Raw genomic sequence first — 143,235 nt, 5'->3', positions numbered from 1 at the left:
ATTCCTAACCATCCAAATCTGATTTTACTTAGGTGCGCTAAATAATGAATCCCACTCGATCATGATTTAGGCGTGCAGCCAATTTCATATTCTTAGCATAGGTAACGCCCACTATAAGGGCAGTTGTTGTGACGTGTGCAAATACTCTGGCACATGCCCAACAGTTAGAGATCCTACCAAAGAAAGGCGGTACAAGGTACTGTTAAATGAACATTTTACTTGAAGAAAGTTGACAGTATTATAAACTAAATGCAAAGATCATAATCCAAAGGGTTTCTGAAGTCTGGGTTGAATCAATGATATTATAATTACTTTAAAAAACATAATAATCAATTTTTTCTTATCTTGTTTTAGATTGCTCTCTAATTGTCGAATTTCGGAAATCATTGGGTACTAACTAAATAAAAACTAATCATGGATACAAAATAAAAACAGGATGTTTATGTTTTTGTTTGTGCATGAGGCCCATTGTGAAAGCTGTGTGATCGGGTTGAACTGATTTTAGCCTTTAAAAACGGAGGAGGCCACAGAAAGCTTCCACTGCACATGCTCAGACGGCCACGTGTAACACCAGCTCATGCACTACTCTGACTGGCAGCTATCATGTGACCCGGCACTCCAGTGCAGCACAGACCGGATTGCCTGTCATTCGCTGTACGTTTTTTTAATAAAAACAGGCTGTAGTACAAAGACGGTACAAGAATGACAACAATTCCATAGGAATTTAAGACAATTTCATCACGTGTCCATCCCCCTTTTGTCTATCTGAACCTCCCAACACACCAAACAGGGTGAGGGGATGCAGGGTTGCCCATCTTAATGATATTGAGCATGTACAAAAAATCCCAGGATTCACAGATGGGAGAGGAAACCCTGCAGCTCTGTGAGTTGATGGTGGCAGAGGAGAGTTTAGTTCTTAGATGCTTGTGTTGATTCAAGAAACTCCTTTGCTGCAGAGGACAGATTCTGCACCAGCTGCCGGACCACGCCCTCCTGCTCTTTGGCCCAGGATAGGCCGTCGTCCACAGCGACGTTGACCGGCACGCACATGGCTTCCTTCTTCAGGTCGGTCAGGCGGCAGGCGGCTGCGACTCCAGCCAATCCCATCAGCAGCAGGAGGAGGAGCTTGAACACCAGGCCAATCAGAGAACGTCTGGGTTTGGGCGCTGTTTTCTCAGCAGCTTTTTTATCTGTTGAGATGAGGCAGTGAGTAAGAACAAATCCTTTAAAAAAACTACTTTGAAAGATTTAAACCTGGCTTTTGCATTATCATCAACCGTTACACAAAACAACACAATTGATATTTGAGAGTCAGCTATTAAACACCAATATTATCAATGCAACATTTCCCAAAATGATATCTATGCTTATCACAAAATCCATCTTTGCCTACAGTGTGGGGACGTGAATCATGCTCGAGTGCTTCAATGCTGATTCTATTTAAACGTTTTTAACTGTCTTTAGTATCATCAATCCACAGACTTGAGATGAGGAGTTATTTTGCTTACTTTACCACTTTACGACCAGCGATTGTCTATATATATTTACTTAATTGTGTGCTTGTGTGGCTCTCACTCAGGTTTGGTGGCAGAACCTTAAACTAGCAAAATAAAAGGACAAAAAGAACACAATAAAAGAACAAAAGCATGATCTCACCTGCTGCTAGTCCGTTCTTTTTCTTCTTCTCCTCGTTCTTCTTCTTCTGTTGTTCTTGTGCAGCCATGGCCGCCTTCTGAGCGTTGTACTCTTTCCTCCTCTTCTCTTTCTCCTCCGCCTTCTCCCGTTTACGAGCCTCCTTTTCTTTGGCCTCCCGATCCTTCTGCTTCACCTCCCTCTTCCTCTCCAGCCCTGATTGAAGGAAGTGTGATAAAGAATGGAGGCAACTATTAACAATCTTTGGGGTGGAACAACTGATTTTACTTTTGATGATTTTAGTAGGATTTGCTATGCACAAGTAGGATTTTGAATGTAGGACTTTTATTTGTTCTGCAATATTCCCACGTTTATTGATGTGAATGAGACTGTGTCGAACACTTTGATCAAAACGGCATGTCATAAATGATACAAGAGTTTTAGCTGTTTTTCTTTACTACAAATCTGAGTGAACGTTTAATGCCAGTTGATGAAAATGTAAGTGATCTGTTGAAAACATTTTGAGGCTGAAATAAAGAGATGTCCTGATACCCACCTTTTTCCCTCAAAAGGCGTTTCTCTCGTGCACGATCGACCTCATCCTGAAGTTCTCTCATGTGCTGCAGGACCTGGAAGAAAATGTCTTTGGTTTAAGATACTAGAGAGAGACTGCCTAATTCAACTTTTCCAAAGCGTTAATCTCTCCGTCTCTCACCTTGGAGGCACACTGTTTGCACTGCTTCTCGTCCAGACAGTCTCCTGCTGCCTTGGCCAATTCAGCCTCCAGTGGGTTATCCTTCAGATCGCACCACTTCAAACTCTAATGAACAAAAATGGACCAAACACAACCACACACACACACACAACGCAATACTGTCAGAGATCAAATCAAAAACAAGAGACACTACCTAAAATATTGTGGACTTAAGAATGTGAAGTTGAACTACATTTGAGTCTACATGGACATCAATTTCTTACAACCAACAAGGTAATAACATACAGAGGCCCTAAACACATAGAAAAAACAAAATATCTTGTGATCTTGTAGTTTATTGTGCTGGCCGAAATGTTCTTTAAATGAAGTCTGAGTTTGAAATATAACCTAATTAATTCCTGTACTGTCATTTCAACACATAAACATAATGGTCTCCCTCGGGTGCTCCACCTCCTCCTGTGTGCACTGGTAATTTGTGAGCATGGGAACGTTTTTCTTTTGTCCATGTCCACTTAGGGGCTCCGTAATAAAATGATGACTAATGAATATGTATTTTAAGTCGTTTGAAGCTTCTATTCATGTTTTTGAATGTCCATCATCATAATTTTTGATATATTCACACAAGGGAAAAACACTGCTCACTAGGTATCAGATATAGCTGAAATCCAGGAGTTTAAGACTAGCAAACTTAATAAAAAAGAGCATTTGCACACTCAAACTACACAAGAACATTTTAAATAAGCAAGCTTTAAGTCTGAGACCTTCTTTCAGGCGTGACCTTATCACTTAGGATACAAGAACAGTGCTAGTGTGTGGCACCCACCCTGAGCTGAGAGAAGCTGACAGGCAGGACAGTCAGCTTGTTGTTGTACAGGTCCAGATGCTGAAGGCTGGTCAGGTTCCCCAGGTCATCTGGCAGACAGGTCAGCTGATTTTTACTCAGATCCACCTTCACCAGGTGGGTGAGGTTGCAGAACTCTGGCTACAGGAAGGAAAAGCAGCCAAAGTAATAAGAACTAAAATCTTAATATTCATACTTTGTTATTGTTATTGACAACGCTGAGCAATCTGCAGGTTATGTTTAAGGTTAGAAAAAGTGTAATTGTTCATTATATTCATCTATAATCATATTTGCTAAAACAAAAATACAGTGACGTCAGTTTTAATTTTATATGTATACAACGGTGATTTAAGGAGAGGTGTATTTAGGTGAATAATTAATGTTCGTACTTACAGGAAGGGAGGTAATGTTGTTGCAAGACAAGTCCACTACAGTTGCTTTGGTGAATAAAGCCTGTTGGGGATAAATAACAGACCAATAAAATGTTTCGAGTAAATTCAGATTTAATTACGAATTGAAACAAAAATCATGCAACCAACCACAGCATGGCAGCATTATGTTCCAAGATACAGCACATGTATACAAGACATTTTTATAACATTTTCACACAATTACTGAGACACGAAATGTAACTCACCAGCTCTCTGACTGGCACCTCGGTGAGGTTACACAGGCTCAGGTCCACCTCATTCCCATTGATTTTATCCTTCAGGTTCAACACTTTGCTGTTTTTACTCATTCTGGAGGCTGTATAGTAAATGTGAAAAATAAACACTGATAAGAGGGCATTTTGAACACATTTAAACAGACTGCTGTTCATTCTGACTAGCAGAGAGCTAACATTGACGTCTCGCACGATTTGCTCACCTGTTACAAAAGCGGTGACAAAACTGTGACACACGAAGGAAGTGAAATGAGTGGTCCCAACTTCTAAAGGTGGAGAAAGTTAGTGGAAAAGCTCTGAGACGTAAGTAAGACAGTAGTAAGTGATTTCTGACTGCCTCTATGAAGATCCACGTCACTGACTGAACGACAGCGAAGGGACGATGAAGCGATCAGCGCCCCCCGCAGTACTGGAGGACACACAGCAGCGACGTTAGGGAACAGACTCTGTACAGAGGTGGGGGAAGTACTCAGATAATGTACTTGATTAAAAAGTACCAGAGTCTAGGAATACCGGCAGTGGTGTAAAGTTACTAAGTACATTTACTCAAGTATCGTACTTAACTACAATTTTGAGATACTTGTACTTTACTTTACATTTGTTGCTATACTTTGTACTTCTACTCCACTACAATTCAGAGGTAAATCGTATCTCCACCACCTTTATTTAATACCTTTAGTTACTTTTCAGATTTTGATTAATGATGTGAAATATAAACAACAATTAAATAAGACTTTTAAATAGTTAAGTAATTGCTCATAGTGATGAATCCACTTTTTTTTTTTTAAATGTTCCGGGTACAGCCAGAGCCGGCCCGACCCATTAAGCGACATAAGCGGCCGCTTAGGGCCCCGCAGCCACTGCTAACCATTGCCGTGATAAGTATGTTTAATTAATTTTGTTAATATGCCTAGATTGCCTACTCTCAACCTCATGTATTCTATTATTGAGTCAATCATATAATACATTAACCGTGCTTTACCTGAACCTCATCATGAGAGGACGGCAGGATTGTAATTTCCCGTGTTCAGTGCAACAGAGGCAAGGCACCAGACCAACCAGAGAGTTGAATGGAAATACACATCTGTCTTATTGGCTGACAGGTACCTATCCTGTGAGCTGTGACAATGTTTAAAATAAACTGTTAGTCGGACTCAGAGTTTTTGAAGATGGACATAAGAACATTTGTTTTTAAAAAATACAACAATTCTCAAGTGGTGGCTCACACAACAACCCCAGAGCCACCACTTGAGCCAGGTAAACAAGGTATGTAAATGTCAGTAAACTTCCAAGTTATGCGAACATGTAAGCAAAGCATAAACTACAGCTACGTTGACGTTACTTTGAATCGCGGGGGTAAACTAAACTGTTAGCAAGTAGCTATAGCTAGCCAGATATATTAAATAAACACTTTGTCATACAATCTAAAAGTTATGTTTTTTCGCGTTACCTGGTGATTTCAAAGAAAGCTCTCTGGAAAATGTTGACTTACTGTTCGACATGAAGCTAGAAGCTACCTTACAGTACACAGTTGATCCTGAGTCCTGTCAGTTAAAGTGTTTCATAGTTAGCTTAGCTAAGCATCAACCTAGCACTGAAATATATGGATGTTATGTGACAGTATTTCTGAGAAAAAGTCAGCTGAAATGGTGGCATATTTGCCACTGCTTTACGTGTCGACAGCACGTTTGAATGTATTTGCAGCAGTAAATGTGGCTGTTTGACCACTGACGTTGTCATAACAACACCTGAATTTAAATGTGCAATCTCTTTTTGTGACAGATTTTTGCATGAAATTATAATTCTTCTGAATGATATTCCTATTGACAGCTAGTTTCTATGTGAACATTAGGAGATGGACAGCCAGAGAGAATAAATGAAAAACAGTTATGAAATACTATACAAACAAGAATACATTTTAAAAGGGGAGTGATTTGTAAAATATCCATAAAGAAAAATCTGTTTACAGTTCTGTTTCATATGGGTGTTGAGAGATGTATCCATAGATCTCTTAATTTTGCTCTCAAAGTGCACCAGATTGATGCTTTTAACTTCAATATTTAAAAACAAATCTTCCCGGGGGAGCATGCCCCCCGGGCCCCCCTAGAGGACGTGAGGACCCCCCTAGAGGATGTTAGGTCCACGGTGTTTACATGCTTATTTATACAATATGTGTGCTTATGCTAACATCATAAGACAAAAGTTGGTTCCGTGTTGTGAAGTGAGAACGCGCTAGAGTGAGGGGGGCCCCCAAGCCAAAGCTCGCTTAGGGCCCCCAAAAGTCTAGGGCCGGCCCTGTGTACAGCTCCCCTTCGCGCTGAGGAGCACTTTAGTGTCTTTCAGCTTATTGTTTCAGTTTTTTGTTTTGGTTCTATCTCATTGCCCATACACAGACACACATTAAAAAAAACAAAGAGGAATAGGTTTTATTTTATAATGTTTATTTTTTTGCATTACAGCGAGTCTGTTACATCTCTTTAGAATCAGCAGAAAGTAGATATCAGGAGATCATGAGTACAGAAAGCAGACAGAGTAATGCACATTATGTGAAAAACCACAGAAAGACTGAAAACAATTATTTATAAAAAATGTTTGAGATATTCAGAATATAACAGATGAGTAAACAATTATTAAAGTGGCACCTGACAAGTTTTCAAGTTTTACATGTCAAAGGTAATTTATTTTTTGTGCAAAAAAACTTTACTGCAATGTGCAAAGCATGCGGTCAAAACCGGTGTAGAGCACAATATGACGGGTTTAGGAGTTGACACTCCAAGGACAGGACTTGAGAATTGTAGGTCTTGACTAGTCTAACTTGTGGCCCGTACTCGTAACAATGAGTTGATCACTCCTCTTTCTCAGCCTCCATTGAAAAGATTTTAAGAAATTAATTTCCGTTCATGTTAGAGCATTGGCTAAAGGGGAGGCAGTATTATGAATCGAGCTTTGATAAGACTCCTGCAGAACAAAGTAGTGAGAACATGTATTATATGGATTTGCTGGAACTAAATTTAATGCTTATTTTGTTTTAAATATTTTAAATCTGTCATTATTATGGTTAGGCGTGTGGTGCAGTGGGTTGTGCGTTGGTGTTCGGATCAGGGGGTCACAGGTTCAAACCCCACTGCAGTCAGCATGTCGTTCTGTCCCTGCGCAAGACACTTCACCCCAAATTGCTCCTGTGGGGATTGTCCACAGTATTGAGTATGTAAGACACTAAAAGCATCTAACAAGTGACATGTAATGTAATTATTACATATTTAAAAATGTTGAATGGATTATGCCCAATATATTAAAGTACACAGTAAAGATATATTTCTGTTGGACAACTTTCAATGTTGCACCTGCAAGCTTAATATTTATAAATAGTTGTATTTGTGGACTTTGTTTTTAGCAAAGGCATGCATGTACTACTTAGTGACATTTTCTTGTACTTGACTAATATTATACAATGTGTGTTTGATGCGAACCATTGTTTAGATTACAACATGCAAATGTATTTGTGTGTAGTTGTAACACCACTGAAGGATTAAATACTACCTGAACGGCCAAATATACCTTAATCAGGAAAACTATTGTTTAGGTGATTGATTATAGACAAGTTTGGAGAGGGTAGGACACAACTTACTGGCACCAACATTGTGAGGGCAAACACTTTGTAATCTCATCTTTGCCTCTGCACAAATGGACCTGCAGCACTACTTGCTGTCAGTATTAGGTGTTATTTAGAATTATTTTCACCATTTTTCTACTCTTCTCCAAAGAAAATACAGACATAGGAAAAACACAGTGGCAGCTATTAAATAGAAAATAAAGAAAACTTTGCTGATGGTTTTCGACACTCTGGTCCAGTAGCCAGCGACTGAAAAGAGTTAGAAGAAAACATGGTTAGTGCATTTAAAAGTATGTATTGAGATGATTTAAATATAGATTAACGTCTAAACTTGTTGAGGGGAATCTCACCTCTAGAACTGTTTTGGAAGCTGTCTTTTTCCAGTTTGTCCCCAAAGTCGTTACTCAGGATTTGGTCTTTATCTGCCTCATTGTCTTTTTCGACCAGATGCATGACCAAAATCGTCTCCATGAGGCTGAGCATCATTAAACCAAAGATTCCAATGCAGAAGACCACTGAAGAAGGAATGGCAACATCATTATTGTTGACCAATAACCACCAAGTCAGGCACAGAAACAAACCCTGGGCTGCTTTACCTATAAGTGGGATCCTGTTTGAAGAGGCAGGTAGAATCTCGTTGAGAATAAGCTGCATCACAGTGACAGCGAGCAGCACAGTGACCTTGAAGCTGAGCTTCTCGCCCCCTTTGTGTGAGATCAGGAAGGAGGCCAAGTCCAGACAGAAGAAGAACAGGATGGGCACTAAGAGGTTTGCGATGTAGAGGGCAGAACGCCTCTTCATCCTGATCTGTGAAAAAACATTCAAGGGTCAGGTGTTAAAAACTAACCCAACCTTAGACTTTGCTAAATAAAACCCAGCAGTGCTCCTAAACTCTGGTTTGAGTGACAGAAGATAGATTATGCACTTAGCTGTATGAATGTAAAAAAGGTGTTTTCAGTATAGTATGTAGAAAATATATGAAAAAAACAACGTAGTATAGTATGTTGAAAGTTATGGGAAAGAAAACATTGTTTAGTATGTCGAAAATACAGTAAATAAAAACAACATGGTATAGTCGGTTGCAAGTATGAAAAAAACCATATAGTAGAGTATGTCCAAAGTATAAGACAAAACTGACATAGTAGTGTATGTTTAAAAAAAAAAAAGAACGACATATGTCGAGACTCACTAATTGGAAAAACTACAGTACTAAAGTACTTTTACTTACTTGATAAACAGAGCATTGAACAGCTCTGTGTTTCATTCTCCAGAAATACTTACAGTGTAAACCAACATGCTTTGGTTGAAACCAAAATTGTCAACAGTTTTACTGTTGGGTTTCATGTCGATAAACAGCCACTCGTTCTGGGCCTGCATCATCCTGCGAGACCAGTCATCGTTCCACATGGAATCTTTCTCCGGAACAAACTGCAAATCTTCATCTGAGGTGGGAGATAAATATAAAATGTGAGGTTTCTTTGCACCTTAACATCAAGGGAATGTAGAGTATTTGTTTTCAGGTGACATTAAACTGTTGGATTCAAACTAAATGAAAACAAATGAAGAGGTTACAGGCTCACCCAAGTGTGTGACAGACTTGAATGACAGGGTGCAGCTCTGAACGTCGAAGGGAAATTGAAAAATATGCAACCTACAGGCACTGACCAGCACCATATCATTCCTAAGCGTGATCGTACCGTTATTCACAACCATGAGTTGACAACTCGGGAGGGTTTTATCCTTCTCTGTCCTGTATGAGAACAAAGTTGCTTTTTAGAAGCTTAGGAATATAGCATCAAAAATGTGATATGTATATTCAAGGAACACTACTGGGAAGCTACAGAATAAAATACAAAATAAAACAATCTGGGAAATGTAACAATCAAAGGGTATTTAACAAACAATATGTTCTATCACTGTTATTGTTGTCAGTGTGGCTTTGAGAGGGTGAGAGTATGCACACATTACAACTTACATCTCTTCAATTGTTAGATCTGGCTGCCATAATAATTTAGTAGGAAGATAAATCCTCTCAATACCACAGAAATCATCAGGGTTCCAAATAAGGTCATCATTTTGCCAGGACTAAAGAGGAGAACAAGGGAGGAATTGCATTTCAAACTAAATTCATTTGGGTTTTTGAACAGTGACAGGTGTGAAGCAATTCCATTTTTAAAGATCTTCTTCATCAGAGAGAACTCACCATATCAACCCAAAGGTAAGAAACAAACTGCTGTCTCTTTTCGTCCTATGAGAAAAATATAAATGCATTACAATCTTTCCAGCCAGACAAACCTCGCACAAACTCAGTGTTAGGGCCTGTGTCCAAATAGCTTCGCCCCCTTGATTGATTATAGAGAGCCGAAGCCCCTCCCTTTCCGGTGGACCTCCATCGGAGAAATAAATTATCTTTCGATCCCGTTAGAATTCTGCCTAACTTTTGTGTTCCTAAAACTACTTGTAGAAACAAACCTACACCTAAGCAACAAAACAAGCAGTACATTCATTAAAAGTGAATCATTTAAAATATAATCTCTTAGGCCCGTTAAACGCAGCTACTGCCCTGCATTAAACTGCGGAGCGGCGTTCACACAGCTGCAGAGAGACCGAGCTGTCCCCGCATCCGAAGGTGAATTAGCTTCCCCTGGGAGCATTTCCCCTTCGACTAGTTTTGTTTTTACTAAAGACGAGAGCTTGAAACAAAATATTAATAAAACGCTCCTGTTTGAATCGATAGCGCTTAACAGACGGTCGCTGTTTGGGGCGTTACGTTACAAAATACTACGCAGACAGCGGTAGCTGGGAGATCGATCACTTTTATTTGCTAAACTATGCGGTACTATTAGATCCACGTAAACGATACATCCTTTACCGTCAAACTGGGTCTAAACACAGCTGCCTGTGTGCGTTTGATAAATACTTTCAGACTTCATGTGAAGTTATACAAGCATTTGTACCAGTGCTTTTCACAAGTAGACTCTTGCAGGCCAGAGTAGCTGGAGTGACTCAACAAACAAAAAAGACATATCTGAGAATTGATCAGGACGAACAGAAAGAGGAAAATAAAGTGTCAGAAAGAGGGACAGAGGCAGGGATCAGGAGGCAGATGAAACTCCAGCTGGACCACATGGTATTTTTTTTTCTCCTTGCATGCATAGTTCAATACAGCAGCACAATCTAGCAGTTCTTAGTATTGATAAATATTTATTGAAATTCCTCAGCCTTTGTCAAATGCTGGTGAGGCTTTCCTAGCTATTCTCCACCCCAATTTACTGGTGTGAAAAGATAGGCCTTTGGGAACGAGCTTCCTTTTTTGCAGGGGAGCGTGTCTATGTTCCCACAGCCCGATGGTCCCACAGCCCAATGGTCCCACATTTCTAATTTTTCTTCAAGATTAGGCCCTATGTTCCCAGGGGGGGGCCTAACCCTAACCTAACCCTAACCCGTTTTGTTCAGCCGGATAATCTCCACATGTCTACCTTACTTTTATAATTTTCGAATCATAAATCGCCGGAAGCAAAAAGCTAACATAAATATGTAAATATTTCATATTATAAAAGTAGGGTATATATATATATATAGGGATGACCCCGTTTGCAGGAGTAGACCACAGTTAGTATCGAGCAAAGCCCTGAGAATCACAATACTTAGAAACGTCAGCTGAATACTTATTCTTTGTTAATATAAAACACATAACAAAATGTATAAAACACAGACGGCATGGATGATTTGCTAAAGGCCAGTCCCATTTTTTGTGATATCCTGTTACATCAAGAATACATCTGAAAAAGATAATTGTAATTTTATCATTTCTAAGCAATCACTTACCACATCTAGAATAGCATAGAGTAGTACATCCAGCTCTATCTTTAAGGGTGAATTAATACCAGGCTGGGTCATGGCATCTTCATTATCAGTTAAATTCAGGTGACGTAAAACATCCCGATGCCTGCAGCTTCCATTGGACTTCCCATCTAAAGCTAAAACATCAAGACACATTTCAGAGTTCACTATTGAAATGTAATGAATCAGGAAACAGGATGCTCTTAGTTTTTCCTTGAGCTTCAGAGTAGCTGTGTTCGAATTTAACTAATGACATTTCCATTAGCATCAGATGTACTTTGTATGTTTAGAGCGTATTGGCGCCCTTACCTGCTTAGCATCAGTTTCTTAGCATTGTCTTTTGGAGAATGTTAGCCTATAGCTCAAAGCTAGCTGGGCACAAGTGCAGCTACACAGACGCTTTAACATTTGCCCCATCATAATTGTCAATACAGTTCACAATTATTTGCAGTAATTTGAAATGATTGTGGTCACACTAAAGCCATTACGCGTGTTAATAGACGCTCCATATGAGATCCATCTGCTATCACCAAAGCTTGTTGATACACTAACAACTTACAGCACTAAAAGCTGAGTCTTACAAATGTGTGGTTCCATCACGTATTGCATTATACTGAGTGTGTTTTTGCATTTTATATTACAAATCCACCATTTTTATAACAGTGATGTTAAGACAACATTATAATCATCTCCCATTTTAGCCAAGATCTTTTCAACAGTGGCACAAAATGTGTCTTCCATAATGATCCAACACAGTCTCACGGCATTTCGTGTTATAGTCACGAAATTAATCTATTGATTAGTGTTCACCAACACGATTTCGCCATTTTTTTCGTGTCACACAGAACGATTTTAAAAGCAATGTAAATAATAACAAATTAGAAGGAAAAAGACATTTAAAAAAATACAGATTTAAGTATTCTGACACAGAACGATTTTAGAAGCAATGTATTTATATTGGTAGTATGTTTCGTGCCTGCACCAAATAATAACAAATTAGAAGGAAAAAAAGATGACAAAAAATACAGATTTCAGTATTCTGAGGCTCTGAGCCCCATTTATTTTCCTCACTGACGGCAAAAAAACTCAGACATTATACAATTTAAAATAAAAGGGATAGGGTTAGGCTTAGGGTAAGATATTGAGTAAGAACATGTTTTTATGAACCACACAGCTTCTGGTCTTCCAAGACCCGACCGGACAAAAAGACGTGTTGCAGGCACGAAACATACTACCAATAGAAATACATTGCATTTCAAATCGTTCTGTGTGACACGAAAAAAAGGTGAAAATCGTGTTGGTGAACACGAATCAATAGATTAAATTAATGTTGTGACTAATAACACGAAATGCCGTGAGACTGGGTTGAATGATCACAATATAACATAAAATTACGATTGTTTACAGATTGTAAGGACTAAAAAAAAACGTACCTTTGAGGAGGAGCAGAAAGAGGAAGCCAGAAAGCATCATGAGTACCGGTCTCTGAGAGGTGTGGACAGGAAATGTGCTGTTCAAGAAAGTAGCCAGCATTTATCTGCATACTGGAAGGGGGCTGGACAAACTGAATGACCAACCCTATGATCCTTTGCATCTGTGTCAGTTAAAACAGAGATTCACAAAAAGAGGGGCAGGATACAAGAACACTAGTTTAAACACTTGAAGTGTGCTACTGAAATGTTTTTCAATCTAATACTTCAATGCAGGGGCGGACTGGGACTACAAATCAGCCCGGGACTCTCGACCGGCCCACTTCGGTACCGCCGGCCCACCTCGGTGAATTATCAACGGGGGGGGGGGGGGTGCTAGTGACTTATCCGACCGGCCCACATCGTCCGACCGGCCCACTTCAGTACCGGCCCATCGGGATTCGTCCCGAACGTCCCGATGGCCAGTCCGCCCCTGCTTCAATGTCATGTGAATACCCATGTGCATTTTTCCAAGGGAAAAATATATAGAAAATGAGGAAAGGTATTTTGATTGCCTTAGGTTAGTTGTTAATTAGCATGATTACAAATAAAAAAACACTGTTTGTTCAGAGTGATAAAGAGTCGGTTCAGCCTGGAACTGTTTCTGTGTCGTAACTAACTTTCAATTAACCCACAATCCTTTTGTATTTGCTAATGGTTTCTATTTGATAGTTAAACATTGGTGAATATGTTTGCTTGGGTTTTATCCAAAGTAATGTATGTCATTCAAAAACAAAAAACATGACACTATGAGAAAGATTATATGAAACAGAAAGAATTACAGAGACAGATGTAGATGTTTAAATTATAACTTCAGAGCCATTACTGGTGTTTGTCGATTTTTCCACTGGTTAGCTTATGACGTTTATACATTTTTTATCAGTCTTTCACTCTAAGTCCATAAACACCAGCTCATAAATATTTACAATACTATTTGGTACTTGTGGTCACAGATGGATGTTGTCTAAATGCTGGCTAAACGTAAAGACAATCAAATGTTTGGATTATCATAGTTCTACAGTCTCCATTAGAGATTCGTATATACCACCAAATGCATGCTAATGAAATAATGGCCAGCATCACTATGAATTGCCTGATACCTGGTTCAGTTGAAACAACTAAAAGAACTGTTAGAAATGTGAAATCATGTCTCTATCTTAAAAAAGAAAATCAGTTATCAAGCCATATCATCAGTTTGTCCAACAAAAGAAAAAAAATACTCACTCAACTCCAGCTATTCAGGCCGTTTTTTGTTAATTTGTCCATGCTTTGAGATGTCAAGAACAACGAGTGGGCATGAAGACAAGAGAAACCTTACCTGGATTAGGCACAGGGACTTTGGTCTGCGTCTTGACCTCTCCTCGACCAATTCAGTGAGCAAATCTAATCGACAAGCCCAATCCTTAGTGACAATGAAAGCAAGTTGTAAATTGAATTGGTGTCACATCAAAATAATGTACCAAAGTTTGGTAGATATCCGTGATGGTCATTAAGTATGTCCAGCCCTACTCCAGCATGGGGTCTTGGTGCACTCGTGATCTCTGCTCCAGGTAAGGGCCTTTGTTTTGACCCTCTTTCCTCTTGTCAAACCAATTCACCAATACATCTTAATCCATTAAGTACTGGCTCTTGTAAGAACATAACCATACATCCTATAACTTTGACCCTTTTACAGTGTGTTTTCGGAACAGACACGTTAAATGAAACAAATGCATGTGAACGGAAGACTTTTTTGAATACGAATACTGTGCATAAAACGCAAACGGCCTCGTGTGAGCGGGGCCTTAATGTGGCAGACCCTCCGCGCGAACGCGCAAACGGAGGGGTAGTGTGTAGGGGTAGGGTGTAGGGCGTGGTTTGGGATTGGGCCCAAATGTCCCTCCTCGACTCCTCGACTCCTCGGTCCTCCGGTAGTGACCCGGAAATGAATTTTAGCACGCCATGTTGAAGGACATCTCATTTCTCGAAATGCACATCGAGGACCGAGCATCGAGCGTCGAGGAGGCTCTCTGGAGGAGCTATAACCGAGGATACACTGATGGGTCCTCCACGGTCCTCCACGGCTCCTTCGTGGATGCATTTCCGGCAACAGTGATGTTTCAAAGAGTCGAGACGCACGGCCGGACTTATCTCAGCCAATGACAGCTCTGCATGCATCCCCTGGATATTATTTTATGAACTGCTTTCATCGCGACGCGATGTTTACAGTGAGAACAGCTGTGAGGTCCGTGCAGAAAGCAGAGCAGTGTGTATAATATATATCACTCAGTATAACAGGCCTACTCTCTTTATTTGCTTTAGTAATCTCTCTAAACAGTAATAGAGATTGTTGTCCAGAAGGATAGCATGGACTTATATTCATCTTCAAGTCAAGGTAAGACCATAACTGTAATGAAAATGGGATCTTACTTAGAAAGAACAATCCAATATTTAGATTTTGGGTATCCTTTTGTTGATCGGTCTGTTTAAAATTAATCATAGCATCAGACTAAAAAAGCTTTTGAAAATAACAGAATATTTCGATTAAGGTCAAAATAGGCTATAATATTTGTAAATCTGACTCTGAAAGAGTCAGTGCCTCACCAGCCATGAACCTCACTGATAGATACAAGTATGGTGGCTTGAACTAGTGGGAGAAATGGCACTGTTTGTCTGTAGTCAATGCTTTGAACCTCTGCAAAAAAGGCATTACAGTAGAAGCATTAGAAAGCAGTGGCGTTTTCTCCCGGAGGCCAAGGGAAGCCAGGCTTCCCCTGTTTTTTCGGATTGTAGTTATAATTTAAATAAATAAATAAAAACACTTTGTTTTGTTTCGATAATTCTCCTTTGCTGTGTGTTGCTGCCGGCCCGTCTCTCCCCGACTCTCATTGAGTATTTTACAAAGAGTGAAACAATCAGCGCCCCTCTAGATGTTATGGTGAAACAGTAGATTGCATTCACTGTTGCGAGAGGAGGCCAGTCAGATTGGGCTTCCCTTGGTGAAAAAAATGGAGGGATTGACCAATCAGATGAGGCCCACGTGATGCCCCTGCCAACCTGTGATTGGTCAGGGCCATGCCAAGGGAAGCCAGCTGCTTCTGGCTTCCCTTCAGAGGCGGCTGGCGATTTCACCTGAATAGATGAGATTGTTTATATTTTTTAGTTACTTTTGGACTACGGACTGAGCTAATTACAGAGACGAGGACTGTTGCTGCACTTGCCGTGTGTTAGAAAGGGAAGGGAAGAGAAGGTGGACTATCGCATGCAAATGTTTCTGTACATAATTGTTTTTGAATTCATGTGTTTCATACACGCCTACTGATACTTTGATGTGTACATAAAACTTTAAAGCTCCCATGTCATGCTTTTCCGGTTATTACCCGTCCCCTTGTGTGTTATGAAGGTTTTTATGCATGTAAACGGTGTGCAGAGTCAAAACCCTGAAAGTACACCCTGTAGCGAGTAAAACTCTAACACAGAAAATACCTCCCCAAAACGCCTCGTTGGAGATACGTCACTGCCCATTTGATTCTTCCGGGTACCGCCTGATGTCATGCGGTACCCGGAACGAAATGGACCAATCCCGAAGAGCTATGGCCACACCAGCAGCGGCGTGTTCCTCCAGAGGTTCGAAGAACCGGCAGTTCACAGACGAAAGCTTCCAAAACATTGCCCAGTTTGAGGCCGGATATGCACAGCTTGTTTGGACCGTTTGGAGCAGGGGAAGATCCGGGTACACAACCTGTAAGTTTGCATTGTTATTTGTGTATTTATCAAACAAGACTGTTTAAATGTGTAAACTGTGTTGGACTGCTAAGCCATTGACACAGTGCTAACTGTGCTAACTAAGTTGCTAGAGTTTCCATATATCAACTCTAATATCAGCAGACGGCCTTGCATACATGTATCTCATAGCAGGAGAATGTCTGCATTCACACACAAAATACCTATTGACAGTATACTCCGGGTGATTTGCCGTGCGGTCAGTCGCGAAACGTAATTACATTATAGCTGGCGTAGCGTGTATGCAACCGATCTAACACGGAGCTAGAGCTAGAGCTAGCTCAATAGGTATTTTGTATGTGAATGCAGACATTCTCCTGCTATGAGATACATGTATGCAAGGCCATCTGCTGATATTAGAGTTGATATATGGAAACTCTAGCAACTTAGTTAGCACAGTTAGCACTGTGTCAATGGCTTAGCGAAACGTAATTACATTATAGCTGGCGTAGCGTGTATGCAACCGATCTAACACGGAGCTAGAGCTAGAGCTAGAGCTAGCTTTGGTCGGAAAAACATTTTTGTGATGCTACGTTGCTAGCGTTTAAATATATCAACTACAATGTCCTGGGGCCGTCACACTCTTCTATAACAACAGTTAAAAATATATATATGTATATAAAATATACGCCATGATAAGACTGATGTTCGGCTGAGAGCAGCCGTTTAGACATGGGCGCAGCCTCTCTGGTGGTTGACTAATCAGAACAGAGTGGCCGAGCTGACCAATCGGAGCACACTAGGCTCACAGGGAGGGGGGGGCAAGAGCTCCAACGAGTCGTTTAGTGGAGAAAGTGAATACTGCTGAATACACATGCTTGACAGAGATGCTGTATGCGAAACCAATGTGAGTTTGGAAAATTGCACAGTATAAATCTATTTTAGTATACCTCAACAATGTAATTATGATCAGTGGAAATGGCTATGACATGGGCCCTTTAAAGGTCTCCTGATTTACTTTGTGAATTAATGCACTGCGCATTGAGCGGCTGGTATTGCATTTGGGGGGGGGGGTGTGTCTGCATAAATTAATAAGAAAATGCTTAAATGAATAAAACGAGAGTTTCGGCTGGAGAGTGCGTGCGGACCTGTCGGTTAGATAACAGGCGTGTGCAAGTCCTGCATCTGTGTGATACAAATGTGTGTAAAATGATACCGGGCGCTGTAATCACTAATCTGGTTACGTTATTGACCACCCCCCCCCCCCCCAACCAACCCAAAAAAATGGGCTTCCCCTAAATATTTCCCCACGCCACGCTACTGTTAGAAAGTCAAGGAAAACTTGCGGTTAACTTGCGGTCTGCTATGCGTGTCACGCTCGCACACACAAGTAAATATATATGCACGTTCATTCTCACAACGCGTCAGACACAAGACGCGCGTACATGATGATGTACATTAATTTATCAGAATCAGATTTATTTTTTTTATTTTTTTAATAATGGGACACAGGGTTCGGTCCGGATTGATTTGCAGTTCGGTCCGGATCCGGACCTTGGTCCGGAGTTTGAGAAGCCCTGCTTTAGGTGCGTGTGTGTGGTGTAGGTGTGTGTGGTACAGTGTGTGCGTTGATGCAGCGGACAGACAGGTCTCAGTTGGTTTGGTGTCCTCTGCTTACTTGTAATAAAACTTTTGGCCCGTCATTTATTTCCCTCATTGTAGCGACCAGAGAGGGGGGGGGTATATCCAGTCTCTGATAGTGTTACGTTATTATGAGAGTGCTCCGTTTGATTCTGAAATTGTATATATTCAGGGTTGTCAACTCTCACGCATCTGGCGTGTGACACACGCTTTCACTCTCAACCTCACGCTCTCACGCTGCCCAAACTATTCTCACGCCAAAAACAAGAATACCGAAGACTAGAAACGGTTTTCAAAACTTTTGTCACGTAGTGATCGTCTTCTCAATAGAACATCTTTGATAATGTCTTCTGGCCAATCAGAATCACGATAACGGCGTGGTGTTGTTGCAGGAAGTCCCGACGGAGAATACTTTTGCGGTAGGACATCTCTATACATCGATACAACATTACGTGTTGATAGAAATCAACACGTAATGAAATAAGACCCCACGGTTTGATGATTGATAGGTGTGTGGGCTGTCTTTCATTTTGACACACAGAACAATGGGGGCTATCCACCCTTATCCACAATGTAAAGTAATTCACACAGCCTCGTCCCTCTTCTCTCTGTGAGGAGCAGCAGGTTCAGCTTTCAGAACAAAGTAACAAAAAACTAAAATGGCATTCATTTTTTTAAATATGTCGTGTGGTAATAGATTTATTTATTTTTCTTCTCAAGAGAGTACCAGAATGTGTATTTGATGTTAGTATTTAAAAAAATCTCCTGGGGGAGAATCCCCCCAGACCCCCCTGCAGGGGTTGGGTTTTCAGCATGTCAACTCTTTCACTTGTGGGGAAATTGCAGGATTGGCTCCAGGTCGCCCTTTTTATTTACTACAAGACAAATGTGCCTTTTTATTTCATACAGTTCAATTTGGATTGAGACAGGGAAATAATCTAAACCTCACGCGTGGCATTTCACTGTCGGGGGGAGCGTGTATGTAATTACATTGCAAATACTGACTTGAGCCCCACCACTGTATGGGTTAGCCCTACCATAGATTACCCAACAAAAATACTCTGGAGCCGCAACTGCCGACCCGTATTGCGCATGCGCAGATCTAAGATCCAGTAGAAATGATAAAAAAGTAAAAGTCTGCTGCTTATTGTTCTACTAGGCCAAAATAGAGTCAAAGAGTATATGAGAGTGAGATAATTAATATATTTGGCAGTTTGGAGTAAGTCTGTAGATTTGTTTGTGTGTGTGTGTTTCATGTATAGGCCTCTCACGATAATTAATTTTGTGAATACATTTTCCCGGAAATTATTGCGATAAACGATAATATTGTCGGCACCGTTGTATCATATGACCATTTTAGACCACTGACATAATGATAATATATAATAATAATTAAAGTACATCCTTTCAAACTGCTAGTCACATCCTCATGTAAATGGCAATTTATCGAGGTCAGAAAAGTTATCGAGTTCATTTTTATTTATCGTACGATAAGTCAATTAATTGCTTATCGCGACAGGCACACAATAAAACAGTGGAAACAAACATGTTTGACTTTCATTAGTGAATGAAACTGTGTGCCCTTTATAATCTGTGTCCATTATTGTGTATTTGTATATATTGTATATATATCCTATATATATGCTAAGGTCTCGCTGCTGACACGATAGCAGTCATTTCATGCGCATATGTGTAATTAAACCGAATTAAACCCATGATATCAAAATCTCACTCCAGCCAGGTACCCAAAGTTGGCAACCCTGATATAGTTATATAAATATATACATATATGTGTGTGTGTGTGTGTGTGTGTGTGTGTGTGTGTGTGTGTGTGTCTGTGTGTCTGTGTGTATGTCCGCATCTGTAGCCTGTTATTGTCTCATTATACCACACTGTGAATGAATTAAAAGTAAATATATAAGTCGTCATGAACACATCTGTCCATCAGACAGAGGGCTGCTGTGCCTCCTGTCATCATTAATGGACGTGTAGTGCCGAGAGAAGGGAGACGGAGGCGGTGCATCGGAGGTGCAAATCTCTCTTTATTGGGGAGCAGAAATCGACATGCTGTCGGGTCGAAGGCACAGGAGACAAGAGAAAGTGAAAGGGAGAACACACAGTAGGTACACAGTAGGTACCGTCAACACATGTGTCCGTGCGGAAACAATACCCCCAACCTGTAGTTCCATGCGTGAATTATGTACCCTAGTTAAATAGTGGTCACTACACAAGCCCCCCCAGAATTCAACCATGGACACAATCCTCGCGTCCGGGAGGAAGCACCACAGGGGCCGAGGAGGGCGGGCCATGGAACGGGCCGTCGTCAGGGGGCCGCAGGAGAGGGTCGCGTCGTGGGGACAGGCGTGAAACACCCGGAGGTCCCCAGCAGGGAGGAGCGCTGCCCGGCCGCAGGCGAAGGCACAGCGGCGGCGGGCACGAAGTCCTCGGGAGGAAGGAGCCGTGGACAGGGGAGAAGGGAGACGTGGACAGGGGAGAGGCCAGACGGGGCGCCGTCGAGGCGAACCGTGAGCCGCGGTTAGAGGAGAGGCCAGGCAGGGTCCCGAAGCACGCCACCCGCGGGCCGATGAAGGCACGGGTGACGTTCGAAACCGCCGAGGCGAGGGAAGAGGCGAGACGGGGTCCAGAAGCGCGTCACCCACGGGCCGAAGCAGCCGCGTGTGACGTCCGAAACCGCCGTCGAGGTGGTGATAATAGCGAGAGGGTCCACACGAGGCCGACCAGACATGGTCGAACCTCCTCTCAGACACCAGAAAAAGCTCAAAAATGCTCGTCCCGTCCACGAACAAAAACAGGTGGGCGAAATAGCGAGAGGATCCACGCGAGGCCGACCAGACTTGATCGAACCTCCCCTCCGGCACCACAAAAAAACAAAAATAAAAATAAAAAAAACAGTCGGATGTCAGCCGCTAGCTGCTGTGGCTAGCCGTTGTTAGCTGTTGCCAGCTGCTAGCCGTTAGCAGTCGTGGCTAGCTGATCTCGTTAGTCGCTGGCCGGACATGCAGCCGCATGTCCCGAACAAACCCGGCACGGTCGCGTACCGGTCCCATGGAAGGCTTGCCGTCCCCCAGAGCCGAAAAGCCGTGGAAACGGCGAGCGTCGTCCGCGTCCATTCCGTGGGGCGCACCGAGCCACAGTCCGAGCGCACGAGGCAGCTACGGAGGTCTCCAAAAATCCCCGGCATTCCGAGAAAAGCAGCGCTTTTTGCCGTGTTCGATTCAGTCTCGGATCCTTCGCGAGACTTATGTCAGGGTCACCACTGTAGTGCCGAGAGAAGGGAGACGGAAGCGGTGCATCGGAGGTGCAAATCTCTCTTTATTGGGGAGCAGAAATCGACATGCTGTCGGGTCGAAGGCACAGGAGACAAGAGAAAGTGAAAGGGAGAACACACAGTAGGTACACAGTAGGTACCGTCAACACATGTGTCCGTGCGGAAACAATACCCCCAACCTGTAGTTCCATGCGTGAATTATGTACCCTAGTTAAATAGTGGTCACTACAGACTCTCTTTAAAATGACCGCTCAGAGGAGAGGAGTTCTCATTTCTCTAACCGCCTGCTGCTTCCCCTCCTCTCTCCTCGGCTCCCCTCCTCGGCTCCTCCGCTCGCATCTCCTGTGGGCGGGACTAAGTCTCGAGGATAGGAGTCGAGGAGGGGAGTCGAGGAGGGACATTTGATGACATGAGAACGGGCCAGTGTGTAGGGGTAGGGTGTAGGGGGCGGTTTGGGATTGGGCCATCCTGTGTCCGCTCCAGTGTGTTTGGCCAAAAGGTCCTCGGGGGAAACAAACACTGACCAAAGAAGGTTTCTGTTTTAGGTGGGAATGTATTTATGTTTATTCTGTTCAGTTATAATGTTTGTTTTGGGTTAAATGAACAGATGGCTAGAAACAACTGGTAATGCTATGAACGTGATGTTGTGGATGTTCTTTATGACAATTATGATGACATGTGGTTTTATTATCATTACCTGTGAATGGTTTCTCCCAGTTACATCCTTGGAAGATCCTCTATAAATGAGCCAGTCTTCAGTCGGAGAGGGTTATTTTGTTAGCCCCATAGGGCCATTTTAAGGGTGGGGCGTAACATCAACATATCTGGTGCCAAGGTTGAACTCATCAGAAGACCACTCTTTATCACATGCAGAGCTTCAGCATCTTCCTCATCTCATCATCACCAGTGTTGGACTCCACAGGGGGTTAAGTACTCTATTTACGGCTTTATCAAATCTGGTATAATGTGATCTTAAAGGGCCCATGTCATGGCCATTTCCACTGATCATAATTCCATTGTTGAGGTCTACTAGAATAGATTTATATTGTGCAATTTTCCAAACTCACATTGGTTTCTCATACAGCATCTCTGTAAACTACTTGTATTCACTGAATTTCACTCTCTGCCTTTAACGGCTCGTTGTAGCTCCAATAGCTCTAGCCCCCACCCTCCCTGTGAGGTGTTGTTTCCTTGTTAGCGATACACAGCCAAACTCATCCTGAGCACACACAAAGTCACAGCCGAAGTAAAAACAATAAGTGTGGCTTGATATTGAGTAAGTAAAAGGTTGATAAACGCTGTGAGAATGGGTCTGCAGAGAGAATTTCGCCGCGATCCCAACTGTCTGTTATCAGCCTGCAGGGACGGGCAATTGATTGACCAACAATGTTGTTGACTAATCAGTTAAAAATAGAATGTTTGATTAGTCAAATGATAGAAACTCGCTAATGCATCAAGGCTCCGAGAAATTGCCAACAGTCTCGACACTAAGCTGCCTGTGGTTAAATCAATTTGGATGTCATAACATGAGCTGTTTAATTTGTGCTTCTGCTTTTATGGCTGTTTGTTTTCCAAAGTAAAGTAGTTAAATGAGCTGCTTTTGGATACCAGCAAAGTAGAATACACTTTTAAATGATATATAAAACTAATATTAGGTGATTACTGTGTCAAACTTTCCCATCACCTCCATGCTCAATTATTTCTTTATTCCTCACAATCGCCGCTTTTAATTAAGTTGCAAAGTGGTCCAGAATAATTTAACAATACCATATTTTAATTTGATGGCAACTACAATGTCTCTGAATGTATATATTATTTCAATGATCAACGATCCAATCTTATCGATGCAAAGTGAATACATTTTAACAATCATATTATAAGGTGTAATGTGCAATACACGTGCTCCAAAAGGAGGGGGGCAGCATTGCCGGTTGCTGAATTTATATTGACCAATGCAATTGAACACATACATTTTTTTCTAATGAACATACAGAGGAATATGAAATAGAAGATTCAAATAACTACTGCCAAGCACACCAGAAATTGCATCCATACAAATATGTCCCCACAAGTGACCAAAAAAAATCATTGGTCCCCACAACTGATACAAATCAAACCGTGTGTGTTTGTTTAAGGAGACAAATTATAATTTACTAGTACTTTTTGAAGACAGATAACCTTTATTTTCACAATGGTTCTCTTAAGATATATAATCAGGAATGCATTATACAAAACAAGTATGGCATTCAAATGTTATCCAAAACACTAATACAACACATGCACTAAGCATACATTAAGCATAAAAGGAGCATGCATAATTTGTATTGTATTATTTCTTTGTGTGATACTATGAGCTTGATATATGTTTTCAAAGCTAATACTGTACCTTCAGATTAACAACTTTTATATTACATATACACATCAACTACAACTGGACAACCTGTGATACATACACATTGTGCATATTAGACACCGAAGACATGAAAAGATGAGATATAGTCATTCTAGTGTAATTCTTTTAATGGAAACAGACAATTGTGTTTTTATGATGTAGCAATAATCACCTCTATCCAGTGTTCCATTTTAAAAAGATAATAATTAAGAACAGACTTACCACTGTTAAATAGAAAATAAAGAAAACTTTGTTGACTTTTTTTGCCACTCTAGTCCAGTAACCAGGCTTCGCCACTTCCTTGGTGTTGCTGAGGAGCAGGGACAATGTTTTCTGCATCTCCCTCAGCTCATCTGAGAGCTTCTCCAAGGCATGATACTCCTCAATCACCTTTCTGCTGTTGCCCTGCAAAACATATTTTGTAGACTGGTTCACACAACTATGGATTTTACCTTTATCATCAGTTATGTTTGCGATTTGGCATTTTGTGGCAAAGTGCAACTCAAATCTAACCTCTTTGGTTACAGGCAGCAATTCAGACGGAGTTTCACACACATCATAGATACAGCCGCATTGAGTCCATTCGTTCCCCTCTGAAAGGAAAATGTCCCCCCCAATTCAACATATTACGATTAACCGGAAAGTAAGAAAAACAACAACTAAAAGACATCATAACAAGAGACCATTTTGAAATAGGATCACAACATTTAAGACGCTTTATAGGTCCGGGGCACAAAGAGGGCTTCATAATGGCCCCTTCTCCACCATGGTGGAACCCATCTTCAAAATGGAAAATCGATCCTGGTCTTACCTTGGTGACTATTGTGGAAGTTGGCCTTGCCCCTCTTGTTACAGTCCTTGTTCCGACCATTATCTGCCTTGTTGTCTTGGGATGCTTGGGAGTCTTTTTCAATCAGATGCATCACCAAAATTGTCTCCAGGAGGCTTAGTAGCATCAGAGCAAAAATCCCAATGCAATAAACCGCTGAGGGAGAAGGCAGCAGCATTAATAAAGACAAATAAACACACATTGACAGTCCAATATGAATGACTCTAAGCTGCTTTACCAATAAGAGGAATCCTGTTTGAAGAGGCAGGGAGAATGTCATTTAGAATAAGTTGTAACACAGTGACAGCGAGCAGCACAGTGACCTTGAAGCTGAGCTTCTCTCCCCCGCTGTCTGAGATCAGGAAGGAGGCCAAGTCCAGACACAGGAAGAACAGGACAGGTACCAGGAAGTTGACAATATAGAGGAGAGACCGCCTCTTCATGGTGATCTGTGAAAAAAATGTTGGTGTCAGATGGTTGATATGTTTAATCTTGAAATACTATGAAATAATACGTTAAAATAACAATTATATATGTTCGTCTAATAAAAAACTTTGTTTGTATAGCATCTTTCATACAAAAAAATGCAACACAATGGGCTTTTATATAAAAGTTAAACTTTCTTAGAATAAACATAACATTAGGAATAGAATGCTAATGCAGCATGCACATTTGCATCAATGCAGCTGCATCAAAAAGGTCTCTTTTCACTTCTACTCTGTTCTTATTTTTCTACATCAGTGGTTTGGATTTGATTTTTAAGACAAATAGGTATTTTTCCTCGAGTGCATTCTCTATCAATAGGTTTATTTGAGGAAAAACCTGTAAAATGGACTCAAGAAAAGATATTTCTGAGATACAATTTTATTTACATTTTCAGATCAGATAAAGTAGCAAAAGTGGGAAGGAAACAAATGGAAAAGATAAATATTGAGGACCAAAACGTGAAAGAAATAAGGAAAGGTTGATGGACAGAACATTATGGGGGTAATGAGCGAATAAGGGACATTTGGTAACAAACTGAAAGAAAAAAGGATACTTTGTACATCTGTATACGTACAGTGTAAATGATGATGTCTTGGCTGATCAGATCACTGGCGTTGTTGGTGGTAACGGTCATGTTGAGAAACAGCCATTCGTACTGGGTCCGCATCACGTCACGGGACCACAATGTGGCCTCTGTAGAGTTGTCGCTTGGCTGGAGTCGAATGTCCTTTGCTGGAATGAAAGATAAATGGACGGAAAGGTGATTTTAGATGAGAATGGACGTAAAGTGATGGGAGTGGTTGAGACAGTAAGCCATTGTAAGTTTGATTCACAAGCCAGTAGAGGCAGCAGGACATACTTTATTATGTTGGAAATACGGAATAAACTATTTAACATTAAAACCAAATTAACTTGATCTGGTGCAAATAAAGAGGGTACATCTATAAACAATGTTAAAACTCATTTGTTGTATAGATATTAATGTTGATAACATTCACACCCATGGTGAACAAAAGGGGTTTCAAGAGGTGTTTGAATGGGTTGTCAACATTGTTGCAGAGCCCTCTCAGTAAATGGAGAGAGGGTACAGCAAGAACTAAGTCCCTGGCCCTGGGAAGTGGTGAGGTGTGGGCGAGGGGTGCTGTAAAGCTCAAGATAGGAGTCGCAAGCCGCCTTCACCCTGGGCCTTAACAAGCTGAAACTAGAGGCGGTCTTGCTACACCTCCACAGAGGCACTTGAAAGATGTCCCAGAGGATCCACCCACAATGTGAGACTGCCTCTAACCTGCAAAGTTGAATCCCTCAAGCAAACTCTACACGTTGGCAAGTGTACAAATATTCATTATGAAAATGTGGCGGAGCAGACTGTTTTTAATGTGAAGCACTGGAAAATTATGGAAAAAAGTTTAGTTTTTTGTATTAAAAGTTGTAGCATGACATGATTGAGTTCATTTGCTGACATTGCACATGCAGAAGTGTGACTTTTGCTTTGTTTAAACACTTTAGGTAGCATTGCGACTGGTTTATTCACAGGCCGAGTGCATCATTGCAAAGACAAAAGGTATTTTTTAAGGGGCAGTTTTTCACAAAGCTGATTTGTATGATGCAAAAAGAAATGCTGCTTATTTTTAACTTATTTCCTGCAATGATTCACCAGTTTCAAGATTAATTGTTACATTTTTTTTTGCTACCTTTCTCGATCAATATAGTCCACCCTGAGGAACTTATTTCTTCAATGGACCATCATCATTGGGCATCTGCATAACATTTGCTGGATTCCCCCATTAAAACTACCTCACCAGTTATTTTATTACCTCATGTCACAACAAACTCTTACAGAACTCGCCATGCTCTCACCGGTGTGTATGGTAGACTTGAAGGAGAGGTTGCAGTTCTGTATGTCAAAGGGGAACTTGTAAATGTGCATCCTGCAAGTGCTGACCAGCACCTGGTCGTTCTGGACTTCAACATCACCTTTATCATTGATGGTGAGATAAGGACTCGGAGGGGCTTTGTCCTTCTCTGTCCTGTAAGAGAACACACAGAGACATGTGAACACAAAAACACAAATGATGGCAATTGATTCAGGACTTTTTCAAAATAAGAGAAGATATAATTGACAAGGATTATTTTACCAAATTAAAAGTCCATATGCATCCCTACTGGTACAGTGCCTTGCTGAGATAATACTATAAAATAATTATTTAAATAACGGTCCAGATCACAAATATGACTTGGTCACAAATAAGAAAAAATACAAAGGGTAAACATTACGTGAACTATTGATGTTTACTGCAAAAGACAGACATGTATTTGTTTAGTCTAAATTGTTAATTTTCTAACTACATTAGCATCTGACCAATACAGAAAAAGTGTGTGTGTGTGTGTGTGTGTGTGTGTGTGTGTGTGCGTGCACACACGTGTGTGCAGTTACACTTACATTTCCTCAATAGTGATATCTGGTATCCACAACACTTCAGCAGGAAGAGAAACATTATCAATTCCACAAAACTGATTTGGATCCCAGGATATGTATTCATTGTTCCACCTCTACAGAGGAAAACAGAAACAGGATCCACGGTAACATAATAAACATAATATATCGTTTAAATGGAAAAACATTTCCAAACAAAAGTTCCTTCAGGATTAATTACAGCACTCACCATGACAGTCCAAACATAAGGGATGAATTTCTGATCTTTCTCAACCTGTAAACAAATAAATAACGAGTATGTGTTAGGTCTGATTCGGACTAAAGTGAGTTTAAAGAGGTCACCCGGTGAAAGTTGAAAATAATAAATTATATTATTCGTAATACATGAAAACCTGCAGAAGTTGTCCCCTGGTATGGCATAGTAATACAAATCTGGGCTCAATCACACTTGTTTACATTACATTTGGTGACTTAGGCTCAATTAAAAGTAAATATTGCGAAAGCTAATAAGATTATTGTTTCCTTATGTTCCAGCTAAATGTTAATCAATTGCCATATTTGTAATGTTATTTAGTTTATTATAGACACACGTGAATACAAGGTAGTATCTCCATTCAAATTTGGAGAACAGAACAACTAAAGGAACCCATTTGCTTGTACTGCATTTCCTCCTTAAAAACCCTGAAGATTGTACAATGAGCTTTTTCGTCAGAATATCTTTTCACAGTTCGGGAAAACATGAAAGCTTTCACTTACCACATCCAGAATGGCATAGAGCAGCACTTCCAGAGAAACCCGTGTGGGGCGCTTATAGTTTTTAACGGGGCGGGTCATTGAGTACAGCTCATTGGTTTTGGTCAGCTGCAGGTGGTTTAAAACATCCTGATAACTGCAGTTATTCTCAGGTAACACCCCATCTACAGCAAAAACATCAAGACATTCAGAAAATGACTCATTACATAATAAGGTAATGTGGAAACATGCTCTTTTAAACTTTCCTTCTAAATTAGAACTACTGGTGTTTGTCTGGACATTCAGAGAAAAATGACATAATTCTCTGTGGGTAGGTTTTCATTGCTTCTGAGTGTATTATCAAACCAGAAATAAACACCAGCTCACACATATCTGCAGCAATATCCTGTGGTTGTGGTCACTGAAAGTCCATTATGAGATGGGCGTTGGCAGAACTGCAGGGGTTTTATCCAACCAGTCCACTAATGACTTTCGAAAGTGATCATTAATACAGTAATTCAAGATTAAATGGGGCTCTCCATCAGAGAGATATCTGCTATTAACGCCAAATTCCATGTTGTTGAAATCATGCACCCTTTTCCGGCTCATATCCCGGTATATAAACCTAATTATGTAAGCAAAGTTCTCTAAGTACACTGTTTTTTTTCTTTTAATGTTCCTATAATAAGCCATTTTTTAAATGTCATTAAAAAAGAAAACAAATTCTATATTTACAATTTTGATATACTTACTTCCTTTCTTTCTTTCTTTCTTTCTTTTTTTAGTACATTTTGGTATTACTCTGGAAACCAAAAAATTGTTCTTTAAATGAGCAGAACCAGAGGACTGTCATTAAATAAATAAACAGGCTTACCTGTGAGGAAGAGCAGAAAGATGAAACCAGTAAGCATCATGGCAGCAACAACTGTGAGAATCCAAACAGAGTGAGATGTCTGCACAGGTAATGTCGTCCTCTCAGTACTGTCTGGAAATTTCCCCAAGTCTCCCACATACCGGAAGATGCTTTTTTTTTAATCACATTATTATGACAGCCAGACGTGGTCACTCCCACAGTGGTCATCCCAGAATTCCTCTGTGTTCTCATAGAGGAAAAAGAGGCTGGAGACTAAAGTGGACTGTAATGATGTTTAATGGTAAAAGTAAGTAAGTGACTAATAAACACTTTGCATACTCCAGACAATGTAATACATATACAAATACATATACATACAAGTCAATAGCACCTCATTTATTATAAAGTTAGTACTATTGATAACATTATATACACTTGATGATAATGTTTTAAAATATCTGTTACCATTTGCTTGAAAAGGGGATTTAAATACACTTAAAGGTGGGGTAGGTAATTTTGGAGAAACCGGCTCGAGATCGCTAGAATTAGAAAATACACAGCCGGAAGAAATCTGCCACTTCCTTACAGAGCCCCTCCTCCAATACACACGAACGCGCACATGACCAATGAGGGCACGAGATAAGTTTGTGCACAGATGGAAGGCTGACAGGCAGGTAGGCCATCCAATCATTTTAGCCGGGCCGGCTAAAATGATTGGTCGTGCTTTTTACAGTACTACGGCTTCCACAGATGACATTTTTTTATGGATTTTTTTGTCAAAGCACTTAAGATATTCATTGCTATCGGGATGTTAAGAGCATTCAATGGAATATAACAAAAAGTGTATCTCGAGCCGGTTTCTCAAACTTACCTTACCTTTAATTCAAGATAACACATTTCATAAAAATACATGTTAGTTTTTATTTTGTGATCTTCAAATAAGAGTAAAGTTCTGGAGCTACCTTCAAAGTGAAATCACTGCTTAATTATCAGATTTGTAATCATCACATTTGAAGAAACAGAACCTTTAAAGGTCCCCTATTATACTGTTTTTCATCAATATATTATAGGTGTCAGATATACAAAACATGTCTCTGAAGTGTTTGACTCGAAATACCAAACAGATCATGCATTGTAGCATCCCATAATCCCCTCTGTTTCAACCCTGTTTCAAAAGTGCTGATTCTCTGTCTGTTACTTTAGATGAAAATAAGGAGCCCCTCCCCACGCCCCTCTGAGAGATATTTGGTTAAAAAAAACACAATGGTGCTCTAGGAGGAGATTCAGGTGATCAGGTGAGGGGGGGGGTTACCTTGGTTGGTTATTGGCTAATGGTTACACAAGCCAAAAAATCGTTATGACATCATAAAGAGGCCAAATAATTAGAGATGTTATCGGGAGAAATAGAGATGAAATGATTGGATACGAAGTTCTCTTTCAATTCTTCTGTTATATATTGTGGACCTTTTATGCTTATCATACTCTTTTTCTATTAATCATGTAAACCTAAGAACCTTAATAGTGATAGAGTAATTACTTTTTTCCCATTTGACTAAATAGCTATAACTTTGTTCCTTTCAATTTGTTTTATGAATAGTCGACGGCCACACTGGGAGTTCTGTGAGGTCCTAAAATGAATCAAAAACAAGAATTGGTTTGCACATTCCCTCTAGATTATGTTATTATGATGTGACCACACTATGGTTAAATACAAAATATGTTATTTTCATAGCAAAAGGGATTTCTCAATCCATACAAAAACAAAAGACAAAGTTTGGTGGCACCATGAACTAATGTAAGACCATGGGTGTTGTTTTACTCACCAACAGTCTGCTTCTGCCGGTTAGACTATTTCTTACCTGGGGCAGAATTGAAGGCAAAGGTATCTTCCTCTCCAAAACAAACAAACAAATTAAAACAGTTGAAAACAATGAATGAAGCAGTTTCACTTTAAAAATAAGTGTTTCTTGACTGCTGTAAAGCTGCTGCTAACACTGCAACCAGTTTTCATAGTGTCTGCCCGTTATAGTTATAGAGGCTGAAACAAAACAAGTGGTGTAATGAGGCAACAAAAGTGAGCCATTACTTATGTCATTATCTATAATATGTTGTGCTGCTTTGAAAAGTCAAATTGTCTGCTGTGAAAAGGTCTACAGTTGAGATATTTCAGTCTGGACTAAAGTGATTGATGTGCCAACATTGCCTGCGAGCATGACGAAAAAAAATATCCACTGTGATTCGATGTGCTGGAACAATGTCCTGAGGGGACTTCTGATAGGCAGCTTGAGCGATGAGTGTGCACATGATTTTGTCGGCTCTTATTATTTAACACCCTCCTTTTTGATTGCATTTATAACATAAAGGATATCAGGCTGGTGGGGACGGCCATGATTAGTTTAAAGTGTCGGAGTGACAGATGGGCTGTGAGGTAAAAGTAGACAAACAGGACATGGGGGTAATATCCATTGCTCTGTATAAAGAGATAATTTGAAATATTACAGAGTTAAACAAAAGAAATGATGTCCGTGATGGATGGAATTGGAGGCAGTAAAGTCTCTCTTTATTCTCTTACATCGCCCTCATGACTGCGGTGACTACATTGAGGTGCATCACCGGACACAGCTGCACTTTCATTAATACAGTTAGGTAGTGAGAGACGTGGGGGTGGGGACAGGTGGGCAGAGGTCTGGTGACAGCAGGGCTAAAGAGGAACAGGGGAAACTAATTAGGGCGCAGCAGCCAATCAAAGAACGGTAAATACATCTGTGGATTCACATTCAATTACTTTATTCTTTCCATTTTAAGACATTTACAGGTCCTAATAAACATCCATTGTAGCTTACAAATTGATATTTCATTGTCCAATGCTGAGTCTCAATTTGCACATATACTGTATGTACTGACATTTGCTGGCAAAATGCAGTGCACTATGATGGTGCATTTATAATGAGCTACCAGTGAATGAAGCAAGTTATAAATGTATCCAAATTGAGACACAGCTTATGATTCCAGAAGGTTTAAAGCAGCCATTGTTCGAATCGAAATTCAAAAATGTAGATTTTACTTTCACAGCCCTATTCAAAGTCCATGCCTTAAACATGGGCAACTGGTAAACATGTATTAAGCTTTTAACAACAGTATAATTCTTTGCAAGACACATTTACAGAATTATGTAACTTTACTTTCAAAGTGGGAAAAGTCATCTAATTTGAACTACATAAAATAGATTTGACAAAGCGATACTATAAATACACAATGTGTGATTTTATAAGAGCACGACAATTGTGGAAATAAGGGTAAAACACAGAAACCTATGGTATTACAAAGTATTATTTTCCATGTGTGTTCCACTCGATGAAGATGAGGGCTAGAAACAGTGACACAGCGGTGAGATAGAAAATGAAGAAAGCTTTGTTGATTCTTGCCGCCCATTGGCTGCACTTCCCTGCTTGGTGTCTGCAGTTCAGGTGTAGATTCAGAGTGAGCTGCAGCTCCTTCAGCTCCTCCAGGATCAGCAGCAACACGTGAGACTCTCGCCACTGAATGCTGTTGTTAACCTGCACCAGGAGTCCCAGAGTCATGTTAGAGTGGTTTCATGGTAATGTACTACAAGCAGGGTGGACATTGACAAAGTGCATGTTATCACACAAGATAAACACAGGTTTAATAGTGTAATATATAGTAAAACATGTGTTTTCATGAGAATTTTAAGAAAACTGGCTAGAGAAAATGGAAATGAATGCATTTCTCCATCCACTATTGTCAGGCCAATATTGGGAATATTAAGAGTTGGTTTATTGGTATAAACAATGGTGTTGATTCTCCAGTTGGGCGCCATCAAACCATTGCAGAAGAAGATGACCTCACAAAATGTGAATAAAAGAGTCAAATGATCGGAACCGTGTGGGAAACATAATTGAAATAGGCCATTTATGGGTTTTTTATGTATCTATTTCATAAACATTTTCAGTTTCCTAATTGCTCCCACAGATCGGACATTTTCCTGTCATCAGTGGATCTTTAGGTCACAAGTTGTAGTATTAAATGACATAAGATCCTGCATAGATGCAAGAGAAACTATGATTATGTCCACCTGTCTTGATAATGATTACTTAATATTGCTTAATTTGATAAACTATAGTGCCTTACCACTTCAGCCACCGGCAGCAGCTCATGTTGTTTCTCACTGTCAGACACTTTGCAGATGCATGGACAGCAGTTTTCTCTTTTCTCCTCTAAAAAGAAAGTACAATTATTATGATGAAAAAACTGGAGAGTTGATGTCTTTGTGTTAGTCAAATGAATGTGATTTGTGTGAAAAGATATGATCAAAAGTGTTATGTGATTTCAACTAAAATCATTAGTAGAATTGTTTTCAAACTGTTAAGTTTGTGGATCATTCAATCATTTGGTTATCTGGGTCTTACCTGTGTTACAGTTATTGACTTTCTCCTGTTGTTCCTCCAAGTTGTTCTTCAGCCTGAGCTTCTCGTGGGAAGCAGAGTCTTTCTCCATGAGATACGTTACCAAAATCGTCTCCAGCAGGCTGAGCAGCATCATAGCAAAAATCACAATGCAGTAGGTCGCTGAAAGGATGAAACAGACAATAACAAGTAATGCTGTTTAATTCACAATCCAGTGAACAATACGCCCTCAAAGTGTCGGTCAGTACATATGAGAGGAGTCTTGTCGGACATGGAGGGAAGGATGTCATTCAGGATGAGCAGCAGGACGGAGATGGCCAGCAGCACGGTCACTTTGAAGCCCAGCTTCTCTCCTCGATGGTCTGCTATGAAGAAGGAGGCGATGTCCAGACTCAGGAAGAACAGGATGGGTAACAGGAAGTTGATGACATGGAGGAGGGGCCTCCTCTTCATGGAGAACTAGGAAAAAGGGTCATGGTGATCAACAGGACATTTTGACATCTCTGGATTTAGAAATTCAACCTTGAGTAAAAGTGGACAATTCCAAATCTGATGAAATACCCTTTAAAGAGTTATCACAAAAAGGAGAATGGATGGATGAGGCAAAAAACATCCTGTTAAAAAACGTGTAGCTGCTGCTGCCTCTCAAGGCACTTGGATACTCACATCATTTTTACAGTAACTTGTTTTATGTAACTCGACAGTGTGAATAATGTCCCTGGTCAGAAATTCGTAAAACTGACTTGTGAATATTTGATGTCATTTATTTTTGCTCACAACAACATAATTTAACCTATTCAAGAACACCAAATAGAAATAAATGCATACACTGTACTCACATCATACCTCCAGCTACATAGTGCATTATATAATCTACTGTTAGCATCACCTGTAATTACACCTACACTCAATGTGTTCATATTGTATTAATCTAAGCATATGTTAATACTGTTAACACTGTTCACACAGCTCATATTAAATATAAGCATATTCCACTCATGGTTTATTTCGAATTACAATTTCTCTACATTTTCCTCTGTAAATACTCGGCTCGTCTGGTTAGATGCTTAACTTTGTCTCAGAGCCTACGATATGAGAACATTTGATATAATATATATTCTGTATAAACTCACAGTGTATATGAGCTGTTCCCACTGTCTATTGCCGAAGGTGAAGTTGTTGCTGGAGATGGACAGATGGAGGAACTCCCACTCCCCCTGAGACTTTATCACCTCTCGGGAAAACTGGGTGGCTCGAGACGCGTCGGAGAAAGGGAGGATACGGAGCTCATCAACTGAGGAGAGAGGGAGGGAGTACTTTTCAGAGAACAAGCCAAAACAAAGTAACCCGAGGCAGCCACGCACACTCCCCCTCCTCACCGCAGTGTATCGCAGACCCAATGGAGATGTTGCACTTCTGTGTGTCGAAGGGGAACTTATGGACGTCCATCCTGCAGGTGCTGACCACCCTCAGGTCCTCTTCAGAGGTGACTGTCCCGTCGTTCAACACGTGCAGGTACGGATTCAGAGGGGAGTCATCCTTCTGTATCCTGACACACAAACACAGGTCATGTTTGAAGAACTGTGTAAACTGTTCCAGATAAGCAGAGTGAATAGAGGATGAAGCTCCTTTACAGGTTAATGTGATTGCTTATGATTGCTCTTCACAATAAAGACAACTGGTGTGTACATTAATTATAGTGAGCACACATGGTCTGTAGCATCAGCAAATATCAAAGTATTAAATTACAGAATGCATGTGAAGAAAGAACAAACTCCCATTCTCTATCAAGAATTTCCATTCACTGCATTAAATACAATTATTTGAAATACTTTTTAACTTTGCTTTCTCAAACTTAAAGTCTGTTTTTGTGTCACTGCTTATGTCTTTCTTTTTTATTTCTCTATTCATAAGCACCAGTTTGAATCTGTGTGTGTTGCAGGCTCACATCTCATAGATGAACAGGTCTGGCGTCCAGAGCATTTCTCTTGGAACTGAAATCGAATTTATTCCACAAAACTGATCGGGGTCCCATTTGATGCGTTCATTGTTCCACGTCTGCAGTAAATGAAAGGTGTATGACCAGAAGAATAAGACACAGCTAGATTTAGACAGTTTTAATAAAACAACAGCTAACCAACCAGTGTTGGCTGAGGGTCAAAGGTGATCAGAAAGAGAGATTTTGCATTTAAATAATAAAAACTCACCATTGTTGCCCAGACGAAAGGAATAAAAGTTTGTGTTTTCTCAATCTGGGAATAACACACACACATAAGTCAGGACAGATCATATGCATGGCAACATTTAGCAGGTGAATCATACACCTACCACAGCCAGGATGGCGTAGAGGATGACGTCCAGCTGCACCACGGTGGGGTGTTTGTAGTTCAGCACGGGCCGGGTCAGTTTATACACGCCGCTATTGGTGGTCAGGTTCAGGTAGTCCACTACATCCTGGTAACTGCACACTTTCTCAGAGGAGGACCCGCCTGCAGTACAACAGAGAGCAGTTTGGTATTTAATCTTTCATCAAAATAAATAGGTTAGCTCTTTTTTTCATATATATATTTAATTTAATCTATAATTATTGATTGTTATTTGTTCATGTTTTTGCAATGTCTGGGTGTAGCAAGTATTGGTGCTGATGATAACAATGATTATTAAGAATGGACAACAGTGTGTAATAAATATATGATAATACATGTGTAAATTGACCAGCAAATAATAAATGTACACTTTTGTGCAGTTATGGATATCTCTTCACCTCCCTTCTCTTGTCTTTTATTTAACAAACTGTTGATAATTCTGTAGTTACTTGTTGAGATAGCTTAAAGATTAAATTACACTTATGTTCACTGTGCAGTTTTGAAATGTATGCTTCGATAAGAAGAGTGCTTTTGGATTCTTGGTTCATTAAGAACCTTACCTTCTTTAAATTAAGCATTGTTTACTTCCTATCAAGAACAGTACGTTATTTATTTTTAAACAGCAAAGTTAAGAAAGAAACCAAATAAGTCATGGCTTTGAGTTTGACCAAAGTTGAACCTTTTTGCTTCAAGATTAACAATTCAAACTTCAGTATGATATGAAATGGCTTTGACAATAAGTACAGGCTCTACTTCCTCACAGTTTATAAATCCGATATAAGCAGAGCTATGGAAAATGTTATACTAAAGTTCATCATTGACACTATGCTGTCAAATGAGGAAACAATAATATTTGAGACACTTTTTGGAGGTTAAACACATAAACATGCTAATGAAGCACAAAGTCCTACCTGTGAAGACGATCAGGAGGAGAAAAGCAACGTGCATCATGTCTGCAGCCGTGTGTGTGCTCCTGCTGTGAGACCAGAGACTTTGAGCAGACACGGGCTGGGCTGAAGGACTGACCCCTGCCTGAAGTGAAAAACCCCTCCCACAATGCAGCATCATCAGGCCTTGGTTTGAGCCTCGAGTCAAGTGAAATTAAAGGTAACAATAAACCACGGGGAAGGCAGGTGGGGAGGATTCATCCATCTGAAAGGACACATAATGTGGATTTACAGAAACTTATTTGACACTGGTGACTAACGGATAGTTATGTGAGTGCACACAGTTGCAAAACAGATTTCTACTGCAACACTTGCAGAGCAGCCCACGTCAAATGAGAAAGTACAATTCAATTAGAGTGGAACTTGATAACCAGATGGAAGTGGTAATTACATTCAGAACATTGCAGCCATTTAAAGCCACTTGTTCTTGTTGACTTCCCGCTGTCAGGCTCACCACAGCATTAAAGCTGCTTTATTATTCATGGAAGATGTCTTATTTTGAACAGTAAGTGACTTTGCAAATGCAAAAATGCACATCTTAATGGACTGATGTTCTTTCACTGAAGTTTATGAACAACTAATGATTTTCTTTTTCATTATTCAATATTTCTGAACAATAATAGTAAATCTAAAGGGTTTTAAATCCCATTCAATGTTTATCCTATTTTTGTATTCCCTAAATGAATAATTATTGGTAAATTATTTGATTAATTTTCTGTCAACTGAGTAGCAAACGAGTTCTGAAGTTGAGACCAGGAGGCGGAGTCTCAGTCTTACACGCTTCTCTGCGCTCTCTCCTGGGCAGTCATCCATAGGAATCCCGAACCCAATAAAATACCCAATATTAATGGTGTGTGTGTCTGCCCAAGGAACATTTAAGGTAAAACCTAATAGAGGTGTCATACATAATAACCTAATAAAAGTAAATGTAACAACTACTACAGTGCAACAAAACAGGAAGATTAAATGTGGTCTCTTAAACATAAGATCTCTAGCATCTAAAGCAATATTGGTAAATGATTTAATATCAGATTATAATATTGATATATGCTGTCTCACTGAAACTTGGTTGGGACATGAAGAATATGTCAGCATAAATGAGGCCACTCCACCCAGCCATATCAATACTCATATTGCTCGAGGCACAGGTGGAGTTGCAGCAATCTTTGACTCAAGCTTACTTATCAATACTAAACCAAAATTAAATTATACCTCCTTTGAAAGCCTTGTTTAGTCTTACGCATCCGACCTGGAAAACATTGCAGCCAATCTTATTTGTTACAGTGTACCGTGCACCAGGTCCTTATTCAGAATTCTTATCAGAATTCTCTGAGTTTTTATCAACTTTGGTACTTATAACAGATAAAGTAATTATCGTAGGTGACTTTAATATTCATGTTGACGATGATAAAAATAGCCTTACTGTTGCATTTAACTCTGTATTAGATTCTGTTGGTTTCCGTCAGAGTGTAAATAAACCAACCCACTGCTATAATAACACTCTCGACCTTGTTCTGACTTATGGTATTGAAATTGAGCAACTATTAGTCGAACCGCATAATCCTGCTTCATCCGACCATTTCTTAGTAACTTTTGAAGTACTGTTACTAGACTACAAACTGTTAGTCAAAAGTTCCTGCAGCAGAAACCTATCTGTTAGTGCTATAGCCAAATTTAAGGAAGAGATTCCACCAATACTTAACTCGATAGCATGTCTGTATGTAAGGGAGGAAATTTATACAAAATGTACACCACCCCAATTTGATCATGTTGTTGATAGTGCTACAGATGCGCTGCGAATACAATTAGACTCTGTTGCTCCTTTGAAAAAGAAGAAAATAAAACAACATAGATTAGCTCCATGGCATAATGCTGAAACCCGCAAAATAAAGCAAAAGTCGAGACAACTTGAAAGGATATGGCGTTCCACTAAACTTGAAGAATCTTGTTTAATCTGGCATATTACTCTCAATGAATATAAGAAAGCACTGCGTAAAGCGAGAGCAGCTTACTACTCTTCATTAATAGATGAGAATAAGAATAATGCAAGATTTCTTTTCAGCACTATAGCCAGGCTGACAGAGAGCCACAGCTCTATTGAGCCTTCCCATAGTACTCAGTAGTAATGATTTGATGTGCTTTTTTAACGATAAAATTGTTACTCTTAGAAGCAAAATTAATGACCTCTTGCCTTTGACCAGTATAGTGTTATCAACAGCTCCCGGAAACGTAAGTTCTAATATTACACTAGATAGTAAATTAGAATGCCTTTCAGCCATAAACCTTGAACAATTAAATTCAATGATTCTCTCTTCTAAACCATCAACGTGTATCTTAGACCCGATTCCAACTAAGCTGTTAAAGGACGTTTTTCCATTAGTTAGCACTTCTTTATTAAATATTATGAATATGTCTTTATTATCAGGCTATGTTCCACAATCATTCAAAGTAGCAGTGATAAAACCGCTTCTTAAAAAGCACAACCTCGATCCAGAGGTTTTAGCCAACTATAGACCTATTTCTAATCTTCCGTTCCTCTCAAATATTCTTGAGAAAGCGGTCGCAAAACAGTTGTGTGATTACTTAAAAAACAATGATTTATTTGAAGATTTTCAGTCTGGCTTTAGAACACATCATAGCACAGAGACAGCTCTTGTTAAAGTCACAAATGACCTTCTAATAGCCTCAGACAAAGGACTTGTCTCTATTCTTGTCTTGCTCGATCTCAGTGCTGCATTTGATACTATCGACCATGATATCCTATTGCAAAGACTAGAGCACTTAGTTGGCATACAGGGAACTGCTTTAGGCTGGTTTAGGTCCTATCTATCTGAACGCTCTCAGTTTGTGTGTGTCAACGATGAATCTTCCATGCAAACCAAAGTTAGCCATGGAGTGCCACAGGGCTCAGTGCTTGGACCTATTTTGTTCACATTATATATGCTTCCGTTAGGCAATATTATAAGGAATAATTCTGTAAATGTTCATTGTTATGCGGATGATACTCAACTATATTTATCAATCAAGCCTGATGAAATTAATCATCTAAATAAAATTCAAGACTGCTTTAAGGACTTAAAAACGTGGATGACTTTAAACTTTTTGATGTTAAACACGGCTAAAACTGAAGTTATTGTACTCGGCCCAAAGAATCTACGAAACAAATTATCTAAAGATATTTTTATTTTATTTATTTAATCGTTTATTTGGCAGGGACAATGCACAGTAATGAACACTTAAAACATTCAAATGTGTCAAGCGTAACAGTGCCAGATTTAGCTAGTTTCCATCCGCAGTCCCTCACATAAAACATTTAAGAAAATTACATTTTACAAACATGGTAAAAACAAAATACATGATTTGAAAAAAGTGCAAAAGAGCAAGAGTAGCATACACAAGTATTTACCACATGGCAGTATAATATAGCATCAACGACATATAAAGTGCAAGAAAAGATAAAAGTGCTACATAAAGTGCAAGAGGAGATACCCCTGTGTTAAAGTGCATTTAGCGGTGATTGCACGTCTGTTTGTCTCTTAACCATTCCCTGAGTTGACCTTTAAAACTATTGAGAGTGGGACAATCCCGTATCTCAGTAGGGAGGCTGTTCCAGAATGAGCTGCCTTTAACGGAGAGGACATTTTGACCAAAAGTGGTCCGTCTATGGTGAACTTCACAGTCTCCTCTGGTTTCTGACCTAGTGCAGCGTCCAGTGTGTTTTTTGTGGATGAATTCCCCTAAGGGAGGGGGGGCCAGTCCATGTAAACATTTATAAATAAAACACATACTTTTAAAAGACTTGTCAAATTGTCAAAACTCAAGAAATTGTGTTTTTCAAGGATGGCACAGTGGTGGTATGAATATGGCTTTCTGTCAAACACCTTGATAGCTCTCTTGTACAGCTGTTCTATTGGTTTCAGGTTTGTGGCACAAGCAAACGACCAGTTTGTAAAACAGTATTCAATGTGGGATAGAATCATACAATGGAGGTATATATTAACTATGGATGGCATTAATTTGGCCTCTAGTGAGACTGTAAGGAATCTTGGTGTTATATTTGATCAGGATTTATCCTTTAACGCCCACATAAAATCAATTTCAAGGACCGCCTACTTCCATCTACGTAACATTGCAAAAATCAGGCATATCTTGCCTCAAAACGATGCAGAGAAACTAGTCCATGCATTTGTTACTTCAAGGCTGGATTATTGTAACTCTTTATTATCAGGGTGTACCAAGAAGTCAGTTAAGTCGCTTCAGCTGATTCAAAATGCTGCAGCACGTGTACTAACCAGAGTTCGGAAAAGGGACCACATTACTCCTGTTCTGGCTGCCTTACACTGGCTCCCTATAGAACACAGGATAGAATTTAAAATTCTTCTTCTCGCCTACAAAGCCCTTAATGGGCAGGCGCCATCTTACCTTAAAGAACTCATTATACCCTATTGTCCTACTAGGGCATTGCGTTCCAAGAATGCAGGGTTGTTGGTTGTTCCTAGAGTCTCTAAAAGTACAATGGGAGCCAGAGCCTTTTCTTATCAAGCTCCACATTTGTGGAATCAGCTTCCAGTTTGTGTTCGGGCGGCAGACACCCTATCCGTTTTTAAGAGTGCGCTTAAGACCTTCCTTTTTGATAAAGCTTATAGTTAGGGCTGATTAGATTCAGCCCCTAGTTTTGCTGCTATAGGCTTAGTTTGTCGGTGGACACCTTACTTATTCCTTCTCTCTGTCTGTACCTGTGTACTCTCATGTTCCGAATAACCCAGCTTCCCCAAATTTCTTTTTGGTGTCTATCTACGCCGGGATCCTGAGTCGTGGCTGATCCTGTTGCTGTGGTCCTGGATCATGAGTCCTGGATGGATATCCTCGTGGATTCATCTTCTTATTATAGACACATGCATTTCCAAACATTTGGACTACCTATGTTGTAAATGTATTATCTTTTCAATTTACACACGGCATCTATTGCACGTCTGTCCGTCCTGGGAGAGGGATCCCTCCTCTGTTGCTCTCCCTGAGGTTTCTCCCATTTTCCCCTTTAAACTGTGGGTTTTCTCCGGAAGTTGTTCCTTGTACGATGTGAGGGTCTAAGGACAGAGGGTGTCGTATTGTCATACTGATATTCTGTACAAACTGTGAAGTCCACTGAGACAAATGTAACATTTGTGATATTGGGCTATATAAATAAACATTGATTGATTGATTGATTGATTCTGAAAATATTTTAATTTTTTATGATATTTTTGTTATGTTGCAAGCAAACCTTATTGTTGCAATAAACTGAAAAAATGGCACACTGTATAGGAATAGTGAATTAAAACGAGAGACTAACTAGGTGTCTATCTCTAAATCTGAAGAACATGTACAGTATTTAACCCTTGTGTTGTGTTCGAAAGCTATTACCGTTCATGGTGTTCGCGGGTCAATGTTGACCCATGATTTATCTCAGTCCAAAACACTCCAAAATAATGACTATCATCCAATATTGTTTTAATAACATCATAACCGTACAATCCTGTTGTAATTTTATTGTATGGCCCCAAAACACATTACACCACATATTGCACACGTGCATGTGTGTGTTCAGGTTCAAGTGTTAGTGTACATATTCTTTGAGGAAGGTGGAGTTCCCGTGGGGGGAGGGGGCCAGAGGGATGGGAGACAAGGTGCATGTTGCGAAATAATTATTGTTACAGTGGATGAAAGGGGTGGAGGAGGGGTGTCTAAAGTCAAAGATGAATCTTGATTGGGCCAAATTTGACCCCGAGTCACCCACAACAATTTTGCTGGGTCCTCCCAGACCCGAACACCAAATTATACACCTTTTTTTTTTAGAGACCTTCCGACTTGGCTAAAATTGTAAAAATCTGTTTTGAAGTGTTTATATAGCTGTTGTGGAGGATATCATGAAGCCTTGTTCCGGTAAAGCCCTGTACGATGGGCGCTGTAAGTGATGAAAGTGGGGGGTGTTGGCTTATCAGGCGTCTGCAGCTCACAGCTAAAGTGGGCGTGGGAGCGAGCGAGAGAGATAAATGCAATTTATGTAAACACATATTTCCAAGGCACTCCTTTATAATTATTGGGATAAACAGGTTTGAAATCATTTCAATGTATACTATAGGACAGTAAACAAAAAATACAGTTTAAAACTTGAGAGATACAAAAATATGCATAAATAAATAAATGTTAACTGGTAAAATAAGATATGAATGAACAACAAAAATAAAAGAAGTTACATGTATTTGTTATTGGCTATGGGTTATTGGTTATTGGTTATGTTCACACACTTATTTGATTATTAAAATGTAAACCGATCTTTTTCATATGGGTGTTTAGAGTTGTACCCCCTAGATCTAGTCTCTAGTATTGTGTGCAGCAGATTGAAGCATTTTACTTTCAATTTTCAAACATTTCTTTCCGGGGGGGCATACCCCCGGACCCCCCTAGAGGATGTGACGTCCACACCCCAATTAAAACATGTTCATACAATACTGAATACATTTGAAGCCTTTTTGATGTATATTACCTATGTCAATAAGTTTCTGTTTTTGTAGTGTATTGGTCTTTTGTAGAGATTTTTCATTTATTCTTTATATATTCTATTGTGTATTCCTTGGATTCTTTTATCTTTTCTACTGAACGATTTAAGTAAATGTGGGAAGCGTTTAACAACAGCCATTTACTTCAAAGATTTTTCTCAATGTTATTCTTATTTTTGTTAATCCTGGAAGAATGCCAGAAAAAAAGACATTCTCTTCAAGAATAAAAAAAAACATGACATTAGTAATTGTGATAACAAATTAAATAAGTTGTTAGGTTAAGTCAGGGCGGTCGCCTAGGGCGCCATATCTGGGGGGGGCGCTGCGCTGGCAGCTCTGGGAGGGAAAAAAACATTTTTGACTGTTTGCGCTCATCCTAATTTTCAGCCTTGATGTAACAACATTCATAATTAAGTAAATGTAACACCCTTTTCACCCCGGTTACACTTTTCATTTGCCCTGTACGATGGACGCTGTAAGTGATGAAAGTGGGGGGTGTTGGCTTATCGGGCGTCCGCAGCTCACAGCCAAAGTGGGTGTGGGATCGAGCAAGAGAGATAAATGCAATTTATGTAAACAAATATTTCCAAGGCACTCCTTGATAATTATTGGGATAAACAGGTTTGAAATCATTTCAATGTATACTATAGGACAGTAAACCAAAAATATCGTCTAAAACTTGAGAGATACAAAAATATGCATAAATAAATGTTAACTAGGTCAAATAAGATATGAATGAACAACAAAAATAAAATAAGTTACATTTATTTGTTATTGGCTATGGTTGGTTATTGGTTATGTTATACACATACTTATTTGATTATTAAAATGTAAAAAATTCTCGCCTAGGGCAGCAAATTGGTTAGAACCGGCCCTGATGGTGTAGGAAACGGGCTCCGTGTCAGGCCCGGCTCCAGGATGAAATGACTGAGGGGGCTGTTAAAAAATCAGAGGGGGCGATTTTTTTTTTCACAACAACGAAAAATACTGGCAATGTAATGAATTGACACACCAAGCTTTTTTCCTTCTTACTGCTCTACAATCTCTTTGCTTCTTTATTTGTATTTCGGATTTACCCCTCTCATTCTGTTCTTTTCCTCTGATCTTTAATAATAGATATTACATTATTAGATGGCTGCACTTTGGTTAACAGACTAACATTGATTTCCTCAATTTATAAATTGACAGGCTCTGTAATTATACCATAACCTTTTCTCCTCTATCCCTTAACTCGTCTTCCTATACAGATTTACTTACTTACTATCTACTCTAGTCATGTCAGGATTAAAGAACAATTATTTTCAGGATTGAATGTTCAAACCAAGGCTTAAAAACTGGCATTTCATAAGAAAGTGACTAATATATAAACCAAATGTAATATTGGATAAAATACTACACCAAATGGACAGACACAGATTCAAAATAAAAATAAAGTCCCCTGGTTTGTCTCTAGAGTCTTATGGCGCATTTCCACTACAGCGCGGAGCTCGCTTTAAGCGTGCCGTGCCGTGCCCGGCCCATTTTTGGTTGTGTTTCCACTTGGCGTAGTTCCGGCTAGCGGGTACTATTTCACAGTTTTTCTGGCCCCATAAAATCGAGGTTCTTTCCGGGCCAACAACCATAAAGTGAGCCAGTCCTAACAAGGCCTAACGAGGCCTAGCCATACCGAGCGAGGCCGAGTGAGGCCCTGTAGTGGAAATGCGCCATAACTGCCATGAGAAAAATCCAATCAATGTTCCAAAATCCGTCACTAGATGTCGCTCATTGTACCAATACAGTTTATATAATACATAGGCCTAACATATTATTATTATAGTAAAAGGGCTCGCTTTGGCAAAAACCTGATCCATACAGGCAGCCCTAAATGATAACAAGTAACCATCATGTGTGGTGCTATCTGCAGTTGTCTGTCTTATTTTTTGTTGATTTCATATTGTTTTTGTATTGCAAATGAAATTCCCCCTGGGGACAATAAATCTAATCTAATTTAATATTCAATCCCACACTTGGCGATTGAGAACATAAATTCGTAACTTACCTCGTTTCTTTTGTCCAATATCTCGCGGGCAGGTACATTGAATTAGAAGTAGAAGAAATACGCTAACGCTACAAAAAGGCACAACACTGTTACTCTGTTTTTACTGACATGTAACATTTTATTTCACCTTGCTCTATGTTTTGTAACGCACATTAAAAAACGGGAACATTTTCGGGAGTTTCAACCGTTTCAAGTTTCGGTACCGGCCACCGAAAACGGGGACTTTGCCCGGAAAACGGGGACGTTTTGGTCACCCATCCGACTGTGTTTACAGCTAAGCACACATGCTAACATTAATCAGTGGCGTTTTCTCCCGGAGGCCAAGGGAAGCCAGGCTTCCCCTGTTTTCTTGGATTGTAGTTATAATTTAAATAAATAATTAAAAACACTTGGTTTTGTTTCGATAATTCTCCTTTGCTATGTGTTGCTGCCGGCCCGTCTCTCCCCCACTCTCATTGAGTATTTTACAAAGAGTGAAACAAACAGCGCCCCTCTAGATGTTATGGTGAAACAGTAGATTGCATTCACTGTTGCAAGAGGAGGCCAGCTGAATCAGGCTTCCCTTGGCGAAAAAAAATGGAGGGATTGACCAATCAGATGAGGCCCACGTGATGCCCCTGCCAACATGTGATTGGTCAGGGCCATGCCAAGGGAAGCCAGCGGTCTCTGGCTTCCCTTCAGAGGCGGCTGGCGGCTGGCGATTTGATTAGACACTGCCATCCCATCAAATCACATCAACATCAGTTTTACTACGTACTGTAGTAGCCTACTGTAACTGTCATCACCGCCGTTTGAAATGATCAAGCAAATGAAGCATTATGGAGGGTGGAGATTTGGCGTACTTAATCAAACATAACTTTACTAAACTTCCGCTACAGCAGCAACTAAATATTAAATCAGATGACAGGCCAATGCCCACACTCGAGCTGTGTACACAGCTCGGACGTTCAATGAGGACAATTATGTCCGCACGGGTGGGGGGGGGGGGGGGGTGTGTCTGCATAAATGAATAAGAAAATGCTTAAATGAATAAGACGAGAGTTTCGGCTGGAGAGTGCGTGCGGACCTGTCGGTTAGATAACAGGCGTGTGCAAGTCCTGCATCTGTGTGATACAAATGTGTGTAAAATGATACCGGGCGCTGTAATCACTCATCTGGTTACCACCCCCCCAACCCCAAAAAATGGGCTTCCCCTAAATTTTTCCCCACGCCACGCTACTGACATTAATTAAGACTACAAGCTCACTTGGGTTTGAGGCTTTTTTACACGTTGCTTGACTGCCTGCCCACATATCTGATCTAAACATAGTAACATGTATTGGGGAAGATAATTATTTAATAATTGTGACATTTATTGTACTTTTTGATGGATGAATGATGCTCAAGGTGAGGGGGTAAATAATTTTTGGCCCCTCGTGGTGCAGACACTCTCCGCGCACGCGCGCACACACACACACACACACACACACACACACACACACACACACACACACACACACACACACACACACCACACACACACACACACACACACACACCACACACACACACACACACACACACACACACACACACACACACACACACACACAAGCCGCAGCTCCTGATCAGAGACGAGACTCACGTTCACTAAGCGGAAAAACTATATCCTGTCACAGAGATCTGCTATTTTAAAGTTAAGTCAACACATATCGACCATAAATAAAGTCTATATTAAGAACGAGAGATGTTTTAACATATGGCTTAAACAAATGACAATTGAGCGAGGGTGATGACGTCAGAGCATCGTCCTATGTGCCGGGGCTGACCACGGACAGCCCCGGCCCAATTTAACCCCTGGGGGTAAAAGACAAAATAAACAATGTTCAATTGCAAATAAAGCTAAGCAGGACAGATAATGTCTTTCCATCTTAGGGAAGGGTGGTGATTTCGAGTCCAAAGAAGTAATTTTTACTAGGGACAAAATACAAATTGATCTCTTTGGTGGGAAAATGCTGCAGAGCTGAGTTTGAAAAATGATTGTATGAGGCAGAAAGGAATGTTCCATGTCAGGACAAATCCCAGAGCAAATAACTGCACAGATTAATGAATCTCCAACCATTTAAAATGAAATCACTCAGTGACTGTTTAGTTGCAAAAACTTTATTGTCCGTTTGATGTTTTCTTTGACATTTTCACCCATAGTTCTAGAAAAGTGGGGGTCTTGCAGATTTGGACCCATTCCTTTGATATCATACTGTGACTGGTGCCAGAGAACGGCTTCATCTACACATTCGATCTGTGATCACATGACTGGTTGCAGCTTGGATATACTAATGCAGTCCTCCTGACCCAACAGTCCGGGTCGAGGGAGTAGGGCTCCTGAAACCGATATATAACACTGCAGAGGGATATGGTCCGGCTTTATGTGTGTGCAGTGATCCATCATCCAGTTTTCTATATGGGTGCAGGCGGACCTAGACTAACATGCTTACTCTACTATCGCCTCATGCACCGCAAAGTTTGTTGTCTAGGAAACAGATAATAGTGCATTAAATGTTGATATTGTCGCTTTTTCAGTTTTTTGTTATGCGAGTGTGTAAACCTTAACACATTTTCACATGTTTTCATCCACATTCTAGTAAACGACACAGTGTTTTGCAACAAATTAAAATCACGGGAACGGAGAACATCGACAACTTGTGAGCTATACATTAAAGTTTTACAAAACAAACAACTAAAGGCTTCACAAACGAGGAGAAAGGGGCTCGTAGAGATTATGTTAATATGAACAAAATGCCAGCTAACAGTGTGGCCTAAATCTCACGTTTAGGTTCTCAAATTCACCGTATCATGTCACCTCACAATAAATCCCTTCCCAATGGCAAAAAAAAAGATTAAACAAAGAATTAAACACATTGAAATGTCTGGATTTGAATGCAACGGGCCAGTTTGAACTGCACATGAGATGCAGCTCCGGCATCGGTATTGCTTGGTGGTTCTTGTTGGATTCCAGTTGCACTACGATAATACTGACATGCTTAGAGGGAGCTGAAGAAAGAGAGTTTGGCGTGGTTGGTGTGTTTGTGTTTATAGAACCAGCTTAGGGGTTCAAAGTTCACGTTGAATTCCAGTTGAGATGACAATTTAAATGTCATGTACTTTCCCCTTCTAAGAGATCAACGTTCATCGTCTTACATTTCAGTCCATTTCTGTTCATTTTGGCCGCCATTTCCTGGCCCCTCTGCCGCCTTACAAGTCCAAGGCTGTTTGGAAAATAATGGCGGGAAAAGAGAAACTTTTGCAGAGGTTGCATGCGAAGTCGAGACGGGCGCTCCCTGATCCGAAGAGACGAGTCAGCACGTTTTAGTTCGCCAAGGTAAGGTAGTCCGGTGTGAGCTGACTTTAAAGTAGTGTACTAACACTTGTTCAACATACAGTTTATAAGAGAGAAGAAGAAGTACATCAGTAATAAGATTGCCGATCACAGTAGCCCCTGACTGTTTGGCTGGTAAGAGAGGAGAGGAAAGGAGAGGAGAGGAGCAGCATGTCTTTTTTAGAGATAGTGTCATAATACAAAGCTCTCATTGGTTAGACCTAGAGGTAATAAATAATAACGTAGCAATGGGCTAAACACAACAAAAACGAAACAATAATGTTGAGCTAAAAGTGCACAGACGACACGTGATGCCCTTCTGTTCCTCTTTCCTCCTCTTTCTGCTCGGGAGGAGTTTTAGTGCCAGCAGCGACAATCAAGACAGTTGGTATAGGGGGGCGGGGGGGGTAGGGGGGTTCCCTGCAGGACAATATCCAGCAATGCAGCACTATGGCAGGGTAAGCTGAGACTGGACGGAGAAGTCTGTGTTTCCGTGTGTGTTAGAGTGTGTTACACAATGAGTGGTCCGCGGCGGGGATGTTTGGGACTCTGGCCGTCCCGGTTCTCAGCCCCCTGCTCCTCCATGTTGATGTTGCTGGTGGAGGTGTGGTGGGCGGGGGGCTCCAAAACAGGCCTGTAGCCTCCGAGGTACATCAGACCTGAAGGAGAGAAGGAGACGAAGAGACAGAGGAGGGTTATGTTGCAAAATTCAAACACACTGACAGGAATGTAATCCCCACCTTTATTGATCAATTAATACTTAAAGTAATGTCCCATACCAAACTGGCATGACATGCTGCTTTCAGCCTCTTAAATATGGAGATGTCCTGCTTTTATATGTTTTATATCATATTAAACATAATATATAACCTTGGACAAGAAGGACATCTTTCACTATTGATTGGTTAATCCTAAATATAATGGGCAGATTCATTGTTAACAAAAATTATTGTTTGATGCAGCCTTGCATAGCAGAGTACTGTCTCACTATATTGTTTACTGATTTGGTTTATTATCATGCCAATACGTTTTCATCCAATTTCTTTCATCTGCATTTTCAGGTTGAATTAAAAAACCTACCTTCCTTTTTTTTTAGAAATAGTGACGCAGTTAAGCAAACTTATTCTGACTGAAGTAGATGTAGGCTAAAGCCTTACTTTAATAGCCTTATAAGTTATTACACAGAGAAAATGCACTAAAACACACAAAAATTATATACAAATGATGTTCAACTATGAATCCCTTTTCAACACCACCGTGTCACACTGCAGTCCTCCTGGCCTGTAACTGCAGCTAGAGGGATCTCAAAGGCTCACCGACCAACAAGAACTGAATAACAGTGAATATCAGCCAGGGGATCAAATTAATTATTGATAGTTGTATGTCTCGACCACGGAGGATATGAATAATGAATAGCATTGGCAATGAAAGCTGCCTCAGCTCAACTATTACTGTGCAAATTGAAAGTATGAGAAAATATAATATAAGGTCTAGGCTGTGATTGAGGAGAGATACATGCTGGACTAATAGAGAGAGACTGCATCAGAAGATATTTGATTACTGATTAAAACGGTATTGTGATGAACTGGTAAACACACAACAAGAGGATGATTGTTATGGTGCATGCAATCTACGAAGTATCACCCTGGTGTCTGTTCTAGCATCTAGCCATAACTCCATACCTAGTCCTCAATGTGCACTGGGCACGACTCCTCATCTGTCCATCCAAAAGAAGGCGAAAGAAGGAAGAGAAAGACAAGGAGAGGAGAGAGATGGGGAAGAAAATGTCCAGGACAGCAAAAGATGTGAAGAATGACAGAGAGAAAAGGAAGAGAAACAAAGAGATAACACACTTTTACGACACAGAAAGAGAAAACATGTCACACCATCCACCATAAAGGACCAAAGGGGGGTGTTAGGTTCAAGGGGGTGAAGGTAAATCAGGGTTTTGGAGTCTCAGCACTACCAGAAGGATGCAGAGCTAAAGGCTGTGAAGCAAGTTTGACCTCAACTGTTTAGAAAATAGTAAATCAACAAGAAAATTGGCACCTTTAGCTCTCATCGCAGTAACCTGCCGAGTGTTACAAAGCAGGGTGGAGGATAAGGAGAGGATGGAGGGAAGATGGAGGGCTGTGAGAATGAGTTGCAGATGTTTGGCGAAGCGGCTCGGAAGCTGGCAGACGCTGACATGAACTTCAAACTCTGGGATGGACCAGACTCTTAACTCTCTCACACTCAAACAGACCGTAAACACAGCATGCAGAAAGCTTTCTTCAGACACATAATAAGATACACGCACACACACAAACACAAGGGCTCTGGCTAAAGGAGGGGGAGAGTGCTCAGCTAACCGGTGCTGAAAAAGCAATGAAGCAACACAACACCAAATAGGGTAGGGATGAAGAGAAGAAGGAAGGCTCCATATCTTCATGCTAAGCAGAGATGCTAGTCTTGGTTGCTAACTGCCGCTAATTAAAACACAATTTTCTTGTTTCTATGTAGTTTTTGAATGCATTAGCATGTTAGCAAAGCAAGCTAATGTGTCAAAAAGCATTGCTTTTTACTCATGCACTCTTTCTCTCTTATTACCCCCCCTCATCTTCCTCACTCCCATGACTAGTCCTCAGCTCTCATTGGTCCATGTTCGAGAGGTTGCCACTCACCGGCGAATCGGCTGTCGGGAGCCTGCTCATTATCCAATCCCAAAGAGGGCGTGTCACAGAGGGCGACGCCCTGATTGTTATTGGCCAACTCTGGACACCTGCTCCGCCCACCTGCAAGCGAGGGCAAAGGTCAAACAAGAGCAGCCAGGCACAGCAGGGGGGGGGCAGGCAGGGTGAGGGAGGGGGGGAGGGTGTCAAGAGGTGGAGGGGTGGAGGGGTGAGGTTGGCCATGCTGGAACGGCATGAAGAAAATAATAAATGATAGAATATCTCTGCATTTTACCACCAGTTATCTGACCTAAAGGTGAGGTCAAGCTTTTGGTGGTTTCAAATCGCTCTGATCCTCAGTGTCTTTAGAATAGTTTTGAAGAATTTCTGCTTCATAAATTCTATGTGTGTGATCAGATACTTGCAAAGGGTGGTTTTTGGACAGAAAGACACATACAAGATGGAGAGGTTGTTGAAAACAAAAAGAACTCATTTAGTAGAAGAGACTTGTGTCAGTTTTGTCTAAATGTGTTAAGGGCTGTTCTCCGGTTGTACAGTAATTTATTGGTTAATTAATAAAAAAATTCGGTGTGGCAGGATGTTTGAAAACATTTGCATAGTACCATGAAATGAAGTATTGTTTAAATGCATCTTCATAATAAAGAAATATTTATCATGATTGAGGTTTTCATCCAAATCGCTCACTTTTTGTAAAGAGATTTTGATTTATACTGATATGCACTTTGATTTACTGCACTCAAATGTAGCTTTGATCGCCCACAATGTTCACTTTGTTTGAACTAAAAACTAGCCACACTGATGGTGAAGTGAAGGGGAATCATTTAAAGAAATTAACAGACATTTTGGTATATATTCCATGTCTCGTTATAATTTAAAATAGTTTACCATTTTGATTTAAAGCCCCCAACATGTAGTCACATTCTCAACTTCTTTTGATTTTCTGATGAATGAGGTAAGCCGACAAAATGAGCTAGAAATATCCATATTAGTTAGATTAGCATTTTTAAGATTAGCATGTTACTGCCGTTCCCAGCATGGCCAGATAACAGATACTGACATGTTTCATCAAGTGCCTCATGCCTGCAGCAAGCCAGTGTGTGTGCGTGTGCGTGTGCGTGTGTGTGTGTGCGTGTGTGTGCGTGCTAATGAGGAAGAAGATGAACTGGATGATTGGCAGCTCAGCACAGAGACACAGGCAGGGCATACAGAGGCTGTCTGGCAGCGCTGGTGCGAGATGCAAACATACACCCTACAGCGCGTGTGCACATTCACATTCTGTCAGGCAGCTCAGGTCCGCTCGCCTCCTAAAGAACTCAAAGGTCATTCTGTATTTTACAGGAAGAGTGTTTCACGCTGGCCCCAGGAGTCACACACACACACACACACACACACACACACACACACACACACACACACACACACACACACACACACACACACACACACACACACACACACACACCACACACACACACACACACACACACACACACACACACCACACACACACACACACACACACACACACACACACCACACACACACACACACACACACACACACACACACACACACACACACACACACACACACACACACACACACACACACCACACACACACACACACACACACACACACACACACACACACACACACACACACACACACACACACACACACACACACACACACACACACACACACACACACACACACACACACACACTCATTAAATACACACGTTTTTAACGGTTTCAAAATGAAGGTGACCACGTAGTTTCTCTTCAAGCCTTACAGGTCAGGGTTTCACACTCTGTACACCACAACACTGACTTTAGCACTCCAAGCTCTCTTTCTTACACACAGACACCCATACACAGATGGAGCAAGAAGAAGCTTTGACATCATGATGCAGCGGCTTAAAAAAAGCAAACGATGCAGAGCTTTTGAAGGGCAAACACGTAAATGATGGCCTTTATACAGTAAATCCTCAAGCACACATGTAAGCTTTTTATACTGGATAATAAAGAGGTGCAAACCATGCAATAGCAAGCCAGTAGCCTTGTGTGCAGCAGAACCTCATATATGGTACAGGAGGCCTGTATGTGCTCATTTCCTTTTATGAATGAAAGAATGCTCCGATCGATGGGAATCAGTCGATATTGTTTGCTAATAACCTGATTACCGGTCATTAAATTCAGCAGTAAGAAAACAATGATTGTAAATAAGCGGAAGTGTATGAATAAAAGTCACTCAAACAGACTTTTTACTGTCTGATCTGTCAGCTGTGAAACAACTCAGAGATGGAGGCTCACAGAGGCTAAGGTTAAGATTAAATAAATGGCATGAAAAGGACTCATTTCTGTTTCCTGATCTCTCCGACTCACTTCAAAGTACTTTTCCAATTTAAACAGGATTTTTTTGTGGATGGAAAAGCTTTCATTCTTGCCGCCTTCACTGTGAAGTAGACCGACGTTCTATTGCACACGAACTGTATGAGAAGCCATTCACCTCAGCTCAGATAATACATGTTTTCGTGCCCCATCTAGAGGACACAATCTGACATTGGATTCCTTTGTTTTGAAGTTGTTTTCATTTCTCAGCCATGATTCATAAATATTCAGAGACAGCAACAATATATAATTTGAACCACTCAGTTCCTTATATGTAGTTTGCATGAAAAGTTTCTTATTTACTTAGCATGAGAGCAACAAAATGCAAAGGGAGGTGAGAGGGCAGGGGTGAAAGGTGAAGGATGGTCTCCATAGTTACCTTTCCCATTGGACGGGGAGGAGCAGTCCTCTTCAGTGACATCGTTCCCCTGGAGAAAACAGAGAGCTCAGTAAGACTTTAGGGCTTCAGGCTTCATATTTAATGTTGATATTCAAAATATAAATCAACATTATACGCTTCAGGTCTTTCTTTTTTTATAAATTAGGCTACATGAATATTTTTGGTAATATACTTTTTATAAAATTGGGTTTTAGCAGTAATTGCATTTGATTGTTTCTGATTCTGATAAACAAAGTGCAAATGTCAAGATTTATTGAAAACAGATCAATGTTATAATTTCCAAAATTCAAAACATGTTTTTTATAAAACAAAATATTGCGCTTCAATCCATATTTGTTGGTGTTAAAGATTTTTCAAAACAAAAAAAGTGTCTTCTAGAAAAAATCTTGCAATTAAGACTTTTTTAAATCAAACGTAACAGTAAGTGCACTGTAGAGGACGTCAAGACCATTTTAGTGTGAAAAGACAGAATTAACCGATGAACTATGTAACATATTATGCTTATAGAGTGATATAAATACAATAATAAATTCAGCTTCATTTAAAAAATAAATAAGTAATTGATCTGAACATTGCTTTAAATTTAGCCACTAAAGAACTAGTTGGTTTTTTGATGAAAGCTGCCACATCTTCAAAGACTTTGTAGTCAATACTACTACTGTACTACTGTACTACTGTACTGGGAAAAGTACTGAATGGGACTCCAGTCTGCACGTGTTGTAGGGTCATCTGACTAGTTTTATGGAATCTCCAGTTGACCATACTCATAGGAACAGAGTTTGTATTCCTGAGGCAATTCATATTTTTCATTCCACTTAAAATAAAATAAAAAGCAATAAACATACGTGCTACTCTTGGCTCACAGAGAGCCACGTCTTTCCTGCACATCCCTATCTGTCTCTGAGTCTGTATCTGAACCTCCTGCATCTGTTTATCCTCTTCTTCTTCACCCTCTTCTATACCAGGTGTAACATCATCATCTCTCTCTTCATCCAAGAGCTCCAAATCTGAATATCCCTTAACTAAAGAGCTGTTATTTCAAAACACAAATTATTTAAATACTTTCAGAACTAATTATATTATTCCTAACATGTTAAAAAACAAGCACAATGGCCCACCAGTGTCTCACTCACCTCTGAGTCCTGCTCCTCCACAGCCACTGAGTAGTTTTGTTCCTTTGGCTCCTGGGAAAACTCCTGAATGAAAGACACAAAGGAAACCAAAGTGTTAGAGGTATTATACTGTTTTTCATCAATATATTATAGCTCTCAGATATATACAAAACATGTCTCTGAAGTGTTTGGCTCCAAATACCAAACAGATCATTGTAGCATCCCATAATCCCCTCTGTTTCAAAAGTGCTTACTTAGATATTTGGTTAAAAATAACACAATAGTGCTCTAGGAGGATATTCAGGTAATAAGGTGGGGGGTGTTACCTTGGTTGGTGATTGGCTAATGGTTACACAAGCCAAAACATCGTAATGACATCATAAAGTGGCCAAAATCTGATCGGCTCATTTTCAGACAGGTTTTTATATAAATGGATCAGGACAAAAAGTGAGCGAATCTTTTTTCCTGAAACTTTCAGAATCTCTTTACACAGAGGGGACACATGTTTAAGTAGAAAAGACATGAACAAGTGGATTTTGCATAATAGGTCCCCATTAAATAGATGTCAGGATGGAGCAGCGTATTCTCTTCCCTCCCTGGATTCTCACCCCGTCCTGCTGCGACGGTCCTCGGCTCTCCATGGGGGCGTCCTGGTTCTCGTCCCCCTCAGCGTCTCCGCCCTCGTCCCCCCCGGGCTCGCCTTCTGCCCCCGCCAGGTAGGACCCTGACATGGAGGACATGGTGTCAGTGCTGATGTGGGAGTGCTGCGAGTGGGACGAGGCCATGGACATCACTGACTGGACCAGGCTGGTGCTCACTGGGTCTGACAGACAGACGGACACACACATCACGGTCGGGCTCCGGCTCCGAGGACTTGTTTCCTCTGGTTGCCAGGTAACATTCCCACCATAAAAATAAAAAAAAGTAATAATCTTACCTTCAGACCCTATTGGATGTTCTGGCCATTTGTTTTTTTAAGTGAGCACCTTGAACAACCATCTTATTGTGCGTCCCTCTGTATTTTGTTTCATTACATTTTTCATGAAGTAGTGAATATTTGAAACCAGAGTATTCTAATTTATTTTGAGTAAATCAATTCGACAGCTCTGTCAGAGACACGGGATGGACTACACAGGGATTCACCATGTTGGTCACTTTATGGAACCTTTTGTTCCGGCTGGAATAACACTCCTCTTCCTGTTTTGTGCCAAAAAGCCATTTAGCAGAATTCCCATAAAATCAGATCCAGTGGCACAGACGTTAAGTGCTGAGGTGGTACAAGCTTATTATTTATTTATGTTAAAATGCTTGATGCAGCGCCTGGAGGGTTGGTTTTTTTCCTCCTCAGCCTCGGTCACAACATGAAGGGGGAAATGTTTATAGACTACTCTGATGCAGCATTAAATGCCTTGTTGATGTTGACACAATAATGTTACTACTGTAGGTCCAAGCAGGTGATTGCAGTTAAGACTTTTACATAAACGTAAAATCACATGTTATACAGTATGATGAATGTTTGAAAGAGGCTTAAATACAGAATGAGCTCATGAGCCCCGAGAGACTTTTATCTCTTTTTGTTTTTGTTTCTGTTTGTCTCACTGAACATCTGATGATTTTCTTTTCTTTTTATCAGCGTGTGTCTTTGTATTTAAACATTGCTGTGATTTTTTGGTAAGAGTATACTATATTAGACTCATTATTCTTTAACATTAAGAAGGATTATTTATTTTATTTTAATGTTTACTTGTACAAGGACAGGAACGTAGCATAAAGCAATTCCACATACTACAGCATTATTATATTGCTGCTTGTTTAAAAGGCCAGTTGGTTTAAGTTCATGACGCCTCCAAGCCTACATCAGTTTTAATGTTGGTGTCATTATCTAAATCAGGGATGGGCAACTTGGATGGTGGTGGGGGCCACATAATTTATGTACTGGCCACCAGGGGGCCGCAGATTCACTTGGAACACACACACACACACAAATTCCATGTATTGTATGTAATTATTAACAAATATACTAAGTCTGACATCTTCATTGACATTTTACAATCTTTCAGGGAACATCCTCTTATAAGCTCACTAAACAAATATCAGTTCACAGAAATGTTATTGGCATGTTAAGTGGCATGTTTGTATTGAACAGGTTATTTAACAGTGGAATCAAACTATGTTAAACTATTGGAAAGCACGGAAAGTGTGTGTGCATTGAGATGAACCATTAAGATGACATAAACATGAAGTCATGAACACTACCCAGACATTAGTTGTCTAACTTGAACCTAAGACACTTGTAGCCTGTCTCTGCTGACGCACAATAAGGGGAATGTCAACACAGGCACCTGTCAACCTGCACTCTGCTGTTCCTCAGCGCCGCTCCCCCTCCCTCCCGCTGAAATTATGAATGAAAAGCGTATAGTAATCATAGATAACACGGCAGGGTCCGTGACAGTTTGTTTTCATCTGATTTCAAATAAACAAAGTCTTGGTTTTTAGAATATTAAACTTGTTTTTCGCCAAATTCAGATGATAAATACAACTTTGAAGCTTGTAAAGGCATAATTACAAGCGGTAACTTAACGTCACAGCAGGCATAACAACAGCCGGTGTTTCTTATGAGTGTTTCCCCGGGAAACAAACACAATACACACAAACGCGTCACAGATAATTTTGCGGTATTTGGCTGCCGAATGGAATTATGTACGCAGCTCGCGACGTAACTAGGAGTCTAGTGGACGGTATCAGTACTACAAGTAAGAAAATAAAAAATAATTGTTATGCCCCCGGGCCGCCATTTGCCCATCCCTGATCTAAATGATCTAATTCTGGGTCTGCATTGTGTGACAAAAAGTGTGTTATGATTGATATTGTTGTATTACATGAATGCATCAAACTAATGCTGTTGTTTGTCTGTAAGCAATATACCTGGGCCCTGGTCTATGGTTATGTTAGGGAAAATATATAGTGTGTGTGTGTGTGTGTGTGTGTGTGTGTGTGTGTGTGTGTGTGTGTGTGTGTGTGTGTGTGTGTGTGTGTGTGTGTGTGTGTGTGTGTGTGTGTGTGTGTGTGTGTGTGTGTGTGTGTGTACCTTCAGGGGAGGTGATGGTGGAGGACAGGGGGGTTCCGGTGCAGGACGACTGGTCGATGGCTCCAGAGGACGAGAGAGTCAGGTTCTCGCTGTCTGGAGTCACTCCGTTCTGTAACAACGGGAGGAGATGTTAGAGAGGAGCTCACAACAACAACATAAAGCTTTTAGAAGTATCTGCCCAATGTGTTTTTCTATTTGTCTCCGTTTCACACACTCATACAAACACACACACCTCCTGCTGGTCTACGGCAAGTTTGTGGCGACAGGCCTCGGATTCACTGCAAGACCTCTCGTCGTCCTCCTCAGGAAGCACAGATGAATTCTGGGAAAGTGACCTGAAATAGACAGAAATAACAGTGAGTGGTTTTTTAACATAATGACGGGGATTGTTTCCATAAAATAATTGAATAAAACATACGTCTATTGTTAACTAGATTATGGTTTTAATGTTCATAATAGGATATTAAAATAATAATACAAACCACTCAGATTAAATCAAACTAATACAAATATAAATTGGAGTGCAAACATAGGCATATATTTGTTAATCATACTCAACATGAGCAGCAGGATATCTTTCTGGCAATAAATAATAAACCAACAAACACATATATTCGTAGTACACATTTTTGGGTACCACTTTACAATAAGACTACCCTTATAAAGGATTCATAAAGGGTTTATAATTAGGTTATGAATTAGGTTGTAAACACTTTATTAATCATTAAGAATAATTTATAAACCAGTTCTAACATAGTTTTCATACATCAACACAGGCTCACTATTTGGCAAGCTGACTAAGCCTTATATTGGCTACTTATCGAGAATCAACTCAGTGAGCAACAGATACCAAGGATGCTGGCTGATGAAGAAGACGAAGTAAGCTAGGTAGCCAATATAAGACTTAGCAGTACAGATAAATGTGGGCTCATTATTTGGAAAACAACCGGTCACAGTTGCCCTGTTTATCTCATGTCTTATAAAAGCTTATTAATGATTTATAAAGTGTTCACAACCTAATTAATAAATTAATTACAAACTATTCGTAAACCCTTTATAAGGGTAGTCTTATTGTAAAGTGGTACCCATTTTTGTCTGAATGCAAAGAAAAATACAGTCAATACCATTTTTAATAAATTATTGCGATTTAATGCTTATGTGCTAGCATTAGCTGTCGCTTATACTCACTTTGAACCACTCTTCTTGAGTTTGAGTCCCTGACTGGAGTTGGAGTGGTCGAGCGGGGAGAGGGAGCGGGCCGGCGCCGGGTGAGGCTCACTGCTGTACGGAGGCAGCGTCCCGGCAACATTGCTGGGACCGGAGTTGAGAGGAGGGTTCACCACGGTGCTGCTGAGGGGGCCGTTCAACGCCTCCAGGAGAGACACCACCTCGTAGCCTGGAGGGATGTGCTCCGACGCCTGAAACCAGGAGGGGACACTGGTGAGTTCACTGGGACTGGGAATTTTATATTTATTCAGGTTTTCTGTGTCAACGATTTCTCACCGAGTGTTCCTCAGAGTCAGAGGTCTGTGAAGTGATGACGGGGTTAAAGCTAGAGGGTGACAGAGGACTCAGTTTCTTCCTCATGGCTCGGATCTGCAGCAGAGCTCTGAATGCTGAATAAAAACACAAGATGACAAAACATTTTCAATATTTTTTTAAGTATTAATTATGATCCATTGCTTGTCCTGAGGTATAGGCAGTACAAAACATTACAAGCTGGTTAGGAGTCACTATGTGTGTTCATTGTTTGCTTCAAGTAAAGTGAAAAATATATATAATCAAATCTGTGATTTAAGTGAAGAAAGTTTTAGAAGTAATTGAACTATTTCAATTATGAAGTATTTTAATATTGTCCCTTAAAAATCATTATTAAATGCTGTATAATGTGAATTAGGGCTTATACCTACAATTATTCAGCAGGCTATAACACAGTATAAGTAGTTTATAAAACATTATGGATGGATTCATGTAAGGGAATTATTGTAATAAAAACAAGTTAAGATAGCATTAACGTTGGGAAGCAGCTTTTATCAAAATGAATTCCCTTTTTAGGCCCCTTTCCTCTCATTTGAAAATAAATTCTTCCATTGCTCATGGGAACTCACGCAGTCTGCAGATGGGGCAGCAGTTGGCCTGGTAACGCAGAGTGTCTGCGCAGGCGTTGCAGAGACACAGGTGTCTGCACGGCAGGATCAGTGTGTCTCGCACATCCGACAAACACACCACACACTCAGCACTGTTGTCACTGATCTCATCGTCAGCAACCTGGAGAGGAAAAAAGTATTGTAAAGTCGAGCTGCTCGCATCCCCCCCCCCAGTCGTCGTCGTCAACGCTCGCGAAACAGAGGGCCTCCTCATATAACTTTGCGTGGGGCCTGATGTTGGCCAGGGACGTTCCTGTGCGGAACGATTTATTTGAACTAACTATCATGTCACTCCTGACGCACTCAGAGAAGATAGTGCTGTCTGATATTTACCTTTGATTCTTGGCTGTTGTATTTGTTCTCAATCCCATAGATCTCCTGCAGTAGATAACTCACTCCATCCACCTGGGATAGGACAAAAGTGAAGAGTAAAAGATGGTTCTGACGAGGGAAATAAAGCTTTGGTTTATCTTTGACTTTGAAAAGCATAAAGAATGTTACACAAAAGGAGCAGGAAGGGGAGACAATAAAAGTATTCACCACTTGTTTCTGCTTTAGAGGCTTCACACAGTAGCTCCCGTCCATGTGCTGCCAAAGAAAGCAACAAATGTTCATTCATTTGTCAAATTCTGTCAAAAGAATCCCCTAGTTTTTCTATTCTTGCGTTCAGAACTTGCAAGAGAATCGTCAAAAGTTATCTTCATTGTAAAGGTATTGTGATTGTGTCTAAACATCCAGCAGTGCTTTCCCAGCAGTAACCACAAATAGCAAATTCAGCATATTTGTGGACGACCAAAAATGTAAAAATGCATAAGATTCAAACAAAAGAGTACAGTCAGTGTGTGAAGATTCTATAGTTATGGTTATCATATCAGTTATTATTATACATTTTATAATTTTGTGGGTCAAAAGTCTAAAAGGTCATTTCTGAGCTATTTCAATTGAATGCTGAATCATCTCTCCTTAGTTGCGGACAACACAGTTCAAATAATATTTATGGTTTCTCATTGATTCTTAAATAAACTTATTTCATCACCACACAGCAGGACTTGATGCTATTATCAGCATCAAGTCCTGCTGTCCGGTTTTTCTGAAGCGAGCAGTCATAAAAAACTTAAAACAACAAATACCTACAATCACATGTGACTCAAACAATCAACCATAATGAAAAAAGTTACTGAAAAGGGACCTGTCAATAAATGGTTCTTGCTCTGCTGCAATTTCTCTGATAAAAAAAGTGTCTTTCTTACCTTTTCAAATGTAGCCAGCAGTATGTGAGAGTGGCCCAGATGTTCTGCAAGGATTAAAAAAAACAGTGCAGACGCCTTAGCTTAAAATTCTGCAGTTCTACTTTCACATCAGACCATCAGTGTGATAAACACACAGTCACTCACCATCCCCCTCGTCTACAACAGCCTGCACCACCATGGGGAAAACCTCTTTGTCCACGTCAAAGAGCAGCTGAGAAGAGAAACACAGTACATTTGTATCTGCCCTTATGTACAAGTTGATGTACAGCCTCATGCAGGCCTGTGTTTCATTTGCTCACCTCCTCGTCGGCCCACTCGCTGAGGTTGACGGTGTGTGAGGGCAGGCAGAACTGCTGGCACACTCCCCTCTTAAAATGCACTGTCTCAGACTGCAGAGAGCTGTCCTGAGGCAGGTACCTGCAGGGAACACACACACACAGTCAGTGCACAAAATACATGATTGCTGCCTTCTGCAGCCTGACATGTGGAGTGGTTGATTTCAAGTGTATTATGTTTAAACTAAAACAGTGTATTATGTTTAAACTAAAACATGTTTTGTTGTATATGTAAATATAGCATTCACTAATGTGGATCGATTTTCTTCATCCTGTCTGAACAGAAATAGAACCACAGACAGCTCTTAATGCAACATAAGTAAACATATATTTGTATAACATGTGTAACACTGCGCTGTCATAACTTGAGAATGTCTGCATGAATATTCATTCAAACATTTTTCTGTTCTATACTAGCCTGTCTTTTTTTTATATACGGAGAGCAATTTAAATGATGCAACAAAGCTGAGAATATTTCTTTCTAAATTTGAATAACTTTGTACTTTTGATGAGATGTAAGGTGTGCATATAAGAGCAATGATATTAAAAGGGAGACTTGACAATAAAAAATTCTATGAGTTTTGCCAAAACAAAACCAAATGTTATCTATTGATCAAAAAATCTGTTTCCACTTACACGGGCACTCCATTGTGAAACTCCTCCATGGCCTGGTAGTAGATGGTTATGGCCACCTGTGTGTCAGCGTCGAAGGTGAACTCTACGTTGTAGCAGGCCCTGTTCTTCCCCTCCGCCTCGTCACCCGGCAGCTTCAGGTCCTCGCTGCACCTACGGGTGGGGGAGGAGGAGATAAGGACAAAGGGGAATGTTTTCAAGTAGAGAACAGGAATATGAGCAGGCTCAAACTCCATTTAATGTTTGAGTAATGATTCATGGAGTGTATATTTATCACACAGGCGTTATCCCAGCTAAAGAGTGCTTTGAGCCTTAATAGTCATACAGAAATGATCTTTCAACGGTGGATTCAGTTATAGTTTCATGACATTCAATTAACATATTTAAAGGAAATCATTTAGATATACGTTTCTTTAATCTCTTTTCATAAGTATTATGCTTATTTTTTTGGGATAAGGGACATTTTTTGCTTTTAGGATAGCCTTAAATATTGTTATTTGATGTTATATTGTTACACTTATATGTGTTTTTTTTACTTTACTGAGTACTGCTGAAGAATATTTGAAAAGACAAGAAAGGTGCGTACCGTACGAGCCGCAGAGTGTCCTTACGGATGTTTATAAGGCTTCGTAACGTCTTAACTGGTTCCTGAGGCGGAGGGGCTGCGTATGGGAACTGAAAGGAAACAAATTATAGATGTAAAATACATGTTATGAGAGAGAAGAGTAGCAGCATTCATCTCCCCTCAGTCCGCCCCGACATTCCTCTCTTGACCACAGGAAAGTCAGGGTTACACAATGGCCCCGGCTGCTTCTGGTTTAACCTTAACGCGAGCGTTTCGGTTGGTCAGCACCCGCCAGATCCGTGCTGACAAGTGCTGAGCCGCAGCGAAAAAATCTGCTCGGATTGGGTCTTTCCAGGGACGAGGCTGACACTTCAGACAGTGTATAGGCACATTTCTGCAAACGCAGGACCACAGGAGTGTGAAACAGTCCGGGGTCAAACGGTGCCTGTTAACATTTCAAAGACCAGATGAGGTGAAGATAACGGCATCAGGCAAAATGTAATAGCATTAGGTCAAAGACAAAGATGTGAAATACCTTCTTTTGCATTATTTTCTCTAGTGACTGCTACCGATAAAACCGTAAAAACCCTGGTGTAAAATGGTCGCACACCCTTTGAATTTAACCCACTCTGTGGTTCACTTCTCAGCACTCTTGTGTTGTGTGTTTGAAGCCAGAAGTTGCTGACTGAGCGTAAAAGAAGAAGAAGAAGAAGCAGAAGAAGAAGAAGAAGAAGAAGAAGATGGACCTTTATTAATCCCCCGAGGAAGAAATTCAGTTTCCACTCTGTCGTACACACACACAGTACACACAGTACACACTTTTTACAACATGCACATACATATTCAAATACACACAGTTATATGCACACATGCACATGCAGTTGAGAGGTCAGAGCAGAGGCAGCCAGTCAAGCCGGCGCCAGTGAGCAGTTGGGGGTTAGGTGCCTTGCTCAAGGGCACTTCGGCAGTGGCCCAGGAGGTGAACTGGCTCCTCTCCAGTACCAGTCCACACTCCGTATTTTTTTGGAGAACCAAAGGAGAGTTGGTTTGAGGAGAAACATGCAGGATGTGGTCAGATACCTCCACACTACACACCCTCATCTGTCCGTGTGTGTATATATTATACATATTACTTTGAGTGTCTGTGAATGGCACCATATTCAGTATTTTTACACATCTGGGCTCAGCGGGAGTCACGCCTGTAAACTACAAACAAACACACGGGGTAACAGATGCTGAAAAGACGCATTCATTAGGAAACTCACAGGAAACTTCACAGCAACACACTGTATTTTCTCATACATGCTGCTCAGACGAAATTTAAATTTAAAAAAATGATTTTCAAATACAGGTGATTGTTTCCTTAAGAATTAAAAGGTCATTTTTAAATAATTTTGTACTACAGGTCGAGTGCCATGGTAAATCTTCTTTTTGTCTTTTTTTAAGTTGTGAAGCATTTCTATGCTTTAAGACTTTTTTAGTAGTTTTGTAGAGCGCTATCTTAAAAAAAAGTATTAAGTACGTTTGTAACCTTTCCTGTAGTGTAAAACTACAAAATAAATATATTTGGGGTAAAAACTGTATACTGGCCTCATAAAATAAACATGACATTTAAAATGTATTTTCCAGTTTTCATTGGACTCGCATAAACAAGCTGTAACTTGAATACTAATTACAAAAGAATCTACACCCAGCTAATGTCAAAAGGCTAATGTTAGCCACAAACGTCTTCACCTCAAGGAAGTGATGCGCATCAGGCCTGCACACATTTCTGTATTACCCTTTGCTCACAGCCCTAGATGTGAAGTGAGGCCTAACTAGCATTAAACACTAAGTTTAGCTCAGCAGATCCCACATGAAAAGCACTAAGTTAGTATAATTAATCTGTACGGGAACATTGATGTGTCGGACAAATCGCATGGCAATCCATCCAATATTTGTTGGGACACTTTACCAAAACCCAAAGAGGCCCACCTCATTACGGTGCTATTTGAGAAGGCAGGTTATCACCAAAGACAGTATAGACAGAGTTATCATGAGTGATTAATTAATGTCTGTATAAATCGAATCCATCCAATAGTTGATTAGATATTTGAGTCCCAAACACAGTGGTGAGCGACTCTTATTGATTCTAGAAAGGGTAAACGTCCATTTTGTAAATCTGTGTGCTTCGGGCAGGCGTTTCTGAAAACCCTAAATATAGCCCTATCCATTATCATATTTGTAGAGCGGTGCAGGAGGAGATCGGGAACACAACAACTGCGGTTGGTTTTATTCCACGGCACCATCTGCTTAGAAACAACCAAACATTATATAATGAAAAAAAAATCACCAGCTGCATCCTGTGCCAACAGTAGGATTATAAACACCCACATAAATCGGGAGAAAAACTGCACTCCTAATTTTAGCCCAGTCTAGACTCAAACAGCAGAGCAACTGAGATTAGCACACACTGTGATGGAGCTCTCCATATTAGCTCCCTACAAGCCTGTGACCGTTACTCGTCTGTGACAAATTCTCTATCTTTCCTCTCTAGATTTGAGCTCTTTTTGATCCGCAGCTCTCAATTGTTTAACCTTCATGTTCATTATTTGGTTGAAGGAACCCTCCGGAGGAACCGTGGCTCTTTGGCCTCTCTGAACGAGGGAGACGGTAGACTGACATTTCACTTTTAATTAGGTTGACACGATGAGACGTTGAAATACATTTCAATCAGTGACAGTCTGGAAGCTTGTTAATTGCCAATGCGGCTGGTGAAATGTACCAGCTGTTCAATGACCAAGAGACGGCTTCACATCTTAGCTGATTGTTGAAGGAGCCGTTTGACACAAGATTATTGACTGTAAATCATCTTTCAAGGCGAAGTGGCAAAAATGGCCATTTCGTTGTCTCTTTTTCACTTCTAAGACATCATGCTGAGCTGTTTTTTTTTTATAACATTTTCTGACCCAAAAACGATAAATGGATAATGAAGATACTTGAGATCTCTTTATTTTAATTCCTTGCTTTGTTTAAATACTTAAAGCATTTTCATTAAATGTTTAATTTGGGGATTTTAATTCAACTTGTCAGGGAATAATTCTGTATACATGTTTACCTTTCGCCCTCTGACGCAGATGCCCAACCTTGGGCAGCCGCTATCTCCCTTAAGGAGGGGCTGCCCAAGCATGTTGTTGTTACCAGTTTATGACCGGGCAACTCTCTTTCAGAGATAGTTATTGTTGTGGGAGACCTGGAACACATCCTTCTCGGGGTGTAGATGACCCCGAGCCATAAGCGACAACAAATGTGATTCAGTGTCCTCAGCTCTTTAGTCTATCTATTGAAGAATGTTGATTATTACACTCTGAACTAGTTAAAACCTGGAACTACAGGAGGGTTCTTCAGAATTGATTGTGGCATCTCAACCGTGTGGTCAAACCGTGGCCCGTGACATGTCTTGTGAATTCTCCGGCCGAAGCTCCAAATAAACCGTCAGTGTTTGCCATCAAAGCTCCAGCTCTCCTCGTGTCTCTTTTGAGTCCTAACTCTCCATTGATACAGAAGTTTCCCCCACACTACTCAATTTCAATTTATAAGTCGAAAGTGCCAAAATTATTTTTGGAAAATGCTACAGCTCCTTGACAACTCTATCAGGCTCAGACTTTTGGTGAGATTGTTTGAGTTTTAAACATTTAAAGGGGACATATTATATTTATTTTTTACATGTATTTTGGGTTTCTAAGAGAACATGTTACCCTGATTTAATGCTCAAATAACACATTGTGTTTGAACATTTCTGTCTGAAACACTCCGTTTTAGCACCGGTCTCCTTAAGATCCTTACTGAAAAAGCCAAGTCTGCTATGATTGGCATGCTAGAAAAATTACAAAAGTAGTTCTCACCCCGTGGGGGGGATACTCAGATGACGGGCTGTATATTCTAATCTGCATGTGTCATAGGAAGTGGAGACAAATACTATATGAATAGCTTGAATCTTGTGTTTTCTAAACAAGAAAACCCCTAACAGTCTTATTATATCAGTTTGTGGTTTGGTAGGCACTCACGGTACACAAATGAAGCACTGAAAACTTGAGTTTCCCTTTAAAACAGCTGTTAGTGTGAGAACACCTACCGCCACAGGTCTCGTCCCCAGGAAGTTAAGGTCAGTGTTTTCCCCAAACAGGTAACCCTCCGGATGGGTGGAGTCAAACTTCTCTCCCCCCATGATGAAATGGCTGGCGAAGTAACTTCCTGCACACAGAGAAACATATTAATGACAGAGGTTAGGGGTGAGCGCCATGTGGCCGTGTGTTTCAATTCTCATGCATACAGTTACTTTTGTTTTTCAACCAAGTTACTGATCTACGGAGCCCCGGAGGGTTCATAGAGAGAAAAATAAATAAAACGAGGCCACGTTTTATTAATTAGTGCGCACGATATACTTTCTCGTGCGCACAAGATACTTTCTCGTGCGCACAAGATACTTTCTCGTGCGCACAAGATACTTTCTCGTGCGCACAAGATACTTTCTCGTGCGCACAAGATACTTTCTTATGGTTAGACACATCGAACTGCCCGATTATTATGCCATATTACTAGTTTTATGAAGAAGATGTCCGGTCGCCAGGGCGTGTGTGTGTGTGTGTGTGTGTGTGTGTGTGTGTGTGTGTGGGCATTTGTTTTCAGAAGATATTATGATAGTGACGTTCGTTCCGGTGCACTCCGACAGCATTTAGCACTAGCCTACATCGAGATTAAGATTAAACGAATTTATTTCACTTGGGAATACACATATGGAGTTAGCCATGTGTGTAAATTACTGTTCATGGTAATTTGAAAACAAATGCCGGTGTCGGACACACACATACACCGAACACACACACCCACACAGAGCTGAGCTGAGCAGAGCACAAACACACACACATCTTGTAGCATTTCACATTTTCCATAGCAACAACAACTTCCTGTCAACAGCGTAACTCGCCTTCAAAATAAAAGCATCTAAATAAAACAGGAAGTTAACCTAAATTACATTTAAGATATATACAACTGCAACGAAAGTAACAAAAACAATGTAATATCCTTTTCGGTTTCACAGAACACAAATTGGGTTATTTACACATCATGCGCCCTGGTGATCGGACATCTCCTTCATAAAACGAGTAATAGGGGGAATAATCGGGCAGTTCGGTGTGTGTGTGTGTGTGTGTGTGTGTGTGTGTGTGTGTGTGTGTGTGTGTGTGTGTGTGTGTGTGTGTGAATTCAGCTGTTCTAATGAAGGTAAACACAGTGAAGGCGCTGCGTAAAAGACACAGCTCTCTATCGTGCAGATAGCAGATACTGTGAGAGTCACTGACATGAATTCATAGATCAAGGCAGACTGGTTCACAGACTCTCCTGTTTTGCGAATCCGGTGCTTAAACAAATAGCTCTACACCTCTGGCCGAAATGTCCCTAAAATGAAGTCCGAGATTTAAATATATCTCAAATAATGTTTAAATAACTTGTATCTCGTGCGCACAAAAAAGTATCTTGTGCGAACGAGAAAGTATATCGTGCGCACGGATTAATAAACGTGGCCTCGTTTTATTTAATTTTCTCTCTATTACATTACATTACATTACATGTTAGACGCTTTTATCCAAAGCGACTTACATACTCAATACTGTGGGTAATCCCCACAGGAGCAATTTAGGGTGAAGTGTCTTGCCCAGGGACACAACGACATGCTGACTGCAGTGGGGTTTGAACCTGTGACCATCTGACCCCCATACCAAGGTTCTATCCTGAACGCCGAACCCTCCAGGGCTCCATACTGATCTAATGATCTGTGAGGGCATTCTCACATAGCTGAGTTGTTATTGGGTCTATTGCAGCTTTTCCACCTGTTTACCAAGACTTTGGGTCGTGGACAACAAAACTAAATAGACGTTTTACCTTTTAATCACAGGGTGAGCTAATATCATAAGACTTTAATGGTGGTTCGCAGTCTTTAAATACATGCTGGACAGGCAAGTCATGTATCTGCTGCTGGGAGGCCCTAAATACCGGCATCTTTCACTCTTATTAAAGGTGACAATTAACTCGAAAATAAAATATATATTTGCCCCTTAATTGTATAGCTATTTATGAATCAAGATTGTTTTTGTGTGAGTAGTGGAGATATTGGTCTCAGAGATGTCTTACTTCCATGGAATATAATGGAACTGGCTGATCCGCTCAAAGCGCCAGAATTACATTTGAAAAACTGTACAGTCATTGTCTATTTCCAGAAAAGATGACCCAGTAACTCAAGATTATCCACAGACCTACATAGTTCCTACATGACTCTGATAACAACAAGGTCTGTTGATATTAACTTTAACACTAGGCAGCTCACACCAAAACAATCTAGTCTGATAAAATAGCGATATAATACATATGAAATTTGGATTTTATGTTGAACTGTCTCTTTAATGCTAGAGAGGAGGGTGGGTTTGGATGCTCTAACATTGAAACCACTCACACTGTAGAAAGAAATCGATAACACGACAACTCATCAACTAAAAAAAGCCACAATGGGCTCTGGCTCCCACTCTTCATCACCTTATTATTATTAACAGTAGGTGGGAGAAGCGAGCTTGGCTGAGGATTTGTCACCAGATCCCAGAAACAGGAACTGTGGCTGACAGATCGGTTTCACCAGCAGCCATCGCCACCAGCTTCTTTCCTTCCCTTCCACCATCATTACCACCACACGGCTGCAACTAGGATTGTTACATCACACAATCAAAGAGCCTGTGACAAATCAGCTAAATTATGTGACAAAAGAGGCTTTAATGGTAGCCACAAGTAAACAGTTTTCCTTCCCTTCAACTCCTTTCTCCAGCACATAATATCACTATAGATCTAAGATATTATTGTGATGTCAAAGCCCAACACATCACAATTTATGTTCCTTAATTTGGTTCCAGGTCGAAATGTGTGGGAGATTTTCATTTACTTTATGTCTTTGCTTACAATAGAGTGGGAAAGCAATAACATTATTTCTTCACAATGAGATTTTATGGCGGTAATATTGGATTACTGCTAAACCCTGGTGGGGAGCAGAACAGGGCGCTGCAATCAGAGAATGTCACATCGAGGAACAATAACAAGACAGATTGAAAACACAAGAGGTCAGTTTAGGGTCGAGAGGACAGCTTGTGAGTCAGGTGAACCGGGTAGATAAGGGTCATGTTTGGTATAGTTTGAAATGTTTTGATACATGTGCCAAAACCTAAAAATGTTGCTTCCACATTAACCTTTGAAGCACTTTAAAAAGTCTCATCTCAACATCTAAAACAGTTATTGTAACAAAGACTGTTGTAGATGTTGAGATGATGAGTCGAGCTCATCATCAACTGACAGAAAATGTAAATTCCAAAACGTGTCCAGCTTCCTTTCTGATTTCCAAATGAAAAGCCTATAATGATCAAACTGAACATAGACAAACCAAACAATTGGAGTATGTCTTCATGGTCGAATTTTTCCACTATTTTCTAAAGTTTTACTGACTAACAATTAAGTTATTTATTCAAGGAATGTACTGAAATGTAACTAAAATAATGACAGTTGATACCTGGTTTAAGGATATACTACAATGTGGGTTTAAATAAGTACTGAATTCGCTACAGTAGTCAATCTTTAAGTCAAACAACAATTTATCAATCGACATACTTAAAATGTAATATTTTTTATTCATTTATATATAAATCTAAAATTCCAAACCTCAATTGTTTTTGCTTTTTCTCGGTTTTATCAAAATAAACATTAAATATCTTGGGTTTTTTGACTCTTTTGGACCACTGTGAAAACTCAACTCAACAAGTTTTCCTAGTTTGACATCATTATATTTTGTAAAAAGGATGACGTGCACATTAAAGTACACAGAAAGAAAAACATTGGTTGTAGCCCTTTCTTTTCAACTAAAAGCTCTGCTGCTAATGATGATGTTGGTATTTTCATGTTCCTCCTCTTGGGGTCCATCATTAATGATTTATTTTAACAGACAGACTGAGACAGGCATGATCAGGTCCAGCTCATAAATGCACCACAATAAGAGCCAATGGGTATTTAAATGAGTTGCTCCATGGACAATTCAGCAATGCTGCAGTGCCAGAAATACATTAAATTACATGATAAAAACGTTATGAATAAACATGAGGCAAAGGCAGTGTGCAATTTGAATATGTAAAGGGAGAAATTAAGTTGAAAGAAAGCTCAGAAAAATGAGTTATTGGTCCTCTCCCCTCTCCACAGGTAGCTCCTCGGGCTTGAATGCCCTGCAGGCCTGCAGCTATAGGTAAGAGGGTGATGGCTCAGATGTTGATCCCTACTTTCATCTCCCTTCCATGCGTTTGAAACACGAAATAACTCATATGCATTGAGCTTTAAAGCATGTTACAGTGACCCGCAGTCAGTGTGACCTGCTTGGTGACTTACCAGATTTCGGTGGATAACGGTACACCGAACTGGACGGAATGTCCAGTTCTTCCACGCCTATGTTTTGTCTGCTTGTTAAAGCTCCCATTTCCAGTCAAATAAAGACCACACGGATTAACTGGCATAACACTTCTTCGGGTACGCTTTGTTCGCGGCGTCTCTTTTATTCCCTATCGTTTAATCCAGTCCGTGCTGCCCTGCATGTATGTCCATTTCTATCGGGTCCAAGCCCCGCCGTGAATGTGACCGTCCTGGGGGATTAGTTATCCAGCTGCTTATCCTTCCCCGGTCACCAGCTCGTTTTTGAGGCAGAAAACAGCCGTAGTTGTCCCTTTAACAGCGGAGAGGCACTCTCATGGCGAGCCGCAATCAAAGCGATAATGCTCCGTGACTGGTTTTTACTCTACGGGCGAGTGTGTGGCTCAAAACAGCCGTGTGCTCGTCGACATCTCCCGGCCCGCTGTTTGTTGGTCACACATCATCCCCGGTGCCTCTCGTTGTTGGATCCTGTCAGAGAGGTCCGAGGCTTCCCATGACGTAAGGCAGGCACAAATCCGGGCCGTGGTTTTTGCGCAGTCCTCCTCTCTCCAGCAGCAGCAGATAGTGCCGACCCACTTTGTAACGTGACCTTCCTACGCCAAATGTGCGAGTAGTGCTGACTGCAGTGCAGAGAGGACGGGACTATGGTATACACACCGAGCAAAAACCACATTACCCTCTAAACATGGGTGGAAATTGGCAGTAGAAAACTCAATTTAGCGTACAAAACGTGAAAGGTTGTTGCTGTGATGTAAAGCTTTTTTTTTGTACCGCAACAAGTAGTGCCACAGGAACCAAACTCTAAGACAGCGACCCTGGATTCACAGCAACACTGTCCGGCCTTGATAAACTACAAAAAAAACACTATTAACTCATGACAACTAGCTTATATAAATGAAACTAAAGAGAACAAAGGCAGCAGTTTGTCCAATATTATCGTTTAAAGCTACTCCCTGTCGACAGAGGGCAGTGCTGCGGCAGAGGTGGCGGAAGTCGAGCAGCCAATCAGAAGAGGCCAACACGGGCGCAAGAATGAAAGAGGAAAAGGAAGCTTTATTGCCGCCATTTCAGGTGAAACCAGTGCGGCAGAGACGACAGCCAGTGTCATAATATCCCAAAAATCTGCAATAATTACACAAATTGGAGATTAACAGACAAGCATAACGGTTGTGTCTAACGGGTTGGACTGGGCTGCTGTGTTGACTGGAGACAGACACAATGAGCTACGGAAGGGCGCCGCCAGACGTTGAGGGGATGACCTCCCTGAAAGTGGACAACCTGACGTACCGTACTTCACCGGAGACTCTGCGCCGAGTTTTTGAGAAGTACGGCCGTGTGGGAGATGTTTACATCCCCCGGGACAGGTACACTAAGGAGAGCCGCGGGTTCGCCTTCGTGCGATTCCTTGACAAGCGCGACGCCGAGGACGCAATGGATGCTATGGACGGCGCGCTGCTGGACGGGCGGGAGCTCCGGGTGCAGATGGCCCGCTACGGGAGACCCCCGGACTCCATGTACAGCCGGAGAGGGGCTCCGCCGCGCAGATCCGGAGGGGGGTACGGCGGACGCAGGAGGTAAATACTGTTGTGGATAGGTTTAGCTGTGGCGTATTGTTGCTATAGGAGGGGGTCAAAATTGTGCAAAACATAACTAACCTTGTCATCTTCAGCTTGTTGTCCATGTCTGTTAGTGTTTCTCAAATTGAAGCAACCCTTTCAGTTTAACAGGACAGTTCATTTATCATTATGTAGTTACTATTCTTTGTTGTAGCTTTACTTACATATAGTTGCTGTGGATATAATATAGTAAGTCTGCATCTAACCATTGTTTTAATATCTAGTAATCTGCAAGTATTAGGAGTCATGGGACAATATTATACTGACTAAGATTCTGCCATTGACGAAATTATTCAGATTATCCTCAAAATAGACTTTAAAACCTAAAAATGGAATACAAATACTAAGCATTGCATTACAGATAGGAGCACCTGCATAACTAAAATACACTTTAAAACAGCAAAATTGTTTAAGACTTGGTGTGAGGATGATATTCACGATTATCCTGATTGGGAGTGTTATTTTTCTCTCACAATAAGTCTTGTCAGTTTCCATCTTATTTTGGTTTGTTCTTCTCTCTGTATTCCCAGTCGTTCAGCCAGCCCTCGACGTCGCAGACGCAGCCGCTCCAGGAGCAGGAGCCGATCCCGCTCCAGGAGCCGCCACCACTACAGCCGCTCCAGGTCTCACTCCGAGTCAAGGTCTAAGTCCAAGTCCAGGACCCCAAGACGAAGCAAGACAAAATCTCCCTCAAAGTCCCGGTCCTCTAGGTCAAGGAGTCGAACCCCGCCTTCAAACAGAGGGTCCAAATCGAGGTCCCGCTCCAAATCCAAGAGTAGGCCAAAATCCCCGGAGGACAACGGAGCAGAGATTTAATCCAGACTTGGACACAGCATGACGGTATTCAGGGGGAAGGGTGTAATATATTATTTGCTTCAAATAGTATTCCTAAGATGGCTATTTGTCATCAGTTGGGTTATTATTCTGCAGTCTTGGTGCTACATGTCATGCATTTGCACAAAAGCAACAAAGTCGGCAGAATCATTTTTTCGAAATGGTAAAAATAAGATTGGGACTGATGTTGTCTACAGTCCTAGTTCTGTGTGTGCTGTACTTTGCATTGCCAATCTATGCACCCACAGACAACAGGAGATTTGGGATGATTGGACCTACTGTAACCTATATTTCAAAATGGGCTGTATGGGAGGGACGTGGGGTGCTTCACTCAAAAACGTTCACCTAAATGTGGAATTCTTTCCTCCAAGCTGCGGAGTCCTGTTTGCAAAGAGAGGAGGAGGAGATGGGGGTGTGGCAGTGTGAGAGCAGTTAGTGTGTGACCCGCCCTTGTGACCTGCCTGATTGCTGAGAGCTATGGCAGTTGCTAAGGAGCAGGTCACCGAGGCAACGGTGGTTGCTATGGAGCAGGTCGTCATGGCAGTGGTTCGGGCTGTCAGTTGGTGTGTGAGGTGGTGTGGTGAGGTACGTTGGCGGGGATCACAGGCAGATGCACTGAGCAGTCAGTGCCCACCTGTTCCTGTGGGCTCCTCCGCCTCACAAAGGGAACGGACCCCAGAGGTTTGTTTTTCCAATTCGCCCGGGTGTAAGACTTGTTAGAGGTGTATTTGTATTTATTTATAGAAGGACCATGCATACAAAAACATTAATCTCAGCAAAGAGAAGAGATGCAATATGCCAGATTATAGCTAATAGCTCATTTCCATCTGTGGTCCTCAGGCAGGTTCATAACAATCAATAAACAAATAATAACATTGCATGATCTTTATCAGTCAAACAATTTTAAAACCTGATTTAAGTACAGCTCAATAAATTAATACATAGTACACTTGAAATACACTTACATGATCTCGGTCACTCAAATGATTATAAAGCCTGATTTAAATACAGGTTACGAACATAATACTTAGTACACTTCAAATACACATATCTAGGATATAGTATGGCAATACAGTTCAAATAAAAAAAATCTCAGATTACAGTGTAATTAATGTTGGCATGACTGGTTGCTTAATATCATTTTTTTTGCACCATAAGAAAACGAGTTAAAATCAGTACAGGTTTTAAGTTCAACTGGAAGAGTGTTCCAGTGCTTGATGGAGAGAGCAGAGCTAGTACTATTGTAAAGGGGGGCCGGGTAAGGTGTGTAAACAAATGCGAAAGTTACTAGAAATGTTAGGTATAATACATGAAGATGCTCAGGGGGGAAATGCACTATGATTAATGTTATTGTGAGTAGATCAGACAAGCACTGTGATTAAATGTCTAGGTCAGCTTCAGGAGTTTTTAGAAATAAAAAAGCCTATTTTTGGCCTTTCCTAACTCTGTTTTGTCTTTCTTTGCAGATCTCAGATGATTGAGCCTTTGCTGAGGACATCAGGAAGAGTCTCACATTGAGCAAGTGGACTCCACTATTACCACTGAAAGCAGACTGAAAGGTTATTGGAGCTTGGTCTAAAATGTTTAGATTTGACTTTATTTACAAAAACAATTTTGTAACATTGATGTGATCATTGTTTGCGAAGTTGAGCAATTTGAAAGGGATTTAAAATAAGTTCTTCTCTTGCTGATTTAAATTGGGTTTATTGCATTTTGATTACCCTTGCACTTTTTTATGAACTTACATTTCCTTTAATTTAACTCCTTGTTTAATACTCTTTCTAAATTAATATGAACTTTTTATTTGCAGGGTGTAATGTTGAATGTTCAGAGCTTTTACATCTGTTTTACCACTCTTATGGAGAAAAAAATGTTTCCTGTACAGTGAAAAAGGCAAAACATCAAAGGCACTTAATATTTTAATTTGCTTATCCCGCAGACCACATGTTTTTATTTTCTGTCAAATCTCTATTTTCTGTCTGGTTAAAGTTGCTTTCCTATGACTCTAACCCTCTTTCTTGTGTATCTTTTGTGCACTAGGCGCAGTTGTGTAGCAGTTGAGTAATGCTGGTTAGCTGTTAAGATGCGGTGCAGTGCGGTGGTGACATGGTGTGGCGTGTTGCGGTGCTGAGTGCCCGGCGCTGTTCCGGGGCTCGACCCTCCGCTGCTGTTTGCCGGTTTGTAAGCTCACAAGTGTGGCAGATCATCGATCTCTCCTGTCTTGTGATCTCCCCCCCTCCCCCTCCCCCCCTCCCCATGTGCTGTACAGATTCTCTCCTTTCTTTTCTCTCTATTCCCCCTCTGTGGTTTATCCACTGTTAATAACTGGTTTTGCTTGCTTTTTTTTATTGAATCCAGTTTGACTCCTAGTGAAGGGTTTAATGGGCAGTCCAGGCTGCTTAAAGAAATTATGTGTGTATTTCATTCCTCTGTGAACCTCAAACGTCTTGTAATTGCTTTTAGGTGAATGCCAATAAACATCTGTCGTTCCAAATCAAGTTTCAAGTATTTATTTGTCATACGCACAACTATCAGAATGGTTTGCATTGGCAATGAAATTATTGTTCTCTTTTAAACTTTGCATTAATGTGACTTTTCCAATTGTGCTACTGTCACACTATATAATAACATTTATCATTGTCTCATAGTTCTAATACGGCCACAGTGGCTACTGTTTGGGAAAAAGTGTTCTAAGCTTTTGTAGTTTTAATCACACATTTTTCATAGGAGTAGATTACATTTTATAAATTATTTAAGAAGAAAGTATATAGATTTAATAATTAACTAATTATTCCAAGCACATTTTTTGGATGTAAAGATTTAATCTGAACTCGATTGTTGAAGCCGTGTATTTCAACAGCACCAGGATAAGTTAATGTGGGATAAGTTTACTGTTATTTAATGAGTTCAATAAAAGGAACATGTACAATAAATTGTTTTAAAATACAAATCGCAATATGCAATATTATATTTGGTTTAACCATTATGACTGTAGATTACTCTGGGGGTAATGTAGTTTGAAGGTGTCGATTAATCCCTGGTGCAGACTGTAAACCGAGCCTGACTCCATCAGCCTGGTGCTGTCACAAACCATCACCATCTCCCGGTGTGCGGTACTCTCACCTCTGAGGCGATTACCGGCAGAATAAGAGCCGGGCACGTTGCACCTGTACGTGGTGGGTGGGGGCGGAGCGGGGTAATAAAGCTGGGGCACTCTGCTGACATGGGGGCGGGGCCGGAGGATGTGACGTCCTGCTCCGAGAGGAGATTGTAGCATATCCCGTAAACGCTGCTCGTTAACGTTGATGTCTGGGGAGGATTAATACAAGCAGCGGGATGGCCGACTGTAACTGAATGCGGCCGACTCAGGTGAACAGAAAGCGGGGTAGACGGTCACAACACAGGCCTGTTAACACCACCATCCACCAGGCTCCACAGAAATGGATCTAACTTTTGTAATATCCGCTGTTATCTTCACGCTGCTCGCTATTGTGGTCGCTACGTCTTTATTTAGCGGCTCATCGCCTAGCGCCGACTTTGCAAGTTATTTCGGACACAGTGCAGCCAAAGGATTAGATGAAGCAGGGCCGCAGCAGAACGGCCATCTGCCGGACAAGAAGAAGAAGAAGGCGGCGGCGGACGACTGGTGTGAGATCAGCGCCAGCTCGCATGATCACTGGGATGTAGTGAAGTCTGTGCATTCAGTAAGTCATCTGTAGTCCAATACCGTTATGAAAGAGCTGTGATTGTTTGTTTTCTATTGCATAATCTGTTTTACTGACTTCCCCTCCCACTCAGGTACAGTGTGCATGTCCAGTCAGAGGTGGAAGAAGCACCCAAAGCTTTCATTTAAGTAAAAGCAGCAATGCTACCATAGGAAAACACTCCTTAGCTGCATTATAAATTGAATTCACTAAAGTGTAACGTAATAATCCATCACCTATAAAAGTAAAAGGCAAGATAGGAGACATGAAATACGTCTAGTTTAAAGGAAACATACTAAAATATGTTGCATTTAGTGGAGTAAAATGTACACTCTGGAGGAAGTATGGAAATACACAAGTGATGTATATGTAGCTGTTCCTTTGAAATTTTACTTCAGGTGGGGTAGGCATTAGAAAAAATTAATAGAGGTACGTTTGCTTTATTATTGGATTATTATTACTGATTCATTAATATGTTAGCAACATCTTAACATTGTAGCAAGTCTATGAGGCTAATTTCTTATATAGACTGGTGGGTAGTTTAGTATGTAACTTTTCTTTACATTTTATTAGCCGATGATATTTTTCTGAAATTCTACCGCAAAAATAAAGTTAGTTAACTAAATAAAGAAGACATTTGAAGAGCTCACATTTCATTAAGAGAAACTGGGTAATTTAATTATAATTTAGACCAAATATTGTTTTATCAATCGGGGAAATAATCAACTTATTATTCAATAATAGAAAAAATGGGCTTGTAAACTGAAGCATAAAAATGTTAATTAAAATATAATGGAAAACTCAAGTAAATATTCAAAATTGTACCAAAGCACAGTACTTTAAAAGTAGTTGATTTCCAACTATTGGGATATTTCTAGTAGAAAACATCCCACAAAATAAACATGGGATGTTGAGGGCAACACGGACTGACCATGACAGTATTTGTGTGTCTTTTAGCATACATTGGTATCAATAATAAGAAAAGGGCAACACAACTTTAGTCTTCTTTTGATATATGTTGGTTTCACTAATAGAAATGTGGCAATAGAGCCTCCTCCACACATATCAGCCATTTTCAAGACCCTCACTGGCCTGTTTTTTTAAACTGGATGTCTGCCTGTAAAGAGGTCAAATCAGCACCCAAGGGAGAAAGGTATGAAAAGCTAACCTGACACCTGCGCCAAGTGTAGGCCAGATCAACATCCAGGAGAGGTGAGAAATACAGGTAACACAAGGAGGTATTTGTTTGGAGTTCAATATCTGTACACCAGTTTCTAATCCGGGGCTGCCTAAGAAAACATGAATTGCTCAAGTTTAAGGGAGAAAAAAATGCCCCTCTTTTTACCCCTTAATTCTTTGACAGGAGGAGGCACATCCTCACCCTCTCACAAAAGAAGTGGCAACACCAGTTAAGCACCACTCCAAAACCAGCCTGTCCGTGCCCAGTTCTGGGTGTAGACACCAGAGCTTAGAGGTAGACTGGTCGTCCGAGGCCTCGTCGTGTCGTAGGTCATACATTGGGCTCTCTGAAAAGCAACTCCTAAAGTGTGCTTTCTCAATCCCTCAGACTGAAGGAGCCACAGAGAGCCCGGGGATAGATGGTGAGATACATTTTCAAATATATGCAACTATTTATTTCAAAATAAATGTTTGGTGTAAGATTTCTTATCAAGTATGATCTGTTTCATCAGATAAAGAGGAGATAAACGATTCCCTGAAGTACGTCCCTGGAAAGGCGCGATCCCATCACTTGGAGAGGATGATGTCGTCAGAGGAGCTGGAGGAGGAGCAGAGGTCAGTGAAAAGGAACAATATGAGTACCGGTTTTCCGGTAATGGTTCTCTTTATATGAGTTTAAGAACAATTAATTGGGGAGCATCCCTGATGAATTAAAGCAGGATTTCCCACAACCTGGCAACCCAAAAGTTCTTCTTACTTATGGCTTGTAACAGATCTAATGCCCTGCCTCGCTATGTTTACATTTTTTACGAATTGCCCCTGTTAAAACCCTCTTATAAATTTCATGAAAATGGGTTCACTAGTTTTTCCCTAATCCTACAATCAGACAGAAAACATATCCTACTTGGCCTCGTTATAACACAGTAAAATACCAAAACAAATCCAGCTTTTTTTGGTGGGTAGTATTCAAAACCTAAACCTATTGGCGCAGTTAGCAATGTATTAACCAGGAATAAACATTAATTGCAGTTTAAGGAAACAGAGCCATATAAATTGCCCACCCTGTTCAGTGTTGACTCCTTTTCTTTCTCCCTCTAATCTCCCCTACGCTGTCTGTGTGTTGTTGGTGTTCGCTCCCTGTTTAGCTGCTGTGTCAGTTTTCCTGTTCAGGCTAGACTGAGTAAGGCGAGATTGAGTCTCTGCCAGGCATTAGCTGAAGGATGAATGACACAAGACTGTGAAGAAAGCACAACAAAACAAGGACACATAGGATACAAGATGTTGCTCTTATCATTACAGGATACACTCCACCACAGTCTGTAACTGTCTGTAGGCCTGAAAAAGGAGCAGTTATGTGGTAAAGTATTATTATTTTCACCCGTTTATCTCAGAGGAGTCACTTTCTGGCCATTATTTGAAAACTACTCCAAAACCATTTTGTATTTCTTAACCTCAGAAGTGATTTTGGCCTCATCAGCTCTTTACTTCAGATGGCCATGAAGCGACCGATACACACCCCTACCCCCACAGCCCCGTTGTGCCACATTAGACGTGTGATTCTCAGCTGTGACAGCAGGTGTTGATTGTGTCTCCAGTCGTCAACTCACAGAGAAGTGTTAGTTAATCCTCTCAGGACTCTCCTCTGTTCCGCCACAAGGAGGACTCGGTGTAGCGCAGCACTGGGACTCGGGCTGACACGGAAACCGCCTCTAAAGTGATTGTGTCACACTGAAATAGTGAGGGTGAGGGGGACATTTGAGGGATAGGCTTTGATAAAGTTGGTTTATTAAATGTTAAAGACCACAAAATATCTCACAAAAAGAGAAAAAAAGCTTTTTTCTAGATTTAGCTAACACCTAGTTTCCACCTGTTATCCCATTACATGTACTTTCTACATCTAACTTTATTACAAGAGTTCAATGTAAAGGCTCCCATTTAATGCAATGTGCTTCATCATGTTGAGTAAGTGACAATAAATGAGATAACTTCTGATAAAGAAAAGATAAAAGGACATTTCATTTTACGCTTATTTGAGTCATACAGTATATTTCGAAAATGTGACGTCAAGATAACAGACAGCTGGGGGAATTCAGTTGTAGCAGCAGTACTGTAAATTGAATTTAAAATATAAACTATACAAGAGCATATAAAATAAGTTGCATTTGTTTGATATGAGTGATCACCTATAATATGATTTGCGTTTAGCTGTATAAATATGTAAATTCATAGAAACATAACTTAGCATATCATGTAATAAAACAGTAACACCATTATAACTATTCTTTTGTATAGAACAAGATATACATATTGCATGTTGTAATATTATAAATACTTTGCATATTCAGCTTGACGATTGGTCAAATGTAATGACTACAATCCACAGGTGTAGGTTGACAATGTTTACTGTGTTAGATCTTGTAGCAGGCCACCTGCCAGCGGGGGGGCGCACTGGTGCCAAAAGGACATCTGATTGTCTGAAGAAAATGACCCTAGCTCTCAATTTAATGTCTAAACTCAAGGTTTCAAAACTTTAACAAACATTGGATGAGGTCACGATGGCTTCCTCTACTTGGCAAACAGCAGATAGCAGGGTTTCTGATGCAACTTCTACCAGTATTCACCCTTTGGCATGTCTGTTCCCGTTGTGTTTCCCTTGTCTTTCCGTAGTATTGTGACACTAAAGAGGATGATTCATGCAACCAACTGTTTTGATTCATTTCATAAAAAATGTTTTGGTCTGTAAAACTTCCATCAGTTAACAAATACGCTGCGTTGCTCTGCAATATAATCCTTTAAATTCTCTACTGTGTTATGTATTTATTTGGTTTTTCCTTGTATATGTGTCTTTATAGTTTATCTCTTGACATTTAACATATTTTTCGTCTTTACATTTAGAAAAGTACAGTTTTTATTAGCATCTGAGTGCTGCAGGGAAGAAATATTTGTATATGTCACCCCAAAAGTTTGCAAGTTTGATTGCCCTTCCCTCCGAAAAATTCCAAGGTTATTTTCCATTGGATTTTGTATTATTTCAGAAAATAAAAAGTGAATGATACATATTTTATTTAAAAAGGTAATCTTCACAAATTATTTTTTAATGCAATAGCAATGAGTTTGGGGACTGGTGTGCGGCCAGATGACGTTTAATGTCCCCAACGACTCATTTACATACATATTTTTTAAGACAAGAAATAGCACTAAAAACAACATGAGTATGGTATTTGCTTACATGTTTTATGGCATGGAAAAAAGCATGGGTAAACCAGACATTGTTTCAGGCTTCTAACCCACTATAGAAATGACGAATTCCTGCAGCTTACTACTTACTAGAAGAGCGTATTTACTTTTATCAATATTGACACTTGGCAGAACTGGTTTCAGTGTTCTTTCACTGCTTTCTTAATGTACATTTACAGAATGGGTTTTGTTTGTCATTATGAATTTCCCCTGATAAAAGTTCTACAGTTTGTAGACTTTTTTCTTGGTTCTTTCCCAACTATATATTATTCTCTGATACACTTCAGGGTACAACGAGAGCAGCTGGCCGCCATCTTCAAGCTGCTGAAAGACAACCAGGAGACGTTTGGGGAGGTTTCAGATGTGGACATGGAGGAGCAGATCAGACTCTACTCCATCTGAGACTTCTTAACGTTTTGGGATCCACCATATGATTGCCTCTTTACTTTCAGGATTACTGCAGTGCACCAAATACTTTAATAAACATGTTCACAGTATTCAACACAAGCTGTACAATCCACAGAACAACCTCTCTCTTTGTGTTTTAATATGACATACTTTGTGTTCTTTGAATACTGTCCCACCACCTGTCATCCACACGCCCCATGATAGAAATGCTAAATATAATTAGCTGGATAAATCAAATCCTATTGTTTGTATTAGTTTTATATTATGATTTTTTTTTTTAAATAGGTTCATTTTTTACATAACCTTTTTATCCTTAAATATGTAACCAATCCTGTTAAGTTAGTAGTGCATAACTTCCCCTCTGTTGTGTAACAAACGAGATCATATCCAACTGTGAAGAAGTGGGTGTGTGAGCCCGTGTGAGTGTGTGCTGCAAGAGAGAGGGAGAGAGCTGTATTCCTGTGTGTCTCTCGCAGTGAACTTTGACGTAGCCCCTCCCAATATAGTTGGTGACAGGTATCTCAGTGGTTAGTGTTTAATTGAGCCTTAAGGCCTCCAGTTCTCAGTGTCAGGGATGGCAGACAAACACCTTAAGGTTTTTTATGTGCTGCTTCTGCTCTCAGTTTGCAGTGTACTAGTGTATTTTCCATGGGAATATTCATTGAGCAGAATCAGGTAAGTTATTTTGAGATTATTAAGAAGGAACTTATCTAGACTGGTTAATTTTTTTCCTGATCCTGTTTATTCATATACATGTCTATCATCTGATTTCCAGGTACAACAATTTAATTAAAGTTACTACAAAAATGTATCCTGATAATGCTTGTATTTTGCGTCAATGGCTCCTTTTGTTAAATTTCTACATCAGATGGCCATCTTTGTCAGGAAAAGTAAGACACAGAGCTCACAAGTTGTTTTTCGACTTGGGAATGGAAAAAGGAAACTCCACTTCAGCTGATGTGTTAGCACAGAAAACAAAACTTCCTGATTACATACAAACAAATGATCAAAATGGACCTATACGAGGCGTTGTGGCTGAGACTCCCATGCCCGTCCTCATCAGAAGCTCCTTCAAGAAGCTTCCTGAGTGGGATTTTGAGGATATTTATAACCAGGATGCTCCACCCAGACAGACAGTAAGCATGTCAGGACAAGACACAAACATTATAAAATCATCAAATTTGTGGGAGAGGGTAATCTGCGCGTCCGGGTGTTCAGCTGTGTCTGTGTGATCCGGATTTCTGTTGGCTTTTCTCTTGAAGGGACTACTGCAGTTTCTTACATTTTATTTATAATATTTCTACCTGCTTGGCTTCTTGCCTGCTGTTTCTTCAGCTGTAAGGGGGCATTTAGAGGGACAATACATTGTTGTGACAATCAAAGTGAGTATATTATGCTTTATTCTCAGACGTGTGCCAATTCTCTGCGAAACTCTGAGGATGAGAGCTTTAAGAAGAATTTCCTTCCCAACATACGGTTGTATATGCACAAAGACAACGTCAACATGAGCGAGTGGAACCGGCTGTCGCATTTTAACAATCCCTTTGGTTTTATGGGGTTTAAGCATGATGGTAGGTGTTTTTCTATCTGCCCTTAGGAGACTCAGTGTCAATGTTTTTCAGTTACTAAGGTGGAATGTTGCTAGGCAAGGGACTGGTGGATACTTACTATTTCTCCTGGGTATAAGGAAACTTCTGTGCTAAGGGTGATAAAGTTATATAATAATAATAATAGGAATCTTCTGATGTGAACAGTGAAGTAAATAAGGCAAATACCTGCTGTCTCCTCTTAATTAAATGCTATTAAGAAGTCCCAAAAGTGAGAATTGAGTAAAATAATTGAAAAATAATAATGTTGCTAGGCTGACCTCACTTTATTAACTGTGACACCGCAGTATATAAGTACAATATATTTTCCACCCTGGTATAAAGCACATCCAGTGATAAGGAGCAATATAACTATCATAAAATAGATGGTTCCCAACCTTGATTGTGATCAACTGACCCATGAACACGTTGTAAAATAATGAAAATTCCGGTCACCCATGGGATCCTAATAGCTGGCAGATTGCAACTTTTAACACTCAGTCACAATAAATGGGTTAGGGTTGGGAAAAGCAATTAGAGGTACAAGTATCCAGAATGGTGTCCCATGTAACTATTCAACTATTTCATACTATATCATTAGATTATTATTACCAATTCATTAAAAAGCAGGAGTTTGCAGTTTCAGTTGGTTGAGGGGAAGCTCATTTTGAACTATTTGACTGATGATTAATTTTATTAAGCAGATTATGTATAATTAAAAGGGAAAAGCACCAAATACTCATATTTTAGAAGCTGGAACCATCACTATTATCAAAATAGTTGCCAGTTCATTCTGTCAATTAACTTACAATTAATGTGCATGTTTTTACAGCTGTATCCATATGTTTTGTGTACACAAATCTGAATCTGCAAAGTAACTAGTGACAAAAGACGTTAAATAAGTATAGTGGAGTAAAAAAGTTCAAGATTTCCCTCTTAAGAGAAATGCAGTAGAAGTAGAACGTGGTACAGTACATTCCACCACTGATCTGATCTCACATTATTTATTTCATGTGTTTTTTGTAGATGTAATGACTTCAGTGAAGTTAATCCCAAAGCCCAAGGAGCCACTTCTCCTTCCAAAGCCAGGCGGTGATGGGTGTGTGACCTGTGCTGTGGTGGGTGCTGCGGGAATACTCAATGGATCAAAAAAGGGAAAAGAGATCGATGCTCACGATTACGTTTTCCGGTAAGGAAGAAAACATGTGGATGTTGTTGTCAGGCCCAAAATGGTGGCAAATGACGTGTTAGAAAAACTTGGCAGTTCATTCATCCCTGTGTCAACAACAATGTTCTTTCTTTAAACGTTCCCTTTTTACCAGACATCAGGATCACCATTTTTTAACAATATGATACTGTGTTTGTCAAGGCAATATTTAGACGGGCGGGGATCACAGGAATATTTGTAGACCGTCTAAACTGTCATGAAGCCAAATATTTTTTAGTTATCTTTAAAAAAAAAAAAAACGTTAGTTATTTACAACACTGGAAAGCAAAGCGAATGTCATACTATTATTGGCTTTAATCTTCAGACAGAAACTCTCAAGAGGCAAAAACGATATCAGTCACGAATGTGGATGGATGGCAGTGTTGAGTTTGTTCGGCGTGTGTCAACAGTCTTGGTGAACAATTTCTTGATGATTATGTTGACTGTTACATATTGACTTACCTGGGCGGGCTCTCTTTGAAAGTTGCCCAAGGCATATATACATGATGCATTTCAGCTGTTTTTGTCCTGCTTCACTACACAATTAAAGGTAATTCCAGTGCAAAGGCCTCTGGGTTTGTCTTTATTATACTGCTTAATCTTTTTTATTTGACCACAGACAGAAAGGGTAGAAAGTCCTTGTAAAATAACATGACAAACATACTCCATTGTAGTGCTTCCATTTGCATGACAATTATGCAAGGTGTGCCAGTACGCTGCATGGTGCTCTCTGTTGTGCTGACTTTCAAGAGCAGAGTCAGGTTCCACCCTAGGTGTGACTGACAATTCTAAGCAAACATAACCAACTAACCGTATCATTTGATAATTGAACAGCAGTGTTTTTCCGCGAAAAAGTTGGTTCTGTCTCTGTATTGAGCATTATATATTCCCTTTAAGTTTCCCTTAACTTTTACTTCAACCCAAAAAAGGGTAAAGCGTAATAACTTAACCTCAAATTGTCTGTTTGTACTGTAAATACATTGTTGATGCATGTAGACACAGCCAGACTGTAAATGTTTAAACAGTTCAGCTGCAAAACACATGAACTGCAAAGCAACATAGATTCCAGTTACAAAGAGACCTTTGAGAGAAGTTTCTGCATGTGATTAAAGGCTGTAAGGACACGTTATACACCTACGATCAAGTCGGATTGTTGCACCACTGGTTTGTAAGCGTAGGAGGTTATTAAATCCTTTTACCTGTGGAGTTTCCCATAAGGCCCAGACACACCAAACTTTAAAGAACTAGTGCCAACAGAGCTGACTGATAAACTCACATTGCTTGCTTCTTGGTCAAAAAGTTGCCAAATCCTACAGCCAAGCAGCAAGTAGATTCTGCGCCTGCGTGAGGAAATAAATTCAACTGAAAACCGTTTTTTCATGCTTGTGCCATGACCCCAACTGATTGTAAATTTGAGGCTTTTAGATATTCTTTTAGATGCCTTTTATTTTGTGTGCTTGACGATACAGAAGATGTTTATCTGTTCAGTTACATACAGGAATACACTTTCCAACCCGTCACCGCTCTTATGTTGACATCCATTGTTATATGAGATCATCGATTTAACCATCTGCCAGTGCCAAATAAATGTGACTTATCTAGTCTAACAGGCAGTACAGGTAGGTGACTGTGAGCTAAATTAACCCCTTCCATAGGCCTTCGACACACTATTACCTCAGCTGTGTTAGGGTGGTGGCACAACCCTTGGATTACTGTGCAGTTATCACAATATTGTTTGTGCATTTACACCAATGTATTTACAGAGATGTATGTCACTTTCAATCTTTTATTCTGCCTTTTGCATGCAATTAACTGACTGGTACTGACAATCGTGTTTTACCACGATGAACTCTTTTTGCGTATAATAAAAGTTAGCTTTTAAGCTAATAAAAGTCATTTTATCAGGACCCCTTTCACATGTGTATCTGTTTGTGCGACAGGATGAACGGCGCGATCACCAAAGGCTACGAGGAAGACGTGGGAGGCAGAACGTCAGTGTACGTTCACACAGCCCACTCCATCACTAGTTCACCATATATGTTAAGGGCTTATGGATACAAAAATGTCCCTAATGATGAGGTACGAATGTCATGTTTAACATTGTAATGTGTAACTCACACTCCACACATACAACATTTTCATTCCTACTCATCACTCATCCTCTTTTTGGCAGGGCATAAAATATGTGATGATTCCTGAAGGAATGAGGGATTTCAATTGGCTCGAGGGACTTCTCAAAGGAGAAAGGATCGGTGAAGGCCCATATAAAAACAGGAGGTAAACACCAACTTTGTATAAAATAATAAAAGTAAAAGGTAACACAAAAACACAAATGCAGTAATTCCAGGGCTGGGCTATCTTGGATTGGGGCTGAAAATGTGTCACCAGAGGCCTGTACTACGAAGCCGGATTTTCGCTTAGCGGGCTAACTTCAGGGAAAACTCGGGGTTTCCGGTCCTACGACGCTGGTTCTCTTTTTAGCGGGCTAGATCTCCATGGTAACTTATGCTGAGCGGCTAACCTGCTCCGGAGCAGGTTAGGTTGCAGGCTAAGAGATCAACTCAGTGAAAGCACTGCCTGCTGACCAATCAGAGCTCAGTGTGCGGAGTTTAAAGCGATCAATTCATATAGAGTGGCGAAGTCACGCCCACTTACTTCCGGGTAATGGGACCTTATTTCGGAAAAATTATGCATTGAAGTCAATGGGGAGAGAAAACTTATCTTTCGATCCCGTTTGAATTGTGCCATGAATTACACATATGATGTTTGTCTATCTTAAAAAATAATTTCCATGTAAAAAAAGTCACAGTTTGTCGTAAAACTGTTGAAATATAAGACTATGAAAAATACGTAACTAGAAAGACTACAAATCCCAGAGTCGCTTAAGTGATGTCACAATTGTTTTCCTCGACTAAAATAGAGATAGCTAAGATAAGATAACGCCATATAGATAGAATCTATCTATATGGCGCTGGCTAAGATAAGATAACTTTAACAAGATGCCTGTGGGCTTAGTACCAGGTTGTTATCATACCAGCAATGGGTCTTGCTCGTTCTTTTGCTTCCCGTCTGATGAAAGGACCAGGAGTGGCTTGATCAAGTTAGCTACCTAGCTAGTAGCTAGCACGTTAGTTAGCATTACAGCCTTGTCATTTTTATTAGCCTTAACATGAAGTAACATTAAGTAACCCAAAATGTTAAACAGCAAGAGTAGTAGTCATATTTCGTGAACCCTTTGAAGAGTACTGTCACCGGTGTGGTCATTCTATAATACACGATTTAAGCCCGGGGGAGAAATGCTAACGCTAGCGATCTTTTCTACTTCATGCTATCTGCACAAATGGTTGACATTAAACATTAAAACGACCAGGCAGTTCAGAGAGAATCAAAGGAAGGCAGGCAGGCAGCTTTGCATGACATTCTTCAGGACGTGTTTCATTGTGGTGATAGTGAGGGTAGTCAATCGTTGTGTTGACAAGACAGTAGTGACAGCCATCTTGGTGACGTGTGTTGTTGACCAGAGATGTAGTTCATTGAGCGTTTCACACAAACAAATGTGTTACTTCACAGTTTTACGACACATTTTTTTTTTTTTTACTTGCAAAATTATCTTTTAAATTGACAAACAACATATGTGTAATTCGTGGCACAATTCAAACGGGATCGAAAGATAATCTTTCTCTCTCCATTGACTTCAATACATAATTTTTCCGAAATAAGGTCCCATGGAGGTCCACCGGAAGGGGAGGGACTTCGCCACTCTATTACAGGAGAAAGGAAATACAGAAAGACGGCCGGCAAAAATCAACTGACTGTGTGAACGTGAAAATGAATAGAATATCCCCTCCCATCTTCAGAGCAATCTGACTATTATGACATTAGCGTTAAGAAAGCTTACTTAAATATCTGCCACAACATAAGTAACCGGATCAAAGTAACATTAAGTACAGTCCGCGGCACTGTGAGTGCAGACGTCGATGTGTCCCATTATCATTCATATCACATCATATCACATCATAATGTATCATAGGCTATATTTCCTTATCCGAGTCAGCTTCTTGAGCCGTATCTGGCCGTGCAACACTCACAGTGTCACATACTGTATGCAGAAGTATTATTTTAAGCAACACATTAAGTTGACGAAACACTCGAGTCAAATGTAATTAAAGTCAGATCCACTCGTGTCTTGGACGGGGCAGTGATATCATAAACCTGTTAATGTACGCATTCAAACACTTTTTCTTTTACCAGCTGTATTCACCTTGCAGGTGCAGCTATGTGGCTTTTATCCTGGATAAAGTGTTTAAGTCATGGATGTTTAAAGTTTAACTTCTTCATATTTGACTAATATTAAAGTTCACTTTTCATTCAGGAAGTATGACGCTGCGCTGTCAGTACGCTTGTCCGTGTTTGTGATTGGTCGAATGCTCCAAATACCACCCCTTTCATGTGAACGCGCACCTAACTAGATAGGGCACGGCTGGCTTGAGCGATCCACTTGATAACCAGCGTCGTAGGACCGCTTAGCGAGAGCGTGTATGTTTTGGATTAGGCCAACCGGCTAACTCAAACATATCCAGGTTATGTTGAACCGGCTTCGTAGTACAGGCCTCTGGTCACCCTGTTCAAGGAAACCTTTTAATTTCCGATGATTCCTTATCAAAATAATCCAAATGTTTAATTTTTTGGATTATGAAAAGCACCTATAAACTTACACAAAGGTGGCGCCTTATTCAACCAAAACATGGAACAACTTATAAATAGCCCAACAGTGTTACTAGGAATTATAAAAGACAGCATCCTTACCCATAATACTTCGGTGATTCTTCCTCATTTCCTTCTCATTTCAAGGCACCCAGAATACATAAATCATGCAATTAGAAAGTAAAATACAAGCACTAAAATCGAATGAAAAATTTCGCTTATCTGACCAGACTCACTCATGACGTTTGAATTCAATATTTTGCTCAGGGCTTAACTTGAATTCATTATCCAAAGTACTTACGTAGGAGTTACATATTACAATCAGAGTGAGCGTTCACGTAGAATTAATAAATGATATACAATCTATGATCTCCATACAGCTGAACCGTCCACTGACCTGACTGCCCTTATATTGTATCCGTCAGAGCTCCAATAATCTCCTGACTCGTTATACTTCAGCAGTTTTTTCAGGAATGTTCCCAGCACAACTAAAAACCTGAACTCTGTGAAACTAGATGGTTGATATTTGTCATTGTGTCAAATGTGTAGCAGTGATAGAGCCAAAGCGATTAGCATTTAGCAAGAGATTTGTGTAGGCAAGCAACTAGCATTAGCTAATTGATATAGTAACGTTTAGTATTCACTAATATTCCTTTCCTGTTGGCAGCATGGATGCCGGTACTTGGGAGACGTTGGTTTTAGGGGCGGGGTGTCACTATGCAAATGTATTTATCAAAATCTTAAAATTGAAATAAACCAACAAAAAAGTCTTAAACATTGATCATTTCAGTTGCACTTAAATGATAAATCTAGAAACGTTATCAGAAATAGTGAAAATACAAATTATTATTTTTATACTTAAATGACACTTGTGTGCCTATTAAACATTATCTCAGAAGTAATTTGGCAGTTTTCCATCAGGAGCTGTTAGGTGTTATTTCTAGCTTATTTATTGAACTCATAAATTGACTTGGTATTAATTAAAAATATAAAGAAAGCATTATTCAGAATGGGTGTTCTTTAAACTTACTGATTGAATCAATGTTTCACAAATGTTGTCAAAAGTCTGTTTTTAGGAGACTGATGATGCTGACATGCATGTCTATTTTGCATTTGCAGGCCACGGACGTACTATGCAGGGCAGTACAACGAGACGCGCTTCTATGTTCTTCACCAGGATTTCCTCAGATACGTGCGAAACAGGTAAACCACAGCCCATAAACCTTTCCATCCTGAGTTACTTATTTTTAGCTTAGTTAGATTTGGTTTGCAAATAAAAGACAAGGTTACCATCTGACACACATTTTAAAACAACACAGACAACAGGCAAACCTTTTCAAATGTACCCTGTGCTCCATCAACTTTAAAAACATAAAACAAACATTAATACAACAGGAACAATCCAAGTAAATTAATAGATAGGCATTGCTTCCATAGCATCTACAATAAAAAGAGAAACAAAGAAGAAACAAACAAACTTTTAGTGATTATTTTTACCTGATATGATTCTTTACTTTATATGATTCTAAAAACAATGGCAATAACTTGAAAATGACAATGTGAAGCACAGCAGCAATAAGTCAAATGTTTTCTTACATTACAAGCCAAACATTTACCAACCAATAAAAATGGATAATCAACAGTCAACACTTTTTTAAAAGCCTGTGGAGGCTGTCATTTGTCTTATCTTTTGGATGAAATAAGTGTAATGGTTGTTTATCTGACACTGTTCATCGCCCACAGGTTCATAAAGTCTAGTGGTCTGCTTTCTCCACACTGGGCGATAGTCAGACCCACCAATGGGGCATTCACTCTCTTCCTAGCTCTGCACACCTGTGACACTGTAAGTTCATATTTCCTCAACTTGTACACTTGCCATCTATCCTTTAGGTATCCAAGCCTATATGAATATGAAGAATGGAGTAAAAAAAACTCTATACAGGTCAGCCCTGGACATTAAGTAGTTCTCTTGGTTCTCATATAAATCGCCAAACACTTGTATTGATAAGAGAAATGAAGAGAGGGAGCATTGCAGCCAGATGTATGCAATTTAGATTAGATTAGATTAGATTACTTTATTGTCATTACATAACGCAAGCAGAGTGTAACGAAATGTATGGTTGAAGCTTACAATCTTTAGCTAAAGCGTAGGATGACAAAATTATTGGAATGATGACACATTTTCTTTATGTGAGAGGGCGTCAAAAGTCATGTGCTGTATGTTAGATAAGAAGAACTCTTACATCTAAAATGAGCATGGTATATTGTTCGTTTAACCCCTATAAAAACTGGAGTTTTAAAAGTTTGAACTTTACTTTATAGGACTATTTTTGCAGTGATTTCTTTATTAGTCCCAAATAAAGACATGACCTTTGAATGGAGCCAAGCTTTTTTCCTCTGTTTGCAGTCTTAGCCATCTGATGTCTGTAGCTTGTAATTCTGGACTGACATGAAAACGTAATGGAAATTCCAGTTTTATTCACAGCAATAAATGTTAACAGATCCTGTTGTTATTCATAATCGTCCCTGTTCTCTGTTTGTCATTCTCAGGTGAGTGCATATGGATTCATGACTGAAGACTATAGTAAATACTCCAACTACTACTTTGAGAAGATCAAGAAACGTATTGTTTTCTACGCCAACCACGACTATCTCATGGAGAAAAATGTGTGGAAAAGCCTACACAACACGAAAATCCTGAAGCTATATCAAAGAACAAATTCAGAACAGGAGCCAGAAAAGGAAAATAAACTGATACTGTGAGAATGGCGTTAATGGCATCCATTATTTTATAGACATTTTATATTTGTATATTATATATGTGTTTACAGAAAGACCATGGAAGACAATGTGTTACAAGCTCTTTCAAAATCAGTCTCATTTCTCAAAGGCTCATTTCTAGATAAATGTCAACACCAGTGGCGGCCGGTCCATAGGGGCGCTAGGGGCGCCGCCCCACCTCTTCCCATATTGAAAAAAAAAAAAAAAAAAAAAAAAAATGTTTAAAAAAATATATATATTTTTATTTTTATTTTTAATGAACAAGGTAAATATTATATAATTGGTATCAGTAAAATGTATAATCTACAATAAAATCTCGTTTAAAATTGTGTTACGATGTCTAAAGTTACTGATAAGTCACATGTTTCCTGCCTGGCCTTGCCCATGCACCTTCTCTCGTCTGGGCGCTAAGAGAGGAGCCTTCAACCAGTGCAGCAGCAGCCACTAGCAGCTGACTGTTGCTATCTGTAACGTGTAAACTATGCCGCGAAAATATAATTTCAGCCAATCAGCGTCGTCAAAGATGACGGTCACCGGGCGCCAATGTCAGCGCCCAGTGCAGTCTGTGAGTAGTTTGGACAGTGACTCGTATCCGGTTGACGCAGTAGTTGATGAGGATGGCTTCGTGTGCAGGTGGAGTCTCCGGACCTCGGTCCCCGCCTAATTCTGTTCAAGAGCTAATCTCCAATCCTTTCGAAAGGAGAAGTTTGGCAGATAAATTGTTGCTTAAAGACCTTGGACCGGACCAACCCGATTTGAATATATCGCAGCAATCTCGTGAAAAAGACAAAACGTATACACGAGGCTTCGCAAGTAGCTGGTACACAAAAAAGGCTTGGCTAGCTGGATGCAAACAGGTAAATGCTGTCTTTTGTTTCCCATGCTTGGATATCACTTTATATGTAGAGAGGAGGTTTCCCATGGTTGTTAGAAGTTTATTAATAAGTGGGCATTTATCACAGAAGTGATTGTTCTGTCTCCACGTTTGTTGCATTGTCTGTGATGTATTTTCCAACGGTTATAGCTCCTGTTCTGTCCCAGCAACACTACACGGTTTGCAGCTCCACCACATTTTTGGTTTATCTTCGGTGTCGCTTAAAATCTGCTTCCCATCGGACTAAAACCTCCACGTAATCTGAAGACAGATACTTGAAGTTATTTAAACCTTTTGCAAACTTTATGTTCTTTCTTGCTCTAGCCTTGCCAGTTACATTGTACATAACACATATATTATCATTATGCTAAGTGGTTGTTCGTGTTAGACCAGGGGTTCCCAACCCCCGGTCCGCGGACCGGTACCGGGCCGCGGAGGTGTTACTGCCGGGCCGCGAAATAGCTGTGAGTTTATCGTAATATTTGCAGAATTATAAATATATAAAAATATTTTATCATAATCTTTTTTTCAAAAAGTATTTAATTTTCGCACCTATGCCACCAGTCATATTATTTCATCCAGTAGCTAGTTAATCTTTCACCAGAAAACCGTTGAAAATGGCTTTTATGATGTTCCGAGGGATTCGGCGGCTCAGCCTAAGGTCTCAGCCTCTTGTGCACACGAGCATGTTACCGGTGCGCCAAGTAGGAAGAGGAGCGCACAGGAGACAACCGTTTGATTGCAGACTGTTATGTTTATGTGGGGAAATGGTGGTGCATACATTATTTGAGATATATTTCAAACTCGGACTTCATTTTAAGGACATGTCGGCCAGGGGTGTAGAGCTATTTGTTTAAGCACCGGATTGGCAAAACAGGAGAGTAAACCAGTCTGCCTTGATCTATGAATTAATGTCCGGGACTCTCACGATCTGCTGCCCGCAGCTGTTTTATAGAAGGAAACCCTCCTTCATGAAATGGCTGCAGCATCAGGAGGCAGCGGGACGTATACTCGGTAAAGAGCTGTGCCTTTTTACGCACCGCCTTCGCTGTGTTTAACTTAATCAGAACAGTTTAAGAGTGACTGCAGGCTGCTACGTGTTAACCACACACACATCTACACACATCGAACTGCCCGATTACTCCCCCTTTTATTAGTTTTTTGAAGGAGATGTCCAGTCAGTCACCAAGGCGCATGATGTGTGTGTATGTGCTCTGCTCAGCTCAGCTCTGTGTGTTCGGTGTGTTTGTGTCTGTCCGACACCGGCATATATGCGGCTGTTCCCAAAATAAATTAGTTTAATCTTAATCTTGATGTAGTGCTAAATGCTGTCGGGAGTGCACCGGAACGAACGACATTTTCCCAGCATTCACTGGATTATCCGTAAATCATACAAACAAAACCAAAACGTTGATTTATCTGTTTTCCCGTTTTGGTTTAAAAACTGAATAACGTCGGTTTTTTGGTTTTCCGAAAAACCAAAAAACAACACCGGTTCTTTTTTAAACTTTGTTAATATGTTTTGGATGCATATTGTTCTAGTATTTGTTCAGGCTGTTACATACAATTAGCCTCTGTTGCTACCTGCTGGTGGTGAGTAAATATTAAAATCAGTTAAAATTGACAACCGGTCCGCGATTTTTTTTTAATGTATCTACCGGTCCTTGGCACAATAAAGGTTGGGAACCCCTGTGTTAGACGATGTAGCTTTTTCATTTCTGAGTTATTGCTATATGTAAATAAGCCTGTTTGTAAATAATCCTCAGAGAAACAAAGAAAAAACACAATTTATGACATTTTGTGCTGTGGTTATTTTTTTTAAATTGCATTTATTCACAGTTCAGTTTGAAATGCTGTAGTGACTTGTATTGAACCACTTAAATATTTATAATTAATGCTACTGAAAAGATGCTATTAATTTTATATCTCACATGCAGTTCACTGTAAAGCTACTTGGTGAAGGTGTTGGTTCATAAAACATGAACAGTTTTAAGAAAGAAAAAAACAGACCAGTTCTGAGAACACAAATTCCTGGTAAAGTAGTAGATGTTCAGGTTGATAAATAATATTTTCCACACTGAAGATTATGGAGGTATTGATCAGTCTTCTCATATTTTTAAGCCTCGATTTCTCCTTTCCCCCCCCCTCTAACATCACCAGAAGTCATCATTTAAGGGGTCATTTCTCGAAAAAAGATTCCGGGGGGAAACCCCCCGGGTAGGTCACTTACGGTACGTCAAGAGCCCCACCAAAAAAAAAGACCACCGGCCGCCACTGGTCAACACATTTGGTAATGGTCGCTAAATTCAAAAGATAAATACATTTTGAAGTTTGTAAAGGTATGATGGCGAAGGGAGCAGCTTAACGGCAGAAGCATTACAATATGTGCTGTGTGTTTGTTTGTTTCCTAGAAATGAAGGATGCTCCGATCGCCAATTTTGGGGCCGATCGCCGGAATCAGTATCGGCCGATACTGATCGCCGGAATCAGTATCGGCCGATACCGATCGCCGATCCGATCGAGTGGGCGGGGCCTAAATGGGGATCTTCCATTCAAAGTTATGTTTACAACTCAGTTAATGGGGCTCATTCACTGGCGCTTCCACAAACAACAACTAACATAATTATTACATTCAAATGAAGTACATTAATCAAGTTTACATTAACTTAATAATAACACGGGAGAAATGAGCGGGAGCGCTCTCTTTTCCTCTCTCCCCCTCTCTCTCTCTCCTGACAGCCTGTCAGTATCGTCTCGTGCAGCTCACTGATCCAGTAATGAGTGACCCGACAGTGAAGAATACACATATTTATAACTAGTTTAGCTTGTTCCAGAGGTAGATAAAATAGCTAAGTGTGTTAGGTCTAACTCTTGTGTGTTTTGCTCCGCTCACCGGTCCGTCACAGCGGTCAGCGGTCCGTCATGCATCTGCATGGTAAATGGTCTGTACTTATATAGCGCTTTATCCAGTCTTTACGACCCTTCAAAGCACTTTACATTCTACAAGTCATTCACCCTTTCACACCTCATCCATACAGAGCAGTACTACTTGCTCTAGGAAGTTAACATTCACACACACTCACACACCATTGGCCATGTGACTGGGAGCAACTTAAGTATCTTGCCTAAGGATACATCGACATGTTGACTGCATGGGCTGGGTTCGAACCAACATCCTTCTTGTTGAAAGACGACCGCACGACCTTGTAGCCACAGTCTTCCCTATGCAGCATATTTATCTAAATTAACTTGTATTTATTTAAAACATGAAGCTATGTCGATAATCATGGATATGTGTTTAAATTGTCTGTTGATGAGCATGCACGTGGGTGAAGGCGTGCACACGTTATTGTTGTAGTTGTTTGTATGGACACGGAAATACTCTGCGTGCACATGACTATGAACTCAAAAATGACCAAGAATAATATTTACATTTGATTAAGGTTTGATATAGTTGGGCGTAACTTCACGGTATGAGTGTGGATCATAGACTGTATATATAAAGGTGTGGATGTGTATTTGAGTGCCTCTGTGTGATGGATTGATATGTGCAAGTGCCAAAAAGGGAAAAGTACAGAGTGTGTGTGTGTGTGTGTGTGTGTGTGTGTGTGTGTGTGTGTGTGTGTGTGTGTTTGCAGGGTTTCCGCTAGGATTTTTTCTTGCCGGTCAAATGTCCGGACAGAGTTTTTTTTACCGGACAAATTTGAAACTTACCGGTCATGTTTCAATAATAAAAAGAAGAATTGTGTAGCAGAGTTTCCGTTAGCAGGTAATTACCGGACTATGACCGGATATGCTGATGTTTAAAACTCAGTTAATGGGGCTCATTTTTATATTGCTTCAGTTTATAATCGTAACAGATCGAAAAATTCACATTCATTTTTCAATAAATGATTCCACAAACAACAAACAACAAACAACATAAGTATTACATTCAAACAAACTACTTGTAGTAGATGAAGTACATTATTCAAAAGTTTACATTGTAGTGATCACTGATTCATACACTGGGGTTACATAATTCAATCCAGGAACTGCAGGTTGGGGGTATTGTTTCCGCCCGTACATATATGTTGACGGTACCTCCGGGGTACCTACAGTGTGTGTGTCCCTTTCACTTTCTCTTACTCTTCTCGGCTCGACCCGACAGCATGTCGATTTCTGCTCCTCAATAAAGCCAGATTTGTACCTCCGATGCACCGCCTCCGACTCCCTTCTCTCTGCACTACATTGGTGACCCTGACATAAGTCTCGCGAAGGATCCGAGACTGTATCGAACACGGCAAAAAGCGCAGCTTTTCTCGGAATGCCGGAGATTCTTGGAGACGTCCGTTGCTGCCTCGTGCGCACGGACTGGGGCTCGGTGCGGCCCAGCGGGATGGCGGTGGACGTCGCTCGCCATTCCCGTTTCGTCTCGGCACTGGAGGGCAGCAAGCCTTCCTGCTGCGAGGAGAGGATGCGCGACCTGCTAGGTATGGAGGGACCCGACTTCTGCCTCGTGGGGCTGGTTCTTCGGGACATGCGGCTGCGTGTCCGGGCTGCGCTAGCTCGCTCGGCTAGTGTTGAGCCCCGCGCTTTGGCCGAAGATGCTGACCGGTTCCTCCTGGCCGCCCGGCGATTTACCCCTGAGGTGCTTGCCACTGCACGCTGCAGCACCTTCCCTGGTAAGGGCACGCCGCCTAGCAGAGGCTCCGGGGCCGCCGCCGCCGACAGCGACTACCGGCCGTCGAGACCGGCTGGCCTCGACGGCTAACGACAGCTATCGACATCCGACTGTTTTGTTTTTGTTTTTGTTTTTTGTGGTGCCGGAGAGGAGGTTCGATCACGTCTGGTCGGCCTCGTGTGGATCCTCTCACAATTTCGCCCACCTGTTTTTGTTCGTGGACGGGACGACCATTTTTGAGCTTTTTCTGGTGCCTGAGAGGAGGTTCGACCATGTCTGGTCGGCCTCGTGTGGACCCTCTCGCTGTTTCACCACCTCGACGGCGGCTTCGGACGTCACGCGGCTGCTTCGGCCCGTGGGTGACGCGCTTCTGGACCCCGTCTCGCCTCTTCCTTCGCCTCGGCAGTTTCGAACGTCACCCGTGCCTTCATCGGCCCGCGGGTGGCGCGCTTCGGGACCCTGCCTGGCCTCTCCTCTGACCGCGGCTCACGGTTCGCCTCGACGGCGCCCCGTCTGGCCTCTCCCCTGTCCACGTCTCCCTCCTCCCGGGGACACGGCTCCTTCCTCCCGAGGACTTCGTGCCCGCCGCCGCTGTGCCTTCGCCTGCGGCCGGGCAGCGCTCCTCCCTGCTGGGGACCTCCGGGTGTTTCACGCCTGTCTCCACGACGCGACCCTCTCCTGCGGCCCCCTTCCGACGGCCCGTTCCATGGCCCGCCCTCCTCGGCCCCTGTGGTGTTTCCTCCCGACGCGAGGATTGTGTCCATGGTTGAATTCTGGGGGGGCTTGTGTAGTGATCACTGATTCATACACTGGGGTTACATAATTCAATCCAGGAACTGCAGGTTGGGGGTATTGTTTCCGCCCGGACATATATGTTGACGGTACCTCCGGGGTACCTACAGTGTGTGGGTGTTTCTCAATCGCGAGTAAAGCTGCTTCAGAGCCACTATTTCAAGCATACTACGTCATCGAGTGCCGCCGAAGTACTGTTCCAATCTCCAGCATACTTTGAAATCTACCGAGCCCGGCGTACTCCGTTTAGAGAAATATCGAGGCTGCACATGAGTAGACTCCGCGGTCTTAAAATCCCCACAATGCTTTGCGCACGGACCAATTTCCCCAAATCTGTGGCGGAAGATGTAAGGCGGGGGCCTCTCATATGACGCACACCTGCACACTTGCTAGCGTGTTCCACACTTCGTTTTCCGAATGCCAGGAAGTATTCTTGACTCGCTTCTGAAGCAAGATGCTCGGCAGACATGTGCTACCAAGCAAGCGTACTCGCGATTGAGAAACACCCTGTGTGTCCCTTTCACTTTCTCTTACTCTTCTCGGCTCGACCCGACAGCATGTCGATTTCTGCTCCTCAATAAAGCCAGATTTGTACCTCCGATGCACCGCCTCCGACTCCCTTCTCTCGGCACTACAACATTAACTTTGGATAATAACACGGGAGAAACGGATCCTCTCTTTTCCCCTCTCCCTCCCTCTCTCTCTCCTGACAGCCCGTCAGTTTCTCATGCAGCACACTAAACAGTGTGCGGGCTTCAGGTGATTATGCAGAGCTGTGTGTCTCCGTCAGACCAAACCCCAGGAAGTGCGCCGGACTCTGATGAAAATATTCGTGCTGGCCAAACGGCGGTACTACACTTCCTTTTGGTTGCCAGGCCCGGAAACACTTTTTCCCATTGACTTACATGGGGAAAGAGTGATCTGTAAATCGTTGGATAATTTTTTTTAAACTAAATAAACTACCCAGTATGAACACTTGTATAGCCCTTATTAAAAACATTCGTTCCTCAAGTTGTAAAATGTGCTAATAACGTTATTCTGAGAGTTATTTCCCTCTGCATTATGAACGCGCATCTAACCCACGGGACCGCGCCGCCCGGCACGTTCATGTTACGTGTTCAGCACTACATTTATCTTTAGCGTTTATCTTTACCCATGGATGCACAATAAGAACGGACCCATATCGCCTTACTGCCAGCCCACGGAGCTGTAATAATGGATATACAGTATTGCACATGTTTGCTGTAATTCATCATTTGTAAAATATTATACTACATGGGCTGTATGATTAAATCTTGTACCGTAAATGTTGTATTAAATAAAGTTAATATTACCGACGTAGATTAACGTTCCTGTAGCTTCTTATTGCACTAAGAAGCTTATTGCACTGTGTGTGTATATAATATATATATATATATATATATATATATATATATATATATATATATATATATATATATATATATGTATATATGTATATATATATATATATATATATATATATATATATATATATATATATATGTATATATATATATATATATGTATATATATATATATATATATGATAGATATCTGTTCCGGGTACGGCATGACATCATGCCGTACCCGGAACGAAATGGAAGAATCAAATGGACAATGACGTATCTCCAACGAGGCGTTTTGGGGAGGTATTTTCTGTGTTAGAGTTTTACTCGCTACAGGGTGTACTTTGAGGGTTTTGACTCTGCACACCGTTTACATGCATAAAAACCTTCATAACACACAAGGGGACGGGTAATAACCGGAAAAGCATGACACCTCTTCTTTAAAGGTGGGGAAGGTAATTTTGGAGAAACCAGCTCGAATTTGAAAATACACAACCGGTAAAAATCTGCCACTTCCTTACAGAGCCCCTCCTCCAACACACACGAACGCGCACATGACCAATGAGGGCACGAGATAAGTTTGTGCACAGATGGAAGGCTGACAGGCAGGTAGGCCATCCAGTTATTTTAGCCGGGCCGGCTCAGATGATTGGTCGTGCTTTTTACAGTAATACGGCTTCCACAGATGACATTTTTTTATGGATTTTTTGTCAAAGCACTTAAGATATTCATTGCTATCGGGATGTTAAGAGCATTCCATGGAATATAACAAAAAGTGTATCTCGAGCCGGTTTCTCAAACTTACCTACCCCACCTTTAAAGTACCAAAAGTAGAAATACTCATTATGCAGATTGGCACATGACATTTCATAATAATATATGATATGTTTGATTCTAATTATTGATGCATTTATTTGTTTATCAAAGCTGGTAAAGGTGCAGTTACTTTGGATTACTTTGTATACTGCAGGGTAGCTTTTGAATTGTCTCCAGGTGTAACTAAAGTCTTATTTAAAGGTGGGGTAGGTAATTTTGGAGAAACCAGCTCGAGATCGCTAGAATTTGAAAATACACAGCCGGAAAAAATCTGCCACTTCCTTACAGAGCCCCTCCTCCAACACACACGAACGCGCACATGACCAATGAGGGCACGAGATAAGTTTGTGCCCCGATGGAAGGCTGACAGGTAGGTAGGCCATCCAGTTATTTTAGCCGGGCCGGCTAAAATGATTGGTCGTGCTTTTTACAGTACTACGGCTTCCACAGATGACATTTTTTTATGGATTTGTTGTCAAAGCACTTAAGATATTTATTGCTATCGGGATGTTAAGAGCATTCCATGGAATATAACAAAAAGTGTATCTCGAGCCGGTTTCTCAAACTTACCTACCCCACCTTTAAGTGTTAAGTGTTGTTTATATTTCAAAGGTATTAAACGGTGTAGTGGAGTAAAAGTACACGATTTACTTCTGAATTGTAGAACAAAGTAGAAAAACATTGAAATATTCAAGTAAAGCACAAGTTCCTCTTTAAAAATGTACTAAAGTACAGTACGAGTATCTACTAAGTTACTTTACACCACTGCTAGCAACTTAAGGAGTAAGTGATTGATAAGTAGTAGCCTACACATTAGAATGGACAATCCATAAAAAGCGCAGTAAAATGCCAGAATGTCTTTTACGTGGAAATAACATTGTTGCTAACGTACAACTAAACTAGCAAAAGTGAGAAGCTAGCTTTAGCTTACCGAGCATGTGGAGTGCAGCTAACCCAGGTGAAAGAAACCAGGGCTTCTGTGTTTTCAGGCCTTTGCATGGACACCGTTTCAGTGTTAGCCAATAACTGCTGGACTTTCAAAACTTTTCGGACTTGGTTTCTACCGTTTCCAAGCTTCTGTAATGCTCAATGCGGTCATTTTAAGAAAGTAGGCCTACTTCTAGCTCAGTATGGTAACTCGGAGGACCTGCACTTCACCCTCTTCTCTCCTCACTCACTTCAGGTAAATATTCAATAGGTTTACTTGGTTTGCAACTTTTCTTTTTTTCAAAAATGTGATGTAGTTACAAAAATATGATTAATACAGTTAGCCTTAATCGTCCTGTGGTTGGCTGTTTAATTTACTTTTACTAATTTTGGACGGGTGCTGCTTGAGCTGCGAGGAGTACTAATTTGTGTTGCTCTAATTCTGTTAAAAATACACAACATAGGTTCAATATAACAATGAAACAATAACGTTTACCTTTACCCAACCATTCAGGCCAACTCCTCTCAATTATTACACATCTTTGTGGCCTCTTTGTTGTGCTCAGTGTTAATCACTTTTAAAGTGACGTTTTGGGATAATGCAGAAAGGGAGTATTCCACAGTTCTGTGAGGTCTATGTTTGTTTCCACATGGCGGCGTTGTTCTGCATGTTACCTGCAGCCTCTGGAGCCAGTCTACAACATCTTGTTTTATAAAATCTCTTTCTGCGTGAACAATTTAAAACAAACTATATGAAAATATAACACAAGTCAGGGGCATTGCAAGCTGTACGTATGTCAACGATTACATTTACATTTCTAAATGAAATTGTAAATAATAATAAAAGACGTGCAAAACTCCCATCATGCCTTGCGTCACGTTACCATCCAACAGACCACATAAAGCACATACAGTGAAAACACGATATATTTTCCAGCAGACCCAATTGCAGTAAATCATCATCATATGTGTCTATTGTATGACGGCTACATAAATGTATCCATTAACTCTGTTGTTAATTAGAATTGGTTTTCCCAGTGTCCCTTAAACACATCAGTGACCGTCAGTTAGCGTAACTGTGCGGAGAATCACTCTATTACCGCGGAACATATTCCAGTATCGCTTCTCGGCCTTTTGGCTAAGATCAAGTGTAGTATCTGTTCTTATCAGTTTAATATCTGATACGTCCCCTACCCGGGGACCATATATTAAATTGATTTTTGGAATAGGGAGATGGAATAGGGGCTTGCTCCGTCCACTCCACGCATCGACCTGGTATTGCAGTACCTCCAGGAACGGTGCACCCCCTCTGAATGTTTAAAAAGAAAGAACCCATCACGCTCAGGTCACACGGTCAAAGACTTGTCTGTGGACAATCTGGATTCCAAACACACTTATCTAACGGATATTTCATAGTATTTCTACCTACAATGAATTTACATATTCGAAATAACTATGTAAGACGAAGTAGATAGTAATGCTCAGAGTAAATATATGTAACCTACCAAACAGTGTTTGCTCAGTGTGGTTATCTTTTGCTTCTCGGCCTTTTGGCTAAGATCAAGTGTAGTATCTGTTCTTATCAGTCACTGCGCTCTTGGCCTTCTGGCTAATAAGACAGCGGTCACCTCCCTTTCTTTGGAAAACTTTTGCCTGTTGTGGCACTGTTTTCTGTCTTCATATGGGAGGACATTGTTTTGTAAATACAAATGTATTTATTATAAACGTTAGTCCTTAACATCTATCACTGTGTATATCACCATTCAAACATCTTTTAAAAGTTGAACAAACCCCACACAGCTCAGTAAACACTGAAATGTTGACTTTATTTGATCATTTCAGTAAAAACTAACGTTCATATACTTCTCTTTTTCATTATAATACTGATGAACGTTCAAAACAAAGCACTTTGGCAACTTACCACATACGTTTTAAAATGCTTAATAAGCACCGTAACTTTCATGATATCATTTCTCGGTCATAATCGATTGTTTCCGTGAACGGCCGACTGTTGTGTGACGGCAAATTCTGCGGCTGCAAGGCATTGTGGGGCAGCATTTTCTCCTCTCCTTTCGTCAAGGGAGGTCCAGTGGTTCCTAAGCTAAAGGAGGTTATAAAGGAAGTTTGAAACCTCCTTTCCTATCATCGAGAGAATTCGAACGGCACTTATCATGGCTGCCACTGACTACTCCCCAGACAGTTCATCTCTGGAGGACTCCAGAGTATTCCTCCCCACCTGAGACTGTGTTGGTTTCAGGGTCAATGAGACATAAAAAAGTCTGACCTATGGTGTTTCTCTACCTGGGAAAGACATTCCTAGATTTTTGAAAATTGAAGTAGCCTACTGTATACACCGTTTACACCGTACACAAGGTTCAGTTTAACATAAATAACCACAAACTAATATAATATATACACAATACAAGATATCTGGCTTCATGATGACACTAAATAGGAAATTGGATGTCCTTAAAAAAAATCATCCCACGGTTTCACTTTATATTCACTGATTTCTCCAGTTCAAACTGTCAGTCCATTTCATACCTTTGAAATACATATAGAAGTGCTTTTTCCTATTAAATGGTGTTATATTATATGACGATTGAGGTAAACTTTTAACATTTTATTCGGTTTAAAAAATGATGTTTGTGAGACAAGAAACTAATATCTATTCTCTAAGGATTAAAGTGGAAACAATTTGAGGTGTGGCCCTAATTTTTCAAAAAATAACAGCCTCAAAATATTGTCTTTGCTGTGACTATGTTTTGTGTTCATTGTGATCATGAATGCACAGATATGGAGCAGTTTGAGGTGTTTAATAAAGGCCACAGAAGGCTTTAAGTAACATTTGATATTTTGATTGGAGTACGATTTGAAAATCTGCTTTATCTTTAGAGAAATCCTTAAATTATACAACTAGCTCTAAGATTTGTGGAACATTTTCCCACATGGCATAAACAAAAGAAATGTATTTTGATAGATATCTGTCTGGGAAGTCTCCATCACCAAATTCATTCCTAATTGTAATACTTTGGGATTTTGGACTTTAAGATCAGCAACAGTGGGGGTAATTTAGAAAAGTACATTCACCTTAACGATATTGAAACAAATGGCACCACCTGCTGACTAGAAGTAGGAATACAAAGTGAGAGTGCAGTAAAACATTTGTTCAGAATAAGTAGGGGAAGCAATGGATAGAATTAAAAATACATTTAACCAAAGAACACTGATTATAAACAAAATGGCAACTTTTTACAATACATTTTTACATTTAACTTTAGGACGCTTTCTGTATCCAGTATCTCAATGGCGTGTCTAAATATTATAGGAGCAACATTTTCGCCAATATTTGTTCAGATTGAGTGATAAACGATACAGCTGAAATATAAGGAAGGACCGGAAAGGTAACAATTCCTGTTAATTTCAAATCAAAAGTTTATAGTGCACATTTTAAACTTTACTGTTGAAAATGTTGTTTTAAAAGAGACGTGTTGATTCAGCTGCTTGTATCTATGTCAAAATACTTGTTTTACCCCGCGTGAGAATGATCTGAGGATTTCGCTGACCTTAAAGGGTCAAAATAAATCTCGCTCTAGGTTAAAAGGGAGTGATTTGAGTGCTATGACCATAAATACCGCAACACAAAGAATTCAGCAACTTTAGTTTGCCCATTAATGGCTATACAAGTGCAACATTGTCAATAGTATTGGATGTCAATATCATTTAAAAAAAACTGGCATTTTAAACCACAGGGAGATTGTCCTCTAAGGAGGCTCGGTTGGCGATAATCTTTACCATATTCATATTGTCCTTGTGTGGGATTTTTCCATGGTTACTTTGGTTGAATACAAATCTGATAGAGGTCTTAGCTGTCATTGTCTATTGAGTCAGAATGAAATCTTTAAGTTGTGTATGTGTGAGTTGGTACCAATCCAGGAGACTGGCAATATCCTACCAAGCAGATAGTTCATCTAGTTGTTCCAGCGGCAATGTGGATCTGGGTTACCTGAAATCAAACCGGGAGTCCTGCCATCTCCTGGGATCTTTGCGTCTTCTTCACTGGATCTTCTCACTCAATATAAGCCTCAACCTGCATTTAAAAAAAAAAAAAAACAGCGTTAAAGTCTCTGTTTGTTTTCCTTCACATTTCAACTCAAGCTTCCCTCCCTTATGTCATGTTACAAAACATCATATCACACAATAAAATCAAAGGAAGTGCTGACTGAATGTTAATACTTAAAGGTCCATAGATACCCATAGATTCTGAATAGAAAATAGTGAATGAATGATTTTAGAAACAGCCTAATATCAGTTAAAAGGATATACTATACGCATTTATTGACATAGAACTATCAGAGCGGGCGGCAGACACCCTATCCGTTTTTAAGAGTGCACTTAAGACCTTCCTTTTTGATAAAGCTTAGTTAGGGCTGATTAGATTCAGCCCCTAGTTTTGCTGCTATAGGCTAAAGGCCGCTACACACCAACCTGAGACCAAAGAACGCGTACCGAAGGCGTCCCGACTTTTACGTCCGCTACGTCGCCTGCGTCGGCTACGCCGCCCGCCTACGAACACACCGCAAAGACTTCAGTCGACGAGTGGCAATAACTGTCCTTACCAGCAGGCAGCGGTAGTGTGTATTCGTCATTCAAAAGAGGCAACAACCGGAAGACAGACTGCGTTATACACCGAGAGAAGAAGAACAGACTGCGTGATATAAACAAACAACAACCTCTCCTGGATCAAGCTGATTAGTTGGTCTTCACTTTCTTCATTCCAGGCCGCCATGATAAAAAAGAAACTCTTGCGTCCGGGTGAGATGAAAATGAAAAAGATTAGCCGTCTGTGTGTGCCTTCTTAATCGTTTGTTTTGGTCCCTCACTTCCGCTTCGCTTCTCATGCACTGATTCGCTAAGCTGAACAGCCAATCAGAGTGATTTCTTTGGCCGACTTTCTTTGGCCAACTGTCTGCCGATTCAACTTGTTGACACACCAACCTGAGTAGGGCGCCGCGAATGCCCGACTGCCTCTGACGGCCTCTGACTCCCAAAATCGGGTTGGTGTGTCAGGGGCTTTACTTCTTCCTTTTCTCTGTCTGTACCTGTGTACTCTCATGTTCCGAATAACCCAGCTTCCCCCACATTTCTTTTTGGTGTCTATCTACGCTGGGATCCTGAGTCGTGGCTGATCCTGAGTCCTGAGTCCTGATCTGAGTCCTGGATTTCGAGTCGTGGCTGAACCTGTCACTGTGGTCTCTGCCTGACTTTCATCGTACTACTTCCCTGATGGCTCCCACAGGATTGTTGACATCCTCGTGGATTCATCTTCTTATTATAGACACATGCATTTCCAAACATTTGGTCTACCTATGTTGTAAATGTATTATCTTTTCGATTTACACATGGCATCGATTGCACGTCTGTCCGTCCTGGGAGAGGGATCCCTCCTCTGTTGCTCTCCCTGAGGTTTCTCCCATTTTCCCCTTTAAACTGTGGGGTTTTTCCTTTTTTTGGAAGTTTTTCCTTGTACGATGTGAGGGTCTAAGGACAGAGGGTGTCGTATTGTCAAACTGATATTCTGTACAAAATGTGAAGTCCACTGAGACAAATGTAACATTTGTGATATTGGGCTATATAAATAAACATTGATTGATTGATTGATTGATTGATCAGATGTGAACACACGTTAAAGCTTTGCCAATGTTTGAGCAAAAAGTCAAACACACTTTCTACATTTAACCTGCAGAGCATAACGTCTCTAAAACCTTTTTATTTTTCTGTAGAAATAAAATACCTTTACCTGTTTAACCATTTGAATAAACACAATCATTTAAGAAATACTCTTAGCAGTAAGAGTAAAACTTGTGCAACAAATCAATGAATTTTTTCTAGCAACTGGAGGTGGGAGAAACTCTGTTATTGTACTTAAGTAAAAGTAGAAGTACCAGAGTGTAGGGATACTCTGTTACAAGTCAAAGTCATGTATATAAAATGTTACTCAAGTAAAAGTAGAAAGGTATTAGCATCCAAATATACTTAAAGTACCAAAAGTAGAAATACTCATTATGCAGTTTGGCACATTTCATAATAATATATGATATGTTTGATTCTAATTATTGATGCATTTATTTGTTTATCAAAGCTGGTAAAGGTGTAGTTACTTTGGATTACTTTGTATACTGCAGGGTAGCTTTTGAATTGTCTCCAGGTGTAACTAAAGTCTTATTTAAGTGTTGTTTATATTTCAAAGGTATTAAACGGTGTAGTGGAGTAAAAGTACACGATTTACTTCTGAATTGTAGAACAAAGTAGAAAAACATTGAAATATTCAAGTAAAGCACAAGTTCCTAAAGTACAGTACGAGTATCTACTAAGTTACTTTACACCACTGCTAGCAACTTAAGGAGTAAGTGATTGATAAGTAGTAGCCTACACATTAGAATGGACAATCCATAAAAAGCGCAGTAAAATGCCAGAATGTCTTTTACGTGGAAATAACATTGTTGCTAACGTACAACTAAACTAGCAAAAGTGAGAAGCTAGCTTTAACTTACCGAGCATGTGGAGTGCAGCTAACCCAGGTGAAAGAAACCAGGGCTTCTGTGTTTTCAGGCCTTTGCATGGACACCGTTTCAGTGTTAGCCAATAACTGCTGGACTTTCAAAACTTTTCGGACTTGGTTTCTACCGTTTCCAAGCTTCTGTAATGCTCAATGCGGTCATTTTAAGAAAGTAGGCCTACTTCTAGCTCAGTATGGTAACTCGGAGGACCTGCACTTCACCCTCTTCTCTCCTCACTCACTTCAGGTAAATATTCAATAGGTTTACTTGGTTTGCAACTTTTCTTTTTTTCAAAAATGTGATGTAGTTACAAAAATATGATTAATACAGTTAGCCTTAATCGTCCTGTGGTTGGCTGTTTAATTTACTTTTACTAATTTTGGACGGGTGCTGCTTGAGCTGCGAGGAGTACTAATTTGTGTTGCTCTAATTCTGTTAAAAATACACAACATAGGTTCAATATAACAATGAAACAATAACGTTTACCTTTACCCAACCATTCAGGCCAACTCCTCTCAATTATTACACATCTTTGTGGCCTCTTTGTTGTGCTCAGTGTTAATCACTTTTAAAGTGACGTTTTGGGATAATGCAGAAAGGGAGTATTCCACAGTTCTGTGAGGTCTATGTTTGTTTCCACATGGCGGCGTTGTTCTGCATGTTACAGCCTCTGGAGCCAGTCTACAACATCTTGTTTTATAAAATCTCTTTCTGCGTGAACAATTTAAAACAAACTATATGAAAATATAACACAAGTCAGGGGCATTGCAAGCTGTACGTATGTCAACGATTACATTTACATTTCTAAATGAAATTGTAAATAATAATAAAAGACGTGCAAAACTCCCATCATGCCTTGCGTCACGTTACCATCCAACAGACCACATAAAGCACATACAGTGAAAACACGATATATTTTCCAGCAGACCCAATTGCAGTAAATCATCATCATATGTGTCTATTGTATGACGGCTACATAAATGTATCCATTAACTCTGTTGTTAATTAGAATTGGTTTTCCCAGTGTCCCTTAAACACATCAGTGACCGTCAGTTAGCGTAACTGTGCGGAGAATCACTCTATTACCGCGGAACATATTCCAGTATCGCTTCTCGGCCTTTTGGCTAAGATCAAGTGTAGTATCTGTTCTTATCAGTTTAATATCTGATACGTCCCCTACCCGGGGACCATATATTAAATTGATTTTTGGAATAGGGAGATGGAATAGGGGCTTGCTCCGTCCACTCCACGCATCGACCTGGTATTGCAGTACCTCCAGGAACGGTGCACCCCCTCTGAATGTTTAAAAAGAAAGAACCCATCACGCTCAGGTCACACGGTCAAAGACTTGTCTGTGTACAATCTGGATTTCAAACGCGCTTATCTAACGGGTATTTCATAGTATTTCTACCTACAATTAATTTGTATATTCGAAATAACTATGTAAGACGAAGTAGATAGTAATGCAAAAGCTCAGAGTAAATATATGTAACCTACCAAACAGTGTTTGCTCAGTGTGGTTATCTTTTGAAACACGAACACTATTTTCTGTCAAACCTGTTGAACCCATCAATATATCACAGATGCAAGTACATGTATTGTGTGTGTGTGTGTGTGTGTCGGTGCTGTTTCAAAAATGTAGCCTGAAATCCCATCATGCATTGCGAAATAACATAAAGGTCTAACTAATGCAAAAATAAACGTGGGTTCTTTAACATTGAAAGTCTACATGCATAAGGTCTATAATATATATCCAACACACGTGTGAATCAGCGGCTGTTTCCAAAACGTAACCCGAAATCCCATCATGCATTGCGACATGCCATAAGAGTCTAACTAATGCCAAATACACGTGGGTTTCTTTTAAAGGAGAGGTGTCGTGCTTTTCCGGTTATTACCCGTCCCCTTGTGTGTTATGAAGGTTTGTATGCATGTAAACGGTCTGCAGAGTCAAAAACCCTCAAAGTACACCCTGTAGGGAGTAAAACTCTAACACAGAAAAGACCTCCCCAAAACGCCTCGTTGGAGATTTCTCATGTTCTTCCTGGGCATCGTGACGTCTGGAAACCCAGTAGCCACGCCCAGAGCCATATAATAGAAGAGTTACGACATCTCCGTTATAATCATGGATATGTGTTTAAATTGTCTGTTGATGAGCATGCACGTGGGTGAAGGCGTGCACACGTTATTGGTGTAGTTGTTTGTATGGACACGGAAATACTCTGCGTGCACATGACTATGAACTAAAAAATGACCAAAAATTGCTAGTGGAGCCTCGCAGCGGCAAAAACCGTGCCGCGCCACACTAATTGCGCCACATAAGCGCATAGGTGCGCCGCATTTTCGGCTCAGTTGAGGCACCCTCCGCAAGATGAGGCCCCCTCCGCAAGGTGAGGCCCCACGCAGTCTGCATGATCGGCCTGTAGGGAGGGACGGCCCTGTACCTACTGTAACTCCAGTTTCTATGAGTATAGGCGTAGCCCTAAGGCTATCGCTATTGGGTAATCCCCTGCGCACCCGCGCAGCACTGAAAACACTTGTAGTCCACACCCACCTGCGAGGTGGGCCCCACCTTCGGGCTCACTTCCGGTATAAATAGGAAGGAGGCCCGACAATCTGCTCCCACACAAACAGCTTTTCTTCAGCTATTCGTGTAGCCAGTGGGGCCCAGAACTTAGAGGGCTACGCCTATACTCATAAGCTTACAGTTACAGTAGGTAACTTCAGTTCTATTTCGTATTGGCTTCGCCCTCTAAGGCTATCGCTATTGGGTTAAAGGTCCCATGTCATGCTTTTCCGGTTATTACCCGTCCCCTTGTGTGTTATGAAGGTTTTTATCCATGTAAACGGTCTGCAGAGTCAAAACCCCTCAAAGTACACCCTGTAGGGAATAAAACTCTAACACAGAAAAGACCTCCCCAAAACGCCTCGTTGGAGATTTCTCATTGTCCAATGTTTTCTTCCTGGGTATCGTAACGTAGGGATACCCAGTAGCCACGCCCAGAGCTATGGCCGCACCCTCTGCCAGCCGAACATATATACTGTTGGAAGCTCAGGTTCAGTTCAAAACTGTATCCAGTCATGCCAACGAGGGTCTGTTTCCTGTCTTGTGAGGGGAAATCTTCAATGTATGCCTTACCGAGGGCAGAACCACGACGAAGTCAGTGGTTGACATTTCTTGTTAACACTGTTCCTTCAGATGTTCGAGCCGGTATTGTACTGTGTGCACGGCATTTCACGGACCAAAGCTTCGCAAACATTGCAGCGATTCATGCCGGATATGCACAGCGTAGGACACTGAAGGACGATGCTGTTCCTACTTTGTTTGGACCAGCGCGAGATTCGGGTACACAACCTGTAAGTACGCATTGTTGTTTGTGTATTTATGATGTTTAAAACAAACAAGGTATCTACCACGACTGTTTAAATGGGTAAACGTTTTTGGGGCTGCTAAGCCATTGACACAGTGCTAACTGGGCTAACTAAGATGCTAGCGTTTCCATCTATCAACTCCAATGTCAGCAGATGCCTTACATGTATCTCATAGCAGGAGAATGTCTGCATTCACACACGAAATACTCATAGACAGTATACTCCGGGTGATTTAACGTACGGTCAGTCGCGAAACTTAATTACATTATAGTTGTCGTTCCTAGCGTGTATGCTACCGAGCTAAACAAGAAGGCTACCAAGAGCTAGACATGCTAGGGAAAACATTGTTTTTATGCCAGCTACAATGAATGACCGAATGTAGCAGACTACCCGTATAAGATTGCAATTGTAAACATGTTCTTGCTAGCCTAATATGAACCACTAGCTGTTGTTCATAGTAGGTTGGCATATTACACTGAACAACTAGCAAACGTAGGTTAGCATATTAATCTTACGGTGGCCCTGAAGTGCAAGACACCACAACATTTCAGAAAACACTACAGCATTTCAGAAAACGCCACAGCATTTCAGAAAACACTATAGCATTTCAGAAAACACTACAGCATTTCACAAAACACAACAGCATTTCACAAAACGCCGCAGCATTCACAAAACGCCACAGCATTTCAGAAAACACCGCAGCATTTCAGAAAACACTACAGCATTTCACAAAACGCAACAGCATTTCACAAAACGCCACAGCATTTCAGAAAACACAACAGCATTTCACAAAATGCAACAGCATTTCACAAAACACCACAGCATTTCACAAAACACCACAGCATTTCAGCTCATAGCTCCTCATATCTGTTCAGAAACTGGACAAAAGTTAAACATGTACAAACCACAGACTGTCTGACATGGCGAATACAGTCGCTGCTTTATTTATGTCTGTATGACGTTGTTGTTAGTGTGGACGGAGCAGCTACAGGTTAGTTTAGCCTGATGGATCCGATTCCATTCAGAAAACACGCATTTTAAAAGCTTTTCGCCTGCCGTCTTGTCTGCAGACTTGTCAAAGCATTAATTCATGGTTTTTACTAACCGGTATCAGTATGTAGTTACTTCGGCATCACTTTGAAACTTGTATTACAATTAAATCACGGTCAAATATGTTCATTTTGTTGTAGTTGGTATCTCCCATAGGATTTACATGGAGATAGAGTGGCGAAGTCCCTCCCCTTCCGGTGGACCTCCATGGGACCTTATTTCGGAAAAATTATGTATTGAAGTCAATGGAGAGAGAAAGATTATCTTTCGATCCCGTTTGAATTGTGCCACGAATTACACATATGATGTTTGTCAATTTAAAAGATAATTTTGCAAGTAAAAAAAAATAAAATGTGTCATAAAACTGTGAAGTAACACATTTGTTTGTGTGAAACGCTCAATGAACTACATCTCTGGTCAACAACACACGTCACCAAGATGGCCGTCACTACTGTCTTGTCAACAAAACGATTGACTACCCTCACTATCACCACAATGAAACACGTCCAGAAGAATGTCATGCAAAGCTGCCTGCCTGCCTTCCTTTGATTCTCTCTGAACTGCCTGGTCTTTTTAATTTCAACCATTTGTGCAGATAGCATGAAGTAGAAAAGATCGCCGAACGCCGATGCTAGCGTTAGCATTAGCATTTCTCCCCCGGGCTTAAATTGTGTATTATAGAATGATCACACCGGTGACAGTACTCTTCAAAGGGTTCACGAAATATGACTACTACTCTTATTGTTTAACATTTTGGCTTACTTAATGTTACTTCATGTTAAGGCTAATAAAAATGACAAGGCTGTAATGCTAACTAACGTGCTAGCTACTAGCTAGGTAGCTAACTTGATCAAGCCACTCCTGGTCCTTTCATCAGACGGGAAGCAAAAGAACGAGCAAGACCCATTGCTGGTATGATAACAACCTGGTACTAAGCACACAGGCATCTTGTTAAAGTTATCTTATCTTAGCCAGCGCCATATAGATAGATTCTATCTATATGGCGCTGATCTTAGCTATCTCTTAGTGGAGGAAAACAATTGTGACATCACTTACGCGACTCTGGGATTTGTAGTCTTTCTAGTTGCGTATTTTTCATAGTCTTATATTTCAACAGTTTTACGACAAACTGTGACTTTTTTGACATGGAAATGATTTTTTAAGATTGACAAACATCATATGTGTAATTCATGGCACAATTCAAACGGGATCGAAAGATACGTTTTCTCTCTCCATTGACTTCAATACATTATTTTTCCGAAATAAGGTCCCATGGACCGGAAGTAGATGGGCGTGACTTCGCCACTCTATAGGCCCCGCCCCCTCTCCAGCGCGTCTTGTTTGAATGACAGGAGCAAACACAGCTGACAGCCGCGGTGAAACTCGAGCGAGAGGGGGCGGATCGATCAGGCTAAACTAACCTGGAGCTGCTCCGTCCACACTCACAAGTTAACAACGTCATACAGACATAAATAAAGCAGCGACTGTATTCGCCATGTCAGACAGTCTGTGGTTTGTACATGTTTAACTTTTGTCCAGTTTCTGAACAGATATGAGGAGCTATGAGCTCTGAGTGTGTGCTAACAGCTGACGGTTGATGTGTTGGGACCCGACATGTTGCATCGGGTGCTGACCAATCACGAAGCGTCATTTCTTGACTGGCAGCAAAAACAACCAATCACAGTAGTGCTTCTCTGGCTGGCTCTGCCCAATCACAAACAAGAAGTGTTCTCCCTAAAGGAATACCCTTTCCGTCCAATGTGAAATGCTGTGGTGTTTTCTGAAATGCTGTAGTGTTTTCTGAAATGCTGTGGTGTTTTCTGAAATGCTGTGGTGTTTTGTGAAATGCTGTGGTGTTTTCTGAAATGCTGTGGTGTTTTGTGAAATGCTGTGGTGTTTTGTGAAATGCTGTTGTGTTTTGTGAAATGCTGTTGTGTTTTGTGAAATGCTGTGGCATTTTCTGAAATGCTGTAGCTGTTGTGCACCGACAGAAATGCTAGAGAGATGCATGTTATTTACGTTTGCTTTCTCTCATTCCAGGCTTCCTGATTATTTTCACCTGTGTCTCCTGTGCTCATCAATGTCAGCCCCGCCCCTGATTGGTCCCACCTGTGTCTAGTTACCCTGTGCTTATATTCCCCTGTCTCCCAAGTGTTCTTTGTCAGTTCGTATTGTCTCTTGCTATGGTCAGGTCTATGCTCTTTGTACTCTCGTAAAGTTTGATTCCTCACTACGTGAGCGCTTTCATTTTGTTCCTCTATTTTTGTCATCTCGGTTAGAGATTTGATAGTTACCTTTTTTGTTGTTCATTGCTGTATTTTGGAAAATAAAGTATCTTACTAATACTTTACCTCTGTCTCCCGGGTCGTGCAATTGGGTCCTACATCCTAAGTGTCTGAGTTCGTAACAGAACGAACTGACCATTATGGACCCAGCCGACCCAAGAACGCTTCACGCAGCGCTGTCAGCACAGGGCGTGAAGATCTTTCATCACGAGGAACAGCTGGGCCTAGTCAACCAGGAAATGCAAGAACTAAGAGGACGCCAGGCCGGGATTCAGGAAGCATTATCCACACAGATGCAACAACTGGCTGTCCAAATGAATCATTTTTTCACTCACCAACAGACTGCTCCTCCGGTGACGTCATCCACAACTGAGAGGTTGCCTGTCAATGCTCCAGCTGATTTCCCAAGTCAGGCTGTTTCTTCCCCTTTACGGCTGGCTCTTCCGGAGAGATTTTCCGGAGATTCTTCTAATTGCAGAGCCTTTTTGGTACAGTGCGATCTGCATTTTCAACACAACCCAGGAGCCTTTTCATCGGACCATGGTAAAGTGGCGTTTATTGTGTCTCATTTAACGGGAAGAGCTGCAGCCTGGGCTACTGCAGAATGGTCAAGAGAAACTGAACTATGTTACTCATTGACCGATTTCATAGAGACTATGAGTCGTATTTTTGACCACTCATCGCCTGCTACAGAGGCCAGCAGAAAACTTTTTCATATACGCCAGCTCAACCGCCAGGTGGTTGATTACGCCATCGAGTTTCGCACAGCAGCAGCGGACAGCGGATGGAATGTTCCGGCTCTTCGTGACGCCTTCATGACGGGACTTTCGGAACCGATAAAAGACCAGCTGGCTCCACTGGAGACACCCCGGGATCTGGAATCTCTCATCGCCGTGGCCATCCGGATCGATAACCGTCTTCGGGAAAGAGAGAGGGAGCGTCGACGCAACCGAGACGTTATTCCCAGCTCCCAGAATGCATCTTGGTGGGTCGCGCCGCCAGCCGAGGATGTCCAGCCCATGTTACCACACCGTCAGAGGATTACACTTCCGAATGACTCCGGGGAACCCATGCAGCTGGGAAGAACCAGGCTTTCTCTGGAGGAGAGGCAGCGCCGTCTACGGGAGGGTTGTTGTTTCTACTGCGGCCAGTCGGATCATCAACTCGCTTCATGCCCGGGAAAAGATCGTGCTCACCAGTCAAAAGGAGGGCGCTGGTGAGCAAGTTTCCCGCAGACTTTCCTCCTCGACCTGTTACGCAGGTAAACATTTGTATTAACAATCAAACCATTGACCAGGGTGTGTTAATAGACTCAGGGGCTGACGAAAGTCTTATGGACTGGGGCGTAGTAAATCAGCTAGAAATAAAGACTGTTCCGCTATCTCATCCTATTAATGCCAGTGCCTTAGACGGCCGCTTGTTGTTCAGTCACCCATTGCACTGAGCCCATTCAGATTACTGTGAATAAGGACCATACCGAGAGCATGCAATTCCATATTTTTGAGTCCGCTCAGTCGGCTCAGCACCCGATTATTTTGGGGTTTCCATGGCTAAAGATCCACAATCCTCACATTGACTGGCGTTCAGGGAAAATTAAGGAATGGGGAGAGGATTGTATGGGCAGGTGTAAACTTTCACAACCTGTTAATGCACCAACAGACTCTCGTAAAATCATTATAGATCACCCCGACTATCCTGATCTACAGAAGGTACCTTCCTGTTACCATGATTTAAAGGAAGCCTTTAACAAATCCAAAGCCATGTCGCTACCTCCTCACCGAGATTTTGACTGTCCCATTGATCTCTTACCGGGAGCCCCCATTCCCAAGGGGAAACTTTATTCGATTTCGAGACCTGAGAGAGCAGCAATGGACGAATACATTTCCTCTTCACTCAAATCAGGAATTATCCGTCCTTCATCTTCTCCAGCCGGAGCGGGATTTTTCTTTGTGGGAAAGAAAGACGGGTCTCTGAGACCTTGCATAGACTACAGTCCACTAAATGACATTACGGTGAAGAACCGCTATCCTCTGCCACTCATGACATCTGCCTTTGAACTACTTCAAACTGCCAAAATATTCACCAAGTTAGATTTAAGAAATGCATATCACTTGGTTAGAATAAGAAAAGGGGATGAGTGGAAGACAGGATTCAACACTCAGAGTGGTCACTATGAGTATCTAGTAATGCCCTTTGGACTATGCAATGCACCGGCTGTGTTTCAAGCTCTTGTGAATGAGGTTTTACGGGAATTTTTGAATATTTCAGTGTTTGTGTATCTGGATGATATTCTGATTTTCTCCCCAGACACTAAGTCTCATGTTAACCATGTCCGTCAGGTTTTGCAGAAACTGCTAGAGAATCAGTTATATGTCAAGGCAGAGAAGTGTGAGTTCCACACAAAAGAGGTATCCTTCTTAGGATACATAATCTCACCTAATCATATGCAAATGGTTCCGGCTAAAATCAGTGCAGTATCCCAGTGGCCTACACCAGACTCCAGGAAGAAGGTCCAACAGTTTCTAGGGTTTGCTAACTTCTATAGGAAGTTTATTAGGAATTTCAGTTCTGTTGCTGCCCCTCTACATGTTCTGACTTCTCCTAAGGTTCCTTTCAAGTGGACTCCCCAGGCGGACTTCGCTTTCCAACGTCTCAGAGAGAGATTCACATCAGCCCCCATACTCACCATTCCAGATCCCCAGCGCCAGTTTATGGTCGAGGTTGATGCTTCCAATGAGGGAATTGGAGGAGTACTGTCTCAACGTTCTGCAGAAGACAACAAGATGCATCCATGTGCTTACCTGTCGCGGAAACTGACAACGGCAGAGCGGAATTACGACGTGGGGAACAAGGAACTGTTAGCTGTAAAAGCTGCCCTCGAGGAATGGAGACACTGGTTAGAGGGTGCAGAGCAGCCGTTTTTAGTCTGGACAGATCACAAGAATCTGGAATATATATAAGAAAGGCTAAGCGTCTCAACTCCCGTCAGGCCAGGTGGACACTATTCTTTAGTAGGTTCAATTTCACCCTCTCTTTTCGTCCCGGGTCTCAGAATCAAAAACCCGATGCTTTGTCTCGTCTTTATGATCCGGAACCACTTGCGGTAGAGCCCAAGACCATCCTTCCACTTAACCGTGTGATCGGAGCCTTTTCCTGGCAAGTGGAGTCGGACGTAAAAAGGCGAATGTCAAGAATCCAGCACCTAGCGAGTGTCCCAACAATCTGCGGTTTGTTCCTGAGGCTCTTCACTCCAAGGTCATCCACTGGGCTCACTCATCTGTGCTTTCGTGCCATCCGGGGGGTAACAAGGACAATGTTCAGGATACAACAACGTTTCTGGTGGCCAGCCATGAAGAAAGATGTGGCAGAGTACGTAGCGGCTTGTCCGGTGTGTGCGTGTAATAAGACCTCATCACAAGTCAAGATGGGCTTGCTCCAGCCCCTGCTGATTCCCCAACGTCCTTGGTCACACATTTCAATGGATTTTGTGACAGGATTTCCTTCATCCAGAGGCAAGACTACGGTCCTAACAGTGGTGGATCGATTTTCAAAGATGGCTCACTTCATCCCATTGACCAAGCTTCCCTCTGCCAAAGTCACCGCAGAGGTCATGATGAATCACATATTCAGGATCCATGGATTCCCTGATGACATTGTTTCCGACAGGGGTCCACAATTCATTTCCGTTTTCTGGAAGGAGTTTTGTCGACTCATAGGTGCCACCGTCAGCTTGTCATCAGGATATCATCCTCAGTCAAATGGACAGTCGGAGCGTCTGAACCAGGAACTAGAGACTACGCTACGTTGTCTCGTCTCCCGGAACCAGACTACCTGGAGTGACCACCTCACATGGGTCGAGTTTGCCCACAATACTCTTCCTACGGCAGCCACAGGTCTCTCTCCATTCCATTGTGTCAATGGTTTCCAGCCTCCATTTTTCCCTAACAACGAGGAAGAGGTGAGGGTTCCATCGGCTCATGCCATGATCAGACGTTGTCGACGAGTTTGGGCTGGTGCTCGCCAGGCTCTTCTCCGAAGTTCAGCTCGGATGAAGGCTGTTGCAGACGTCCATCGCAGGGTCGCTCCCTCCTACAGACCAGGCCAAAATGTTTGGCTTTCCACTAAGGACTTACCACTCCATGTCGCCTCAAAGAAACTGGCTCCGAGATTTGTGGGTCCTTTCCCGGTGTCCAGAGTCATCAACCCGGTGTCTGTACGCTTGCAACTCCCCAGAACTATGAGAGTACATCCGACGTTTCACGTCAGTAAAATCAAGCCGGTGTGCGAGAGCACACTTGTTCCCGCCTCCAAGCCCCCTCCACCGCCCGAGTTCTTTGAAGGGGGTGAGGTTTACAAGGTCCGTAAGCTACTGGAGGTCCGTAATAGGGGGAGGGGGAAGCAATTCCTGGTAGACTGGAAGGGTTACGGTCCTGAGGCTAGAAGCTGGGTAGCTGCGTCATTTATCGTAGACAAGACGCTTATCCACGATTTTTACAATCAGCCTGGGCCATCAGGAGTTGGCCCTAGAGGGGGGGGGTACTGTTGTGCACCGACAGAAATGCTAGAGAGATGCATGTTATTTACGTTTGCTTTCTCTCATTCCAGGCTTCCTGATTATTTTCACCTGTGTCTCCTGTGCTCATCAATGTCAGCCCCGCCCCTGATTGGTCCCACCTGTGTCTAGTTACCCTGTGCTTATATTCCCCTGTCTCCCAAGTGTTCTTTGTCAGTTCGTATTGTCTCTTGCTATGGTCAGGTCTATGCTCTTTGTACTCTCGTAAAGTTTGATTCCTCACTACGTGAGCGCTTTCATTTTGTTCCTCTATTTTTGTCATCTCGGTTAGAGATTTGATAGTTACCTTTTTTGTTGTTCATTGCTGTATTTTGGAAAATAAAGTATCTTACTAATACTTTACCTCTGTCTCCCGGGTCGTGCAATTGGGTCCTACATCCTAAGTGTCTGAGTTCGTAACAGAACGAACTGACCATTATGGACCCAGCCGACCCAAGAACGCTTCACGCAGCGCTGTCAGCACAGGGCGTGAAGATCTTTCATCACGAGGAACAGCTGGGCCTAGTCAACCAGGAAATGCAAGAACTAAGAGGACGCCAGGCCGGGATTCAGGAAGCATTATCCACACAGATGCAACAACTGGCTGTCCAAATGAATCATTTTTTCACTCACCAACAGACTGCTCCTCCGGTGACGTCATCCACAACTGAGAGGTTGCCTGTCAATGCTCCAGCTGATTTCCCAAGTCAGGCTGTTTCTTCCCCTTTACGGCTGGCTCTTCCGGAGAGATTTTCCGGAGATTCTTCTAATTGCAGAGCCTTTTTGGTACAGTGCGATCTGCATTTTCAACACAACCCAGGAGCCTTTTCATCGGACCATGGTAAAGTGGCGTTTATTGTGTCTCATTTAACGGGAAGAGCTGCAGCCTGGGCTACTGCAGAATGGTCAAGAGAAACTGAACTATGTTACTCATTGACCGATTTCATAGAGACTATGAGTCGTATTTTTGACCACTCATCGCCTGCTACAGAGGCCAGCAGAAAACTTTTTCATATACGCCAGCTCAACCGCCAGGTGGTTGATTACGCCATCGAGTTTCGCACAGCAGCAGCGGACAGCGGATGGAATGTTCCGGCTCTTCGTGACGCCTTCATGACGGGACTTTCGGAACCGATAAAAGACCAGCTGGCTCCACTGGAGACACCCCGGGATCTGGAATCTCTCATCGCCGTGGCCATCCGGATCGATAACCGTCTTCGGGAAAGAGAGAGGGAGCGTCGACGCAACCGAGACGTTATTCCCAGCTCCCAGAATGCATCTTGGTGGGTCGCGCCGCCAGCCGAGGATGTCCAGCCCATGTTACCACACCGTCAGAGGATTACACTTCCGAATGACTCCGGGGAACCCATGCAGCTGGGAAGAACCAGGCTTTCTCTGGAGGAGAGGCAGCGCCGTCTACGGGAGGGTTGTTGTTTCTACTGCGGCCAGTCGGATCATCAACTCGCTTCATGCCCGGGAAAAGATCGTGCTCACCAGTCAAAAGGAGGGCGCTGGTGAGCAAGTTTCCCGCAGACTTTCCTCCTCGACCTGTTACGCAGGTAAACATTTGTATTAACAATCAAACCATTGACCAGGGTGTGTTAATAGACTCAGGGGCTGACGAAAGTCTTATGGACTGGGGCGTAGTAAATCAGCTAGAAATAAAGACTGTTCCGCTATCTCATCCTATTAATGCCAGTGCCTTAGACGGCCGCTTGTTGTTCAGTCACCCATTGCACTGAGCCCATTCAGATTACTGTGAATAAGGACCATACCGAGAGCATGCAATTCCATATTTTTGAGTCCGCTCAGTCGGCTCAGCACCCGATTATTTTGGGGTTTCCATGGCTAAAGATCCACAATCCTCACATTGACTGGCGTTCAGGGAAAATTAAGGAATGGGGAGAGGATTGTATGGGCAGGTGTAAACTTTCACAACCTGTTAATGCACCAACAGACTCTCGTAAAATCATTATAGATCACCCCGACTATCCTGATCTACAGAAGGTACCTTCCTGTTACCATGATTTAAAGGAAGCCTTTAACAAATCCAAAGCCATGTCGCTACCTCCTCACCGAGATTTTGACTGTCCCATTGATCTCTTACCGGGAGCCCCCATTCCCAAGGGGAAACTTTATTCGATTTCGAGACCTGAGAGAGCAGCAATGGACGAATACATTTCCTCTTCACTCAAATCAGGAATTATCCGTCCTTCATCTTCTCCAGCCGGAGCGGGATTTTTCTTTGTGGGAAAGAAAGACGGGTCTCTGAGACCTTGCATAGACTACAGTCCACTAAATGACATTACGGTGAAGAACCGCTATCCTCTGCCACTCATGACATCTGCCTTTGAACTACTTCAAACTGCCAAAATATTCACCAAGTTAGATTTAAGAAATGCATATCACTTGGTTAGAATAAGAAAAGGGGATGAGTGGAAGACAGGATTCAACACTCAGAGTGGTCACTATGAGTATCTAGTAATGCCCTTTGGACTATGCAATGCACCGGCTGTGTTTCAAGCTCTTGTGAATGAGGTTTTACGGGAATTTTTGAATATTTCAGTGTTTGTGTATCTGGATGATATTCTGATTTTCTCCCCAGACACTAAGTCTCATGTTAACCATGTCCGTCAGGTTTTGCAGAAACTGCTAGAGAATCAGTTATATGTCAAGGCAGAGAAGTGTGAGTTCCACACAAAAGAGGTATCCTTCTTAGGATACATAATCTCACCTAATCATATGCAAATGGTTCCGGCTAAAATCAGTGCAGTATCCCAGTGGCCTACACCAGACTCCAGGAAGAAGGTCCAACAGTTTCTAGGGTTTGCTAACTTCTATAGGAAGTTTATTAGGAATTTCAGTTCTGTTGCTGCCCCTCTACATGTTCTGACTTCTCCTAAGGTTCCTTTCAAGTGGACTCCCCAGGCGGACTTCGCTTTCCAACGTCTCAGAGAGAGATTCACATCAGCCCCCATACTCACCATTCCAGATCCCCAGCGCCAGTTTATGGTCGAGGTTGATGCTTCCAATGAGGGAATTGGAGGAGTACTGTCTCAACGTTCTGCAGAAGACAACAAGATGCATCCATGTGCTTACCTGTCGCGGAAACTGACAACGGCAGAGCGGAATTACGACGTGGGGAACAAGGAACTGTTAGCTGTAAAAGCTGCCCTCGAGGAATGGAGACACTGGTTAGAGGGTGCAGAGCAGCCGTTTTTAGTCTGGACAGATCACAAGAATCTGGAATATATATAAGAAAGGCTAAGCGTCTCAACTCCCGTCAGGCCAGGTGGACACTATTCTTTAGTAGGTTCAATTTCACCCTCTCTTTTCGTCCCGGGTCTCAGAATCAAAAACCCGATGCTTTGTCTCGTCTTTATGATCCGGAACCACTTGCGGTAGAGCCCAAGACCATCCTTCCACTTAACCGTGTGATCGGAGCCTTTTCCTGGCAAGTGGAGTCGGACGTAAAAAAGGCGAATGTCAAGAATCCAGCACCTAGCGAGTGTCCCAACAATCTGCGGTTTGTTCCTGAGGCTCTTCACTCCAAGGTCATCCACTGGGCTCACTCATCTGTGCTTTCGTGCCATCCGGGGGTAACAAGGACAATGTTCAGGATACAACAACGTTTCTGGTGGCCAGCCATGAAGAAAGATGTGGCAGAGTACGTAGCGGCTTGTCCGGTGTGTGCGTGTAATAAGACCTCATCACAAGTCAAGATGGGCTTGCTCCAGCCCCTGCTGATTCCCCAACGTCCTTGGTCACACATTTCAATGGATTTTGTGACAGGATTTCCTTCATCCAGAGGCAAGACTACGGTCCTAACAGTGGTGGATCGATTTTCAAAGATGGCTCACTTCATCCCATTGACCAAGCTTCCCTCTGCCAAAGTCACCGCAGAGGTCATGATGAATCACATATTCAGGATCCATGGATTCCCTGATGACATTGTTTCCGACAGGGGTCCACAATTCATTTCCGTTTTCTGGAAGGAGTTTTGTCGACTCATAGGTGCCACCGTCAGCTTGTCATCAGGATATCATCCTCAGTCAAATGGACAGTCGGAGCGTCTGAACCAGGAACTAGAGACTACGCTACGTTGTCTCGTCTCCCGGAACCAGACTACCTGGAGTGACCACCTCACATGGGTCGAGTTTGCCCACAATACTCTTCCTACGGCAGCCACAGGTCTCTCTCCATTCCATTGTGTCAATGGTTTCCAGCCTCCATTTTTCCCTAACAACGAGGAAGAGGTGAGGGTTCCATCGGCTCATGCCATGATCAGACGTTGTCGACGAGTTTGGGCTGGTGCTCGCCAGGCTCTTCTCCGAAGTTCAGCTCGGATGAAGGCTGTTGCAGACGTCCATCGCAGGGTCGCTCCCTCCTACAGACCAGGCCAAAATGTTTGGCTTTCCACTAAGGACTTACCACTCCATGTCGCCTCAAAGAAACTGGCTCCGAGATTTGTGGGTCCTTTCCCGGTGTCCAGAGTCATCAACCCGGTGTCTGTACGCTTGCAACTCCCCAGAACTATGAGAGTACATCCGACGTTTCACGTCAGTAAAATCAAGCCGGTGTGCGAGAGCACACTTGTTCCCGCCTCCAAGCCCCCTCCACCGCCCGAGTTCTTTGAAGGGGGTGAGGTTTACAAGGTCCGTAAGCTACTGGAGGTCCGTAATAGGGGGAGGGGGAAGCAATTCCTGGTAGACTGGAAGGGTTACGGTCCTGAGGCTAGAAGCTGGGTAGCTGCGTCATTTATCGTAGACAAGACGCTTATCCACGATTTTTACAATCAGCCTGGGCCATCAGGAGTTGGCCCTAGAGGGGGGGGTACTGTTGTGCACCGACAGAAATGCTAGAGAGATGCATGTTATTTACGTTTGCTTTCTCTCATTCCAGGCTTCCTGATTATTTTCACCTGTGTCTCCTGTGCTCATCAATGTCAGCCCCGCCCCTGATTGGTCCCACCTGTGTCTAGTTACCCTGTGCTTATATTCCCCTGTCTCCCAAGTGTTCTTTGTCAGTTCGTATTGTCTCTTGCTATGGTCAGGTCTATGCTCTTTGTACTCTCGTAAAGTTTGATTCCTCACTACGTGAGCGCTTTCATTTTGTTCCTCTATTTTTGTCATCTCGGTTAGAGATTTGATAGTTACCTTTTTTGTTGTTCATTGCTGTATTTGGAAAATAAAGTATCTTACTAATGCCGCGTTTCCACTACACAGCCTCGCTCGGCCCCGCTCGGCCTCCTTTGGCCGCGCCCGGCCTCGTTAGGACCAGCTCACTTTGTGGCGCGTTTCCATTACAGTTTAGGAACCGGGTCAGTATCTATAGTAACAGTGTAGGCGGAGCGACGCTGCTTAAAACTGCCGTGACGTCATCTTCAATGCGACACAACAATGGAGATGTGAAAGCGATCGTTTGCTTGTTTTTTGCTGTGTGGTTTATTATCACAAGAAATAGACAAGAGTTGTTTCGAAAGAGGCGACGTATAGCAAGACGAGGTATAGAAGAAGCTGACGCGAGAGTTCGGGCAGTCCTCCTACGCCGCAGAGACTACAGGACGACTCGAATCACTACTAACTACAATGCTACTTGGTAAGCTAACGTTCGCTAACTAGCAATGTGTTTAGGCTCACTCTCCCTATACGACCAAAGTATTTCAAGTATTTAATTAATTGTAGCTACCACTTTTACGTATTAAAATATGTATGCTTTTGTATTTCAGAAGTTACCGACCGAGCTACCGAGTGGTGGAATGTGATTGTTCCATCTTTCACACACTCAGTGGAGAACTTCAGGAGGCCTGAGGAAAACCTACGTGTAATACCTAAATATTCATTGTATTGTATTGAACATAAATACATCTTTTCTTTTTCACATACATGTGTTTGTCAAATTATTTAAACCAAAATTTTTTTATCAGAATTGACTATTTAGTAAATATTTGAATTTCAAGCACCAGTACTGCCCCCATAATAATAATCTAATAAATTAAGCAAATATCAAAGCAAACTATAAACATAAATACAAAAGTGTAAAACACAACAGAACTATATTCATAAATGCAAGTGTAAAAAATGGTTAACATGGATGGAGGCTAAAGTATCCACAGCATAAAATAATATGATTATGATGGTTTGTCTGAAAGACACAGCCTCAAGGTTCAAGGTTTTTTATTTTGTCATACGAACATAGCTAGTGTAGTTATGACAATGAACATCTTAGGTCACAGGCTCCTCCAACAGTGCAACACAATAACCCAGATCAACAGAAATATAGTGCAAGTAAATATTAAGCGCTGTGCACCGCTCTCTTTGTATAGGTGTTTTCTTTTGTTCTCTTCTCTTTGAAATATATAAGCAATGTGTTTGAGTCTAGCACAACGAGGGTATTACAATTGAGTAATTTTTCTACATGTATTTATCATGTATTCTTAATACCATTATGTAATGTTATGTTTTAGAGGAGGACCTCAAGCTAGCAAACTCAATTTCAAACAGTATGCAGAGTTGTCCTGCTAAAGAGTTAAAATGTATTATTTAACCAAGTATTTATTCTCTTATTTGCTTTAATTGCAACAGATGATAAAGGTTTCACTGTGATAAGTATTCTCTTAAATCCATAAACCCCTGTACAGTGCTTTGTGGACGATGGTGTTTATGATATTTCTGACTGCAGAGGGACGCCTAGATGATGCCATCTTTCTGTGCGATCGCTGGTGGGTGCAATTATTTATCAACAAGCAATAAGATAAGACATGGCATTGATTCTGCTGGGCCAGTTGCCGTTCCTGCAGGGCCAGATCGTCTCCTCCTCGGTTTGTGCTGTTGATGCAGAGGACGTTGTTCGGAACTGTTCCTCCTCGCTAGTCCCAATGTAATCATCTAGAACAGAAACATGACTTGTAAATTCCACAAACTACTGCAGCACAATACTATAAATAGCAACAACAACTATAGAAAAGACAAACTGAACGTAAACAATGGCACATATGGTGTTAGCAAACAATAGCTCTCGCTAATGCTATCTGCCTAGCTAGCCTTCGGGGCTCCATCGGGGTTGTCGAACATAAATGTAAGGATAAAATAGACTTATTTGTTAGAAGTGAGCTTTAAAACAGATAGGGACACAAAGCAGGGACACAAAGCTTTCAAGCAAATAACACAGCGTTAGCAAAAACGTACCATGCAGACTCCAGTAACGCCGTTGGAGAGTCCAGTGTCTGTGTAGAGACCTCCTGAAAGACTTTGATATTGCGAGTTGTCCCGTCGAGCACCCGCTGGACCTTATCATCTGCAATATAATGGACGTCGTCACTTCCTCGACCGACCATGGTGTGCTTTTTCTTTGCCATTGTTGTAGCTCCTCCGTTAACAAAAATGCTGTTTGTAAAAATGGATTATCTCGCGCGCAGATTGTGACGATTCTCTCCGACCAATCAGCAGCCGAGAGCGTTGACGTCACAAACACAGCCCGGTTGTCTTTGGCCCTGGCCCCACGATTTTATGAGGCCAGAAAAACTGAGAATTAGGACCAGCCGGCCGGTACTAGGCCAAGTGGAAACGCAACCACAAACGGGCCGCTGACGTCACAGCCCTCTTAAACCGGGCTGCGCGCTGTAGTGGAAACGCGCCATAATACTTTACCTCTGTCTCCCGGGTCGTGCAATTGGGTCCTACATCCTAAGTGTCTGAGTTCGTAACAGAAGCGTTTTCTGAAATGCTGTGGCGTTTTCTGAAATGCTGTAGCGTTTTCTGAAATGCTGTGGCGTTTTCTGAAATGCTGTGGCGTTTTCTGAAATGCTGTGGCGTTTTCTGAAATGCTGCGGCGTTTTCTGAAATGCTGTGGTGTCTTGCACTTCAGGGCCACCGTATAATCTAGCTGGCAAGCTAACGAACCTAAAACAACTAAGTTTCCCTAGTATTTTGTGATTTGCATTTGATTTCGTCCAGCCAGATCAGGAAACTCATGACGGGATGACCACTCTGATGCCTCGTCCTAAAAAGCCACAGCACCATCTTACAAAGCCATGGGAGCCTGCCTGCAGGCAGCAGTCTCAGGACACCTCCATTCTGAGGACACCTCCACTCTCAGGACAGGAAGTGCACGCTAAGAATTCCAAAATAAAATCGCCACTATCAGTACAGCGCCACTTTCCAAACAGGAAATGCACGCAAATACAAAATAAAATTGTATCGTACTGACACTTAATATATACATATCATAGACTGTATATATAAATGGATGTAGGGTCCGTGACGTCACCCATAGGATTCTGCAGAGTTGCCGAGAAGCCCTTAGTAGGCGGAGTCGGCCACTAACGGCTCGACAGTGGCGTCAGAGTCTAACTCCCGCCTGCTACATCCTGATCCAAATAAGGGCAAAGAGGCGGAGCCGTGGCGGAGACGAGGCGGGACAGGGCGGGACCTCCTGCCAACGGCCATGAAGTTCCAGACCTAGCTCAGGCTAAGAAGCTAAGCTAACATGCTCACAGTATTAAGCTAACAACCCAGCTTGCGGTCACTGCTCCTCGTTCCCGGTGTTCTGAAGGTAAGATCCCCTGTAACTTTACAAAACTTGTCCTTTTGATTTAAATGTTCTTGAACCTACACTATTCAATTGTGTTTTAAGTGCTTCACCGTTTTTCAAATATAAATGTCATTTGTAACAACTTTGTAAACTAGCAGAGATATGGCCAGTGTTGCGTGAATTAGCCTATGGAATTAGCCATAAACTGTGGCCTATACAGTATGTAAAGGAATTAGCGTATTGTGAATTAAACAAAGCTTTTCCCTATGATTTAACTGTTCTTGATATTACACTATACAAGTTTAAAAACGCTTCTCCATGATTCAAATATAAACAGTGTAATATGCATGGGCTAACAAATGCAAAATTTGCATATTTATACTTTTTGACCATCAATTGTATATACATTTAATCCAACGTTACTGTTTCAACAGCGCTGTGAGAGTATAAATTAAATATGACTGTAGAAAAAGAAAGGCGCTTTTATATTGATTAAACCATTTTTATTTCTTTCAGCATTAAGGAAAAAAGATGGCAACCTCCACAACCTGTAAGTTGATGGTCCTGGCTTACTTTACATGACTTCAGATGGTTGACATTACACACAAACATACTATATCTATATATATATATATATATATACGTCAGGTGTGATTTCATATGTTATGTTGTATGTTATTGTCAAAGGAACAAAATGAGCAACCCTTTATACTTAATTTGATATTCCTCATTATCTGAAGCATTTGTTACTCTCATTTATTTTCCTCCCATAGTGACTGTATGGATAATCGGAGACAGCTATGTCCGGCGTGGAGCCCAGAGAGCTACAGAGACCATCGGCAGCAACCTTGGCCTCGACCTTCGCGCCTGCTGGTTCGGTTGGGGTGGACTGCGCTGGAGAGGTCTCCTCCCCTTCTTTTCCAACAAGAGCAGCCCCGGATGTCCTCCTCATCCACTGTGGCGGCAACGACTTGGGGGATGTGCCCAGTGTTCACTTGGTGAATCAGATGAAGGAGGACCTGCACCAGCTTCACCATCGGCACCCTGGCATGAAGATCATGCTCTCCCAGATCAACCAGAGGTGCCGATGGAGGGCTGGTGCAAATCCTGTCAAAATTGACAAGGCCCGGAAGTTTGTTAACAGTGTTATGGCTACTTTTGTTCATAGCCTAAATGGTGCCATTGTTGACCACTCCAACATTAGACATGACAGTCCTGGGCTTTTTTTGCGAGATAGCGTTCATTTCACCCCTAGGGGAAATTATATTTTTTTAAAGTCACTAGCCAATTGCCTGAAAGACCATCTCCAAAGACTGTGAACTGCTAAAATGTCAGTATCACTGTTTTTGGATTTGGCCTTTAGAGTATGTTTTCTAAGGCCCTTGCTAAGCCCAGACTGTCATGGCTAATGTTGAGTTAGATATTACATCTGTAGCCATAACACTGTTAACATGGCTGCTCTTCCTCTTCCCCACATCCCACCCCCCCTCTTCCCCCCAATGGACTCTGTAGCTCTCCAGGCCCATGCTGGGCATGGCTGTCTGTCAAACTTTTTTTTTAAATTTGTTATTATGTTTTTTGTTATTTTATTTGTTAAAATAATTCTGTAAATATTTAAAATAAATCACATTCATATTTTCACTTCTTTTGTCTACTGCTTACTGAAAATGTTAGCTATCACATCCAAATCTGACTATCAAATGAAAGGATAAGCTAACCATACAATACAGAAAACATTACACATTAAGGCTCAAATCTTTTCCCAAGCCGTAGCAGTCTGAAAAGAGTCCCAAGTTTAAAAACACAAAATCTTGACAATGAATACTACCTTGTCATTTATCAGTGACAATGCAAACACCAAGAAGGTCTCCCCTAATCCCATGTATTTTGGCATCAAATATGTCATAAGCATACCATAGAATGTAATTATGAAATGCAATACCCACAATCCCTACAGGGTCGTAACATCACAGAAAATAATACCTTTTAGAGAGTTTCTAAATTGTTCAGTATGCAGATAATTATTTGTTTTACAATAGAAACATTTTTCTCAAATGTTCCCACATGTTGTGAGCATCAACTTTAAATCTTTTGTCAAACACATCTTAATTTCCTTTACGACAACATTTTGTTTATAACACCACTACATTAACAATAAGCATAGGAAAATTATAAATGTATAATTTAAGATTGTGCTTTTACTCTATATTTAATCCAATCTATTTCACATTGAAAATGTACGACTTAAGTACACTAGAAAATAAATTAAAGATGTGCAACAACTGTATCAGTAATTAAAATGATATAACTTATGTACAGGGTTGGGAGGGCTACTTGCCAAAAACGCAACCAGTAACTTAATGTGAGTATCAAGATATAAAAGTAATGTACTGTAACCTGATAACTTTATTTTTCTTTTGGATTACCTCAATATCAAATGCAATGCAAATAAACACAGGAGAGAAGAAATATTAATATGATTTTTTTACTTAAATGTATAATATACATAAAGCTGATTCAGGCAGTAGGTGTATAGATTCACAATGAAAGTATTAGCCTACAGAACAGTACCGCTTCCAGAGAAGAGAGAACATCTGATCATTTTACAACAAACACTATATGCTCTTTTCAGGTTTTGAATAAGATTGTAATCCTGAGTTTCCCTATTATTAAAAAAAGTCAAACTAATCCGATTACATCTTTTCCTATGTAACTAAGGATTACACTTTCCTTTTTTTCTATACGATCTTGATTCGTGTTGGATGTAATCCATTACTACCTAAGCCAATAAAAGTCATAACTTTTGGAAAATTGTCTCAAGTTATAAATTATGCCTTCAATCTCTTTCACGTGGGGAAGACATCACATTGGCCGAGGCGTTGCAACTTCCCTCAAGCGTCCTACATGAAAGAAAGATCACATGTTAAAAATGTGTGCACAGACTATTCAGTATGACCCGTCTTAGTGTGTGTGTGTGTGTGTGTGTGTGTGTGTGTGTGTGTGTGTGTGTGTGTGTGTGTGTGTGTGTGTGTGTGTGTGTGAGACAGACAGACAGACAGCTAAACTAAGATGGAGGAAATTGCAGAGGGACAGGGAGGGAGGTGTTACAAAGTTGACTAAATCATCCAAAATTCAATGAAAGTGGTGATCAGCAATTTTATATGTTCAAATGTCTACTGTGAAGGATATCATAAATCCTTAATGCAATCGAATGTAAAACAAAAAAGTTATGATTGATGAAAGTAGTAAATCGGTCAGATTTGACCCGAAGACAACAGGAGGGTTAATGCCATATTCACTTAATAACGCATGAACAACTTTTACAAATATTTCTATATAGTCTGTGTTGGTAAATGTCATCTAGGTTGCACATTTCCTGCTGAAATACATGCATACCAAGTTACTGCGTGGCACTTTGGTTTTGATAAATCAGTGTAGTTCCACTATATAAACGTTACATTCATAATCAAACGAGACAATCTGCAAGATAATGAGCTATTTGTTGTTATTTTTAATGCTTGTCATTCACACGTTAATAAAATAAAAATAAGTACCGATACATAGCAGAACAATTGTGGCGATGTTCAGCTTAATAAGCCTTGTTCAACATAATTTATTTAGCTAATACTACAGCGGGCTGCAGGCGAACCAAGTCTGCGTTTCGCTGCATTCCTTGATCTCCAGTTAAATGCCGGACTCCGCCGCCGGCCGAAGCTAACGGAGCCGCCGGGACGCGCTAGCGAGCTAGCCCCCTGCGGCTCCGTTAGCTTCGGCCGGCGTGGACTCCGGCGGCCACCACTGGGATAATTGGGTCCCCTTTTAACATTTGCTCCCGTTTAGCATTATGGGCGTCACAGCCATATACTATAAAAGGCTGAATCATAAACTAAACTGTATATATATATACACATGTATAAAGGGTTACGTCCTTAGCTGGCTAATAAGCTACATAATAAGCTACATAACAAGCTAAGCTAACAAGCACACAAACACCTGCTAACGGGATTAACATGTATAATATTATCATTTTACTCACCGAAAAAAGCTGAGAGTAGACTTCTTGGAAGGTCTGTTAGTACATTCAAGCGCACAGCACGACATTTTAATTGTCTGGTATTTGTAACAATATTCCCTAAAAGGCACAATCACCACGAACACGGCTAAAGGGTCAAGTACAGTAACTACAACTAACAAACGTTGTAGCCTAGCAGAGTGGACAAATTGCTGTTAGCTGACAGTGAGGCACGTACCTGTCCATCAAAGTGACCACGCCCTAATTTATGCAAAAACTTTAAGACCTAATATAAATAAAAGGGTCGCATTAGAAAACAATTCACTCACAGATTCATAATCACGAAGGTGGAATCTAACTATATACATAATAAAATGTATTGCAGCCAGGGCTAGAAACGTTTTTTTTCTGCTGTGAAATTGGGCATTTTAACATTGGGGTCTATGGAAATTGCTCCTTTCTGCAGTCATCGCCTATCGGCCAATATATGACCTGCAGTTTGTGGCACTTCCGTATTGGCGTCCCGGCTCTTCCCCAGAGTTTGCCGCTTGATACATATGTATATGTGACCTGCTCTATCGAAATCAGTCGCATTGACCCGAAGACACATTTTGAGTTGTATACACTGTTGGAAAGAGGAGATTCCTAGCTTTCTAATGATATCAAGATTGTTTTTGTACTCCAAATATTAAGCAAAATATGTCACATTATATAATGACTGTCACCGAGTCATCATTTTGAGAAAAAGGCCTTCAAAGTTTCCTCTTCTCTGGAATCCATCAATCTGATTGATTATTAGCGGAGCAAATGATCAAAATAGTCCGGAGGGGAAATATTTCCGTTTGGATTACTGGTCTGGGGGAAGCTCGCGAGTGTGTGTGTGTGTGTTTGTGTATTTTTGCGTTTGTGTGTATTGTGTTTGTTTCCCGGGGAAAACACTCACGAGAAACACCGGCTGTTGTTATGCTTGCTGTGACGTTAAATGACTCCGTTCTCCGCTTGTAAATATGCCGTTACAAGCTTCATAGTTGTATTTATCATCTAAATTTGCCGAAACAAGTTTAATATTCTGAAAGCCAAGACTTTGTTTAATTGAAATCAGATGAAAACAAACTGTAACGGACCCCGCCGTGTTATCTAGATAACTATATGCCTTACATTCATAATTTCAGCCGGAGGGAGGGGGGGCTGCCCTACGGAAGAGCAGATTGCGAGCGAGAGGTGCCTGTCATCTTCCCTTCACAAGCTTCACAAATGTATTTATCGTGTGATTTTGGAAATAAAAGTTTCATATTCTGAAAGCCAAGACTTTGTTTATTTAAAATCAAACAAAACACCCGAACCCCGAAAAAATAGTTTTTTACGCAAATCCACGTTTATTTTGAAATGAGCCGTTGCGACATCCGACTGATTTCGATAGAGCGGGTCACATATATATTAGGGCTGTCAAGTTAACGCAAAAAAAAATTAACGCCACTAATTATTTTAACGCGATTAACGCATGTGTATTTTTTGTCCTCGGCCGCCGTAGTTTCAGAGCGCATCGAGTGTAAAATACCATCTACAAGCTGATGCTGACAGCCCTGCTCCTGCCGCCCGCTTGTGGCAGACCACACTTCCACGCTCACCGGCAGGCCCGGACTGGCCATCGGGAGGACCGGGAGGGAGTGTGTATGTGTGGCGCGACTCGCGCGAGCGAGGCACACCTTACGTGTTGTTGTTGTTAGCATCTGGTGCTAGCTAGCTGCGCTAACGGATATAAGGAGCTGTTTCAATGACATTTCGCCGACAACTGCGCCGAGCACTTGACTTTATGCAGGTAGCCAGACAGTGGGACATTGTACGAAAAGTCAGCACACTCAGCACGGATAGTACGCGCAACATGATTGCAGCATCCAGGCAGCTCCCATTCGAGCATATATGCCTTGAGCTGCACATAGCTCGAACGATCCATCACAGTGTCCACACACACACACACACACACACACACACACACACACACACACACACACACACACACACACACACACACACACACACACAGTATTATTGTATGAGAGAGGTTCCAGGTTGAATTGAGGCGAATATTTGTAATGTTCAGGTTGTTGTGTTTAATATTCATGAGAATATTAGTCATTGTTCAAATGATAATAAACAAACATATAAAGCATATTTGTCCACTCATATATTGATAAGAGTATTAAAAACTTGAAAGATATCCCTCTAAGGTACATTTAGAACAGATACAAAATGTGCGATTGATTTGCGATTAATCGCGATTAACTATGGACAATCATGCGATTAATCGCGATTAAATATTTTAATCGACTGACAGCCCTAATATATATTAGGGCTGTCAGTCGATTAAAATATTTAATCGCGATTAATCGCATGATTGTCCATAGTTAATCGCGATTAATCGCAAATTAATCGCACATTTTTTATGCGTTAACTTGACAGCCCTAATATTTACACATGTTCATTTTGTACATTTCTAAAAATAAAGTTTAATGGAAATACTTAGTAGCCTTTCTTCCCTGAATTATTTGCTCCTATAACATATCATTCATATATAGCAAACCATGATTTGATTTTTCATCAAACATAGTAGTAGTTTATTACAGGTAAAAATAACTTACTCTTCTTCCGTTCTACGCCTCAAAGGTCTATAATCGAATCTGTACATGTTATGGAGGTTCTGCAGGGTGTGGGGTATGTATGGTGTATATCTTGGCATATAATGTTGTGTGCTACTGTTGGTGTTTTCAGCTAGCTGGCTACATAATGTTGTAACTGTCAGCTAGGCCACCTTTCTAATTTCTTTGCAACAGACGTTTTCCACTTCGGTAGGCATCATGGCGCAGTTTCCACAAGTGCACCTAAATAACAACAGTTGTAGGTACAGTTCGGTTAGTTAGCATATAACATATACGGCTGTACCGACGCTATTGTAAAGAAAACACTGTTAGACATGGGCGGAGCCTCTCTGGTGGTTGACTAATCAGAACAGAGTGGCCGAGCTGACCAATCGGAGCACAATGGGCTCACAGGGAGGGGGGGGGCAGGAGCTCCAACAAGCCGTTTAGGACAGAGAGTGAATACACATACTATACAGAGATGCTGTATGAGAAACCAATGTGAGTTTGGAAAATTGCACAATATAAATCTATTCTAGTAGACCTGAACAAAGGAATTATGATCAGTAGAAATGGCCATGACATGGGACCTTTAAGGGCGAAGCATGATGTAGTCTGCGCCCCACTGGGTCCGCCCAGTACCAGAAGCACAGACACACCTACTCAAATAATAACCCATGCCTATTGCGCCATGCGAATGGCGCATCACAGTCCCTGGAATATAGCATAACATGAATATTCTCTTTGAGGGGGCGAACGCTGGGAATAATACAAACCTGCCGCTGTGAAAAAGTAGAGACGAAGGTCACACTTCGTCCAGCGATAAAAGAGGGGGAACAAGGGCAGCTCTCTGCATGCAGACAGGCAGGAGAGAGCGCACAGCTGGATCCCTGACGTCACTCACTCTGACAGGACACTCAGTACAGGGTGTGTCAGAGAGGAATGGGAGACATCCCTCAAATAAAATTGAATAAACGAACAGGGGGAAGACCAAGATGCAGCAGTGCAAATGTCTTCCACTGACGAAACAGCTGAGCTGCCATCTCCTTGGATCCGGAGACATGACGGAGCCACAGAGAGGGCAGACAAATCACTCACCCTTTTTGCTGATGTCAGCGCTAAAAGTAATGCTACTTTGGCTGACAAAACCTTAAGGGGAACCTGATCTAAAGGTTCAAATGGGGCTTTACTCAGTGCACGTAACACCAAAGCCAAGTCCCACTGAGGCGCCAGTGTGCGTGACACAGGTCTGAGTCTCCGTACTCCTCGCAGAAAACGGCTAGGTGGCTGCTGATCGCTCCCTCCGCCTGGGAGAGAGAGTCCCCGCGCCACGGAATTTCCCACGATCTGCCTGACAGCGTACGTTGTAGGCATGGAAACCAGGACGCTCCCGTGCACTCCGGGGCTATCAGGACCGCTGATAGCCGCTTCTCCCACACTCGGTCCGGGAACCGAGGGGTCAGCGGAACTGGTGGGAAAACGTATAACAGCACCCTGGGCCACGGCCGATGTGCGAACGCGTCTACCCCCAGAGGAGGGTGATCCTGCGCTCTGCGAGCCCCTCTGTTCAATTCGCCGGGAATATACATTGCTCTGACGGAGAGCAACGTGTGTGCGCGCCCAGAACAGCAGCCGCCGTTCAGAAGCTGCGCAGATCGTATGCTACTCCTCCCTGGCGATTGAGGTAGGCTGCCGTGGCCTGTTGTCTGTGTGAATCAACACATGTTGATTGTATGCAACGGGGCGAAGTTCTGGAATACTTTCCAAAACGGAGAGCAGCTCCAGCACATTTACCTCTGACGCACGGGGTCGATGTGCAGGCAAATTAACCCCCTCTGGAGTCTCCTCCAGGGGGATCACCACGTGACCAGCTGACGTCATGCTGAGCAGCTGCATCACGGAGAGGGCTGTCACCACGCTGCAGGGTGTGACACGCCGGAGGAGAGCTGTCAGTTTCTCCACTCTCTGCCGCGAGAGCCGCGCCCTCATGCTGGCTGAGTTTAATTCCACTCCCAGATCAACACACTCTCACTCCCTAAGCGTCCAGGAGCGACGCTTGGTCAGGGTCCCGTGGCGTCTAGTTGTGACGCGCCGAGGCTCCTTCAGCTTCATAAACGGACGCAAAGAGCTTTCAACTGATTGCAATGTATTCCCATCGGCGGCGGTATTTGACGCTTAGGGAAGCACAGCATTCGTTTGTGTCGGAGGCTGTTAAAGGCAATGTGAGCGTCCATTCCCATTGGATAACTGAGAATTGTACACCCGGAAGTAAGTATTCCCCTTACTGTCGATTGATTTGACAGTGATATCTCCACTACTCATCAACTCAAAAACACCAGATTATCCTTGTTAATTAAACGACATTGATAGGTGTGAGTGTGTGTGCAATGCTTTTGTCACGTTTTCCCCTTCAATTCTGAGAAACAAGTCGTTTTATATGAATTTTGGATGGACGAAGACATTACATTACCCACAATCCTCTGTAGCAACCGTAGACTGTATAACAAAATTAAATAATACATTATTCCGAGTGTGCTTGCTTTTCTCTTCAAAAACACCAGATTATCCTTGTTAATTAAACGACATTGATAGGTTTTAGTGTGTGTACAATGCTTTTGTCACGTTTTCCCCTTCAATTCTGAGAAACAAGTCGTTTTCTATGAGTTTTGGATGGCCGAAGACATTACATTACCCACAATCCTCTGTGGCAACCATAGACTGTATAAAAAAATTAAATAATACATTATTCCGAGTGTGCTTGCTTTTCTCTTTGAAAGTCATCACATAACGGCATTGTAATACACGTTTCGGCTGCATTAAATATTACATATCTGCCGTAGTTAACTCTATTTATAGAGCCCTGATGACAAGACTTCTAGACAAACAGGAACTGCCGCCAAAACTGAAAACTTGACGTGGATCTTAAATATATAAGCAATTAAACAACATCTTTATTTTCACACAATACGTCTCCTTGCAGTATCAACACTAATTCGGCTGACTTTTATATTTGATCCAATTGGTAGATAGGCTGTATTTACGCCATAACGGTGCACAGCTGATAGAAAGGGACACCTACTGGTTAAAGCACGTTATTGCATTTTGCTACCTAAAAAAAGACCCGCCGAAGGGGTCTTTGGGGTTTAACAGGTTTCCAAAGACCCCTTCGGCGGGTCTTTTTTTTCTTTTTTCACGACACTGTGTCTCAGGGCTTCTTAATATAAAAAAAACTAAGAATGTGTCATACCCTCCTAACGGGAAGAAACTCAGCTAACTGATGATACGAACCATTTTTACCGAAACAAAACACAAGTCTCACAAGAAGGGTCTAAATGAGCCCTGAGCGAAAACATGCTAACGCACTTAGCACAGAACTCTAGCTATACCGATCGATATACTTATTGGATCTGCACAAACAAGTTTAGCTAACATCCTGATATTCCACAGATTATAGAAATATAAGTATCATCACTGAGTGATCAGAACTCGCGACAGGGGAAGCAAATACAGACAACACACAACGTAGCTTTAGGTAGCAAAACACGGAGATATGCTCACCTTTAGCTGTTATTCTGATCAAAAGTTGTGTTCAATGGCATTAAAACGAGAAAAAACGCAGCTGAAGGTTAATCCATAGGTTAATCCAATGTGTCTGTCACTTTGAAAAGATTATTGATAATCCATAATTAAATTTTTATGCAAAGATCGGAGAATAAATATTAGCTGCTAATGGTAGCCACCAGAGGTTAGCGCAGCTTCCGGTTTTTGCTACGCGTCACTCTCACTCCTTATTTGGTAACGGGTGTGTGTATGTGGAACTTTCCCTCGATTCCATTGGCTCTAGCGGTTAAAAAGAGATGTCAATCATCAAAAACGACAAAGGGGGGCCAGAGACAGGTCAAATCCACCCAAATGACCCCAGAAGTGTTTTGTTTTTTGCTAAATCTCTCTAAAAAGGTCAAATTTCACTTGTTTTGCATCAATCTTGATACAGGGTACTTATTATATGTTATAGTTTGGATTCCTAAAGCTTTTAGTCTACCATCCCATCATTCAAGGGTGGTTTTCACTATAAGTAATGTGTTTTGTTTGGACGGACACAATAATTTACATTTTCAATCTGAATTTACTTTAAAATAAAATAAATCTATATTGATTCTGACTTTTCTACATCCAACTCACAGGTTTATCATTGCTTTGAGAAAAAAGATTATTAATTTTCCCCTTTTAGAAGGGAAGTTATGGTCATTTGTTCTGGGAATGTCATTTTCGAGCCTGAGACCTGGAAAACAGGCTCGGGGCTTAACAGGTAAATGGTAGGACGGTTCGTTGATCGTGTTTGGACATGTTTTCATTGTGATGGAATGCAGGTGCTGTATTTCTGGTCTGTTTAAGGTTCATGAGATGGCACAATGTGAAAAATACGCCTGTGTTAACATTTGATATTTTGATTGGAGTACGATTTATAAATCTGCTTTATCTTTAGAGAAATCCTTAAATTATACAACTAGCTCTAAGATTTGTGGAACATTTTCCCACATGGCATAAACAAAAGAAATGTATTTTGATAGATATCTGTCTGGGAAGTCTCGATCACCAAATGAATTCCTAATTTTAATACTTTGGGATTTTGGACTTTAAGATCAGCAACAGTGGGGGTAATTTAGAAAAGTACATTCACCTTAACGATATTGAAACAAATGGCACCACCTGCTGACTAGTTAGAAGTAGGAATACAAAGTGAGAGTGCAGTAAAACATTTGTTCAGAATAAGTAGGGGAAGCAATGGATAGAATTAAAAATACATTTAACCAAAGAACACTGATTATAAACAAAATGGCAACTTTTTACAATACATTTTTACATTTAACTTTAGGACGCTTTCTGTATCCAGTATCTCAATGGCGTGTCTAAATATTATAGGAGCAACATTTTCGCCAATATTTGTTCAGATTGAGTGATAAACGATACAGCTGAAATATAAGGAAGGACCGGAAAGGTAACAATTCCTGTTAATTTCAAATCAAAAGTTTATAGTGCACATTTTAAACTTTACTGTTGAAAATGTTGTTTTAAAAGAGACGTGTTGATTCAGCTGCTTGTATCTATGTCAAAATACTTGTTTTACCCCGCGTGAGAATGATCTGAGGATTTCGCTGACCTTAAAGGGTCAAAATAAATCTCGCTCTAGGTTAAAAGGGAGTGATTTGAGTGCTATGACCATAAATACCGCAACACAAAGAATTCAGCAACTTTAGTTTGCCCATTAATGGATACAAGTGCAACATTGTCAATAGTATTGGATATCAATATAATTGTTTTTAAACTGGCATTTTAAACCACAGGGAGAGAGATTGTCCTCTAAGGAGGCTCGGTTGGCGATAATCTTTACCATATTCATATTGTCCTTGTGTGGGATTTGTCCATGGTTACTTTGGTTGAATACAAATCTGATAGAGGTCTTAGCTGTCATTGTCTATTGAGTCAGAATGCAATCTTTAAGTTGTGTATGTGTGAGTTGGTACCAATCCTGGAGACTGGCAATATCTTACCACAAAGCAGATAGTTCATCCAGTTGTTCCAGCGGCAATGTGGATCTGGGTTACCTGAAATCAAACCGGGAGTCCTGCCATCTCCTGGGATCTTTGCGTCTTCTTCACTGGATCTTCTCACTCAATATAAGCTTCAACCTATATATATATTTTTTAAAACAGCGTTAAAGTCTCTGTTTGTTTTCCTTCACATTTCAACTCAAGCTTCCCTCCCTTATGTCATGTTACAAAACATCATATCACATAATAAAATCAAAGGAAGTGCTGACTGAATGTTAATACGATACCCATAGATAGAATAGTGAATGAATGATTTTAGACACAGCCTAATATCAGTTAAAAGGATATACTATACGCATTTATTGACATACAACTATCAGATTAAACACGTTAAAAGCTTTGCCAATGTTTGAGCAAGAAGTCAAACACACTTTCTACATTTAACCTGCAGAGCATAACTTCTCAAAAACCTTTTTATTTTTCTGTAGAAATAAAACAACTTTACCTGTTTAACCATTTGAATAAACACAATCATTTAAGAAATACTCTTAGCAGTAACAGTCAAACTTGTGCAACAAATCAATGAATTGTTTCTAGCAACTGGAGGTGGGAGAAGTACTCTGTTATTGTACTTAAGTAAAAGTAAAAGTACCAGAGTGTATACTCTGTTCCAAGTCAAAGTAATGTATATCAAATGTTACTCAAGTAAAAGTATAAAGGTATTAGCATCCAAATATACTTAAAGGTAAGTTTGAGAAACCGGCTCGAGATCGCTAGAATTTGAAAGACAACCGGAGAAAATCTGCCACTTCCTTATAGAGCCCCTCCTCCAACACACATGAACGCGCACATGACCAATGAGGGCACGAGATACATTTGTGCACAGATGGAAGGCTGACAGGCAGGTAGGCCATCCAGTTATTTTAGCCGGGCCGGCTAAAATGATTGGTCGTACTTTTTACAGTACTACGGCTTCCACAGATGACATTTTTGTATGGATTTTTCGTCAAAGCACTTAAGATATTCATTGCTATCGGGATGTTAAGAGCATTCCATGGAATATAACAAAAAGTGTATCTTGAGCCGGTTTCTCAAACTTACCTACCCTACCTTTAAAGTACCAAAAGTAGAAATACTCATTATGCAGTTTGGCACATTTCATAATAATATATGATATGTTTGATTCTAATTATTGATGCATTTATTTGTTTATCAAAGCTGGTAAAGGTGCAGTTACTTTGGAGTACTTTGTATACTGCAGGGTAGCTTTTGAATTGTCTTCAGGTGTAACTAAAGTCTTATTTAAAGTAGACCTATCATGCTATATTTGAATAATATAGTGTAGGACCATACCTATATAAGGCATATTTATACTTTTTCTTTTTCAAAATACCAAACAGATCATGCATTTTAGCCATGCCTCATTTTGCTCAATTTGACAATTTATAGCTCTGTTTGTGCATGGGGCAGATTCAGTGAGAACAGCACCATCTACAGGCCTGGCATATGTACTACAGCGTCTCCAGCGCTTTCGAACAGCAATGGCCTTGGCGGTCTCCTCCTGATTGGTGGAGTTGGCCCAATAGCCGTAGCGCCACCGTCCTGACGTCAGGACAGTGTTCAAATCTGGATCAGTTTTTAGCAGATCCGTTGCAGCCCCTTTTTTAGAGATTTGGGAATGGAGTAAAATAAAGAGGGTTGTGTTTTCTGACACTTGGTGAGTTCACTGGAACACCGGGGACACATATTCATGTATAAAAGACGTACAAAAGTGCATTTTGCATGATAGGTCCCCTTTAAGTGTTAAGTGTTGTTTATATTTCAAAGGTATTAAACGGTGTAGTGGAGTAAAAGTACACGATTTACTTCTGAATTGTAGAACAAAGTAGAAAAACATTGAAATATTCAAGTAAAGCACAATTTCGTCTTAAAAAATGTACTAAAGTACAGTAGGCCTACGAGTATCTACTAAGTTACTTTACACCACTGCTAGCAACATAAGGAGTAAGTGATTGATAAGTAGTAGCCTACACATTAGAATGGAAAATCCATAAAAAGCGCAGTAAAATGCCAGAATGTCTTTTACGTGGAAATAACATTGTTG

At 41.2% G+C, this 143,235-nt stretch overlaps 8 protein-coding genes and 3 non-coding genes across 23 annotated transcripts in view; 6 read left to right on the top strand and 5 right to left on the bottom strand.

Moving 5' to 3' along the window:
- Positions 1-4,245, bottom strand: part of lrrc59 (leucine rich repeat containing 59) — a 4,868-nt gene extending 623 nt beyond the window's left edge. Inside the window, exons 1-8 of the mRNA XM_034119879.1 lie at positions 4,056-4,245; positions 3,826-3,935; positions 3,582-3,641; positions 3,171-3,329; positions 2,348-2,452; positions 2,189-2,261; positions 1,657-1,848; positions 1-1,190 (exon numbers count right to left, since the gene is read on the bottom strand). The exon at positions 1-1,190 is cut by the window's left edge and continues 623 nt beyond it. Of these exons, the coding sequence (XP_033975770.1) occupies positions 910-1,190; positions 1,657-1,848; positions 2,189-2,261; positions 2,348-2,452; positions 3,171-3,329; positions 3,582-3,641; positions 3,826-3,927 (972 nt within the window). The 5' untranslated portion in view covers positions 3,928-3,935; positions 4,056-4,245 and the 3' untranslated portion in view covers positions 1-909. The remainder of the gene's footprint in view (positions 1,191-1,656; positions 1,849-2,188; positions 2,262-2,347; positions 2,453-3,170; positions 3,330-3,581; positions 3,642-3,825; positions 3,936-4,055) is intronic.
- A 2,893-nt stretch (positions 4,246-7,138) lies between these two features.
- Positions 7,139-12,797, bottom strand: LOC117473987 (5-hydroxytryptamine receptor 3E-like). Its single transcript, XM_034119967.1, has 9 exons — positions 12,742-12,797; positions 11,294-11,445; positions 9,669-9,713; positions 9,441-9,550; positions 9,046-9,215; positions 8,747-8,907; positions 8,062-8,272; positions 7,816-7,980; positions 7,139-7,714 (listed from the first exon to the last, which is right to left on the bottom strand). Exons 1-9 carry the CDS (start codon positions 12,779-12,781, stop codon positions 7,590-7,592), a joined length of 1,179 nt encoding a protein of 392 aa, XP_033975858.1. The 5' UTR covers positions 12,782-12,797; the 3' UTR covers positions 7,139-7,589.
- A 10,860-nt stretch (positions 12,798-23,657) lies between these two features.
- Positions 23,658-28,387, bottom strand: LOC117474010 (5-hydroxytryptamine receptor 3A-like). Its single transcript, XM_034120002.1, has 9 exons — positions 28,307-28,387; positions 27,780-27,824; positions 27,557-27,666; positions 26,974-27,143; positions 25,691-25,848; positions 24,869-25,079; positions 24,613-24,786; positions 24,315-24,394; positions 23,658-24,206 (listed from the first exon to the last, which is right to left on the bottom strand). The coding sequence occupies exons 1-9, from the start codon at positions 28,382-28,384 to the stop codon at positions 23,976-23,978; spliced, it is 1,257 nt and encodes a 418-aa protein (XP_033975893.1). The 5' UTR covers positions 28,385-28,387; the 3' UTR covers positions 23,658-23,975.
- Positions 28,388-31,899: 3,512 nt separating this feature from the next.
- Positions 31,900-36,925, bottom strand: LOC117473294 (5-hydroxytryptamine receptor 3A-like). Its single transcript, XM_034118811.1, has 10 exons — positions 36,837-36,925; positions 35,888-36,048; positions 35,767-35,811; positions 35,508-35,617; positions 34,939-35,108; positions 34,693-34,853; positions 33,808-34,018; positions 33,563-33,721; positions 33,285-33,370; positions 31,900-32,692 (listed from the first exon to the last, which is right to left on the bottom strand). Exons 1-10 carry the CDS (start codon positions 36,874-36,876, stop codon positions 32,465-32,467), a joined length of 1,371 nt encoding a protein of 456 aa, XP_033974702.1. The 5' UTR covers positions 36,877-36,925; the 3' UTR covers positions 31,900-32,464.
- Positions 36,926-47,575: 10,650 nt separating this feature from the next.
- On the bottom strand, positions 47,576-72,802 carry rnf157 (ring finger protein 157). Of its 4 annotated transcripts, none has more exons than XM_034118802.1 (19): positions 71,847-72,802; positions 67,516-67,634; positions 63,423-63,511; positions 62,840-62,989; positions 62,168-62,285; positions 62,013-62,079; positions 61,869-61,912; positions 61,159-61,206; positions 60,952-61,023; positions 60,580-60,739; positions 59,975-60,087; positions 59,660-59,889; positions 58,704-58,806; positions 58,472-58,580; positions 55,992-56,266; positions 55,405-55,467; positions 54,251-54,299; positions 51,468-51,578; positions 47,576-49,463 (listed from the first exon to the last, which is right to left on the bottom strand). In XM_034118802.1, the coding sequence occupies exons 1-19, from the start codon at positions 71,932-71,934 to the stop codon at positions 49,315-49,317; spliced, it is 2,157 nt and encodes a 718-aa protein (XP_033974693.1). In that variant the 5' UTR covers positions 71,935-72,802; the 3' UTR covers positions 47,576-49,314. The 4 variants fall into 4 exon arrangements, with proteins under 4 accessions (XP_033974693.1, XP_033974694.1, XP_033974696.1 ...); XM_034118803.1 differs by having other exon boundaries at positions 55,992-56,206; XM_034118805.1 differs by having other exon boundaries at positions 55,992-56,107.
- A 116-nt stretch (positions 72,803-72,918) lies between these two features.
- Positions 72,919-76,833, top strand: srsf2a (serine and arginine rich splicing factor 2a). 7 transcript variants are annotated; one of them, XR_004555023.1, is made up of 4 exons: positions 72,919-73,459; positions 74,032-74,341; positions 75,802-75,894; positions 76,376-76,833. XR_004555023.1 is itself a non-coding variant. In XM_034118810.1 (3 exons), exons 1-2 carry the CDS (start codon positions 73,104-73,106, stop codon positions 74,315-74,317), a joined length of 642 nt encoding a protein of 213 aa, XP_033974701.1. In that variant the 5' UTR covers positions 72,919-73,103; the 3' UTR covers positions 74,318-74,341; positions 75,802-76,833. The 7 variants fall into 7 exon arrangements, 3 of the variants coding, with proteins under 3 accessions (XP_033974701.1, XP_033974699.1, XP_033974698.1); XR_004555022.1 differs by having other exon boundaries at positions 74,032-74,920; XR_004555021.1 differs by having other exon boundaries at positions 74,032-75,016.
- Positions 76,834-77,578: 745 nt separating this feature from the next.
- LOC117473758 lies at positions 77,579-83,689 on the top strand. Of its 3 annotated transcripts, XM_034119559.1 has the most exons (5): positions 77,579-78,039; positions 79,403-79,640; positions 79,731-79,833; positions 80,518-80,575; positions 82,743-82,834. In XM_034119559.1, the coding sequence occupies exons 1-4, from the start codon at positions 77,776-77,778 to the stop codon at positions 80,549-80,551; spliced, it is 639 nt and encodes a 212-aa protein (XP_033975450.1). In that variant the 5' UTR covers positions 77,579-77,775; the 3' UTR covers positions 80,552-80,575; positions 82,743-82,834. The 3 variants fall into 3 exon arrangements, with proteins under 3 accessions (XP_033975450.1, XP_033975449.1, XP_033975448.1); XM_034119558.1 differs by lacking the exon at positions 80,518-80,575 and having other exon boundaries at positions 77,583-78,039; positions 79,737-79,833; positions 82,743-82,963; XM_034119557.1 differs by lacking the exon at positions 80,518-80,575 and having other exon boundaries at positions 77,586-78,039; positions 82,743-83,689.
- Positions 83,390-93,126, top strand: LOC117473757 (alpha-N-acetylgalactosaminide alpha-2,6-sialyltransferase 1-like). 2 transcript variants are annotated; one of them, XM_034119554.1, is made up of 9 exons: positions 83,390-83,538; positions 83,732-83,999; positions 84,272-84,434; positions 85,476-85,638; positions 87,597-87,735; positions 87,830-87,933; positions 91,480-91,563; positions 92,104-92,203; positions 92,911-93,126. In XM_034119554.1, the coding sequence occupies exons 1-9, from the start codon at positions 83,438-83,440 to the stop codon at positions 93,121-93,123; spliced, it is 1,335 nt and encodes a 444-aa protein (XP_033975445.1). In that variant the 5' UTR covers positions 83,390-83,437; the 3' UTR covers positions 93,124-93,126. The 2 variants fall into 2 exon arrangements, with proteins under 2 accessions (XP_033975445.1, XP_033975446.1); XM_034119555.1 differs by lacking the exon at positions 83,732-83,999 and having other exon boundaries at positions 83,447-83,538.
- Positions 93,127-103,698: 10,572 nt separating this feature from the next.
- On the top strand, positions 103,699-103,889 carry LOC117474155. The gene has a single exon (XR_004555095.1). It is a non-coding gene; the product is annotated as a U2 spliceosomal RNA (small nuclear RNA).
- Positions 103,890-104,114: 225 nt separating this feature from the next.
- On the top strand, positions 104,115-104,314 carry LOC117474156. Its single transcript, XR_004555096.1, has one exon. It is a non-coding gene; the product is annotated as a U2 spliceosomal RNA (small nuclear RNA).
- Positions 104,315-110,244: 5,930 nt separating this feature from the next.
- On the top strand, positions 110,245-110,435 carry LOC117474154. The gene has a single exon (XR_004555094.1). It is a non-coding gene; the product is annotated as a U2 spliceosomal RNA (small nuclear RNA).
- Positions 110,436-143,235: the final 32,800 nt, after the last annotated feature.

This window comes from Trematomus bernacchii, unplaced genomic scaffold (assembly GCF_902827165.1).
Source record: "Trematomus bernacchii unplaced genomic scaffold, fTreBer1.1, whole genome shotgun sequence".
NCBI lineage: Eukaryota > Metazoa > Chordata > Actinopteri > Perciformes > Nototheniidae > Trematomus > Trematomus bernacchii.
Note: the sequence above shows the minus strand (reverse complement) of the source record. Positions and strands in the feature narration are given on the sequence as shown.

Coding starts and splice junctions, on each gene's coding strand:
- LOC117473757 (XM_034119554.1), top strand. CDS start 83,438: ATGGCAGACAAACACCTTAAGGTTTTTTATGTGCTGCTTCTGCTCTCA. Junction 84,435..85,475: donor TATGGGGTTTAAGCATGATG/GTAGGTGTTTTT, acceptor TGTTTTTTGTAG/ATGTAATGACTTCAGTGAAG. Junction 87,736..87,829: donor AAAATGTCCCTAATGATGAG/GTACGAATGTCA, acceptor TCTTTTTGGCAG/GGCATAAAATATGTGATGAT.
- rnf157 (XM_034118802.1), bottom strand. CDS start 71,934: ATGGGAGCTTTAACAAGCAGACAAAACATAGGCGTGGAAGAACTGGAC. Junction 60,740..60,951: donor ACAACAGCCAAGAATCAAAG/GTAAATATCAGA, acceptor TTTCCTCTCCAG/GTTGCTGACGATGAGATCAG. Junction 59,890..59,974: donor CTGACTCTGAGGAACACTCG/GTGAGAAATCGT, acceptor TCCTGGTTTCAG/GCGTCGGAGCACATCCCTCC.
- LOC117474010 (XM_034120002.1), bottom strand. CDS start 28,384: ATGACCCGCCCCGTTAAAAACTATAAGCGCCCCACACGGGTTTCTCTG. Junction 27,667..27,779: donor CTTATGTTTGGACTGTCATG/GTGAGTGCTGTA, acceptor TTTCCTCTGTAG/AGGTGGAACAATGAATACAT. Junction 24,395..24,612: donor CTTCCACAATAGTCACCAAG/GTAAGACCAGGA, acceptor TTTTCCTTTCAG/AGGGGAACGAATGGACTCAA.
- LOC117473987 (XM_034119967.1), bottom strand. CDS start 12,781: ATGATGCTTTCTGGCTTCCTCTTTCTGCTCCTCCTCAAAG. Junction 9,714..11,293: donor TCTATGCTATTCTAGATGTG/GTAAGTGATTGC, acceptor TTTTTCTCATAG/GACGAAAAGAGACAGCAGTT. Junction 9,216..9,440: donor GATCTAACAATTGAAGAGAT/GTAAGTTGTAAT, acceptor GTTCTCATACAG/GACAGAGAAGGATAAAACCC.
- LOC117473294 (XM_034118811.1), bottom strand. CDS start 36,876: ATGATGCACGTTGCTTTTCTCCTCCTGATCGTCTTCACAG. Junction 36,049..36,836: donor CCTCCTGATCGTCTTCACAG/GTAGGACTTTGT, acceptor GTTGTACTGCAG/GCGGGTCCTCCTCTGAGAAA. Junction 32,693..33,284: donor TGCTGCCGGTGGCTGAAGTG/GTAAGGCACTAT, acceptor CTCCTGGTGCAG/GTTAACAACAGCATTCAGTG.
- srsf2a (XM_034118810.1), top strand. CDS start 73,104: ATGAGCTACGGAAGGGCGCCGCCAGACGTTGAGGGGATGACCTCCCTG. Junction 73,460..74,031: donor GGGTACGGCGGACGCAGGAG/GTAAATACTGTT, acceptor CTGTATTCCCAG/TCGTTCAGCCAGCCCTCGAC.
- LOC117473758 (XM_034119557.1), top strand. CDS start 77,776: ATGGATCTAACTTTTGTAATATCCGCTGTTATCTTCACGCTGCTCGCT. Junction 78,040..79,402: donor TAGTGAAGTCTGTGCATTCA/GTAAGTCATCTG, acceptor ATTCTTTGACAG/GAGGAGGCACATCCTCACCC. Junction 79,641..79,730: donor AGAGAGCCCGGGGATAGATG/GTGAGATACATT, acceptor CTGTTTCATCAG/ATAAAGAGGAGATAAACGAT.